This window comes from Hypomesus nipponensis, chromosome 15 (genome assembly GCF_054491055.1).
Source record: "Hypomesus nipponensis isolate SF chromosome 15, ASM5449105v1, whole genome shotgun sequence".
NCBI lineage: Eukaryota > Metazoa > Chordata > Actinopteri > Osmeriformes > Osmeridae > Hypomesus > Hypomesus nipponensis.
Window position 1 is genome coordinate 4637501 of NC_140375.1, and position 102500 is coordinate 4740000.

General features: G+C 47.1%; 5 protein-coding genes across 10 annotated transcripts in view; 3 read left to right on the forward strand and 2 right to left on the reverse strand.

The window, feature by feature from the left end:
• Positions 1-20218: 20218 nt before the first annotated feature.
• Positions 20219-22245, forward strand: foxl2a (forkhead box L2a). Its single transcript, XM_084674191.1, has one exon. It carries the CDS (start codon positions 20277-20279, stop codon positions 21192-21194), a length of 918 nt encoding a protein of 305 aa, XP_084530317.1. The 5' UTR covers positions 20219-20276; the 3' UTR covers positions 21195-22245.
• Positions 22246-30695: 8450 nt separating this feature from the next.
• pik3cb (phosphatidylinositol-4,5-bisphosphate 3-kinase, catalytic subunit beta) lies at positions 30696-72941 on the forward strand. 5 transcript variants are annotated; one of them, XM_084673975.1, is made up of 24 exons: positions 30696-31194; positions 39945-40029; positions 51380-51572; positions 55240-55468; positions 56843-57120; positions 59075-59272; positions 60295-60462; positions 62041-62130; positions 62547-62798; positions 62897-62993; positions 63132-63262; positions 63533-63586; positions 64351-64539; positions 64750-64871; positions 65211-65354; positions 65455-65554; positions 67140-67336; positions 67633-67742; positions 67989-68067; positions 69393-69560; positions 69899-70022; positions 70410-70555; positions 70792-70924; positions 71055-72941. In XM_084673975.1, exons 3-24 carry the CDS (start codon positions 51414-51416, stop codon positions 71190-71192), a joined length of 3306 nt encoding a protein of 1101 aa, XP_084530101.1. In that variant the 5' UTR covers positions 30696-31194; positions 39945-40029; positions 51380-51413; the 3' UTR covers positions 71193-72941. The 5 variants fall into 5 exon arrangements, with proteins under 5 accessions (XP_084530101.1, XP_084530100.1, XP_084530103.1 ...); XM_084673974.1 differs by having other exon boundaries at positions 39945-40024; XM_084673977.1 differs by having other exon boundaries at positions 30696-31074.
• A 4059-nt stretch (positions 72942-77000) lies between these two features.
• On the forward strand, positions 77001-93356 carry per2 (period circadian clock 2). 2 transcript variants are annotated; one of them, XM_084673557.1, is made up of 23 exons: positions 77001-77150; positions 79251-79831; positions 81943-82035; positions 82201-82355; positions 83610-83731; positions 83900-84101; positions 84377-84428; positions 84997-85139; positions 85282-85360; positions 85450-85556; positions 85921-86074; positions 86246-86354; positions 86542-86685; positions 87756-87873; positions 87995-88130; positions 88241-88365; positions 88645-88737; positions 88919-89161; positions 89266-90485; positions 91285-91456; positions 91649-91847; positions 92097-92247; positions 92525-93356. In XM_084673557.1, exons 2-23 carry the CDS (start codon positions 79383-79385, stop codon positions 92681-92683), a joined length of 4425 nt encoding a protein of 1474 aa, XP_084529683.1. In that variant the 5' UTR covers positions 77001-77150; positions 79251-79382; the 3' UTR covers positions 92684-93356. The 2 variants fall into 2 exon arrangements, with proteins under 2 accessions (XP_084529683.1, XP_084529684.1); XM_084673558.1 differs by having other exon boundaries at positions 79254-79831.
• Positions 93357-97078: 3722 nt separating this feature from the next.
• Positions 97079-98833, reverse strand: LOC146257106 (transcription cofactor HES-6-like). The gene is made up of 4 exons (XM_084674460.1): positions 98526-98833; positions 98328-98414; positions 98119-98200; positions 97079-97975 (listed from the first exon to the last, which is right to left on the reverse strand). Exons 1-4 carry the CDS (start codon positions 98607-98609, stop codon positions 97521-97523), a joined length of 708 nt encoding a protein of 235 aa, XP_084530586.1. The 5' UTR covers positions 98610-98833; the 3' UTR covers positions 97079-97520.
• Positions 98834-100994: 2161 nt separating this feature from the next.
• Positions 100995-102500, reverse strand: part of her8.2 (hairy-related 8.2) — a 7022-nt gene continuing 5516 nt past the window's right edge. The window contains exons 2-5 of the mRNA XM_084673422.1: positions 102483-102500; positions 102216-102311; positions 102033-102111; positions 100995-101744 (exon numbers count right to left, since the gene is read on the reverse strand). The exon at positions 102483-102500 is cut by the window's right edge and continues 135 nt beyond it. Coding sequence (XP_084529548.1) covers positions 101356-101744; positions 102033-102111; positions 102216-102311; positions 102483-102500 — 582 coding nt within the window. The 3' untranslated portion in view covers positions 100995-101355. The remainder of the gene's footprint in view (positions 101745-102032; positions 102112-102215; positions 102312-102482) is intronic.

Genomic DNA, 102500 nt, shown 5'->3' on the forward strand with positions numbered 1-102500 from the left:
CTTCATAATTGTAAAATGTTTGTTTTACCCTTTTTTGTCCAAAATACCAGGACAGAAATATATATCCAGAGCAGACTATGCTATCTTTTTGCAACCAACAAAATACAACCATATCCATATGTTCACAGGCTGCTTCGAGTCTCCAGGCACAGCTCAATAGTGTTCACTGTATTTATCTTTGTGACCTCTTCCCCCAGCCTTAGGAACTGTGTGCGTTCCTGGTCGGGTCTGTCGAGAGTGGATGTCTGAGCAGACTGGGGCTGATAGACAGTGAAAGTGCAGAAACTGTGTGTTTGTGTGAACAGGGGCCCACGCCAGATCAGCGTCTGTCAACGCTAGTCATAGCATCCAGAGGGACAGCACACACACATACACATATACACACACACACACACAAAGATGGTAAGTGGCAACTGACTCCATGACACTAGAGAGGGTGAGGAAATCGAGAGAAGGAGGGAAAGAAGGACAGAGTGAGGTAAGACTAAGATGTTTCCAAGTTTAACCTGGATTTGTTGGTTATTGCATAAGAACATTACTCAAGTGGAATTCCATGTCCTTTGCTTCAGCACTGCTCCTTAAAACGCCAACAAGTGTTTCCATGTACTCATGCTCCCTTTCTGTTCTTTTGTTCTCTTTCTGTCCATCATTCTCCCATTCCTCTTTTTTCTCCCTCCCTCCATCCGTCCCTTCCTCCCTCCCTCCCTTCCTTCCTCCTTCCTTCCCTCTCTCCCTCTGTGTGTGTGTGTGTACGTGTGTCTGTGTGTGTGAAGGAATTTTGACCCTCACTGGGGTAGTGTGAGAGACTTTCTAGACTTCAAAGGACAGGTAGCTGACAGGCACAAGAGGGGTCGATAAGTCCGGCTGGATCACAATAGACCCTCCACTGAACACCTGGGCTGCATGGAGAGGCAGTGACGTGGAGAGAGAGCACCCCACACCCCACACCCATCTCTGTCCCTCTCTGCACATGAGCTGGAGATGGGGCCCCAGTGAATGTTCACATACAAACACACACACACACACACACACACACACAGACAGACAGACAGACGTGTACACACACATACACTCTTGCTCTCTCTCCCTGCTTCCTGTGTTCCCCCCCCCTGACCTCTGCTTCTGCAGGTGCTGGGGTCTTTGTGTGAGGACATGTGTTGTGACGAACTCTAAGTCGTCTCCACCCTCACCCCCCTCCCCCATCCACCCACTCCCAGAGCAAGGATCAGGTGTGGGGACTCAGGTGAGGGTTGAGGGGGGGACTCAGGTGAGGGTTGAGGGGGGGACTCAGGTGAGGGTTGAGGGGGGATCTCAGGTGAGGGTTGAGGGGGGGACTCAGGTGAGGGTTGAGGGGGGGACTCAGGTGAGGGTTGAGGGGGGACTCAGGTGAGGGTTGAGGGGGGGGCTCACACATGAAGTTCAACAGACGTTTGTCTCTCATGACCACATGAACACACACACAATGAGAGTGTGAGACTACCAGTAGATACAGGCAGATCCTGCGGATGTTGTGACCATCAGGGCAGAGAGAGAGAGAGAGAGAGAGAGAGAGAGAGAGAGAGAGAGAGAGAGAGAAGGAAATAAATAATGAACGAAAGAGAGTGTACGTTTCTAAACAAATTGGCTCAAAAAGGAATTCAACCAAGGCTTTAAATCATTGTTGTGTGTCTATGTGCAACATACATTTTTTCATGTAAGAAAGTTTGATTTGTGAACTGATTCAGATTTTATGTGAAAGAAAACTGTATGATTGACCTTTGATAAGTCGGTTAGGGAGGGAGGAGAAAGTATTTAGTCTGATGGGAAGCCCAAGGACACCCCAATCTACTGTAGAAAGAACAAAAGAAGAGGCCGGGGGTGAGGCAGGGGGTGAGGCAGGGGTGAGGCAGGGGTGAGGCAGGGGTGAGGCAGGGGGTGAGGCAGGGGTGAGGCAGGGGTGAGGCAGGGGTGAGGCAGGGGGGAGAGAGGGCTTGGTAGGGGGGTTGCAGTGACATGCTCCACGCTGTCATAGTGTTGGGCTGAGTGTGGAGCGGGGGGGTAGAGGGACACAGAGAGAAGGAGGGAGACAGTGAGGGAGGGAGCAAGGAAGGAGCGTGCGTGTGTGTGCACTGCTATACTGTCTGTTGAAATCCGGTATTGCCCGCGTACACAATGTGCGTCGGCTTTAGTGTTGACGTGCGTAGGTTTGTTTACATGTATGCATGAGTGTGTGTGTGTGTTTGTGAGTGTGCTTTTGCATCCAACACAGTTAGTGGCATGTTTGCCTAAAGTGACTCAACCCCATTAACTCAAGTACACCCCTATTGAAAGACAGGAAAGGGGCGGGACACCCATCCACCACTCAGTTCTTCTTATCTGGACACACGCAAGTAGGGAGGGGTCCAATCACAGACCGGCATTACCCCCCACTTCCTGTTTTTGCTGCCGGGACGTCCCGTCACCTTGGCGACCCAGTGGCACACGTAGCCTCTTAGCGTCAGGGCTTCAAAGGGATCTGCGACCAAGCAGGAAACTGAGCTTAAACACACCAATGAGGGCATCAGTCCATTTCCTAATGGACACTCATTAGGACTGGCCGCAAGCCAAGTAGCAATGGCATCCCATCTGAAATGTATACTTTAGGGGCAAAGACCCTGGCATGGAGGGTGGGGGGACCAGAGACCCTGGCATGGAGGGTAGGGGGACCAGAGACCCTGGCATGGAGGGGGGTAGAGGGACCAGAGACCCTGGCATGGAGGGTAGGGGGACCAGAGACCCTGGCATGGAGGGTAGGGGGACCAGACACCCTGGCATGGAGGGTAGGAGGACCAGAGACCCTGGCATGGAGGGTAGGAGGACCAGAGACCCTGGCATGGAGGGTAGGGGGACCAGAGACCCTGGCATGGAGGGTAGGGGGACCAGAGACCCTGGCATGGAGGGTAGGGGGACCAGAGACCCTGGCATGGAGGGTAGGGGGACCAGAGACCCTGGCATGGAGGGTAGGGGGACCAGAGACCCTGGCATGGAGGGTAGGGGGACCAGAGACCCTGGCATGGAGGGTAGGAGAACCAGAGATCCTGGCATGGAGGGTAGGGGGACCATTTGCGCTGTCAAGTTGGCAGCTGTCATGCCTGGACCCTCAGGTGTGGCACAGTCAACACTCCCCACTGGTCATGTTACGTTTTTGTCTTTCTCTCCATCTGTTGTCAGTGGCTACGTCAGAGTCTAAGACCTGCCTGAGGTTCTGGCAGTGAAGCAGTGTTGATAGAGCTGGTTTGAGGGAGCTGTTTGTCTTGATAGGCGTGTGTCTGTCCCAAGGCCTTGGTCTGTAGACCTTGTTGTCTAGGTCCCCCATGGTCACTTTCATCATCAACCACACAAGAATGACTAGGAATCAGTTATCTTGGAGAGATAGAGATGAGAGATCCTCAGTTGAACACTGATAGCTTTTTCTTTCTTGTAGAGTAAAGGTGAATACAATGAAAACAGTTATTGAGTTTACATTCAAATGAATGCCTTAGAAATATTTTATTATTATTATTACTCTATTTTTTCTACCCTATTCGTATGGGAGGTCAGTAAACAGGCAACAATAACACTAGCCTGTGTGTCTTATACTCTATCTGTTACTTTGTGTGTGTGTGTGTGTTTGTTACTGTGTGCTGTGTCTTACTGTGTGCTGTGTCTTACTGTGTGCTGTGTGTTCAGAGGTGAGACCAATCGAGACGACTGGACACACGTCCCACCCCCTGTCCCCCCCGTCCCCCTTCTACGCTCATTTTCTTCTTTTATTCATAGAAGGGTTAACGAGATCCATCATCACCTCATCTTTAGTTTATTATGAGAGGGCTCTTTCCTGTGGCAGGTAAAAATAATCAGGCAGTTCTACAGACACACATGTCCACAAAGGTCCTCCGCAGGACCCAGACTGGTGATTGTTTTTACTCACTTCCTGTGGGGCATGCACTGGAGAATATGGGAAAGAGAGTACCCAGAGAAAAAGGCCTTCAGCCTGTACAATCATTTGATGAGGACCTCCAAAGAATTGTCTCTTGACAGGAGTGAAGTGGCAGCTTTGCTGATTGTTGCCGTTAGGTTCTGTCCCTGTCTTTTGACAACGGTCTTTACTTTTATTTCCTTCCCTATGTGCTTTCAGTCTGCAGTTCTGATTGAATCAACCAAGCAGGTGACAGTGAACCAATTGGTGACATCACCTGTCTCAGAAGTGCCATGCCTTCACCTCACCACCTTCTGACGAGTCATCGTCTCCTCAGCGGATCTGCTTACTTTACCCTGCATCCCACAAACACACACACACTCACACACACACCCACTCACTCACTCACACACACACGTGGAAAATGACAGAGACCAGGTATTCCAGTGTGGACATTTTGTGCACCTGTCAGCAGATGGGATCGTGAGATGGCCTTAGGCCGAAACACACACACACGCAACCACACACACACACAAACAGAAGCTGCTGTCCCTGTGGAGGGAAAGCGAGAGCATGTAAGGCAATGTCAGCGCGTGGAAGGAAAATATTTTCATTGCGAGGGTATCTGTTCATGTCAACAACCTGATGGAGCCGTGGGTGGAGATTCTCGGTTCCCAGGAGGTTTCTGTCCTCAGCAGGGACACGTTGGGTGAGGCGGGCGGGGGTGGAGGCGGGCGGGGGTGGAGGCGGGTGTCTTGGTTGTTCCCAGATATGAAGAACATGGTGAGTGTCAACACCCCAGACCAGAGAGATAGAGAGGGTCAGTGTGTAACCGACGTGTCACAGGGACAGAGATACACGTGAATTTCCTCTAAAAGTTATCCAGTCTGTGAATGTGTGAGTGTGTGTGTGTGTGTGTGTGTGTGTGTGTGTGCGTGTATTTTTGCATGCATGTGTGCATGCGTGTGTGTGAGTGCGTGCGTGTGTGTGCGTGTGTGTGCGTGTATTTTGTGTCTGAGTTGTCCTTTATCCACTAAGGGTCTTGGTGTTTTCATAACAGTCCCTCCTACCACAGTTTCTGCAGTATGTTGCCCTGATACCACGTCTATTCTCAAAGCATCGGACACATTCCTGCTGGTGATACAACTCTCACCATTACTGGAAAAAACACAGACAACTGAATTTCTGGGTAAACCAAAAGAACTGCAACCTTCATAATCACAAAATTCAAATACCTCCAAAAGCTTGTCATGAGGTCTTCATAAGATTGTCACAATATTTACATCTTACTTGTCATAACATACTTATTCCTTCTGTACCATATGTCTGTATTAGTAGTAATTGATTATTTTAAACTGCCTTTAACATTGTCAGCACTCTGTCAGTTTACAGAAGGACAGATAGTTAGACCAAGGTTCTAGCCTTGAGCTTTTGAGGAGAAGTTAAGAGAACAGTAGGTTCGTCTGTGATCAGATATCATCTGCCAGAGTCTACACACCACACACACACATACAAACACACACACACATACTTTATTTGATATAAGTGGGGAACAAGTGGCCCTCCTCAATGGAACACATGAAAGCCTGTTTTACCTAGCATGTTGTAGAATAGAGTCTACATAGTATCATGTATGTCCTCACCTTGCTTAGATTTTACAGAATTAAAAGAAATGCATGCTTTTTACAGGAAGCTACACCAAATCTTCAAAACAACTGCTAAACTCATTTTAAGATGACAAACACAAAATCATTTCCAAACACGCTTCATTTACATTTACTTGCAAAGGCTTTCAACTGAACATGACTGTTTGGCCCATGTCATGCTATGAATGACTGTCATGTCAGTATCATTGAGTGTGTTTCAGTGTCCTACCAACTGGCTCCAACAGGAATCCAGGACTAACCTGGTGCAGCTGCAGAGATGTCTTAGTGCAGAGGAGCTTAGAACATCTCTCACATTTCTTCAGAAAGGATTCCGTGAAAGGGGCCTTAGACATTGAAGTGTTACGGGTCATTGGCACTATTGTACACTGAAACAAGTATGTGTCTTATGCACCAGCCTCCTTTCACAGAAAGTGTGTGTGTGTGTGCCTTCACTTGCACATGTACAAAAGAGCAAGCGAGAAAGAGACAGAGAAGGAAAGAGGGATTGGGAAGAAAGAGGAATAGAGAGGGGCAGAAAAGAAGAGAAGAAGAGAAAGGGTTTGTGACTGAGAGGTTAGCCGGGAGGCATCCATGGGAGGGAGGAAGTTCACCCACCTGTATCTAGTTTACAACTGTCACATCCAATCTCCCCCACCACACTAAGATACAGCTCTCTCTCCTCCATGTTCAATACACCACACTAAGATACAGCTCTCTTCCTGTTCAATACACCACACTAAGATACAGCTCTCTCCCCAAATTTCAAATACCATTTATAATAATTCCCTATAAGATAATATTATGTATATATATATATATTTATATATATATATATATATATATATATATATATATATATATATATATATATATATAATGCAAATAAGCATTCAATTGAATCAATTGAAGTCTGAGATCAGTAAGGGGATGTCTGAAGCAAGATATGATAAAGTGGGTGTCTCTAATTCACCCAATGGGATTGTGGTCCTTGCATCTCCTTGACAAATATTCAACCAATGGGAGAGCACCCGCCTCCAGTGTCTGGTCCCGGAAGTTCTAATCAACCAATCGCAATTATCCATGTCGTGCCACCACGTCAACCCCACCACAGCACCATATCCTGTCTCTTGGGGGTCTGAAGAAAGACGCTATCCGGTTCTTTAGGTGTTCCGGACCCTTCTCAAAGGATTCTGCTTCCGGAACAATTCTGACATGGGTGGTGTGGCAGGGGGGGGTTGGATCAGAATGACAAAGTGAGGGGTGCAGCAGATCAGAGAACACACACGCACTCTCTCTCCTTCCCCTCTACCCTTCTCTAATCATGAGCGGAGCTGGACCTCCGCTCCTTCCAGAACAAAGGCCTGTGTTTGTTTTCTTGCGCCCCTTTTATTTCGGGCGTGTACCTCTGTGTTCGTGTGCAGCCACTTTGATGTACACACTCCACGCACGCCTCCACAGGGCCTGTTGCGAAACGATACATGCTAGTGACCAAGCCCGTCGATTGGAGGAAAGAAGGAGAGAAGGAACACAAAGGAGGGGAAAAGTGTTTGTTTCCTTCTCAATCACTAATGGGCTTTTACCATGGGGCACCAGGCTCCCAATGCTTTTATTAGCAGGTCTTAGATCTGCAGTTGGTCAAGTTGGGCACTTCCAAAGTACTTTTATTTGACTCGCCTTTGAAGCAGTGAACTGCATTATTCACCTTTTGTCGGTCATGTTTAATTTTAGACCCATACAACGATAACTCCCACTGCCTCTGCCAGTCCACTGCCTCTGCCCGTTAGCATGGGGTCATTTTGGATCGAGATAGTTCTGGAAGCTGTCTGTGTGTCCGATGATCAAAGAACCCAAGCACAAGCCCAGCAAAGCAACAAATAAAGGTGGAGGAGTAGAACAACCACGCCTAGTCACAAAGGTCATGTTCTGGGTTTAAGTCATGCTGCTCAAATCTAGACTTCAATCCTGAAATCTGTAAGACTTGGGGAACTCAGTGTTGAAGGAAATACCCATATGTGGTTGTCTCATGAATCCCAATTTGTTGACTTTGTCAAAACTCAATTGTCTGTCTGTTTGTCTAGACAAGGATGAATGTATTTCTGTGAAGGCTTGAGCCCTTCTTCTAGTGTGTTCCTACATATCTGGTCAAAGACAACACTGATTGGGTGATAGAGGGAGTCCCCTTGAGAGAGAAATAGACAGATGAGAAAGAGGGATGGAGGGGGAGGAGAAGAAGTATGATAAGGTTTCTCACAAAGGGGAGATGGGATTTTTTTCCTCTGAAGGGTACTATGGTTGAGCTGTGAAGGAGAATGCCAACATTCAAGGGTGTGTTTGTGTGTGTGTGTGTGTGTGTGTGCGTGTGTGTGTGTAAATGACAAAGCAGATAGAAGGTGTGAAATGTGTGTGACTCCTCATTCACCTCCAGGTAAGATAGGGGCGGATTCTTCCTTGTCTACCAGCTTACCCAAGAACAAGGAGTAGTTCAAGAAATCAGGTGTATTGTGTGTGTGGGTGTGTGTGAATGTGTGTGGGTGGAAGTATGTGTGTGTGTGTGTGTGTGTGTGTGTGTATGATTGCCTGCTCTCAAGAGTGGCTGGGTGGCCCACATGTTGGCTTCTGATTGTCATTTATTTTGCGTCTAACAGTTAAATATAGTAAAAATGAAAGATCATATTAGTCCCTCCATAAATGACTCACCTCAACACAACTGTAGCTGAGGCTTGAAGGAAGAGCTGTAGAAAACACATTGACCAGAGCTCCACATAGCTTGATATTTGGACACAACATTCCCTAACAGATATCTAGCTCAGCTACGTGTGTGTGTGTGTGTGCATGTGTGCGTGTGTTTGTGTGTGTGTGTGTGTGCATGTGTGGGTGTGTGTGTGGGGGGGGGGGGGTGTGTGGCTGTGTGTGTGTGTGTGCCTGACCAAGTTGCAGCTGCTTTGAATCACAGAATTATAAACCAAACAGAATGTGTCTTATCGGTCTTGGATCAGTGTCAGTCAGCCAGGCCAGCTTCAGCAGAAGTCAGTATGTCTTCTTTAACACTAGGGGGCAGTGTCTCAGGGCAGAATTAAATTAGGTAAATATGAGGTGTAGGTCTTAATATGTAATGACGGACCCAACAAACAAGACACCATGTGTGAACTTATCTTTTAAGTTGAATGCCCAAGTGATTCATATGATGTGTGTGTGCAGTTTAAAGCTACTGTAATGATTACAAATGCATGGTCATTTGTGTTTATGGGTCACCATTCACATTTAGTGAATTTTTCCCATTTTTAAACCATCACCAAGGGACTGGTCAGAATATCTAAAGGCAAGAACTGTAAACAGCTCTGCTGTGCTGCCATGCTTTGTTATATTATAACTCAATCATTTTTGGATGTCACAAAAAACAAAATCTCAACAGTTATTGGCTGGTGTCCTCCTATCCATTGAGGTGGTAGCCAGCACTGGCTAATACTTGCCCCCCAAAAGGTAGCCCGCACTGGTAATGCTGTACTAGTCTAGAATAAGACCCATAATTGGAGAATGTCATTAAGCAGCCAAAAAGGATTATTGTCTTCAAAAGAAACATTAGCTGCTCTAAGGAAGGAGGATGGAGGATTGAGACTGGAACCCCTAATCTAGCCGGACCCCCACGGTCAACACTCCCCCACCTGGCTCCTATTACCCCTCTGCAAATCTTTAATCCCTCCGTTTGTTTTCCTGGAGAGAGGGATGAAGGTGGAAGAGGAGAGAGATGGCATCTGTTTAAGACTATGAAACTAATGGGTACAATTGGGATGTTGAAAAGATGTGTACCGGTGTGGCTCAAGCTTGCCTTCCGTTGGGCTATTAGTCAAAACAAATTCTGTTCATAAGCTGTTGTTGTTTGTTTTTCTAGCGTGAGAAGTTTTAGTTTGCTAATCAGTAATACCAATGATGACTCTGTTTAAATTGGCAGAATATGACACGTCTGTGTGTGCACACGTGTGTGTGTGTGTCCTTCGTTTGCAAGTGACATGCATGAGTGTGTGTGTCTATGCCCGGTTCTAGCAGCTCTCTCTCACTCTCTCTTTAATAAAAGCGTTGTTTGTGTTTCCCCTGATTGGGACCACATTGGAGCGGGTCGGGCCGGGTGGAACCAGGGGTCCTGTTCTCCGGGGGTCTCTCCCCTGCTCCTTCCTCTCCTCCCCTCAGAAGTCCTCTCCGCTGGGGGGGCTCGCAAACGAGAAGCGCCCCGCCACGCTATGACCCCGCACTGCCTCCGTCAAGGTGACTAAGGTTACCCCCTCCCTTCCCTGCGGGGCTAGAACATACACACACACACAAACACGCACCGTAGACACGCCATACACACCCAATACACACCCCATCCACACACACACACCCTCACACACTATTAACCCCCTTAGTCAGTTCCCCTCCCTACAAAACTATAACACCCACCATACACACAGCCACCCCCTCTCCCCCAGCCCCAGAGGTCACCGCGTCGGATGAAAGGTCGGGCACGCTCAGTTCTGCCTGTGTGGCTGCGGCCCTTTTGTCATGCCGACGCCCAGTGTGGTAGATACTGGGATCTGATAGTGTAAACATGATCACTTTAAACCAGGCTGAACTTTGAGAGAGGGAGGGAGAGAGAAAGTGTGAGAGAGAGAAAGACAGAGAGGGAGTGTGAGTGTGTGTGTGTTTGAGAGAGAGAGAGAGAGAGAGACAGAGAGAGAGAAAGAGAGAGAGAGAGAGAGAGAGAGAGAGAGAGAGACAAAGAGAGAGAGAGAGAGAGACAAAGAGAGAGAGACAAAGAGAGAGAGACAAAGAGAGAGAGACAAAGAGAGAGAGACAAAGTGAGAGAGATACAAAGTGAGAGAGAGGGAGAAAGAGAAAACAAATAATAAATGAGTAAAAGGAAGCTTCTCTATGCACCTATCTCAATCAGAAACAATAATCATACCATAGCACAACAAATACTGGACGAGGCAGGCAGGCAGGCAGGCAGGCAGGCAGGCAGGCAGGCAGGCAGGCAGGCAGGCAGGCAGGCAGGCAGGCAGGCAGGCAGGCAGGCAGGCAGGCAGGCAGGCAGGCAGGCAGGCAGAAAATGAATCCTACTCACCACACCCCCTCCCAGCATGGGATGTGAACGCATGTGGCCAGGAGTTTCCTACACCCTTAGCAGCTATTAGCTCATCTTGCTAACGTCCAGCCTCAGAGTGAGGTCATGTGTTTAGACACATCCACTGTAGGTTTGGACAACGATGGCCAGCTCCTACCTCGGACAGATACGACTTCACAGGCATTGCCAATTCAATACACTCACAGCAACACATCAATGACCGTTCAAGGCGTGTTGCATACTGCTTAATACCATACCTTGCAAAATGCACTGTGGAGACAGAGAAAAGGATGGCGCAATGGGAAACAGAGGACGGTGAGGAATGAAGGAGAGAGGACTAAGACGGAGGGAGTCGAACAAGATGAAGTGATATCATTCTCGAATGGAAAGATGGAAACTACAAAAGAGAAGGAGGAGAGAGGGTCTGGAGAGACCCCCACCCAGAGATTGAGTGTTCAACGTACCCATGAGGTCAGTGTGAATGACGGCAGTGCGGACTGACAAAGGGAGGACCAAACTCACCACGCGCCCTGGATACGCGTGGGGGTGAAGTGTGTGTGTTGTTTCCTGACTGTGTGTGCGTGTGTCAATGTCGGCGTGAGACGCGCGGTCGCCCCACTGTTGTTATTTCATGACAGATGTGAGCATATATCTGCATGTCATCACTCCGGATCAAACTCCAGAGGAATTGTGGCATCCATTCTCACCGGACACATCCAGAGTTATGAAGACTTTAGTTCCCATTCTCATCAGATAGATTCAGAGCTATCAAGACTTCAGTACCCATCCTCACCAGATAGACTCAGAGCTATGAAGACTTCAGTACCCATCCTCACCAGATAGATTCAGAGCTATGAAGACTTCAGTACCCATCCTCACCAGATAGACTCAGAGCTATGAAGACTTCAGTACCCATCCTCACCAGATAGATTCAGAGCTATGAAGACTTCAGTACCCATCCTCACCAGATAGACTCAGAGCTATGAAGACCCAGCATGGTGCTGTTTCCTGCAGGAAGAGGGACGGCGAAGAAAAAGAAAAACAGGACATCTGGAGATCCGCTGGGAGAGCAACCCCGGTCCTCCTCTCTGCCCTCGGGGGAACGCTGCAAAGGAAGTTCTTCTCCCCCTCCCTTCATCCACCCCCCCCTCCTCCGCTCGCTCTCTCTCCATCTTTGACACTCGGCCTACGTCTGATGGTATACTGATGTCACCGTGGACCCCACGGCTGGTTCCCCTCACTTCAGTTCCTGCTGTGAAGTCAGGCTCTTTTTGCATTGTACGATAGGTGCGATGCTAGAATGAGAGACATGTTCACGTGCATAGCATCGAGACAGGTCGATCGGCAGGAAAGCCAGCGTGTTTCAACTCCAACACCCCCCCCCCCTCCACCCCTCTCACCTGCCCCCTCTCCTCCTGTAGCCTTGTCCAACACTAATTAGGTGATGATGATTGGAGCAGGGCCTGGAAAGGAGGTCTTCTCCAGCTGCACTAGGTAACTCTACACTCCTCCTCCACACAGCCTCCCCACCTCCGAACCCATCCTCAAGGCCACAGCAGCCAGAGTGTGTGTGTGTGTGTGTGTGTGTGTGTGTGTGCATGTGTAAATGTGTTGTTGTCATACAAGTGGATCCAGAAAACACCTTTTACATTGTAGAAGGCTTCTTAAGTTTAGTAAATAGTTTGTGTTTCCGTACAACATTACTACTGCTGCTGCTTCACATGAGCATGAAAAAATATATTTACGTAAACATTGATCGAAGTTGCTGTGCTAGCCAGCATCTTGTCGGAAAGCCCCTTGTGTAATAATGGTGTCATTCAATGACACATATTGTCTCCTACACAAAATCATTTTGCTTCTGCAAGTGTGTTTTGGTGAGTCCAGCTTTCAGCAGACCAGCTGGTAGTGGCCCGGTGTGGCATAAATGCTAACTCATGCTGCAACGTGTGGCAGGGAGTCAATCAGGGGAATTGTCATTCGCAAAGTAGCATAGCGTCCTTTATCGCTGCAAGAGCTTAGTGAATAATAATGGAGCGAGAGAGGGTTAACGGGAGACAGTAGTGTAGAAAAATACAAAGTAGGGGAGAGAGGAAAAGAACATGGAAACTGAGATAACGGAAGGAAGAAAGGAAAGAGAGATGGAGAGAGAGAGAGAGAGAGAGAGAGAGAGAGAGAGAGAGAGAGAGAGAGAGAGAGAGAGACATAAGAAGAGAGGTTGAAAAGGACACATGGACAGCTGTTAGATACAGTCCAGGCTTGGCACCTGCGGAGTTTCCCGTTTGGCGTCTTTCAGTGGCGTGGCTAGATAACATCTCCTACCTTATTCACAGCCACCCACACATGCACTCTGGTCTATTATATACTTGTAGGGTTAGCATACTAGAGTAGTGGAAAAAAACATTGTTGCCTTGGCAGTACAGTGTGTGTGTGTGTGTGTGTGTGTGTGTGTGTGTGTGTGTGTGTGTGTGTGTGTGTGTGTGTGTGTGTGTGTGTGTGTGTGTGTGTGTGTGTGTGTGGGAGCACATCTATGGGTTTATGTACCCATGTGTTTGTGGGTGCATTAAACCACATTCAAAAATCATTTCAGTTTGCAGCAACAACTTATTGCGAGATAAAAGTGTCTCTCACTTGGGGTTACATGGGAGAAGTGCACACATCTCACTACATCCACAAACAAGCTAGCTTAGCCCCTTAGCTCCTCCATAGACCACCTATACTGAATGAACCCATAGCTACCTTTCCAGAGTGTTTCTACACAGACATGCACCATTAACACTGGAGCTTCGCACACATCTCAACTGTGAAGGTCACCATATAATTCTGTTGTCATCTTTCCAGTGTTTCACTCAACATTTAATCCCTTAAACTCCCTATTGTTGGCATTGAGATGTCAGATAAAGCTAGCTGCCGGCTGGTGGTCAGTTTGTGCTGACATCAGAGCGAGTAAGTGTGGGTTGAGTTTGAAACGGCCATGTTTGAGTTTCTCCCCCGTTTCCTGTCAAAAGGCAGCTTTGATCTGTTTTTTTTTGTGTGTCAGTCGGCAGCCATGTTTGTTTAGTCAAGAGAAGTAGGCTACCTGGGTAATTACCTCTAACGAGTGACTTGTTTTGATTTGGACTGAAATCTAATCCGTAGGATAAAGATGAGGAAACCGGCTGAGGTCTTGGATGTTGTGTTCGGAAGGTGTGAGTTGGTCTGTAGTTGTGGCTACGGCTCTGGTTATGTATGGGGGGGCTGTGGTTGTTTTTTTATGATGTTTAAGGTAGATTATTTTCTCTCCCTAACATTTAATCATACACACACACGCACATGCTGTTGTTTCTTGCTGTCTGTCTGTTTCTATCTCTGTGTCTTTCTGTCTCTCTTGTACTCCCTCACAAAAAGGCACACAGAAACACATACACACACAATACCTCTCTCACACAGAAACACATACACACACAATACCTCTCTCACACAGAAACACATATAGGCACTAAACACTCTTGCTCCTGTGAGTCATTTCAGCCCTGGCGGTGGTTCAAGAAAAACCTCAAAGACAGTCTTGTTGGCAGAGGGCTACGATGCTTCACCTCTCCGTAAAGGTTAGGAGGAACACTTTGTGTATCACTCCTCTTTTCTCCTTTCTGTTTCCCTCCCTTTAATCTCCCTGGTTTTGCTTCCTACTCCCCTCCTCTCTCCTACTCCCCTCCTCTCTCCTCCTTGCCTCCTCTCTGCGCTCCCTTTCCTCGATGACAGTGATTAAATCATCTGTTGGTGTGTCTCCAGTGGAACAGGAGGGAGGTTTGTAGACTAGAGGAAAGTTGCGGGGGTGATTCATTGGTCAACCCATTGTGTGGTGTAGCTGAGCTCCAAGGCTGGTTAGAGGAGTGACAGATTGTAATAATGAGACAGCAGGCAGCAGGGTAGCGGAGGGTAGGAGTCTTAGAGCTTCCCATAGGCTTCCTCCGGCCGATAAGGAAGACAAACACACAACGCCACCAAAATACACGCCTGCTACCTTCCGCACTAAGAGGAGGTAAGGAGTTGAGGCGGTAGTAGAGGGGAAGGGGGAGGTGGGGGGGGGGGGGGCGGACGATGCTGCTATATGATTTTAGACAATGATCTGTGTGTTGGAACTTGGAATGAGAAATTGCTTTCACAAAGTAAGGAAGCCCCCCTACCTCACACTGACCCACCTCTAGTTATCACATTTTCTGACACACCATAGCATGATCAGACACACGCGTACACACCATCACGCACAGAACATGTGTGTGTGTGTGCAGTCTGTGCAGGTGTGTGTGTGTTTCTGCACCAGGAGACCCCCCCCCCCCCCAGACCCCCGATCTTAATCCATGCGGGTGTGGAGGTAGAGAGGATGAGGGGGGGTGGTCCCTGTTTATTTGCTCAATCCTCTCTCTTCTTTTGGGGAGGAAAAAAGAGCCGTGTTTGAGCCTCTGCATGAGGGCTGTGGGTACATCCTTTCTTTTTCATCCCTCCCTTCCTTCTATCCCTCCCTCCATCCCCCCCCCCCCCCTTCTCCGGTCGTCTCCCTCATAAGGATTCTATTCAGAGGAGGCTATATTTTTTGTTATGTGTTCATGCAGGCCAAACAGATACAAATGATCCAGAGTAACCTAACGAGATCAAACTGAGATGAAATGGGCCAAGGGGGCTGGACCCTGTTCACTGACCCAGTGCACATGTACCAATTCCAGGGTGGACTGGGGGTACCCCACCCTGAACGGGATGAGCCAGCACATTTCACATGACATTATCATGATTGGTTTACACACACATGTGTGATACACATACAGTATTTATACTTGCCCACAACTAACTTTTACCTTCTGTTCAACTTTGTACCATTATAACCCTTGTCAGCAAACTGGTGACATAATGTGTTTAGATATGAGTTTATGTCTGTATACTACTGCATATATATATGTATATATATGTATATATCACACTGTATGTGTTTTTATATATGTAAATGTTTAATTGCAATACCTTTTCAAGGTATTCACCCTGCCCAAAACGCATGGTACATCTAGCTGTTATTCCCCACAAAAAATAATAATTGTTGTTGATACTATTTGATCAAAATGTATGTTTATGTACTATAAACTAGGTTACATCCTAACTATCCATTTTAGCAACCTTTAGTCACGCAACCTCTTTATTTTAAGTGTTTAGCCGTCCTTCATAACCTCTTTACTATTCTGTTATGTTTACATTATTATTGTTACTTGGATATAATTATTTAATTGTTCACTGTGAGCATTACAATTTTAAATATTGCCTTGGTGATTAATAACATTGTGTATTTAAAGATAAGTCTGTAGCAGTGTAAGCTAATACAATTGATTGAAAAGATACAAACATTTAAAAAAAAATCTTACCTCATAATATTTGCATTATTTAGTTGTACCAGTAGTAGCCTATGCTAATAATATGTTGTTTGGTGTATGTGATTCTTATCTTTAATATTAGCTTAAATGTCAGAAGGCCAACAGACTAACATATTTAGGATCCACGGCTACGTTATGAAAGAAATTATTTCTATGATCTTACATGGGTCACTGCCAGTCCCTGACTGTTGTCCATGGGCTCCGGTCCCAAGTCCCCGAACTGACCTGGCGGATTTCGTCCTCCGCATTCCTCTCGCTCGCCCTATCATAAACATCCTCGCCTTTAGACCAAGGGCAGGAAGCGCGCGAGGACAGGAATTTCACTCTTTCAAAGTGCATTAGAGCTGAGAGCTCGATAGAAAAATTGATCTACAGTATTCGGTTTATTATCCTAAACACGTGGCGTTGCGCCACACACTGACGGGCATTGCGCATTCACGGGCCCTTTGCTGGTGTGTTTTATTGTTTTTCAAGTTTGTGTTAATATTATTATTATTTATAGTACTATTTTTTGCGTTGTATCATTGCTGTTGTGGCTAATACTAGGCAATGTTTGTTATCTTGACTACAACACTGTGAAAACAGCTTTCAGTGTATTTACAAGGTGTTAGGCCTACATCATAGGCTATGTGTTGGCCAAACGGCAACAGAACTTGGTCAGTTGCGGGAGTGCGAACACATGCAGGATGGTTTTACATTGTATCTTTTTTTTACAGTCAGCGTTTATTCGCTCATGATTGTTCTGGATCTAGCAAAAATCGGAGAGGGATTCTTTATTCGATGTGTATTTATCTAAGACAAGAAACATAGACTCGGTATCTCTCTTCTTTGCTCTTGCGTTCAGCGTGCCACTGTGGCGTACTTATGCTGCCAAGTTCTGTTTTTATAGGAATTTAGATCATTTATATAAATAATTTAAACAATGTGGTGAATATTGCTGCTTAATCACAATGCATTTGGAGGGGATGTGTTGGAATTAATTCTGGGCCCGTCCTTTTGCTCTAACAATTCAATTCAATATGCTTTATTGTCATAAATGTTCAGGTTAAACAATGTTGCCAAAGCAGTCCACAGTAAAGGGAAAACACATTCCTTCCTTAATTATAAACAAATCATTGTATTATTGCTCTCATAATCATAATTAGTGATTAAATCTTGACACTTTTATCAATTAAGGTCTGGAATAAATTAAAAGTTTATTTTACTTAGGTACTCATGTCAAGTGTTTTTTTTTAGCTAAGATACATTTGACATTCCCCTATTTCCTAATTGTTGCATATTCTTTCCAACAAAATAACCTACTGATTATTTTTCTTCAGCCACTTAATCTTTCAAGGTAACACTTTCGGTCCCTCTTTTATCCATTCTAAAAAGCGATGAAAGAGAAACAAGAGACATTCAAATTAACATTCTTAGACGCTATGAAAGCCAATAATGCCAAACCAGTTCGGGTTACACACTGGCCTCGTGCTCACGATGTTTACACATTACTTAACGTGTTTATTTACGGCTTGTTGTGACGTGGTGCGCACGCCTGGCAGCGAAGGCCAGATGCGTCGCGCGCAGGTTAGCTTCAGGTGCCAGGGAAAGGTCGAAGGCTTTGTGGTGAAATTGCTCTGACAAGTTTAATTAAAACTAAAACAAAGGGCCACATTTCATTTAGCTTATTCGAGAGAATCAAACGTGCCTTAAACTGATCTAAATAGCTCAGACCTAAATAGGCCTACATATATAGGCTAGGTTAACATTGTCTGGCCCAGGTGCCATTGTAACAACTACTTTGTCTACTTACCATGGGCCTATCTTAAAACGACATAATCAGGCCAAGACCTATGGCAGATGTTAGCCTAAAGTGTAATAGGCCCAATTATAAAACCGTTAGGCTATGAAATGTAGGCCTATAATTATACCCCCAAAAATGTATACATGGTTTGACCTTGCCCTATGTTTTATTGTTTAGAAGTCCAGAATCCAACATCCTCATGTGGGACATGAGGACAGGGAAAGACCACAAGAACAATCTTTCTCCGAACAACAAAGACGAGGCTAAATAACTACCCAATGGAAATCACAAGGTATTACTGAACCACATGCTCACTGTCAGCATAGGAACACAAGAACCTAAAAGCTCGATTGTAGTGGTAACTATATGCTCAGTAAAAATTAATTAACCTCTGTGCTGCATCTTTTGCTTTGGCATAAACCACAAACCAGAAACATATAAAGCGCTATTTTCAAGTGTTATGGAGGGCTGGATTATTTTCTGCATGCATGACAGGCAAATAGCCTATTATTGTCTGTGAAAATGTGCCTTGGATTACTCTTAAATCTGTTTGGTGGCACACATCTGAGGTCAAATGTAATAGGCCTATATCTACTCTTTATCGTTCTAAATTGAATCCTTTGTAATTGAAGTCTTTCAGGTAAATTCCATATTGACATGTTAAAAAGAAACATTCAGAGTTCCAAACAGCCGGGCAAATAAAGGCTGTATGATGTAATCAAAAAATGTGCATGTTTCTATGGGCTTTAAACTTGTTTAGAGGTTAAGATTATTATTTTTGTAATTACATCTAGCAACGTTGATTTCTGAGCAGCATCAGTTTTAAGAAACTCAATTGTTTTAATCCTACATTTGTGCCCCCGTTATTATCCTCCATTATTAGACCAACATAATTTGCCACGATATCATCAATGCCGTTTTTAGAGGTATGCTACGTCGATTTTTTCAGGATGTGGGGTTTGCTACTTTTTGACAAGCACACTTTTCATGCAAATGTCCTCTGACGGGCTATGGTCTTTCCAGTTGATGTGTGTTACCATGTGGGATTCATCAATATTAGTGTTGTGTCACTATAACAATTTATAATACCCAGTCGTTCAAAATGAGACTACTCGATTAACATCTCGTTCATGTGTCACACGTATTTATTTACATTAACAGTAAACGGAGAAGTTCAAAACATATGTGAAAAAGATCATGAAGAATTTCTAAAAGGTCTCTGTTCTAGCACTTGAAACTGCTCACTCCGACTCTGTAGTAATTGCACGTTGAGAGACGGTTGGCTCTTATCGCTGTTCAGCTGTTCCCCTGCGAGACTGGGCTTCTCTCAAGCGACCCAGCCGCAGACTGTGGGCCGGTGGCGGGTGATGACACACATGCCAATGCTGCTCCACCTGCGTCGACTCTCATAGCACGGAAATATACTCCCCGAGAAAGCCGACGGGACCCGCATGGGTGGCCAGGGAAATGTATCCCCTCTTCATACACCTCCCTACCAATGTGAGCTAATTAAGCGCCACTATCAATCCAGGTTTTCTGAGGCCGTGGACATGGGGGTAGCGGCTAATGAGTGTTTTGCATTTAGACCAAACTTCGTGCAAAAACACAGGGGCAATTCTGAGGTTATGATGGAAGTCACTTGGAGGGAAAAAAATAAAAGCTAATTTGTTGTTTTACTAATCAAGCTAAAGTCATATTATTGACCGCTTTATAGATATGCATCGTGTTTAGCCTATAATAGCCTACAGAAAGGTTTCAAATTTGACCGAAAATATGTGGATGATGTTCTTAATTAAAGAATGTCTGTCATTAATATTATATTATAAAGTAATAGCGTCAACTGACTGCATTCAAGGAAAATATTAAAACTTGCTATAATAGAAGAGCATACTTTTGACATCTCTAGTATACTATTTATGAACGCCCGTGACGCCGTATCAAAGCCCACTTTATGTTATTGTGTATGCGGGTGTAATTGAGGAAAATGCATTTGATTATGATAGATTCCTCCCCGTAATAAACGAACGTAGGCGGAACTCAAAACGCGCTCAAATCACAGAGCAGAAGAGTATGCTACGTCGAACGACGCACGGGCGATCCGGAACGCACCAGCGTCTGCCCTCGGGGGAAAAAAGAGAAAGAAAAGGGTTGGACTTAGTGAGGAAGTAAACCACAACCTGTGTTGCGTTTTCATCAGAAACCAGTTTTAAAGAAAGTCTATTCTACGAGGAGACTGCCCGATGCCACCAAGCCCCCGACTGAAACACAAAACAAAGATTTCTCTGTGCGTAAGACGAGGCTCATTTTTTTTATCTCAGCTTGGGTTGCATCTTGAGTTGCTACGTCGGGAATACTTTTACCCTGTTTATTCTGTGCCACAAGTGCACTTTATTCTCTATTTCAGTAATTGTGCTGGATTAGCTGGATTTTATTGTGCGCAATGATGACCACTTACCAAAACCCGGAGGATGACGCAATGGCCTTGATGGTCCACGACACCAACACTGCCAAAGAGAAAGAACGACCCAAAGACGAGCCCGTCCTGGACAAGAGTTCGGAGAAAACGGACCCGTCCCAGAAACCCCCATATTCGTATGTTGCTCTCATTGCCATGGCCATTCGAGAGAGCTCCGAAAAGCGCCTCACTCTGTCCGGTATTTATCAGTACATCATCAGCAAATTCCCGTTCTACGAGAAAAATAAGAAAGGCTGGCAAAACAGTATTCGACACAACCTAAGTCTCAACGAATGCTTCATCAAGGTGCCCCGGGAGGGTGGCGGTGAGAGAAAGGGAAATTACTGGACCCTCGATCCGGCGTGCGAGGACATGTTCGAGAAGGGGAACTACCGTAGGAGACGCAGAATGAAGCGACCCTTCAGACCTCCACCAACCCACTTCCAGCCTGGAAAATCCCTCTTCGGCGGGGACGGATACGGCTACCTGTCTCCACCCAAGTACCTGCAATCCAGCTTCATGAACAACTCTTGGTCTCTTGGTCAACCGCCTACACCGATGTCCTATACCTCCTGCCAGATGGCCGGTGGCAACGTGAGTCCCGTCAATGTGAAAGGACTGTCAGCTCCCTCCTCCTATAACCCGTACTCCCGAGTGCAGAGCATGGCTCTCCCCAGTATGGTGAACTCTTACAACGGCATGAGCCATCACCACCACCCGCACCCTCACCACCCTCAGCAGCTGAGCCCCGCCACTGCGGCACCTCCCCCCGTCTCCTCAAGCAACGGAGCGGGCCTTCAGTTTGCCTGCTCCCGCCAGCCAGCCGAACTTTCCATGATGCATTGTTCGTACTGGGACCATGAGAGCAAACACTCGGCATTACACACAAGGATTGATATTTAGTTTACGAGCATGTCACTTGTAAAATTGACTCTTCAGAGTCTACTCCTCTGTTTTCAAACAAGAACCAAAGTATTTTTGAAGTGACAATATTCTGACGGGCTCTTTTGATCCAGCTATTGTCTTGAAAAGCCATATGGAGAAATGTAAGCACGGATGTTGAGATTAAAAAAATAAACTGGAAAAATGGAAGTATGCATGGGAGCCATCGAGGACACATGAGGTAGCAGAACTTTTTCGGGGGCATTGACGCACCAATGTTTGAGAGAAATCTGTGTTTCGTGGTTTTCAATATTTGTAAAAGGAAAAGAAGATATATAAAAACATTTCGAGATCCCCATTCAAAGGAATAGGCGAGATAAATAATTCAAGGCTGCGCTTGATCAGAATGCATTATGACATCTCAAGTTTATAGAGGCATACTATTACTGTTGCCAAATTAAATAAAAAACACTCTCAAAATGACTATGGCTTTCATAGTCATTTTATCACTCGAGAGAGTGATAATTGAACTAGGACGAAATTAGGACGCAGAATGTGAACTGAGCAGTTTCAGGAGAAATGTTGATTATTTCCCATGTTTTCTGAGTGACAAAATCCATAGGCCTATGACTTGCAGGTGGGAATAGAAAACCCTCACATCATAACAAATATATTTTACTTCAGGGGTCATTTACTTATTAGGCTTTGAGGCCCCCGATAGAAAATGTTTAGTTTCAAATAACACCAGCCAGTGCCAGATTTAAAAAAAAACCTTTCTTGTTTATTTCGTGCGTTGTTTTATACATAAACGTAAATGCATTTTGTCTCATACATGTTGGGACCATGTTAAATTAGCACTTTTTTCTGTTTTTATAGTTTTGTGAATTTCTTAATAAACTTGTAATTCTTTCAAAGTAATGCACTTGTTGTGATGTAATCTTTATTTTTGCAAGTAATTTATCTATCATCCAGGCCAGAACAAATCAGGCTATAGCCAAGCTAGCCTATATATTATCAATAAATCGCTGTCATTGTAATTAAACAATTGTAATAACAAATTAAACATTTTATTTTGAGAAAAACGCGTGTGTAGACTACATTAATTCACGTTTTGCCTAGTAAATGACATAGGCCTAATCTGGGCTACATTTCTACAACAAATGCAAAAGATCAATGTTTTTCAGGAAAGGACGTTGAATAAGCGAATTAGACTCCTTGGTGTAATTCTGTTGACCTGCTTTAGTTAAAAGTGGCAAAGCTTTCACTTTGAGAGGAATTTAATCCACAGCATTATTCGGTAAAGGCCTATTCCCTATTTAAAAGCATATTTATTTTTAAATTCAAAAGGTTTCATTGTCTTTTACCTGCTTTAAATTTGTTCACAACTCACACGTCATACAGTAAGCCAATCAAGTCAATATATTCATTATACGTCAACGTGCAAGTATACAGATGTTACCTCTTATATTACGCGTTCGCGCTTCTGCCTAATCGTTTGCTGTAAATCGAAAAAAAGGTGAAATGTGTGCGTTTTGGGCACGAGTTAACTTAAGATATTGATGGTTACTTGGCAGCCGTTGCTCACAGGCGTTGTGTGGGAGAAACAGATGCTGCTGCAAGTCAGAGGTCTCAATGACAATCTCTCTATTTAAGCATTATCCACAGGAGTATGTGGACTGTTAAACTTACTTTAATATCAATATGACATCGTAATCTTGCGAAGCTGGCCGACCAGCTGCTTTATCGGAAAGTACAATTATAACTTGCACGTATATAAAAACTCCACCTCTCTTTATTATTTTCTGGAAACATTGGATTTGATGTACGTGCACTTCCCGTGAGGCCCATTGCTGCCGTCCCCGGGGGCAGTGACTCTTGAAGAGAAAAACGTGGTGACGACTGAAATGCATTCAATACAACTTTTATTCTCAACTCTTTTCCACTTATGATCACTTTCACAACACTTGCCCAAAGTTAGTGAGCGATCGGGTGATTCAATTTAAATAAAAACAAATCTCTGTAATGTATATGTATATATTTATTAATCATGGCGAGGTGTGTTTAGCTTTCGAACTACAAAACAGTCCTAGTTCTGATGGCAGCCAAGTCAATATTTGTTTATTTTGGTAAGCTACTGGCATTACTTTGTGTTGGCACATCTTTAGGCCACCAGTTGTCTCTTATGGCCTGTGACGTCTACTTTGGCCGTAGGGATCTCAAGCTTGACATCTCATGACTTCAGAGCTTTTACAACGGAATACAAGTTACCTTGATCCACCCGTCGTCCAGTGGTACCCTACCTGTCAAACAATACATTTTAAGATATGTATATGCCTGCATTATAAGTCTCGAAATCTTATCGAAATCTGATCCAAATATTTGTGAAAAAAAGGAAAACCCGATCCAGCCTAAATCGAACAGAACACAGGCTACAGAGCAGCATTTCGATGTTGACAAGCAATTCGGTTTAAAAGTAGTGACCTTCTAGCATACTTTAACAAATAACAATCAAGCAGTTTTACACTTCTATGATTAGAAGGCTACTGTGAATGATTAAGGGGATAATATTCAACCTAGCTCATTAAGTGTGAGGGCATGGTGTGTCGTGCGCTGCCGGTAACAGAGACTGCTTGTCCTATTATTTTTGCTACCCATTAGAACGTGCTGCCAGAAACTGCGCTTGCGCATTTAAAGGTTAAGGTTAGGGCTACACGTAAATTTGCGCTATATCAAAATCCAAGGTCTAGATACATGCATTTTGTTTGGAATTATAGGTATTAGAAGCGTAAATTAATGTTGCCAGTATACTGTTCAGGTACAAATCTGGATTCTGCGGAAAGTCGGTTGACAAACAATTGTAGTGAAATTATTTATTTCCTCAAGCTATGCGCACATTGGAGCCTGTTTTGTCTATCAAGTAAAACAGTAAGCTAATTATAGGCTATGCAATATAGCCTTGTTTAGAATAACAATAGTTTTACTATTTTCCCAACCACCTAATTTTCCCAAAAGAGTTTCCTAATGCCCAAACTTCATTAAACGTTTTTAATACAAACACTTAGTGTACGTAACTGGAAACTATGGGATCAGTGGTTTTGTGGATTTTTTTACTTTGACACACAGTGTCACCCTGACTGGTATAGGCCTATACCCATCAATTAAGAATAAAATATAGGCCTGTTTTTGGCGTGTTTCCGTCGACAAGCAGATAGCCTATTATAGTATAGACCTATGTTTTGGCCTAATTGTAGGCTCAATAATATTTCATATTTGCAGGATAGATAAAGACGACCAACTTACCAATATCTATAATGATATTCATCAAATATTTTCATACTTTATTTTGTAATTGTTCTGTTAAGGGAATAGGCTACAATCCCAACAGCACACAAAACAAGTGTCTCAGTTGCTCTTCAACGGGGGCTAAACAGTTGGACTTTTAATGTGCAGTGAAGCCAACTTCTCCCACTCAAATGGCTGCTTTCGAGCGAGCTGGGCAAAACAGCGCGTTCACCACTTTTCACCGCTGCCGCGCTGCATCAACTGACATCTTTATCCTCCCGCTCGAAGAGTGAGCGTCCATGGAGGGTTGAAACGTGGCAGTGTAGCTATATTTTCTGCTTCCTCACATTAATGTTTTGTAAACAAAGAGGAGATAAGGGCGCGTTTAAAAGGCCATTGTATTCTAAACATGCTCCTAAAAATAATAAATAGAAATGTTTCATGAAAATATAACATTTTTTATCTAGTCTTATTAACCGACATGATATAGCCTATGCACAGTGAGGCTATTTAATTTTAAATTAAGGAATCTAGATTGGGATGGATGTTGTTATTGTAATTTATGCACTTAAGATGGCCATGATTAGCATTGTCATTATTGTTTGTGTTTCTTTAGTCTTTGTGTTTATTTTTATTTTTTCTCTTGCAGTATACATATTTTGTCTTTTGATTCAGTGAAAGTAGGAAGCCACGTAATAGGATGCTGATTCTGTAAGTTCATAACAAATATGAGGCACAGGACAGAGCCAAGTGATTGAGCGAGTGGTTCCTTTAACTCCTTTAGTGGAGTTTTACGCACATAGGCCTACAATAGCCTAATGTCTCTTTCTCTCTCTCTCTCTCTCTCTCTCTCTCTCTCTCTCTCTCTCTCTCTCTCTCTCTCTCTCTCTCTCTCTCTCTCTCTCCTACACACACACACGCCGCACACACACTGTACATCTCCATGGCACAAAGCGCGCATGTCTTCTATGGTCTGGGTAACAGGTGTGCATTTGAGCAGAAAGGTTGACATTTCAGTCAGGCGGACGTGAACAATAGGCCTGCATGCAGGATGTCCCCGAGGCTGAGAGAGATAAGACGAGTCTGACTATACCAATACCTTGGTTCGCGAAAAATTGTAAAAATAGTCTCATACTTGTATACGGAAAATAGAAGGACAGCTGTAGCTGGATTTGTAAAAAGCCCTATGTGGGTCTATATCGACACTGCTAAGCAATATAGAACTCAAAATCTAATGGAAATTGATCTAGATGTTGCAGGCCAATATGTTCTCTCCTTTAATATCTTAGGAATAATCAGATTTCAGATCTGTTTTTTTCTAAGCACATCACGAAATTAATTATTCGATACATTTGACTTGCACCGGAATTTACATATGTGCGAGTAAATCAATATTTCCCGCTTTGTTTCAGAAACAGCCCAAACGCTAAACAACCTATTTTTCTTTCATTCTTCGGCAATTTTGAATGAATTTGCCTTAAGTAGCCTTTTGAATGTTTTTATTTATTTGTTATAGGCCTACTAAACCTAATTAAGATAGGTTTAAGCGAATTCTCATGTGAATACAAATGCTACAAAACCTGGCAAGCTTTTGTGCTAAATTGCAAATTTTTATCCAAATTAATTGGGAAGGCATAAGTAAGCTACTAATTGCAATTGTCATTAAACAGGCCTACAGAATCGTGAACCAAATGCTATAAAATATCAACTCTGGGGACCAAGTGCTAATGAGCTGGTGATCTTAATATCCTGAAGTTCTGGGCCATATAAACTGAGATTAATTTGATCACCAAACAACGTCTCTCTTAATAATTGCCCATTTAGCAAATGCTACGTTAACTCAGGGATGAATGTCTGGGTTTGGGTTGGGTAGCAGTTTGAAAGGTGGGGAACAGCGACCTGTTGCTGTCTCCATCACGTGCAGCAATGGTGATTTAAATAGCAAATCTGAGAAAAATGGCATTACAACATGTGACTGCGACATGTCCCCATGTCCCCTCGGTCCAACACAGGCCGGTGTTTTTAGGTGCAACACAATAACAGAGTTCAGTATCTCACCGGCACTCAGTCTTGTCGATTTATAAAATGTACAAGTTAGTTATATTTGTATTGACTGCAGTGATTATACGACCAAGTGACCACCATACTCCTTTTCTCACATCTCTGCGTAAAAGTTCAAACGGCCTATATGAAATATGAACGTACCAAACATGCCATCAATGCACACATTTCCTCACTATGTCAGTGCATTTAAAAAATTGTGTTGGGTGAGGTGAAACACATGGCTTGCATCCAAAGTTCTAGGGATGCTTCTATTATATATTTGTTATTCTACGATGAGGTGAAAAGGTTTCGCACTCTGTGCCATTTTGTTTTTGCGTGTCTTTCCGTTGAGCACGCAGTGAATAACCGTGATTGTATCCTTTGTTGTACTCCAGGGGATGACAGATTATAATCAACAAGACGAATGAGGTCAAATCATTCTCACAGAACGCATTTGACCCTCGCCTTCCCACCTCCCATCTCTATCCTCTGTAAGTTAGGTGTACCTGCACTTGCTCTAGGAACACGTGTGTGCGTCCGTCACCGGCGGAGGAAGGTGACGGCGAGTTTGGCAGCTGCGCACGCTAGGGCACCGGCGAGGTGACCCGGCCGTCCGAGTCACCCACAGGTTGCCGGTTTCCCAATGCTCTCACACAATTGAATTCCTGGCATTCTTGAGAATGTTTGAGATTGAAGCGAACCAGTTTCCATTTGGTCGCGGGACACATCACCCTAAACCCATTGAAAAGGAGAGTGGGGTCACCACTGTTTGGTATACACCAGCTCGAAACAGGAAAATATGCAAAGATTTGATTCCCAGAAAATCCGGCAATTGTTCAGATCAGCGTGAGTTTTTCCCTCTCATGCACCAGAAATACTAAAGGGAATTCTGGTTTAAGAGCTCTGTCTATTGCATTGCAAACAATGTCTTATTTTTATGAAGAGCATCCGTTGGTGAATCTGCAATGTAATCCATTGTCATGGAGATCTACGTGATGTTTTCAATTGCAAATGATTTTTATCTCATGAAAACCGCAAGAAACAAAGGATTAGGGTTCATGAAATATTCTCCGATATGTCAAAATAATTAGCCTACAATTGTGTATTTTGATACTCAACAATTGGTTTATAAATAGGAAACACGCGCGCTTTGTTGACATTGGCCAAAATGAAGACAGGGGTTTAATAAAAGTTCTATAAATACATAGTTATAAATACGCACGATGAGCTGTCATTCAGTCACGGATTTTAGCTGACTTTTTGCCTGAGGCAACAACACGCACCGACCTCCCTCTGCCCCAGCCAGAATAGGGCCACGATAATGTCACCTCGAGCCCATTCCGATGCCAAGGGGCAGAGGACTGTGGTGCGCCATGCACATCTCTAAACAGGCCACTTTGGAAATATTGGATATTGATCGTTTTCATTTAATTATTTTATGGGGAGACAGAAGCCATGCTATAAATCTAAATCTAATGTGTCCAAATATTGTCAGACCGGGAAAGGCCTAATTAAATCTACTCAAACTTCGTTTGTAGCACACATCTACGGTCTACCTTTAAATATTTGGGACTTTTTTAAATCAAATAATTCAAAATAAAAGGAAACGAAAATGCTGCCTATACCTGTAGACAGCTTAACTTTGACAACTATAGTCTACCTCCAGACAACGGAATCGACTGGCCTCGTTCTGTAAAGGGAAATGCGATAACCATTTCCTTTCTCTTGATTATGAGCTCTAAATTGGTTTGTCGGTTTAAAATGTGAGTTATTTTCCCATCGTGCCTATTGATGGAGTCTATTTTTAAACCTTTACCCCGGTTGTGCCCCTGGAACGTTTCCGACGGGCTGGCACGTCATCAAATAGCGCGCTGGCCAGCCTCCTCGCGTGTTCAGACTCATTACATATTTATTAAAAAGTAGGCTACACTAATCTAAAATTTAAATATCACGATCAATTAATTAAACCGTAACACCTAAAGTCCATATATAAATAATACTGCAGATGTTTACAACTTTACAAAATTATATTATTCGAACTGCAATCATTGTATCTGTTAAACAAAGTCTCTGGGTAACAATAAGGCTATAGAAAATGATGGATGACAATAAAAGTTGTCATTTGAAGTTTTTGTTGCCTAGTCGGCCAGTATCCAGTACTGAGCTGCTGCAAGTCATCTGATGTCCTTGCTCTTTTATCCGGGGCACAGTTACAATCCGCTGTTTGATTAAAGGAATAAAGAATAGCCTATCAATGTGAATTTACCTCAATGCAGACCATGGAGGCTATGGTCGAAACAAAGCAAGGAATAGGATATAGTGTCAAAAGTCAGATGTATCTGAAACTTAGGAAGTTAGGCATGTAAAATTATTAGCCTACGTGATAACAAAGACATCAATACCTTAAGGACCATTGTTTGAAACTTCAATAAAAAATTACAAAGAATTACTGGGTCTCTCTCTTTATTGGCTGACATGTGTCCACCAAACAAGAAGGCATTGCTGCCCCAATGTGTCCCAACCTCCCAATCAAGGATTTACCCCGGCCTCGTCAAACCAAATCTCGTCTCTCAAAGTACTATCCAATTTTAGAACCAGAACATTTTCCTTTCAAGCAATTACATACCTCTTGGCAAGAGCTCACAATTAAACAAATTATTATATTTTGATACCCGTAATTATACGCATTCGCATGAGGTCCCCTTTTAAGTCCAACGTGCTTTTTATTACACGCATTTCTCCCATGATGAGATTATGCATAGCGCAGGTTTGGATTGAGTTAGGGTACATTTAATCGAATAAAATGAGAATAACTCTGTAATGGAAGCATGCTGGAAGCAGCACTGCACAGCTCAGGGCTTTCTCTTTGAGCTCGGTTTATGTTTAGCAAATTTCAGAAAATGAGAATGTTATGAGTGGGGGCGTAGACGGAGTAGGCTAACCACCCTTCAATCTTCCTATATGTAGAGCATATGGCACATGACGTGGGCATTTGAAATTGCATATCAACGACTGCAGTGTTAGTCAAATCCAGTTTGGTAATGCAGAAAGTATTATGGTAAATATTTAAATCTATTTTGAAACATGGTCAGGACTTTGGATGGAAGCGTCTGATAAATGAATACAGTATCTATTGCTTTCTGATGGGGAGTGTTTCTCAAATTCTGTGTTTTACAACTTACACAGACCTCATTAGTATGTGACTATTGTTCATAGGACACTTTTGGACACTGGCTTTATCTATTGACCCATGAGCATATAGGCCTACTGTAATGCCTTTGAGATATGAATGCTATGTATGGACTGCCCTCTTGAGGTGGGAGAAGTGCTAGTGCAGTTGATTAACAGGCTGTCCCATCCGTCGGAGTTCATTGGCCTACACGTCTTTACTGAAATGTAGAATTCACCCAACTCCAGCAATGGCAGTTAACCATAACCCATTTAACGTAGGCTATATTGTTAAAAAAAAAAAAAAAAATCCTACTGTAGCCAATGATTTTCATTCTGTCTTGATGATCTAATTTTGGTCCCGGACAAACATTGTATTGGAGTTTCAGTGTTTTCAAATCAAAATCTCAAACAGAACATTTCAATGTTCCATTTATACGGCCTAATATTATTTCACCAACGACCCATTAAAGTGAAAGTCTAATAGGCCTAGCCTACTCGCTACTTTGGCCGATAGGCTTAAATGGTGCGTCCACACTTTTCTTGGAAGATGAAAGTTCCCCCTATTCATATGCAAAGATTACGTAAAAATGATATCATTCGGAAATGAACTTTAGCACACTTAAAAATCTGTACTCCAAGGCTTTTGCCCTTGTTGTCACCAGGGGGCGGCAGTGCTCATCATTTAGTTATTGTCGCCTACCATGAAATGTCGCCGTGAAGTAAAGGAAAATTCATTGGCATATTTATGGATTTGTGTTGTTATTTGGTTGGTTATTAGGTGATCTTTAAGTGGGGCTAGGTATATCATGGGATGAACAACAGAATTAAGAACAGAACTTGGAGCATGTAGCCTAATTCTGCCCTTGGCAATACTCTCATGAGAACCTTTATCTTGTTAGCATGTGAACCTTTCTGGACCTCTTTTTTCGTTTATTATTTGAATTATTTTTTTTCCCTTCTTTTTTTGTACATAGGATACATGTTTTTCAAGACATTTCAATATTATTCCCGCCCCTGGGCATTGAGCTAGGCACCGCTCGGCACGACCTCCGTAGCTAAGAATGAGACATTCCAGATTGACTGAACTGGGCCAACATCCGCGCATTAGAGATGATTTTTGAGATAATTCATCAGGAAGAACTTTCTATTTCCGGGTGAACTCACGGCCTCGAAGTTTTTGAGCCGGTTGTAGGCTGTAGATGAGGGAGAGTGTTGCCGGTTAGAGCACTGTTGCTAGAGCAGATACACAGGGAGGGGAATAGGAGGCGGACGGAAAACATAAGAGCAGCTAAGTAGTGCGTGTCCGTGGTGTGCACCTTCTGAAAAACAGGAAGCGACGCCTATCTGCCCACCTGCGCTCGGCATTGTCCTGCGTGGAAGACACGGGGCTTGCGGACTCTGAAGCGTAAGTCAGATTTGAAACCAAACTCTTCAGTGTTCTGGATCCCTTCGAGCTGGAAAACGAGACTATTTTCCCGAACGTATGTTCAGTATTCTACAATTGAAAGCAGAAGAATACCCCAAGGTAAATCCATGGCTTTCTCCCCTTCCTCTATACCTTTAATGAGTGCATCGATCGAGTTGGACTCGGTGTCATATGCTTCATTGAAAGGCAAATTCACCGGTCGTTTGAAGTGTTAAAGCTACGTTCTTGCACTTGTGGTTGATGATGTAGCTACGTCAAGAGTGAGCATTTGGTTCCTCGTTTTTGAATAGGAATATAGAGGAACGGCAACCCTTTACAGTGCAATGACATTCTTGCCAAATTATGTTCTTCCATGTGTTATGTCGGGTTTTAGGGACTGTCACTTAGCGTAGCCAAATTGTTGTTATGGACACTTCGCTTTCTACGCACCTTTTCCTGTCTGTGTTCCAAACATTGCCTCTTGTTATGCTGTTTCAACATGCAAAAACATCAGAGACGCCACGTTATCGCATGAGAATTATGAAGCATATTCAAACTCAGACGTTGTGATATGTCAATGTATGCACCTTGCAATTCCGCTATCGTATGATTATTATGAAGCATACGAACTTATTCGTTATGTTTTGTCGGTTCATACACCTTGCAAACCAATTTACCCTTGTTGCCATATGGTAGTTAATTGTAGCGCTCCCAAACTGCCTTTGAGTCATATGGCCAGATATTATGAAGCTGTAACACTTCAACACTCACTTCACTTTTTGGCTCTGCCGGTGTTCTACGTTTCTATCTTTTAATAATGAGATCCGAATTGTCATTAATAGTTTAGGCTTGCTAGAAAAAAGAAGTGGGGTGACACTTTCTTGGATAATGACGTTTTATTTACAGTGGCCTTATTCGATTCTAGAATGGGTTTCGTGTATGCTAATAGGCTACTGTAAATACGATGCGTGTTGGAGCATGTCTGGAATTCTCCTTTCCTCCCCCTCTTCCTCGCGGATTTCTCCAGTCTTCAACAAGGCAGAGAGGGATTTGAGTGCTCAGTCATGTGTTTTTTGTCCACCTGCTATTCACACTCCCATGGAAAGTACTGTTGTTATCTTATTGATCAAGATGTTTGCACCGACAGACTTGACTGCCTTCAAGGCAACTGTTTGTTTTGAATGGCCTTACAGAGAGACTGGATTCAAACATATCTGAGGTTTATAGTGACAGACAGTCTATGAATGTGCTGGTGATTGTTTTTGTGAATCATCATTGGGCTGGGACTCAAGCACCATGTGACAGTGAGTCTGGCCAGTAGGACGGGGGAGGTGATGATGTCACAGGTCAGGGGACCAGCAGGGATAGAAACCGTGTGTGTGTGTGTGTGTGTGTGTGATGTAAGTGTTGACCATGTAAAGCCCCTACCCCCTGAGCACTAACACACGAGGTCTGGGGAGATGTGGTGGTGGTGATTGGAGCCATGAATAGGGCAATTCTCTAAGTCATGTAAGAGCTCTCTGTGCTACTGAGCACACATTTGATTTTCTATATATATATCATGTATATATCTATCATGTGTATATATACAATATACATATGTCTTGGTCACTAACGCACACCGAAACATGTGACACACACACACAACATGGATAGATGTACTTAAATACATCGATCTCTCATGCTTTGAGAACACACACTCTGTAAACTCCCCTACAGGTAACCGTGATTATCATTCAGCGCTACCGTCATTTTCTTCGGAAGGTCAAAATTGACGTGTGACAGACTGCCGCGTGTGGGTGCACGCTCCCCGGTCAGCACATGTCATTCAGGTCCGGATCTTCCAATCCTCGAGCAGCTCCCACCCTTCCTCAGCGTTTGAGTGCATGTGGATTTGGCCAATGGCACGCGTGAACAGTTTGTGATGGAGCCGGAGCTGTGGGCTGGCTGTCCGTGTAGGGCGGGTCTCCTCCTGGCCTCCTGGGCTGCGAGGACGACTGGTAAGGCAGTCGGACGTCAGGCTCACCGTCTCGACACAGGCCTTGACACAACCCCGGGCTTGCTTCCCAAACTGACCTCTCCCAGGAAATGGCTCGTCATGGATCAGAAAGACCTGCGTCCCATTGAGAGGGCTTTGTCCCAGTGTTCCGATATCACTTCCTGTTTCAGTGTGGTCCCATTGGTTCTCCCCCGTGGGCAGGACAATACAGGACACATGTTCCAGTAGACCCTGCATACTAGGAGCCGAGAGGGGAAGGATGGGAAAGGAAAGGAACCAAAGGATAAAATCTATTGTAGAAATGGGTTTGAAGCACCAAAAAAAAAAAAAAAACTAGCGGAGAGAAATGTGCGTGGGTAAATGTTCAGTCCAGCTGGGCTTTTGATTGGCAGCCCTCCACCAGCATCCAGACACCTGCTTCCTGTGTCTCTGTCTTTGTCTCTGTGCTGTCTGCCTCCTGCTCTCTCTCTCTGTGACAGGCTGCTCTCTGCTGAGTCTCTTAGACTGAGTTGGAGAGGTATGATTGACAGCTCCCTTTAAGAGGGGTGGAATAGAAGTAGCTTTGTATGCACGGAGTCACTGGCTCTGTGTGTGTGTGTGTGTGTGTGCGTGTGCGCACATTTCAAGTGCGTGTTTAGTTGAAGCACGCGCACACAGGTGCCCTCACAGAGAGACATGCATTCACAAGCATACACACGTACAGATTGTAGTCACACACATGAAACGCACACTGCAATGCCCAAACACAGACTGACACTAACTGACACACACTTCCTGCTGTCACAGTTCTAAAGTAATCAGGCCTCACTGTCGGTGATGGCTTGTGTAACATCCTCTCTGAGACTCAACTCTGGAGGCAAGCAGAGGGAGGGAGGCATGTGGTACCGTCTGTGTGTGTCTGCGTGGGTAGTGGGAGGTGTGTGTGTGTGTGTGCTCCTGTGTGTTTGTCAGGTAGGTCACTAGTTGCTCTGTGAAACAGCCCCATTCGGCCCTGAATTGTCATTCTGAATGTGGGCAGTTCTATACATCCACTCAAGCTATTGCACACACATTCAATCCAAATCCATCTATGGAAAACACATTAAATAAAAAATTAACACAGTATCCCAAGATTGGAGTGTTCAGGATGAGCTAGGCTAGCAGAAACTGGAGATAGAGAGGAGGAATTGAGAGAGAGAGGCTACGTGGAATTCTCCTCTCCTTCCTGTACAACAAGCCGCGACCTGCCAAGGAATGCAGGGAAGAGTAGAGTAGACGAGGACCTGCACAAGAGGAACGAGGGGAAAGGAAAAGAGGAAAAGCAGAAGGCCGAGCAGGTGAGGCGCGGTGAGCGTTCAAGGTATAAAGAGACAAGACTGCGTCCAGAAGACGGGCAGAGGGGTCTGCTGTCGGGGAGGACTGTGGCAGGGGAGACTGGCGAGAGATGGAGGGGGAAAGGAGGTAGGGCGGAAGGCGGGAGAGATAGAGCTGTTTGAGTTTGGGGAGAGTTTGAGATAGTTCAGAGGCAATGAAAGGAAGGCTGATCGTGGTCGAGGAGACGAGATGCCGTGGTGGATGGAGGGAAGTCATGCCTGCGCTCAGGTGAAGGTGCAGAGAGGTAAAGGAGCTGGAAGTTGCGGGGGCTGTGTTCTCTAGTCGTAGCCTGCAGCGTTGGAACTGACCCACGCTGAAACCTGAGAACCAATTCCTGCTCCTCACCATGGCAACGCTGCCCTCACACGGAATCTCCCCGTCCGTCTCTGCTTCAGACACATCGCACACACACACACACACACACACACTCTTGCACGTGGAAACGTGTTGCTGGTCAGTGTCCTCCCTCACCTCTCATCTCCGAATCACAAAACATAACTTTTTACTTTGAGTATGTACCGTGCTGCAGCTGCCCAATCACAGTACGCACTGGTGCATGCAGTATGCATACAAATGAGACATGGTACTTAGCCATATGACCTTGCCTTGAACTGGTTAATGTTGTCTACATGGTTCCCAGAAAAGCATGCTTGCTCGCATGCTGCAAAATGCTACGTTATGTTGCAGGACGTATTCGTAATATTCTGGGTGTACTGTATTGCAACATACTAAAAGATTTTCGGGCATTCTACAAAGTATGGTAGTTGGGGTGTTGGGACGCAGTTTGGGGTTCAAACTGGTCTTCAAACTCGCATGACAACTGCCCTTCCCAAGCTCTATAGCCAGTTACTCTACCAAAAAGCTTGCAGTTCAATGGGCCAGGTGGATGTTATCAGGTTGGTGAGTTCAACCAATTTAGTCACACACACACACACAAACCAACCAAGCAGTTATCCATTTAAACATGGAAGCAGTTATACATTTCAACATGTTGTGCCTTCATAGCCCACGTAAAAGTGTGTGTGTGTGTGTGTGTGAGCTAGCGATAGTGTCACCACCTACATCCTTATCCTGCCCACATAGCTCTACTCTGCTATTTTATTTATAAACAACATGCACCCACAGACGCCTGCACACATCTTATGAGGACTTGAGATGCACAACATTAGGTGTCCTGATCACCCCATATGGAATAGGAGAATAGAAACGTTACATCAGCAGCCCTACTGTCTGCCTGTAACCTGACACCTGCACTGCGAAAAACAAATGTTCTTTTGACAAACCTCAATTGGGAAAAGGATTTGAATATATTATTCTATTATATTAAATACTAGAAACAGTAAACCCGGTGCTTAATGCGTTATGGATCCAGGCACAGTGACGAGCTTTAAACCTGATGAACTTGCTCCTATCCAGGCCAGCTGAAGGAGCGGGGGCCCCTGTTGCGTAAGGATGTCCAGGCCTGGTCTGGTCCGCTATCTCTCCGTTTCCTCTTCAAGCAGGGACTTTGTCTACCTTCACATGATCTCCCCATACTGTGTCCGCGGACACATACTCAATGACTACATTTTTTCTCTTCCTGAATTTGTGTGTGTTGCCCCGGGCGGAGACGGACCTTTGTTCAGTCAGGCAGGCAGAAGGTAACTGATTTACAGCATCCTAGGGAACTCTTGAGAACCCTTCACACACACAGCCCTCCCTTTCACAACGGGCCCTATAAATAGGGAGAAAGATGAGGAAAGGCCACAGGCTGTCTCACACACTCCAGGGGATGAACTCCCACACACACTCTCATACACGGTGCCACATGCACGCTATCGCACTCGCTCGTCAACATACAAACACACAAAAATGGGACACTTAGCCCACTTGCAATCATAGAGTGCTTTGATAAAGCATGCACCCAATGACCTTGTTGTGGTGGTAGTTTCAGCGTGAGTGTGTGTTGTGTACTACCTTGGACGAAGCATGTGGGGGGGGGGGGTGTTTGTGTCACTTTGTGTGTGGGTGTGTGTTTGCGACAGATAGACAGTGACCTTTTGTTTACGAGTCAGCCACGATGACGTCGGGCATTCTGTAACGCCCCCTTGAGGGCCCTGTTGTTGGTCAGTCCATAATGTTTGTGTTGGCCTGCATTCCTGGGCCATGTGAGCGTGCTCCCCCAGGCTAGACCTATCTGTGTGTGTGTGTGTGTGAGCCTTCCTCAGCGACAACCTAACTCGCTCACGTTGAGCAAGCACGCCTGCATACGTTCACAAACTCTACCCTGTGGATATCCGAAATCGACAGTTGTTTCATCCCTCTTGTTTTGGAATGTCCTACTTCCTTTATCCCCTTCCTTCGTGATAAGCGAGCCAAATGTGATTTGAAAGGTGGAAGTGATGTCATCAAAGGTTCTACGATGCGCCTCTGGCCTGCAGAGGAAATGAAAGGAGATGAGTTCATGAAAATCCTCCAGTCTTCGACCCAGAAAGCTGTCCTCGTTGAAGGCCCCAGTACCTATTGTTTCAACTGTGTTAACGCTCCACCATTATGTTATTGACTTGAGAGAGAGAGGTGCGGCTAACCCAGGTACAAAAAGAACTAAAAAAACATGGCCTTTTGTCAAGATTAGGTCATTAACCCTCAGGAGGCACTTTTACAATACAGCCCCAGGGTCCTAAAACCCAGCTTCCATTGTTGTTGATGCCTCCAGCCAGGAGCAGTTAGTTGCCCCACTGGGGCAGTAAGTGTTGTGAGGAGGAGGGGGTGGGTAATTGATTCTCCGGGCATGCGTTTAGGTGAGACTGTCACACTGGAAAGGGCTGTGAGTTTTTTTCACAACTCAAAACAACTCTTTGAGATGAATTGTCTTTGGTTAGCGTTGACGGTGAGACTGTTTAGCGGCGTTCAGGATACAGCCATCTTATCAGCAGCTCTTGGACTGACGATGCGGTCCTTGGTGATTTGAGAATCCTTCATTCCTCGCATTCCACAATAAGAGGATGGGTGGAGGAGTGGAAGGGGTGTGTGTGTGTGTGTGTTTTGGACTAAATGTGTGTGATGGGAGACTGAAAACGGGGGTTTTGTGTGGGCCGGGAGAGGGAGGTTGGGAGAGAGGTTGAAAAAGGGAGAAGGAGAGAGGCATGGAGGCCCCAAGCCAGACTCTGTAGTGTTTGTACAGTGAAAAGGGTGGGACAGTTTGGGAGGCCAAAGCTGGTAGATTTCAGAGGGTGATTCTGCAGGTATGTGTGTTTGTATGTTGATTGTACTTGTACTCTCCATACTAGGTGGAGTGTTGGGCGGGCGGGCCGGGGGGGGGGGGGGGGGGGTGTCAGTGTCTGCGTAAGCTTGTACGCTCCTAGCTCTCATAGCCTGCGTCACTAGCCCCTACATTGTGCATTGTGAATGTCCGGCTAGCATTGTTCGGCTAGCTAGCGCCACAAGCCTGCAAGCGTTTGCCTTCAATGAAGAGGCCTATGTTTTTTTTAGCCTGTGGATCACGCTCTACAAACAAGGGTGCTTTTCTGTGGCACTAGGCAGCTTAGACGTCCCTGGAATTCCAGTAATATCGCTCTCCCTCTCTTTCCTCGTATGTGGAGCAGTGCTCTATTGCTCAGAAGGATCAATACCGCCAGGCATGATGTGGGAATGTCCACAGTCAAGCAGCTTCAGTGTCACCCAGCGTTAGCTTAGCAACACACAATTAGCATAGCTATTGGCTAGGTACTCAAAGGAACTTTTGACCAGTACGCTAACAGGGAAAAATCCCTAGATGTGCGTGCGTGCACATGTTTAGGGAGGGGAAATGTAACGAGACGCGCGCACTCGCACACACATACGGATGCTGGTTGGTCATGTGATAGCCTCTTCTGTGATAAGCACAGCTGCAATGAATCCATCCAGTCAGTTAAACATTGACTCTCCAGACTAAAGATCTTATCATGATGTTCAACAGCCAGACAGTTCCTGGAACAAGCATGAATGGGTGGCACTCATTGTCGTTTGTGTGTGTGTGTGTGTGTGTGTGTGTGTGTGTGTGTGTGTGTGTTTCTGTCTGTGTCTGTCATTTGTCATGTGGTAATGACTGTTTGGGGAACAGATTTTGGTGTGTGATGCTAGTGTGTCTTTTCAGAGGCTGTTTGAAATCTTCTCTTCATACTTCAGACTTAAAATACACACTATCGATAATCAATACGGTTAAATTGATACTGATCAGTGTTTTTATGGAGTCATGGTTTTCAAGAATCCCCATACTTTCTTGGACCAAGAAATATGCAGCAGTACCATAGAAGAAGCAGGTAAGTTGTTTAATAAAACATCCCACTGCAAGGAATTCTGGGATGAAGGCAGATGTGTCGTGTCACAGTTGTCTGGACTGGAGAGATGATCTGTCACGTCTGGTGGAAACATAAGTATTTAGTTTGAAACCTAGTAGACAACCTTCTACTTACCCACAAAATGCCTATTATATAAGTTGTAGTATAGCTTTGTTAATGTAATTCACACACACACACACACACACATTGTTTTTCTTTGGCCATAAGGTCACGCCCTTGTAAACAAGATCAGGAACATCTCGACCTATGGGGAAAACGCAGGAAGTCTCTAACACTCAGTCTTGGACCTTGAGGTTTTAGGGCTGCATCTCTACAGGTCTTCCTCGATTATTGAAGCCTCCTTAACATCCCTGTCTTCCATCTTCGACGAGTGCAGATGTGAAAACAATGAGTGCGTGCGGTAAACGGTACCGAAGCTTGTCGGATGCGCAACAGTAGCCCCAAAGAGCTTTGTCTGGTTTAAGTGGCCTAAAAAGTGGCCTGGGCTGTAGATAAGTGGACGAGGCTCGAGTTCCATGCCATCTGTTGCTGAGAACTCACAACATCCATTAGTGGATATTTGCTGAACTTGAATGAATACATGGGAATCACTGTTAGAAGGCCGTTCTGTGTGATCTACTCCAAAGGATCGCACCGTACACAACATCATCTCTTAGCCCCTTCTATTTCTCATGCATTCCTCTTGAATGTTTTGGCACGCGAGCGAGCAGTGGTATTCGGTCCAATACCCTCAGACCTCTGTGTTATGTGATACCGTTTTATGCAATTGGCATTTCTATTCTGGGATAAGTGTGTTGGTGCTGGATGTTGATGCGTTGCTTTGAGGGATGTTCTCTAGCCTCAGCAATGTTTTCAAATGTGACATGGACTGAACGCAAGCAGGAGAGAGACCGGGAGGGTAGGTGAGGGAGGGAGGGAGGCCGGGCTGAAAGAGGGAGAGCGTGAGGTGTTGATGAGAGAGGAAGACAAGAGAGATGGAGGACTGGAGAGGGAGGGGGAGAGTCACTGTGAAGTACTGAATGCACTCTGATGCACTTAGTCACACACGTACAGAGCACAAGTCCCCCCAATCTCTCTCTTTCTACTCAGACACTTCCACACCTCCTTCACTCACTCCCTCTTATACCTCTCTCTTTCTCACACGCACACGCACACACACACACACACACCTGACAGACTTCCTCCTCCTCTGTCCACAGATGCAGTGTCCCTTCAGCACCCCAGACTCTCCCATCATGCAGCAGAGCCACGGGAAATAAGAGACTCCAGGAGAGAACAAGTAAGGTGTGTGTGTGTGTGTGTGTGTGCTGGAATGTGGTAGGGTAGTGTCCTGACAGGTGGGGAATGTTGGAATCCTGCATGGCGTTTCCAGGGAAGGCAGGGCTATGCTCCTTCTCCAGGGCCCAGTGCCAGCTGTCTGGGCCTCAACCTCACACTGCTCTGTAGATCCAGCTTGGCTGGTCTGGCTTAGACCCAGTCTGGCCTGGCTTAGACCCAGTCTGGCCTGGCTTACACCCAGTCTGGTCTGGCTTACACCCAGTCTGGCCTGGCTTACACCCAGTCTGGCCTGGCTTAGACCCAGTCTGGCCTGGCTTAGACCCAGTCTGGCCTGGCTTAGACCCAGTCTGGCCTGGCTTAGACCCAGTCTGGCCTGGCTTAGACCCAGTCTGGCCTGGCTTAGACCCAGTCTGGCTAACAACACTGGACTTTAACAACCTTACTACCCTCAGTTTATAGGCTGGTCTTTGATTCGTTTATAGCAGGAGAGAGAGAGAGAAAGTGTGTGTGTGTGTGCGTGTACACAATGTTCATAGGGGTGCTTGTTGTGCCCACAGACAGGATGTTCCACGCACACTCTGTTTCACGAAATGTAAATGTGTGAAATGTACTGTACCTTAGTGACATGTACTGTACCTTAGTGAAATGTACTGTACCTTAGTGAAATGTACTGTACCTTAGTGAAATGTACTGTACCTTAGTGAAACGTACTGTACCTTAGGTAGGGTTTGTATCTACACTGTGTGTGTCTCCGGTGTGTCTGTAAGCAGGTGCAAATGGATAGGAGTCTTGGCAGCTGTTCACTCCACCCCCCCCTCCCACACACACATACACATTCCAGCTGCAACCAGGTACCTGGGCCTGAAATCTGTCACTTTGTAGCATAGCAGCCTTCTAGCCTTTTGTCACTCAATACCATCTGCCAATAAAGCTCGAGCCAGCTAGCCCCCCCCCCCCCCCAATCGGCCCCAACTGTCATTTGGATTAATGTGGAGAACCAGCCTGATCCAGTTATCTTCACTCTGTCACTCGGCCCTGTCTCTTTGATCAGGAGGCTCGTTCCAACTCATCCGGCATCACCGCCGAGCGCACAATCTTGATGACGTTCCAAGCGGCTCGCCGAGTACCTTCCCTTTCCAGCCGAGCGTAAAAACCAATGTGCAACGGTGCCGCCAGTGCCGCTCGTTCCCAGAACGGCGTCTCAGCAACGCAGCAGCTGAACGTAGATTTGCTGAAACATGGGGGGGGGGGGGGGGTGGTGGAGAGTTAGGGTTTTTGTTTTTGTACTTTTTATTTTTTTATGGAAAACGTTGGCAAATTGGCGTGCCAGCCAACCTTCTTACGCACACAATCCTAGGAAACCCTGCCCGAATGGCCTATTCTTATTACTTTGTGTAATGCTCTCTGGAAGACAGCCTCCACATTGTAGTGGATGGAAGGCTAGCCTGCACTGTATGGACGAGCAGTCTTCAGTTGACTATATATAGTCCTAGTGTAGAGATGGCTGTCTGACACATTCAATTGAATAATAGTGAGGCTACACATTCAGCTATGTCACCAATGAAGGAACATTGTGGTTAAACTATATATAGTGTGCCAATATTGCTGGTATTATTCAATGATTTTCTTTGAGTTCTTTCATGCAAAATTATTTTTGACCACTTCCTGTGAGATGGTGCACTTGGTTCACTGAATGATGAGGGAGGGAGGGAGGGAGGGAGGGAGGGAGGGAGGGAGGGAGGGAGGGAGGGAGGGAGGGAGGGAGGGACCGCCCGCCATGGATGAGTATCACTTACTAGAACACAGTATCCCTGGCAATCAATGCTCCTGGGCATTATGAGGCCTTAGTGTGAGAAGAAGACTGGAGCCAAACCATCTCCCCATTACTGGAGCAGTGAGTTTCTCGTGTGTGTGTGTGTGTGTGAGAGTGAGTGCACGTTCCTTTGAGTTGACAATGCGTGTGCGCACTGTACACGTGTTTGTGAGTGTGTCTCGTTGCGCCACACGCGCGGCAGCTCAATGTTATTTATATCCCGTGGTTCCGGTTGCTGTCCGCTGCGCTCGGTCCACCGTCCTCCTCTGCTCCTCTCCTCCTCGGCTCCTCTCCTCCTCTGCTCGTATCCTCCTCTCCTCCTCTCTCGGTAGTCGTGAGGGGGACTGATATGTGAGGATGGGTAACTGGTGCAGTGTGCCTCAGCGCAGGTGGTGACCAGAGGAAGATGCGCGGAAGAATCGGGAGAGGATAGAAGGGAAGTTGAGTTTAACAAGGGGTTAATATGTCCAACATCACAATGTCAGGAGCAGCGTGACTGAACACTGAGGTACACACACACACTTCTCTCTTGGCTGAGAAACTGATTCTCTGTGGGCTAATATAGCCACCAATGACTTCCTTCCTTCGTATATAGAACTTGACCAGAGGTTGAGGTGCTCGCTGAGTGAAAACTTACATTTCCAAGCAGAAAATTAATCTGTACATCTCATTCGGGAAACGTCGTCGGCGTTGGGGAAAACCTGCGAGGGTTTGGGAATGGACTGTGTTGGGTAAAAGGTTGTGACAGAGTGGCGAGAACAAGCCTCTTGACATCCGATCGTTAAGGAACAACCGCCTGAGGCCCTCTCTGACATCAGAAGACTCGCCGCCTATTGTCGTCGCCTCTCACCCCCCGTCACAGTTTCCACGTTTACTCAGCACAACCAACTTCCTCAATGTACTGAGTTCTTTTCGCAAAGAGTGCGCGTGTGTGTGACTGAACAAAGACGTCTCCTTGGCGTGAGAGAGATGCTGTTGCGGCAGCAGGACAGGACCAGACCCAGCAGCCCGTGGCTGTACTCTGACAGAGCTGTGAGCACCATCACTAGGGAGAAAGGGATGGGCCGTTCTACTCCAGACATCCAGTAGCTTATCGCCGATTTGGGAAAGAGGCGGAGGAATCGATGGGGGTGGGGGTAGAGAAGAGTAGGCCGTGGAAATGATACCCTTTGTTTGTTTTGACACTTTATCTTTTCTTTAATTCATGGGATCTGATTAGACTTGACTGCTTTGCATTTGTGGTTTTTCCTTAGAAAGTGTGTGTGTGTGTGTGTGTGTGTGTAGGGGGAGGTGGCTTTGAATAATGATGAGGAAAAGATAAGAAAATGTGAGCTTCTGTAGAACCAGTCGTTCTTCTGGTAATATCCTAAACAATTAATACTAAAGGGAGTTCACAGCAACTTTGTTGAACCACTCTACCACTTGTTCCCTCATCAGCAGTGTGCAGTGTGTGTGTGTGTGTGTGTCTTGGAAAAGTCTGAAAAGTTGAAAGTCTTGGAAAGGTCCATGTCCACCAACTAGACCACAGACGTGTGTGTGTGTGTGTGTGTGTTTGAGCGCATGTGACCTAAACTTGTTTAACCTCTGTGCCCCCCTTGGCAGCTCCCTCTGCCAAGCTGTTGTCTCTGAGCAGGAGGGCGGGGGGGGGGGGGGGGGGGGTTAGGGGCAGGGAGGGCAACTGGGATGATGGGGGGGGCGGGGGGGGGGGGGGGGCGTACGGGTGATACAAGGGTAGTGTTTGTGCTGGGCACGGGACTGTCCTCACTGACACCAGCGACAAGACACACACACAGAGCCACCGAGCTGGGCTGGGACAGAAGTCTATTGTGGAGGCCCAGCCCAGCAGCACACTCATGCATTGTAGCGCCTCTCTCTCTCTCTCTCTCTCTCTCTCTCTCTCTCTCTCTCTCTCTCTCTCTCTCTCTCTCTCTCTCTCTCTCTCTCTCTCTCTCTCTCTCTCTCTCTCTCTCTCTCTCTCTCTCTCTCTCTCTCTCTCTCTCTCTCTCTCTCTCTCTCTCTCTCTCTCTCTCTCTCTCTCTCTCTCTCTCTCTCTCTCTCTCTCTCTCTCTCTCTCTCTCTCTCTCTCTCTCTCTCTCTCTCTCTCTCTCTCTCTCTCTCTCTCTCTCTCTCTCTCTCTCTCTCTCTCTCTCTCTCTCTCTCTCTCTCTCTCTCTCTCTCTCTCTCTCTCTCTCTCTCTCTCTCTCATACTCAGTTTCATCCTGCCTTCCATCCCTTTCTCTCTCCTTTTTACTCGTGTTTTTGCCGTTTTCTTTGAAACTGTTTGTAGGATTCTCGAGAAGATCCATTCCTGCTCTGCTTCTCCTCCTTCACCCCCCCCCCCTCCTCCTCCTCTTACAGGGGAGGTGTGAAAAGTGGGACTGACTATGTCATGGAGACTTCCTTGCTAAATTGGTGTGTGTGTTTGTGCAGGTGTGTCGCCATGTATGTGTGTGTGCATTTCTTTTATGACTGTGAAATGAATCAGATCCCATGGAACATCAGATCGGCACATCTGACTCACCCGCTGTCAATCTCTCTCACACACACACACACACACACACACAACCCCCCCGACAAGTACACACAAAATCCTACACACACTCATAATAGGACTTCAATAGAACATGAACTCAATCCCCCCATTTTACATGGACATAATATGGTGACATCTTATTAAAGGCACAGACACATTTGATGTTGGATTTAATACTTTCTCTCCATCTGTCTCTCTCTCGTATTTGCAGCTGTAGCCACATTCTTCTCCATATTTGTTTGTTTCAACTGATCCACTTCTGAATCACACCACACTGAAAGATTCACAGAGTGCATTAGCACGCACAGCAGAGGTATTTGTAACCGAAGACGCCCCTCCGTCAAACATCACCGTGTACTCAACTCTCTCTCTCTCTCTCTCACACACTTTCTCCACTTATCTCATTCCCTATCTTGCCATTCTCCCCTGCTGGATCCAGCTTTACGTCACTGTTTCCCTTTTAACGGCCCTCTTACTTCTTGTCAGTCACGCTCCGAGCGAAAGAGAGTGCTCCTTCCTGCTTATCTCTCTCTCCCTCTCTCCCACCTATCTCATCCGTGTCCTCGAGGACCCAGGATGGGGAGTCTCTCTCTCTCTCTCTGTCTCCCTGTCTCTGTCTCTCTTTGTCTCTGCGTCTCTCTCTCTGTCTCCCTGTCTCTGTGGTTCTCTCTCTCCCTCCCTCTTTCCCTGCTCACAGGACCTGCTTCTCCATTCCTGATCTCTAAAATGTCACAATTTTCAACAGTTTCATTTCTCAACACAATGTTGACGCAGTCCAGACGCAGACACGTGGGCCGTTCAGAAATACGACGTACCGGAGAACGACTCGCTCATACACTCAGTGGCGCGTTGTGCTGCGACGTCGGTGTGACTGTGTGTCTCTGGGCTGCGGACAGAGAGAACTCCCAGATATCACACTGCTCCTTTCCCACAGTCGCTCCTTCTGTTGTTTCATCCTTCCTGTCCAAACACCCATCCGTGTCTGTCCTGTACGCAGCCCTCTGTCCTGTACACAGCCCTCTGTCCTGTACACAGCCCTCTGTCCTGTACACAGCCCTCTGTCCTGTACACGGCCCTCTGTCCTGTACACGGCCCTCTGTCCTGTACACAGCCCTCTGTCCTGTACACAGCGCTGTCCTGTACGGCCCTCTGTCCTGTACACAGCCCTCTGTCCTGTACACGGCCCTCTGTCCTGTACGGCCCTCTGTCCTGTACACAGCCCTCTGTCCTGTACACAGCGCTGTCCTGTACAGCTCTGTCCTGTACACAGCCCTCTGTCCTGTACACAGCGCTGTCCTGTACGGCCCTCTGTCCTGTACACAGCCCTCTGTCCTGTACACAGCCCTCTGTCCTGTACACGGCCCTCTGTCCTGTACACGGCCCTCTGTCCTGTACACAGCGCTGTCCTGTACGGCCCTCTGTCCTGTACACAGCCCTCTGTCCTGTACACAGCACTGTCCTGTACGGCCCTCTGTCCTGTACACAGCCCTCTGTCCTGTACACAGCGCTGTCCTGTACGGCCCTCTGTCCTGTACACAGCCCTCTGTCCTGTACACAGCCCTCTGTCCTGTACACAGCCCTCTGTCCTGTACGGCCCTCTGTCCTGTACACAGCCCTCTGTCCTGTACACAGCCCTCTGTCCTGTACACAGCCCTCTGTCCTGTACGGCCCTCTGTCCTGTACACAGCCCTCTGTCCTGTACACGGCCCTCTGTCCTGTACACGGCCCTCTGTCCTGTACACGGCCCTCTGTCCTGTACACGGCCCTCTGTCCTGTACACGGCCCTCTGTCCTGTACACGGCCCTCTGTCCTGTACACGGCCCTCTGTCCTGTACACAGCCCTCTGTCCTGTACGGCCCTCTGTCCTGTACACAGCCCTCTGTCCTGTACACGGCCCTCTGTCCTGTACACGGCCCTCTGTCCTGTACGGCCCTCTGTCCTGTACACAGCCCTCTGTCCTGTACGGCCCTCTGTCCTGTACACGGCCCTCTGTCCTGTACACGGCCCTCTGTCCTGTACACAGCCCTCTGTCCTGTACACAGCCCTCTGTCCTGTACACAGCCCTCTGTCCTGTGCGGCCCTCTCATGCCTTCCCACCACGTCATTTTATACCCCACCATGTACACTTGCCTCACACATGTCCTTCAGTGTCAAGGTAGAAATGACCTTATCACTTGATGTCAAATAGATTGATTTCAAGTAAGAGTACTCGCTATCGCAATGTAAGGAATCCGATTATTCTCACCATCAGCATGTACAGTCTGCAGACAGCCGTTCTTACCAGTAAGAAGTGTAGGGATTGACAGAACTTGCTGGTTCATTTGAATGAGTTTGTTCTGTTGTCTGTCAACAGTTCATGACACTCCTTTTAGACAGTTATGTATTTTTTTTGACCAAATGAAATGAAATGAAAAATGAAACCAAATGAAATCCCTTACAGGCCAATGGATGCCTCTCCCGCTCACTCTCATGACTTTGTTGTCACATTTCATTCATGTTTCGTTTTTTAAGGGGGGATTCAAGACAAGGATCGTCTAGTCGTGTATTTGAATGGTGTTCAAGACCAGACCTTTAGCGTGCACCTTCCTCCTCATGGTCTCAGAGGAGTGCCGCAGTAGCAGGGTCCTCAGGCGGGCCGGGCCTCCGCCACGGGGAAAGAACATGGATGTCACAATAACGTGTTTGTGACTTCAGAGCGGGTGTTATATTTTGATGATGCCCTATCTAGTGGATAGACAGTACTTTATGAGCCAGGAATCTGAATGGTCTGGAGGGAGGGGGGTTGGGGGGGGGGTGGGGGGTTGTTTTATGAGGTCACAGTAAAGGCTGAAGATGTCTGACTGAGGTGTCAAAATAGGATCCTTATGTCAGAATCAGTGCTCCCTTTATTATGTCACAGTTGGGTGTTGAGATACATACTGTTTGTAGTGTCACTATAGCACTATAAACTGTACCCCTATATATAGTGTCCTGGATGCAGGATGCACTCATTCAGATTTATAAATCAGTGAGACCTTCATTGGCATCACAGTACCCATTTTGCGGACCCTTTTTTTCAAAGCAAGGTACAAGTGGTGCATGAAGGAAGGCCAGCAGTGCAAAGTCCCACCAAGGCAGCGGGCAGGAGGAAGTTCCCGTCTGTGATGTCACCATAGCTGCATTATGAGGTCACATTACGTGTGTGTGTGTGTGCTTCCATCCCTCCATGTAATATCATAAGTGGGGCTAAGAGGATTGGCTCTGGCTGCTTGTAACTCAGCCTGTGCGGCTTACGGCTCTTTGACTTACAGTAGGGAGGAGGGGGGGGGGGGGAGGGGTGGTGTTGATAAGGTCAAAGAAATGGGAGGGAAAGGAGAGGATGTTGGGAGACTTGAGACGTTAGGTGGGGAGAGGGGGTGGAGTTGAAGTTTGAGACCTTCACTAGAGAAGCGAGGAGGGAGAGGCAGAGAACGAGGCAAGAGAGAGGGAGAAAGGGAGGCAGTGCAGATGAGGTCATCCAATTGCTTGCGCTGGATTTATGCCACTCCCCCCCCCCCCCAAGTCTTTTGACGTTGACCTGCGCTCGGGCGCAATGCAAGCAGTCGCCTGTGCTCATGTGGTCTCTGATACAGCACTACGCTGGATACAGGGCTCAGTGTTTCACTAGGGTGCTTGCGGTGAAGGTACCACACCTTTAGAATGAATGAAAACACTACTGTTCATTGTGTAATGCAGTTCCATCCTCTCGATTGCATCACTTCCTGTTTCAAGATCAGTCTCCCCTGTGTGTATTCTGCCGTGGAAGGCTTTCAGAATCAAGGAGGATGTGACGGATCCTCTCTCACACACACACACACACACTTACTAGCACTTCACACACACCTGTCAAGTCACAACAGAGACGGTGAGTCAGAGTTTTCAAGATCTCTGCTGTCGAGTCCGTGTTTACCCTGCAATCTACTCTGCTGTTCCAAACATCCCCCACCTACCACTTGCACACACACACACACACACACACGTCATCTGACCAACACAGACACAAACACTACTTAGCTCTCTGTGAAGTAGAAACACACCCTTGTGGATGCCACCTGCCAGCTCAAAGGCCTTTCTGCCTCTCACTCACTCACTCACTCTGCATATGGTACCACACATGGACGCCCCTGTGGAGATCAATCATGGATCAATGTGGGCCACACTCACACTCACGCACACAATTCCCTGAAAGTAGAACCATACACTCAGCTAGCCGAAAGAGCTGACTCATGTTTCTGGTTGGATGTTGAGTGTGTGCGTGTGAACTCTTTCACACTTCTACTGTATTTATAGCAGAATGTGAAGGCGCGAGGGGGAGGGGGAGAGGGAGGATAGGGGAAGGGTGGGTGGGTGGGTGTAAACGGGGTGGGTGAGGGTTGAATCCCTTTTTTAATGTTATTTTTAGAGGGAAAAACTGTCATAGGGTCCTTAGTCACAAAGTATAACCTCACACAAACACACACACACACGCGTCCCATTGTACAGAAAAGTAAGGGGCTTCACTGTGTGTGTGTGTGTGTGTGTGTGTGTGTGAGAGAGGGGCCTGTCAGAAGGTCTGTCGCTTGGGGGAAGCAAAATGCATTTGGGCACAAAAGCTTCGGAGATGTCTCCCGGCTTGCTGAAAATCACAGTTACCATGGAAACAGTCTCCTCTTCCCCAATTCACTGGCCATAACTGTCACATTCATAAAAAAAAAAGAAATAAATCAAAGTATAATCATTGTCAGGGGAATGGGTGTTCAAATGTATCTACAAAGTATTGATGTTGGGTGTGTGTGAGTTTGGGAACTCATTTGGATGTGCCAGACTCCTGAGAACCTTGGGATGGTCCTCCAGCTGAAGGGACAAGTCCCTCTCCCCCTCTGCAATTTACACTCAGCACTACACTGGTACCCAAACTGCCGTGTTTACTTAGGAGGACAACAGTTCCTGGGGCCCAGTGCAGTTCCCCAGTATGTTCCCCAAGGTAAGCACGTTTTGGATTAGAAGCAGAGGATTCATTGTGTTGGTCCTGAAATGTAAAAATAATTTGTCCGATTTTTTTTTTTAGGTCAATTATATTTTGATGGTGGCCAGCAGGAAGTGTAGTCGTAGTCTACATGCAGACATGATGACCTCATCAGATCTCTCCCTTTTGTCGGATCTTCCTGTTAAACCCAGCATGGCTATGTACTTACACTCACTGTATGTAACACTGTGTCCTGTTACCTGGGGGTTACTGGATGTGACGTGGGATTAAATGTTTCACTGGATCTCCTTTCCAGAAGTTTCCCAGTGAAAGAGCACACTGTCGGCCTGCGTATCTAGACACACCCTCCCGTCGCTGGCCGTGTCTCTTGGAGAGCATCCGAGAGGTCCCCGCTGACGCGGTCCCACCTGCACCCTCCCCTTTAGCCTTCGCTTGTCCTCTGTCCTCCCACCAGCCCCTCCCCCTCCCCCGGCTGTGAAACCTGACCCAGCAGCAGCCCTCTGGCTCCCTGCCCCTGTGCCCCCCCTCACCCTGCTCACCTGGGTGAAGGTCTGCGCAACTCCGGGCGAGTCACTCTGCGACAAAAACAAAACATTGCTTTGTCTTAGCAGGGAGAAGACTAGACACTGTGCGTGCGTGCGTGCGTGTGTGTGTACTGCCGATCATTGTCTTGAGATGGGCAGGGCCTCCGCCCTGTCAGGCTGACACTCCGGGGCTCACGTTTCCTTTCATGTGGGCTCTGTGGCTCGGCCCACAATGGCTGCACAGGCCGGGCTTCGTCAGCACGTCTGACAGGGGGCTCATCCGGGACAATCCATCTGTCACACCCTGTCTGCTTCTTAGCTGTGTGTGTGTGTGTGTGTGTTTACTGGGGTGTGAATGCACCCATTGGAAGACACTCGAGAGCCTATGTGACCATGCCTGAGTCCAAAGTGTGTGTGTGTGTGTGTATGAGGGCCTCCCTCAGGGCCTCCCTGTCCCTTTAAGAGGGCGTCGTCCATAGGAATCGCCCGCCTTCGAGTCGTTCTCATTTGCATCGTTGATGATGTTCTGTAGCCGAGATGGTGGCCCCTTATGGCCGCAGCACTGCCACGATCCAGGCCCATTAAAAGTCGAATCTACAGTTACCTCAGCCATTTAACATAGACGCAGGTTGAGTTGGTTTGGATGTCGAAAGGCCTGGTAATATTCAGCCAAAATGGAGTGTGACTTGTGGTGCGGTGGGCACTTAACACACATGCTCTCCAGGAGAGGGGAGTTCCCGAGGAGTTTATTAGGCGTTGTGGTGAGATGGAGGCCAGCATGGAAACCAGCCTGTGGTCATTTCAGCAAAGCAGCTGGAGCACTTTAGCACTTTGCTCTGAAGCTTACTGGCAATGTGTGTGTGTGTGTGCGCATGCTTGTGTGTGTGTTTGTGTACATCATTTGCATGCAGCCATATACAGTATGTGTACGTAACTGACTAATGAGGGTCACTGTAGTGCTGGGGGAGTGGTGTGTGTGGAATTGATTTCATGGGGATCAACAGTCCCGGAATCACTACCTTTACTAGGCACATCTTACCAACCGGACGTTTTGCTTTCAGATCTATATTGACACACCGGAGGGATTTCGAATCGTGGTCTAAATTGACCTCCTCACCAGGTGTGGTTTGATATTTGTCTTGACAACGACCGGGGGTGGGGGGGTGGGGGGGGCATGGGGTTAGCAGGTTGTCACTGGTGAGGGAAGAGTGGGATGGAGGGGAGAGGCTGACCTTTTGTTCTGCTGTTTGCTTAGTGGGCATTCCTGTGAGAGCTGGCGTCCACCCAGGAACAGCCGCCGGCAGCCTCACATGGGGAGCTCCCTCTGTAGGGGAAGACGGGGTACTGCACCCCCCTAAGGCCTTACCAAGAGGACCTTACCAGGGGGAACCTATCACTCTCTTCCATCGCTCTGGGTTGAACTACGGCAACGACAGTGGTTAAACTACAACTATGGCTGCATATTCACTGTGTCCCCCCCCCCCTGTCTGTCCCCTCCCCAGCTCCTTATGGTCAGGCTGGCTGGTTCTTCCTGCCATGCCTCCCGCCATGACCGACCTCCTGGACATGTGGGCGGCCCACTCCCAGCTGGCGTCGTCCGGAGAGGACCTGGTCACTGTCGACTTCCTGCTGCCCACCGGCATCTACATCCAGATGGGCGTGCCACGCGAGGCCACCATCCAACACATCAAACTGGTACGGAGAGTCAAATCCCATTTATTTGTGTAGCCCTTTTTACACGCAAGCATTGAGTGTGTGTGTGCGCGTGTGTGCATGTCTGTGGGTGGGGGGTGCTGGTCATGAATGTTTTTTGTGACCATGTGTCACGCTGCGAAATGTGGAGCCGGATGTCTGGTTGAACACTTTCTTTTTTTTTTTTTTTTGCTACTTTCATATCAGAGATGGCAATCTCAGTGGCCTTTGGCGCGTGGCTTTCACTCCAAGTCTAAAAATGAGAATGAATGAATAAAAACTCCTCGTTCTCCGCAACGAGCAGACTGCCGGCTCCGGGCGCCGTCTGAGAGCCCCACACCCGCGCGGCGGCTGCTGCTCCCAGGGCAGCCTGTTCTAGGCTGGGGAGGCTGCTCCTCCAAGCCCTCGCCGACACCCAAAGAGCTGCTGACGTCACGCTCGGTCGCCCTGGGGTGGGGTGGTGAACGTTTGCAGCAGCGTGGCGTCGCTCCGTGGTGATTGGCGGCTTCGGCGTGGCAATGCTCCGTGGTGATTGGCCCGGAGCTTTGGGGAGGTGTCCCCGGCCGTGTCTTGTTAGTGTTCTGGACAGGCAGGCTGCGCTCTCTGGGGAGTTCACCTGCTCTGCCGAGGGACACACCTTCCATCTTCCCTCTCCTTTTGTTTTTCTTGCTTTGGTTTTCCCCTGCAGACTCCAATTCTGCCCGACACACACACACACCGTTTTTCTCAGACTGCCTTTGTGGTCCGGTGCCTGCCGTCGTCTTGACCCCTCTTTCCGGCCCTCTGGGTGTGAAAGTCTTCCCTAAGAGGCCTTCTCCCAGAGAGCAGTTGGCCGGCAGATTCAGCGTTCTGGCACGTATCGAGGGGAGCTCTCGGATTCACAGAAGTGTTTGTCTCTCCGTCTGCGAGCCGGGAGCAGAGAAGCACACTGAGCCACTGACTTAGAACCGGAGGCTGTCGCACATTGTGCACATTTTTTCTTTTCTTTTTTCCTCTTCTTTCTTTTCCTTAAGTGTGCTTCGGCAGGTCCCCAGGGCCGGGGAGCGGAGGGGTAGAGGCAGGTGTTGTGAAAGACGGTGGGGTGCCAAATTGATGGGAGAATGACGTCAAAGGAGGAGGATGGGGGGGGGGCAGAAAGAGGGGGAGATATGGGAGAAGATAGGGTGGGGGGGAGATTTGGGCCAAATGATTTGAAGTGGAGGGTAAGAGAAGGAGCAGAACGGCCAATATGGCCCCCACAAGACACACTGCCTCACTTTCTGCCACTGCCCCTTCTGACGTGTGAGGATGTCTTGATGTTGGGTTATGTTGCTGTAGATCATGGGATGGATGGGACAAGGAAGACGCCTCCAGCTCCCACACACACACACACACACACACACATACAAATAGAAGACATCCCTGAAAGAACTGGTCTCACACCTTTCACTAAGAGGAAATTCAGTCTGACTTTCATTAGTAGTGGAGGGCATGTTGGGACCTGAACTCTGCTGCGATACGATTCTAGAGAAAGACTCTTCCAGAGTCAGGCACGAAACTGTGGGACAAAACACAGAGAAAACGGTTGGTTTATGATGTCATTCGATTGGAGAATGGGGAAACCGTTAATTCAAGGTAATCCTTGGGAATGGTTTGCCCTGGGCAAATAGTAAAGCAGTGTTATATGATCCGTGTCTTTCTCTTTTGAAAAGGACCGGTTGTGTTGATCTAGTCTGTACATCGGTTATGACAGACTTCCTAGTAAAGTGGAAGAGAAAAGTCGTCTCAAGGGTTCCACGATTCCAAGAAGAGAAATGCAAAATCCAGCATTCCCTGGAGGTGTTTTGCCTCGGTGAATCTCACACTGTGCCCTTGTCCTAACGGCCTTGGGAACTACTCTGGAACCGTGGAGAAAATGTATACATCATTATAATGCCAATCACCAGAGTAGAATGATTCAAGCCCTGTTTGGATGTCATTGAGTACAAGACAGAGGAATGCAAGGATGTGGATGCAGGATCAGAAGGTAGGGCCAGGCCATCATCTGGAGAGTTGCTGGGAGAACGTCCACATGCTTTCTTGGCGCAATCCTCTCAGGTCATTCCTAGTGCCCTCACTGGTTTTGACTTTGCCTCATCCCATGAAAAACGCATCAAAGTAAACTAAGCAATCCTCTCATGGTGTGACCAGTGCTTAGTTACACCCCGAGATGTTTGTTTCGTTACTTTGAGATGTTTTTTGATGTGTGTCTAGATGTTCCGTGCTGTACATCACGTTGCCTCTCCGAGGGCTTTCAGGTTTTGTCGCGGGTCCTCGTTGTCGCCAGGTTATTGTCCCATGTGACCAAGCCAGAAGTTGTGTAAAAGTAGAGTTGCGCTGGTTCCAATGAATCCAGTGACGCCACCCATAGGGATGACCACTCACCAGAAACGAATAATAAGTCTCTTCACCACTTACCCTGACCCCCTCTCCCCGCATACCTTACTTTGAGATCCCTGGGAGGTATGCATGAGGAAGATATTCAGTAAAAGGGCAAGAGCCTGTGGTGAATGAGCTGAATCAGCTAGCAAGTTTGTTGCCATAGTGTCCGATTCACCCTCATTTCAGTGATTTAGGATCCTGGGAAGCCCCTGCGGAGCGTTCTCCCTGCTCCGCGCACACCTGACTGTTCTGGATGGTTCTCTTCTCGACACCGTCTCTTCATCCTCCTCTTGCCTCACACGCAGAGAAACACACACAGCACACGGTGACAAACACCTTCCCGCCTCGCCCCGGTCATCGAGGCATGAGTCAGGCCAGCCAGGGGTTGGTGGTAGCATGATTCATGTGCCGATTAGCTTGTGGATCTGTCATCATGTCTCGACCTGGAAGGCATGCTGTTACATCACCGGCCCTTGTTGTTGACTCTGTATTCACCCTCCAATTGGTCACTTGCCACGTCATTACAGTCCCCTCTCGCACTGTGGCCCACAAGTCCCAGTCTGACCTACTTTCAAACCATGCCCCAGTTGGAACTGTAGTCCACTCTCACCCCATTGCCCACACGTCCCAGTAGCCACGGCAGTGCCGAGTGGTGTGTGTGTGACCGGGTTTCCAAACGAATCCCACTGGAGCATCTGCGAACGAAAGCAAGGCAAACGGCAGACGGGCGTCGATTCGCTGAGAACTTGGGCCGACGGTGATGTTTTAGGTGTGCGGATCAAGTGGAGTTGACTTTGTCCTTCTGTCTCTTATCTTGTTCCCTCACTGAGCCAAGACAAGCTGAGCCAAGCTGTGCTGGCCTGGCCTGCTTCACCCCGCACCACTATCCCACCCAGGCAACCAGCTGCTGTGTTGATTTAAGGGGCATTGTGAGAAGTGTTACGGGCCGGGAAGGGGGGGGGGTCATGTTGGGAAAGGTCGCGCAGACTCTTTCATGACGTCCGTTGTCCCGCGAGCTCCAGTTCGAAGGGTAGCTCGCGTCCTCTCTCTTTTCTCACCGTCTTTGTACGCTCCCCTCGCTCGCTCTCCCGTTCGCACGCACACACGCGCGCGCACACACACTCAACACCGTCTCTCTTCTTGTCGGCCCTTTTATGACGGGTTTAACAGCAAGCCGACGGGTGGCGTCAAAGCAGGACGTCTGCCCCCCCCCCCCCTCCCTCCTGACAGGACAATGAAACGTGTATTCCCTCCCCCTCCTCCCCCACAGCTCCTATGGAAGCAGGCCCAGACCTACCCCCTGTTCCCGTCGCTGGGGGAGATGGAGGGCCACATGTTCGAGTGCGTCAACCAGGCGGCGGTGCATGAGGAGCTGGAGGACGAGAGCCGGCGGCTGTGCGACGTGCGGCCCTTCCTGCCCGTGCTGCGGCTGGTGACGCGCAGCTGCGGCCGCGCCGAGCGCCTGCTGGACTCCAAGATCGGCGTGCTCATCGGCAAGGGTGAGGGGGCCCATCACACACACACACGTACGCCACTCATGCTCACCCACCTCCCCCCGGTCAATACCACGCCAACACAGACACACACGCTCTGTGTTCATCCCTGTACTCTTTCGGAGGGAAACGCATTGACCCTTGACCCTGGCTGGTCTGGCGAGAGGACTTCCTTTCCCTTTTGACACATGCACCCACACGCAATCTCAGCCACGCACGCTCGCGCTCCTTACCACTGTCACAACTACACGTGGGGCCCTCTAACCTGGGGCGCATCGGCAGACGTCTCCTGTCGTCAGTGAGTCATCTGCAGGGTCAGGTAAGAGCAGCATTAGGTTTGAAAAGGACTGAATCAAGCATTTGACGTCACTATGTTATGCATGAGGCCTGGGATGAGTGAAGGAGACACACACACACACACACACACAGAGACCATCACAATAGGAGGGCACCCCTGGGGGGATGATAAAGTGGTGAATACACACACACACACCCTTTGTCCTTTAGTCCCTGAGCATGTGGTGTGTAGGGCAGAGTTAGTGTGGGGGTCTGTGGAGGTCCTCCGGGCTGCTGTCCAAACAGAGCTCCTCCCCACTGACACCAGGCCGAGGCTCATCACAGCAGGCCAGCGCCACATCCAGACCCCCCCCACACACGCACACCACCACCACCACCACCACCGGCCCTCTCCCTCAGCTTTGGCCAGACAGGACCTTCACAGGCTTTCGTCAGCAAGCGCTGCTCATGGAGGGGGGGGGGGGGGGGGTCGCCGGGCGATGCCCCTGTTGGCGTCCTCGCCACACACACACACACAGACACACACACGTGCGCACACGGACATCCTCCCTCTCTGTTGCTAATGCAGTCCAGAGGCTGAGAGTCATATGAATGTTTAATGGTTTGAAATGTCAACATGCTGTTTGGATTAGCCAGACCACTAAGTGTCGGCGGCGCAAAGCCAACTCGCTCAATATCATCAGTCTGGGATTGAGTCCTGCCCTTACCCATAGCGTTGAACACTGTAGACTATAGATTAGCTTCAAGTCTAACAGTGTCTGTGGAGTGCTGGTTCTGCCTGAGTGGAGTGCGTATGGATGTAAACAGATTTGACTGGATGTTTGGCCCAGCAGGATCCCAAGGCCGTGGATCACCCAGGAAAGCTGTTTCCAGGTTCTATGTGTAAACAGGGGGGGATAAAAGGATTGTACAAACATGTCCTGAGAGGAAAAATGGAGTGCTCTAACGCCATACTAAAAAAGGAGTTCGAGCTCCCCCGACAGTGCCCTCGAAGGGTTAGGCACGTTTCTACTCGAGGCTACAGGTGCTACAGGGAGCGGCCCCGTGATGTCATGCTCTCTCCCCCCCCCCCCCCCCTCCCAGGCCTCCACGAGCTGGACGCCCTGCAGGACCAGGAGGTGAAGGACTTCCGCAGCAAGATGTTCCGCATCAGCGAGGAGAAGATGCAGCAGGTGCAGATGATGACCTGGAGCGAGTGGCTGCAGGCCTGCTTCTCACCCCAGCTGGAGCAGCACGGGGCCGGGGCCGGGGCCGGGGCCGGGGCCGGGGCCGGGGCTGGGGCTGGGGCCAACGGGCTCGGAGACAAGCAGCAAGCCGTCGACTCCGGCCTCAAAGTCACCATCCACTTTGACCAGTCCCAGGTAACTATGGGTGTTGTTCGACACACACACACACTCACATTAACACAAACAACTGCACGTACAGCAGCAGTGAAGCACGCTGAGACAAGCAGGTGACATTGTCAAACATGACTGCTTCAGTTCAGCCGCAGAGAGTCCGGGACGTGCGCGGCTCGCTACGTGTCCTGTGTTCTCTTCAGAGCAGCGCGTTTGCATGGACACGCGGTGCGTCTGCTGTGTGGAGCCGTGCCTCCAGCCAGGCCCTCACCCTGTTGGCATGCTGTCACTGGGAGGGGCTCCAGCCAGGCCCTCACCCTGTTGGCATGCTGTCACTGGGAGGGGGCTCATGTGACTGGCCTGTGCCACCGCCAGTCAGTGGGGCGCTAAGTAGGTCACCACCATCAGCACAGTTATGGCATTCTCACCAAACACACACACATACACGCATGGGTACGGATATAAAACGGACACACTAATACGCAGCGTGTACACACACACACACACGGTCACTATCTCCAGGGATTTGGTCGCCCCACTCACTTTTCCGTCTGTCCATCTCGTCTAGATCTGTTTACATCCGTCACACACCTGCGCGCGCACGCACACACACACACACACACACACCAATGAGGCCATCTGACGTCTCTCTGCTGAAGGGGTCATTGGCCGGAAGTGTATTCAAGACCACAGACACAATAAGCCCACACATGAAGCACAGGAAGCAAGGTTTTTAGGGCCGTTTTAGAGCCAGAGTTTCCTTCACCCAATTGTGTTAGTTGGGTAGGTTATTTTTAGTCATGAATCACATAATGGTTTCAGGGGTGCTGGCATTTGTATGGTGTAGAGCATGCTAAGTTTGTCCTAATACACTGTATCACCTTACACTGTCTGCAGTTGTGCAGAGATATCAACTGTACAGTTGTCTAAAGGTTCCTGTAAGCCGTGTGAAAAATTCTTCGAGCCTGTTTGCTCGTTTGTACGAGGCCCTAGCTGACAGGTGAACTCTGAGAGCATGCTGGGAGATGTAGGCCGAGCGGGGACGGCCCTCTGTGACATGAACTCTCTGGCCCCGGGGGGGGATGAGGGACGGGGAGGGAGGGCCGCTCCAGCTGAATGAGGCCTGAGCTACATGTCTGGGTGTCTCTCTGCACTAAGCCCTGTGGCTGCAGACAGACGCTTCACTGTAATCCCTCTTCTGAATCTACCGCTCGCTTGGCTTTAGCCATCTCTCTCTGTCTCTCTCCCTCTCCCTCTCCCTCTCTCTCCCTCCCTCTCCCTCTCCCTCTCTCTCCCTCTCTCTCTCTCCCTCTCTCTCTCCCTCTCTCTCCCTCTCTCTCCCTCTCCCTTTCCCTCTCCCTCTCCCTCTCCCTCTCTCTCCCTCTCTCTCCCTCTCTCTCTCTCTCTCTCCCTCTCTCTCTCCCTCTCTCTCTCCCTCTCTCTCCCTCTCTCTCCCTCTCTCTCCCTCTCTCTCTCTCCCTCTCTCTCTCCCTCTCTCTCTCTCTCCCTCTCTCTCTCCCTCTCTCTCTCCCTCTCTCTCTCTCTCCCTCTCTCTCTCCCTCTCTCTCTCCCTCTCTCTCTCTCCCCCTCTCTCTCTCTCCCTCTCTCTCTCTCTCCCTCTCTCTCTCCCTCTCTCTCTCCCTCTCTCTCTCCCTCTCTCTCTCCCTCTCTCTCTCTCCCTCTCTCTCTCTCCCTCCCTCTCTCTCTCTCTCTCTCTCTCTCCCTCTCTCTCCCTCTCTCTCTCCCTCTCTCTCTCCCTCTCTCTCTCCCCCTCCCTCTCTCTCTCTCTCTCCCCCTCCCTCTCTCCCTCTCACACACACACACACACACGCACACACACACTTCATCACCAGCTTTTTGACAACGACAAAAGAAATGCACTGAGGTTCAAATTGAGGCGGAAAAACCTCCCCCCCCAGGGTCCTCAATGTCTTCATCAAGGGGTACGCTCAAATGTCTCTTTGTCCCCCCCTACCAGGACACGGCCAGTCTGAAGGTGCCGTCGTCGACCACGCCCAAGGAGATGGTGGAGCAGGCCCTCAAGAAGTGGCTGACCACCCACGGGCCCGGCATGGACCCCCAGGAGCAGCTGGACACGGACGAGGGCCAGTTTGTCCTGAGGGTCAGTGGCAAGCTGGAGTTCCTGTGTGGAGACCATCCCCTGGTCCACTACAAGGTACACGGCTGTTCCACTGACGGGCAGTACGCTCTCATATCTGGCTGGAGCTCCGCTCGACACTGGGACCGAGGCAGTGTCGTGTGTGAAGCGAGACACAATACACAACTTTAGACTGTGAATGTGAGGCAGCGATATCTGTCCACTCAACACTGGGAATAGGGAGTCAGATGGCTGAGCGGTGAGGCAGTCGGGCTAGTAATCAGAAGGTTGCCGGATTGATTCCCCCGCCAAAATGACGTTGTGTCCTTAGGCAAGGCACTTTACCCTACTTGCCTCGGGGGGAATGTCCCTGTAAGTCGCTCTGGATAACAGCATTTGCTAAATGACTAAATGTAAATGTAAATAACGACCTGCAGTTGAGAATGTAGTGAAAGGAAGCCAAATCTTTTCCAGGAGTGTTGATCATGATATGGTTGCTTGTTTTGCTATTAGCTATACAGTCTACCAAGAACAATCTACATAGACAAGGCTTTCAGTGGAAATACAAACGCCCCCTTTTTCTAAATGGCTTTAACCTGTCCATCTTGAATGAAGTGAGTCTCACATAACCAAACTCTTCTCAACAGTCTTGGTCAGGGCGCCACAGCCCTGCTGTGGTTCATGTTTCAAGGTTATTCTGGACTGTGGTCAAGGTAGAGGATTATGTTTATCCCTAAACTGGAGTCAATGGACCGTACATGGTCAGCTGATGGCCCAGTATTTGCTCATTAATAATAGTGTGTGTGTGTGTGTGTGTGTGTCCATGTTCATCGAAGCAGACACTGAATATTGCAGCTTGTGAAGAGACAGGTTCTGGCTGTACCCTTTCCCAGAAGCCTGTTGCAGACACCATGTGTTTTCACAGTCTGGCAGCCGTCGACACACACACACACGCACACATGCACACACACACACGCACACACACCATGTTCGGCCCTCCAGCTGTTAACGTTCCTTCCTTGTTGTGTCTGTGTTTTATCTGTGCCTAATATTCCCCAAGCAGCCATGTGACTGTGTCGGTGTGCTCCCTGTGTCTGCAGTACATCCGCACGTGCGCCCAGACCAAGGAGTGCCCTCACCTCACCCTGGTGCACGTCAGCTCCGTCCAGGCCATGTTCGACAGGGAGCTGTCCGCCATAGGAGCCGTGGTCAACCGCAAGGGCTCCAACCCCCCCATACCCCTGCCCCCCAAGAAGAGGGGCGTCTCGGTCAGTCTGAAAGAGAGGCCCCATAGGATCTATCTCTGTGTGTGTGTGTGTGTGTGTGTGTGTGTACCAGTAGTGTTCCTGTCAGCTGTGATGTCACGCTTTTGAGGGGTTTCGAGTGGCTCTCCCTCCCCCCTCCTCTGATCAGACATCACTAGCCGCTCTCCACAGGTGGTCCATGACATCTCTCTTTGATGAGGCGTCGTGGAAAAGGTCAGTCAGGGGTTTTAATTGGCCCTCGGCTGGTTAGCGAGGTCTCCCCGGCGCGCGATTGTCCGGGACCATGGCAACAGCGTCCCATGGATGTGTGGATCAGCTGCACATAAGCCAGCATTCATTCATCAGTAGGTTAACTTTATCCCCACAGATCAAAACAAATGTGTGGATCGGCGAGTCAATTTCTATCTTTGACTCATCCTTGTGTTTTTACGTCATTGACAATTTAGGACAGGAAGCAAGCATACCAGAACATGTAGCTAGCTGACAGGAATTTGAGGCTAGCATACAGTATAATAACCATATTCTGATTGTTGGGGAGGGGGTTTCTATGAACGCAAACTTTAGAACAGTGAAAAAGACAACGAAAAAAAGGATTTACGGTCCCCCTACAACAAGGACGGGACGCCAGCATACAAGGACATGAGAGAAGTCAAGGACAGGGGCCCAAATCGGAGTTGTGGCCATAAGAAGAGAACGAGCAGAGCGGTAATGGGAACAGAAAGCGACGGCGGTCAGGCAGGGATGTCTTGCGGTCGGAGGAGAGACACGGTGATGAAAGGAGAAGTGAGAGGGCACCTCGCAATGAGAAACGTTTTCTTTCTCCTTTGAGTTTCAGTCGAGCTGTGCTCGAGGTTAGAGAAGTGACGAGGAGAGGAGAGGAGAGAGGACACTGTAGTGGTTGTAGTTGGGCTGCAGCAAGAAGCACACAAGCGCACAGCACAACATGTATGACCCACACATACCATATGAAACACACACACATGCTATTAAATACACACCTACTTTCAAACCCAGACAGAAAGATTTGAAATGCCTATACAGGCACATGCAAAAACAAACACGTGAAATCATCTATATATATATATATATATATATATATATATATATATATATATATATATATATATATATATATATATATATATATATATATATATATATATATATATATATATATATATATATATATATATATATATATATATATGCATGTTCTTTCAGTGGGATGTATGTATGCACCAGTTCACATGATCTGACGCACACACACAGTGAGTGAGCGAGTGAGCAGCAGGAAGTGTGCTGGTTAGTCATGTTGATGTTGCCCAGAACCAGTCATGTGATGGTGTTGTTCCTGTCCAATGCTGCTGACCTTAGCAAATCCACTCTGCCTCACACCAGGCTGACCGCCCTGACCTTCACGTGTGTGTGTGTGTGTGTGTCTACGCTTGCCAACATTGGTGTGTGTGTGTGTGTGTGTGTGCGCACAGTTGTAAAGAGGAGTGTGGAGATTTAAGTGTACGGTATGTAGCTCCTCCCATTCTCCCAGTTCTCATAGCGGCTTGTGTTCTCTGTGCTCCCCAGCAGCTGCACACGTGTGTGTGGGACGTGCCTTTGCCCTTCAAGATCGTCCTGCTCAAGGGCAGCAAGGTGAACGCTGAGGAAACCGCCAAGGTAACCCCACCCTGCTGGCACGCTGACCTCTGACCTGACCTCCCCGACGACCATCCTCCCAACCTTGACCCCTACTAGCTCGCCACAGGCATTACGTTCTGGAAATCTCTCACTTGTTTATTAATACCCGTTATTACCCCCCCCCACCCCTTCACTTAACTACCCCTGTGCCTTCCTTCTTCATCCTCTCTCTGTCACTCCCTCTTATTCACTCATACCCCTGTCTCCCCCCTCTCTTCCTTGACTCTCCCCCCCCCCCCCCCTCTCTTCCTTGACTCTCCCCCCCCCCCCCCCTCTCTTCCTTGACTCTCCACTCTCTCCCCCCTCTCTTCCTTGACTCTCCCCCCCCGCCTCTCTTTCTTGACTCCCCCCCCCCCCCACCCCCCTCTCTTCCTTGACTCTCTCCCCCCCCCCAGGTCCAGGTGCGTGCCGGCCTGTTCCACGGCACCGAGCTGCTGTGCAAGCCGGCAGTGAGCAGCGAGAGCAGCGGGCGCTCGGAGCACGTGTGGAGCGGCACGCTGGAGTTCGACATCGCCGTGAGCGACCTGCCGCGCATGGCCCGCCTCTGCTTCGCCGTCTACGCCGTCATGGACAAGGTCAAGAAGCAGAAGTCCACCAAGAACGCCCACCCCCACAAGTACCAGACCATCCGCAAGGCCGGCAAAGTGGTGAGAGGAGGGCACACCTGACGCGCACACGCGCGCATGCTTGTTTGTGTGTGTTTGCTGAGGCTACGATGGCTCTCCCCTGTGTGTGTGCCCCTCAGCACTACCCTGTGGCCTGGGTCAACACCATGGTGTTTGACTATAAAGGACAGCTGAAGACGGGAGACATCATCCTGCACAGCTGGTCCTCATTTCCTGGTGAGAACACGCTCACACACACACACACACACACACACACTGACGAGGTGTGTCTTCAGCAGCAAACGCTGTGCACTCATTCCTGAGCTTTTACGTACAGCATATGGACCACGGTGTGTGTGTGTGTGTGTTCCTCAGATGAACTTGAAGAGATGCTGAACCCCATAGGGACTATCCAGACCAACCCCTACACGGAGAACGCCACAGCGCTACATATCAACTTCCCAGAGTACTGTGCACACCCCATTGTTTTCCCTCCCTTTGACAAGGTCAGGACACACACGCACACACTCATTATGCAGACATTGTCTATAGCCTTAGAGCACACTAACAGGCTCATAAACAAACACTTGGCCCTGTTCACAACTTGGCTAAGTCCCAAGGAGTGTAGTGTTGTTTTCCTTTCAAGAATTCCTCTCATGTGTTCTATACATGCAGTGTGTATAACACGCTCTTTAACCTAAACACACACACACCCACGCAGTCTCGCTTGGCCCTTACCTTCAAACACGTGTGTGTGTGTGTTCTTCTCTCTGTAGATACTAGAGAAAGCTGCCGATATCGCCGGATCCAGTGACTGCTCTCCAATGGTAGTGAGTTCCAGCCACACTAACCCTAACCTCACACCTGCATACACACACGCATACCCGCATTCACACACACACACACACACACACTGCACACGGTCAGATGGACAGTTCCCGAAGAAAGTAACTGCGTCAGAGATCCTGATCTCGCTGGGGTCCAGTTTCCAGAGCAACCCAGTTGATGGTTTTGGCAGGGTGTCACGACAAAACGCCTCGCCCGACCAGATCAGTGTCCCAGATCAAAACAGGCCAGACGCACAGTCTCCCTCTCCACCCTCCCTCCCTTTCCTTTCTCCTCCTCTCCTCACTCTTCTCCCATCTGTCTCTCCTCTCTCTCCTCTCCCTCCTCTCCCCTCCCCTCCTCTCCTCTCCTCTCCTGTCCTCTCCCACCTCTCTCCCTGACAGCGCCCGGGGAGAGGACGGATAGTTCTAGAACACCATGTGACAGAGACGGCTTGCCAGAGCTTGCCCCCTCGCAGAGTAGTGTGAGCAGCAGGGCAGTTGGTGACAGACAGACAGACAGACAGACAGACAGACGGCAAAGGACCAGGACATGTGCCAAACACATGTCCAGTTCTGTATGTAGTCCATGCATGTGTGTATGACAGACTGGCACCAACCAACTCACAACTCAACCAAGAAACTCGTCTTTTCAAAACGTCATTCGGTCGCAGGCTGATCCATCTCTTGCAGCAAGCGTCGAAATCCCCTGTCCTGCACTGCCCCCCTGTGGCCGCAAGCCCTCACTGCGCCCCGCTCTGCCTCCGCAGGGTCGAGGAGGGAAGAAGTTCCACATTGAGCTGAAGGAGATCATGGAGCGCGACCCGCTGTCCCAGCTGTGCGAGAACGAGAAGGACCTGATCTGGACCTTGCGCTACGACTGCATGGAGAACTTCCCCCAGTCGCTGCCCAAGCTGCTGCTGTCCGTCAAGTGGAGCAAGCATGAGGACATGGCTCAGGTCAGCAGGACAGCGCGCACACGCTAACATCTTCTGCTCAATGAGCCGCTAGTCTCTGAAACGGTTCAGCTCCAAGTCAGTCTTGAAGTCAGTGTTGACAAACTAGTGTGTAATTCTACATCTTTCTTATGATGGCGTGTGTAAGCATACAAACTCACTCAATCTCACACTCTCTGTCTCTCTCACACACACACACACACACACACACAGCTGCAGGCCCTGCTCCAGATCTGGCCCAAGCTGAGTCCTCGGGATGCTCTGGAGTTGCTGGACTTCAACTATCCTGACCAGTACGTCCGGGAGTACGCTGTGGCCTGCCTGAGAGAGATGAGGTAGGCTGCACACACACACACACACAGTAGACAGATTGAGAAAGATCAGGTAGCCCCCACACACACACACACACACACACACACACTAGATTAGGATTGATTTATTATAGGTATAGATTGTTTATTGCAGGTTTAGGTAGGTTGACATGGTTTATCATAGGTGTATATAGGCCTGTAGGACACTGGCAAGAGAAGCAGGCAGACAAGCATTCCAATGCACCTGGACTTGTTCCAAATGGCTTGAACTTGAATCTGCAAATCACTGTACTTTCATAGTCAAGCAGTCAGTTTCCTTATTACACTCACGTTCCGCCCCCCTCGCCCCCCGTCCCCCCTTAGTGACGAGGAGCTGTCTCAGTACCTGCTCCAGCTGGTGCAGGTGTTGAGGTACGAGCCCTACTACGACTGCGCGCTCACACGCTTCCTGCTGGAGAGAGCCCAGGGCAACCGCAAGATAGGACACTTCCTCTTCTGGCACCTCAGGTAGCGGTGACACACGTGTGTGTGTGGCGTGTGTGTGGTGTGTGTGGTGTGTGTGGTGTGGGTGTGTGGAGCTGCATAGTAACGGTGGCTCCCCCTGCAGGTCAGAGATCCACATGCCGGCTGTGTGTGTGCAGTTTGCCCTCATCCTGGAGGCCTACTGTCGAGGGAGCATCCCTCACATCGAGGTCCTGAAGAAGCAGGTCGGACTTTAACACCCACACACACCCACACACACTCACACATCAGCCTGCCATCTGAGCCTGTGTAACCTCTACATGGTGCTGGGTAGGGGCTGTGGTCTGCCTGTCGTTCACGCTTTCCATTTGTGTTCCGTGTTTGTCTGGGCTAGGGATGCACCGAATCCAGATTTTTGGGGTCCGGCCGAATACCGAATCCACTGGTTAAGATTCGGCCGAAACCTAATACCGAATCCTACTCCCATCCTCAGTCCGTTAACACAGTAAACACATTAATAAAGTCAACAACGTCCACAGCAGTGTATTTTTTATTTTTTTACTGTAAAAAAACAAAAACAAAGAAAAGGCAACGTTATGCCAGGAAGACAAGTGGCAAGTGGTATTTTGACAAATACCATGCCTGTGTTTACCCTATCTCAAGATCCAATCAATATCCAAAATATTAGCCTTTTAAATTTCTTGAATTTCTTTTGGATGTTTCATACGCAAATGTTTTAACAGCAGACATGTTGTGTATTGTTTAGGGTCCTTGCCACCATGAGATAGATCGGCTTTGCAAATTGAACATGTAGCTCGACTTGAATCGCCTTCTTTTGACTGAAAGTTCTGCCAAACAACACTTTTTCTGCTCACGAGTTGCATTTCCACTTTCTCTCAGCCTACTGCATTGAACAGTCCACCTACGTAAACACCTTCTCGTAATCAACGGCGGCGTCATTGTCGACCAGCGTAGTGCGCGTAGTGCAAGTGTAGGGTTCGCATTCTGTGAGAAAAAATCGATAGTTCAGTCGAATCCGAACCCCGTCAAAAAGCCCAATATTCGGCCGCATCCGAATCCTGGATTCGTTGCCTCCCTAGTCTGGGCTAGTTTCCCCTCACCTCTCTCACTTCTTCAGACACGGACAGGAAGTGGCCTCCTGCTCCTCAAGCAGTGCCAGGCTATTGGTCTTTGATTTTCTGAAAATAGTTGAAGAAGTAGAATGTTGGCACACCTTAAATCGTATTTCCCCCCCCCCCCCTCAAAAAAAAAACAGAAGACATTCCCTGGGAAGTGTACTTTGCTGAGAGATTATGAGTATATTCAGTGATCCTCAACATGTTGTTTATTGAGTGACTTCGTCAACATTACAACATTTTAACTTGTGATCTGAAAAACAAGAAGAGTGGGTCCTTTTAAAGATCTCTGACATGAGGACCTGTGAACCAGCTTGTCACAGCCTGGCCTTGTAGCAGTGTACTGGGACCAGTCCAGCCAGGAGCAGGGGTTATTTATAGAAGCAGAATGACAGCAGAGCGACCTCTGACCTCTGACCTCGCCCCCCCCCCCCTGTAGTAGGTCCACTTCCTTCCACTCCCTGTCTGCAGCTGTCCGTCAGTACTTCACTTCCTGTTTTGGAGAGCTCCCTCTGTGGGGATGTTTCAGGAGGATGGGGGGGGGTCACAATGTGCTTGTTTACCGTTGACAGTTTCGACTGACCTTTGACTCATCTTGTCTGTCTTCCTCTCTCTCTCTCTCTCTCTCTGTCTCTCTCTCTGTCTCTCTCTCTCTTCCTCTCTCTCTCCCCCCCTCTTCGTCGCCCTGCTCCAGGTGGAAGCCCTGAGCAAGCTGAAGTCTGTGAACGAGCTGATCCGGCTGGGCACCCTCAAGAACGCGCGCAGCAAGACCAAGGAGGCCATGCTGACCAAGGAGGCCATGATGACCTGCCTGAGGCAGAGCGGCTACACGGAGACGCTGTCCGACCTGCACTCCCCGCTCAACCCCAGCATCCTGCTCTCCGGCATCAAGTGAGGGGAGGGGGGGGGGGGGGTGTGGGGTGAGAGGGAGGGGGAAAGGTAGAGGGGAATGGAGAGCAGAGGATTCTGTGTTTTCTGAGACCCAACTGTTTGTCCTTCTTTGCAAATGCACGTTTCTCATCTTGTATCCAGTTCTTATACCCATCTTGTGCTGTGTCTCATTTTCTTCCCGGTCTTCTCCTCCTCCCTTTCACGGCCTCCTCCTTTCCCTCCCTCTCCTACCCCCCTGCCTTCTATCCATCCCTCCCCCCCCCTTCGTTCTCCCTCTCTCCCCCTCTGCGTGTCAGCGTGGAGAAGTGTCGGTACATGGACTCCAAGATGAAGCCCTTGTGGATCGTCTACAACAACAAGCTGCTGGGAGGAGACAGCCTGGGCATCATCTACAAGAACGGAGACGGTGAGGGAGGGGAGGGGGGGTACAGGAAGGATGAGGAGTCGGGGGGGGGGGTGACAGGGGAAGTGAAAGGGTAAAAGTGGGTCATGATGGAGAAACATGTGAATGTGGGAAGATTGACAGATCACTGGAGAGAAAGAGTAGCCTGGCTAGAGAAGGGGGTCATGGGGAACTGGATTGAGGAGAGACGTAAATGTCTCTCTGTATGTAACAACTTCCTCTTTCGGCCTTCCATCTCTTTCTCCCCAGATCTGAGACAAGACATGTTGACTCTTCAGATCTTGAGGTTGATGGACCTTCTATGGAAAGAAGCAAACCTGGACCTTAGGTTTGTATGTGTGTATGTGTGTGTGTCGCGAAGATGAGCGAGGTGTCTGTTTGTTCCTGTGCTCAGTAGGGAAGAGGAAGCACTTTTGTGTGGAACGGATTGGGGGGGGGGGCAGGGTCACTAAATCACCCCCTGCTAGACTAACCTTTCACTTCTCAACACACCCGATATTCATACCGCACACACGCACACACACACACACACACACACACGAGTCGCCTCTCATCCTAATCAGATCCACACATGCGCTTTGAAATGCAAACACTCTGACACACACGCACTCAGGCACAAACACACATCTGGAGCGAGGCAGTGGAGCGCTTGTTTTGACAGTTGAGCTGGAAGGCAAGCCTCAGGGGTCACCAGGACAAAGGTTCTGCAGGAGATGAAACTCTTGGAGTTCAGGGAGGAGGAGGAGGAAGAGGGGGGTGGTACAGAAGATAAGGCCAATGTTAGAACGACTACAACATGTTGTGTGTGGGTGTGTGTGTGTGTGTGTGTGTGTGTGTGTGTGTGCGTGCCTCTGATGCGTGGCTGGTGGGTAATTCCACAGTGCTTCTGCTTGCACGTGTCCTTCAGATGTTGCGAATTTCCGCGTGCGTCCTATTACGCACATCCGACACGCTCTCCACCCTGTTGAACATGTGCCCACGGGGCTCTGAGACAGTCATACGCAATAGGTTCCAGGATCGGGCCCTGTCAGGTGTCCACCACGCCCCCTAGTGGATACGTGGACAACAGTTGTTCCATAAACCTGATATGGAACCAATGTGACAGCCAAGGGGTTTAATAACAACAGTTTGATACTAACACACATCTGACTGTGAATGGGACGGATAAACACCTTCCTGGTGTCGATGATGCAGCTTTGAGCCGTCTCAGCTCATCACACCAGCAGACACAGACACAGCCAGCCTCAGTAAAGGCGGGGGGGGGGATCGTTTTCCGTTACGACTTTTTACCAGAGCGTCACATGTCGGAGAGAGTGTTCAACATGATCCGCATGTGGATCCCATTGCCAGTCATCTGCTGCTGGCAGAATCCTCCTTCACACCCTCGGCTTCCCAGTTTAACCCCCTGATGTCTGCCAGCAGCAGAACATAAAGGATACTCAACTCGCTAGTCTCAAGAAGGATACTGGTACTGTTGATGAGGAAGAGAAGGTTAGGGTCAGATTGTTTCTGCTCCTTTTTACGTGTGTTCTTCTCTTTGTTGATACGATTGAATCAAATAAAAATGTCTACAAACAAAAGAAATCCTCTATTTAGTTTGATGAAGGTGTTTTGCTCTGACGAGTTTGCTCACACGTGTTTGTCGGCGTTCAGAATCGTGCCTTACGGTTGCCTGGCGACGGGGGACCGCTCCGGCCTCATCGAGGTGGTGTCGTCGGCGGATACCATCGCCAACATCCAGCTGACGAGCAGCAACGTGGCAGCGACGGCGGCGTTCAACAAGGACGCCCTGCTCAACTGGCTCAAGGAGAAGAACTCTGGGTAACGCCACGCTTGGCAAGCGCTTTGTCTGGGTCGGCTTTCAGTTGGGTTGTATCATGGGGGCTGCTGGAGGAATGACTGCAGGGTATATGAGGAGTACAAAACCATTTCAATGTTTCGTGAAAAAACAAGGAATGGTCTGGAACATTCCTGGACATTTTGAGCTGGTTTAAGGCTCCTCCTCAACCTGTGTGAATACGATATATTAAAACCAACACTAAGAATAATTCCGGACTGGAATAGGCTGGAACACCTTGAATATCCTCGAGAAAATGACCCCTGACCTGATAACTGTCAACTCTGTGGAGGTTCATGTTTGGCCCTGGTGTGTTGTACAGGGACGCTCTGGAGCGAGCCATTGAAGAGTTCACGCTGTCGTGTGCAGGCTACTGTGTAGCCACTTACGTCCTGGGCATAGGAGACCGCCACAGTGACAACATCATGGTTCGCAGTACAGGCCAGGTGGGTGACACTGTTACTCCCTGGGAATACTACACACACACACACACACACACACAGCCCTGGGAAATACTACACACACATTGTTCTTGCGAGTACCACACACACAACCTGTCGTGGGGAATAGTACAAAAACACACACTGTTCTGGGAATAATCTCAGTGTGTGTGTTAGGTCATCGCAGTAATGTTGACTCTGTGCCGCTAGGGGGCAGTCTGGTCACTGACTGACCCAAGGTGGCAACTACATCACTGATGGGGGACAACATTTTTAATAGCTGCTTCTTATTCTTTATTCTGTGTGATTTGAATTGTTCTTTTTGATGTATGTATTCCTTGACATGTTCTACCCTTGGTTCTCACTGATTGGACCTCTGCCCCTGTCTCTCAGCTCTTCCATATAGACTTTGGCCACATCCTAGGGAACTTCAAGTCCAAGTTTGGGATAAAGAGGGAGCGTGTTCCCTTCATCCTCACCCATGACTTCATCCATGTCATCCAGCAGGGCAAAACGGGCAACACAGAGAAGTTTGGCAGGTAGCCCTTCAACTCTTACTCCACACAGGCCAATACACACACAAGTAACCTTAATCCTTCCTGATCGGTTTAGTGAGCCTGTGGGTTGACCTAAAGAGTTTGTTTTGCATGAAGCCAATATCATGCTTATGGAAAGAATCCTGTTTCTGTGGTTGGTCGGAAAGGTTAGCAGCATTTGTTTTTGGAATGCTGTCACAATTGACTGTAACGTGTGTGTTTGTGTGTGTCTCCCCCAGTTTTCGACAGTACTGTGAGGACGCCTACCTGATCCTGAGGAGAAACGGGAACCTCTTCATCACTCTGTTCGCCCTCATGCTGACGGCCGGCCTGCCTGAGCTCACCTCCGTCAAAGACATCCAGTACCTGAAGGTACGCCCGCTCAGTCATGACGGGTTGTGCTGTGTGCACACAGAAGAAAACCACTCATTTAGCGGCCTTAGCGCGGCATGGTGACATGTAACAGAATTGACCCCTCTCTCTGTTTCCCCTCCCCTGCCAGGACTCTCTGGCCCTGGGTAAGACAGACGAGGAGGCCCTCAAACAGTTCCGCCAGAAGTTTGACGAGGCGCTCCGAGAGAGCTGGACCACCAAGGTCAACTGGATGGCCCATAACGTCGCCAAGGACAACCGCTCTTAAAGCAAAGATACCTTGGGCGGGGAGGGGGGCGGGGGCGTGTAAAGAGTGCCACGGTGCTGTATGAACCCGGAGGGGGGAGTGGTTTTGTCCTTGGTATGCCTGAGGACAAAGAGGACATCAAGAAGGGAATCTAGAGGAGGAATGCGTATGTGATCTGAAAATACGCTCTGCAAACACTGCACAGAGATACTGTAAACATACACACACACACACACACACACCTACACGCACACACCTACACACAACTCCCCAATCCCCCAGGGCATGACATTCTACTCCCTCCACCCCTCCTGGTCACACATCTGGCCCCTGCTACTGACCTGTCCACCAATCCCATTCCACTCACTTGGTCACGTATTATATCTCTGGATTTAAGGTAAAGCTGATCGCGAGCTTTGCACAGACACAGCACCTGTGGAACAGCCAGAACAGCCGGTGGAACAGTAGAACCAGGCCCCTCCCTCCCCTCATCCCCTGAAAATGGACCGCCCCGGTCCCTCAGTCCAGGGAAAAGGATGGTCGGATCCACGAGTACTGAGAGAATGGGTACGGAGAGGGGGGGGTCATGATTGGACCAAACCCAGGTCGACCAATCCCAGCTCCCGTGACTGCTTGACTGACAGCACAGACAAAGAGGGGCTGTTGAGGACTGAAGAAGCCGCATGTCTCACCCATGTCTTAAAACGGCGCCAAAATGTGCACACGCCCAGCTGAAGTGCTTCTTATTGGACATTCCCTCTCATGCCTACTGCGGGAAGATTGTATTCTGTTTTTCTTTCGTTTTCTTTTCTTTGTTTGCCTTCTTTTATTTTTATGATTGTAATGTTTCAGAGATTTATGTGCCAGACTACTTTATGACTGCATTAAGAAAAAGAGAGAGTGATCGAAAAAAGAGATGGGATGGAATGTTCTTGTAGAGAAAGAAGATAAGAGAGCTTAGAGCTCAGTTCTGAGGCTAAAAGGCCAACTGCACCGTAACCACATGAGCTATTATACAGTACAACAGTGATAGCAGGAGTGTTTTTAAAGTTTAAAAAAATACACTTGTTTCTTTAAAATGTTTGTTTCACTTTTCGGGGTTACATTTTCTGGGTTCCATTTCTCTATCAGTTGAATGCTGAAAAACGGTTAACCAAACCACGCAGTCTCCAAAGCTTGCCTTGCCTAAAGTTTGTCAGACTTGACTTTGAGAGCACCAAACACCCACTCACACTATGAAACAACTCACAGACTCATGCATAAAAACATGCCTTGTTGGACCAAAACAGTTATTTGGTTGGTTTGTTTTTACTGTTTTAATTCTGTTCCGAAATTGAATGTCAATGCAAAAATAATGTGCCGTTCTCAGTGTGATTCATTTTACGTTTTAAAATCAGCAGGTGTGGCCGGAGTTTCTACAACGTGTGGGAGGGGTTTGCAAGCAGAGGGCCTGACACTGCGATTCAAAACTACTTCCTGGTTCTGACAGGATGCTCCTACAGCATCTGCATTTGTGTTTTGTGCAATATTCGTACATGAGTACATATGATATATATATATATATATATAAGTATGATGATCCCTGGGGCCCAAACCTAAGTCTATAATGTTGTCACTGTGGCTTTACTTGTGATGCTGCTGTATTTCGCACCGCTAGCCTTCAACAAGTCAACTCAAGACACTGGATTTTGTCAAATGTACAGGCTTTTATTGTTTTGCTGGTTTCGTTTTCATAGGAGTTTTATTAAAGTTATTTTCCATCGAACTGAATCTTCTGTCTATTTCAGTGTGTGGATACTGGAGCCAGTGTGCTGATAGTGGTCTATATAGTAAATACATGTACTTGTATCTGCCGGGGAACAGCCTAAGGGCCTGGCTGGCCCACTGATGGCAGATCCAGAGCGATCCCGAGGCCCAATGTGTGTGTCACAGAAAACACCATAGGGGCACACTGCTCGGTTTGGTATAGTAAAGTTAAGACAATCCAAGTGATTACCCATGAGCCTTTGCACATTTTGTGAAATTAAATCACTCGTGGACACCTTGGTTTCAAAAGTCAACTATCACTAACTGAATGCATAACAATGGATGTAAAGATTAGCCAAATTTGGCTTCTGGGTGGATTTATACAGGAATTCCCCAGATGAAATACTTTTGATGTGATAACTTGGTTGTACCGTTGTTTTATTAAAAGAGTGATAAATAGTTTCCTTTAGTTTTGAATTGAAATGAAATGGAGCCCAGCCTTGGCCTGGTCTTGCCCACTTCTAGTTAGACCACTGCTCTGTATGGTGGCCTTCTGTCCAAGCTGTGACATAACACCTTGAAGACTGCTCTACAAAGTCCACATTTACATTTTTGAAAGAATCTGTGATGCATCCACCACTCGAGAAGCAGAATACTAGCTCTCCAACACAGTCAAAATTAAGGTGTTAAAAAAATCTAACCATAACCAGAGTTTGCAAAGATTACAATGCTGTCTCCCTCCCATCTCAAGAAATCTCAAAACAAACATATCCCATAATTTGACTCTGTCTCTGGTTTAAGTTACTCTCCTTCAAAACAAGTTTTAATTTGTTATCCGTGTTGTCCACCTTTGTCCTCCGCCAACAATGTGTCTTTTGTTGTCAGTCTTTATTCCACCGCTGCAAAAGTGGTCCCTACTGTTTCCTAGCAACCTTCAGAAGAGCTGTCGAGACCAATACAGCCCTGTTTAACCTGATGCACTGCCACCTCACAGCAAGAAGGCCCTGGGCTTGCTTCCCTGCATGGGGCACGGCACATGTCCTCCCCAGGCCGGAGGTTCTCAGGTGGGCTCTCTCTCCTTCCGCAACAGGCTGTCGTAAAAACGGACGATAGCTACATGTCTGACAGACTTCCTGTATCACCTCTGAAGCCACAATCAAATATTTCATACATAAAATAAGCCTGCTCCCGGAGCGGAATTTAGAGACAGAAAGTCCCGAATGAGTGTCAAAGAACCGAACAATACAAGATCATTACAAATCATCAATAATCAAATTGGGTTTGTGACGTACAAAGAACGGGCCCCTGAATACATTTCTGCCAGCTCTTACAACACCTGACTCCAGTGTCATTCTAGCCCTCACCTCAATCCTACAGCATGTTCTAGTAGCGGTCATGAATCCAATGTTATGCTGTTCCATACCTATAGAAAGGTTTTGAAAGGAATGTTGTCTAAGATGTCTTGTGTGGTCGTAGTCGTTTGGTGCATCTGGCCCTCAACTTGAGTGGGTAATGTATTGCCCATGAGTGGGAGTATTTTTCCATCAAGGAAAAGGGTACGTTGACAATTTACTCAATAAAGCCTTCATCAGTATTAAAAGGTAATCAACACATCTCCAGTTTTCCACGATGTGGGTCTATGCACATATACAGTGAATCATCCATATACATTTGCCTATAGAGCTAGGTCAATGTAAAAGTCTGTAAGTCTTTAGTAAACTCCTCTAAATGTGAAAATGTTGTCTCAGTGGAACCTACACAGTATGCTATGAACTTGGCTCACTTCAACTGAGCACTTCACTGAGTTGGTGTGAGTGGGTTTTGCTTTAAACTCTCTTAATCCTTATCTTTTTTTTACAAGACCCTAACCCCTGAAGCACTTATGTTGTACCTGATTGAGTTGACAGTAAAAGGACCCTGTTATGAGAGTCTGCTAAATGAATAAATGTAATTGTTATGACTAATGTAGTTAGCTTACGGCATCAGTCAGGTGTTTTGCTGCCTCTGAATATAAACAAGGAATAACAAGGCAACGTCGTCATTGGACCAGGTGTCAGATAAACAAATAGCAGACTTGGCTGCTCCATCCACCCAATGACGCATCCCTGACATCAATTTCCAGCTGTATGTTGGTTGTGTATCAGTTTGGTTCCTCAAGATGTATATACACACACAGTATAGATAGTGGGTATTGGCTTCTTTAGAGAAAATCTGTCATTCTACAAATGTTCAACAGCGGTGGCTACAGTTTCTTACTGCAGACACTGAGACTTCCGTCCCCCTGACCTCTTTAGGCCTAAGTTATGTTATATTTTATATTAATAATAGATCACATGAAACAAGAACTGATCACAGTGATTTTGGGGGGATTGAATGACCAGCCACAACTCTGAACTGACAACATACATGCTCTTTGACATGTAAAACATTTTGCTTGCAGAGCAGAATATTAAATATCAAAGTATTACAAAACTAGTTTTTGGTCAACTAAAAGTGTGCCAAGTACAGACAAACAATACATTTTATATAAAACAGTTTTAGACTTCTAGGAACAGGCTATGAAGTATAATTTTTTATCCAACACTTTTTGCATTGAAGGTAAAGAGGATTTTGTGGTTGTTGTCGAACATTTACTCAAGCGGGCACATCCTTTAGCATGTCCGCCCACCCTCCAGTTGCCCTGGTAATGTGACTCAGCATCTGTCTGGCATAATATCCCACCCACTCCTGGAGTAGGAAACCCTATGAATTTTCCATAATCAGTGAATGTGTGTATGTATGCATGTATGCAGGAGTGTAGGACGTTGGGCTTCAAATGTGGAAAAACACCGGAACCCATTCTCCCGATTAAGGTTGCCTAAAGCACTCATCCGACCATAATAGGCCTACGTTTTGCGTATGATCGTTTTTGTTACTACCGGTTTTTGTTATAAATTATGAATATATTTCGAATTGAAAAATGTGGTTACACTGTTATAGCCTACTAGTATAGGCTACTTTTTTCATTTTCAAAATGCTTTCAGGAGACTTAGGATTTTATTTTTTCTAGTTTGTTGATTAGGCCATCATTTATATCAGCATTTATTACACACTTTAGTTCTACGATTAGTTGTGTTTCTGGCCATACTGGTGCTGGGAGGTGTGGTGTGGGGGGCGCTCAGCCTACATGCCCGGATGCAATGACGTTGTGATAACGTCGTTGTCTAGTCTTACATCTAGTGATCCTAAAACAGCAGCTTGTGGATTCTGTGACGCTGTTTGATGTAGGCCTACGTTGGCCCCCAACCCCTCAATAATGTGTTAATCTACCTACATAAATATTAATTGCTTTGTTAATAGTGCAGTCCAGTCATTAAATTGTAATAGCTAAACAGATTTTAGACAGAAGATTCTGTGTATTTCTTTGCTTAGCCTATGACATTTTATGTCCATCCATTTAAAACCGAGTCTACACCAAACGTTGGATTGGCCTGTCAATTCTTGTGCAATATTTTTAAACCATCCGCCAGCATACACTTGATAGGGAAAGTCATCTTTGCAGCTGATTTCTTTAACAACAGCATCTTGGTTTATGGACTTCTCCTGGTTAATGTAACATCTAGCTAGCCTATTGATACCACTCAACCACTTAAGATTCCGTCCGATCCATAGGCCTACTTTGCAATTTCTCAGTCTCACTCATTGCCACTTATGCAAACGCGTTGTTTCGCTTGTTAAGGTAACAACTACGCCTATTGATAATTGTACCACTCAATCACTAAAGATTCCGTCCGATCCATACTTTGCAATTTCTCAAAGAATACTGTCTCACCCATCGCCACTTATGTAAACGCGTTGTTTTGGATGCGGTCCAATTTCCACAACGCCTGCTAAACACGATCCAACATGGGAATCCACGTGGGGATGATGACCGTTTTATATAAAGAGACTGGCGGTGAATTAGACCAATGAGCTTCAGACAATGTTCTTTCGTCATGCTTTCCATGGAAACCTCAAGTAGGTAGCCAATGAAGTACAGGCAGAGGAGGAGTCTGAATTTAGGTCACGCTTTCAGAGCCTGGTTTTGCCAGTGGGCCAGCTTGAAGAAAGCCGGTGAAGAATCGTAAACCAGTGCGTCTTTACGTCTGGACTTGCTGTTCTGGGACTTTACATTCTAACATTTATCGGCTGTGTACAGTATTGGGACGAAGAGCTGTGTCAGAAAGTACCTCTACATTTGATTCAAACGCACAGGTTTGCTTTTCTAATGTTTATTTTACGAATATAGGCTAGTCTGCAAAATGTTACATAATATTTCAAGTATGCGCATGCTCGAACCTTTTTGTTTAAAATACATAATTCTTCATGAAATGTATGAATATATATATATAGGCTATATATATTTACACAGGGACCAATGCTTAAGAAAAAAATGTTTTTGTCTGCTCCTTTTTTGTCTCTTTAAATGTGCATTGAAAGAAAGAGTGACTTTTACGTAAGTGTGTCAGTGTACCGTAGTGTAGCCTATTGCAGGTCAACGTGAGTGTCTTGAATAGCAGGTCGAGAGTTAGATGGGGAAGGGACGATGTAAAACCTACTTACTTAGCCTACTTACATTTTTCGAAAAATTCTGACAGATGAACTCATTTAAAAGACATCAGTTATGCATGTTATTTAGAGGCTACTTGATGAAGCAAAGTGTATTGGTCCAATCACTGCTGAAACGTTTTACACTTTTCACTCACTGTGGAACATTGTATCAAGCAGAGTAGACGTCACTATAACATTTTAACAGTAGACTACAGCCCAAAACTTAGACCACATATGCCTAAATGTCATGCCAGGTCTACACATTGCAAACACTTATTTTTTTCGGTTACAATAAACGTTCGTTTCACAAAGATGCTATGCCACCTTTGCTCTTACCACGGACAATAAGTTATGTAGGCTACATTTGCATGTTAACACAGTCATCCAGATAAGAGCACCTGTAGACTTAAGTGATATGAACAGGGCGGACAGCTTCCGCGGTCGAAATATTTTTTGGGTAGAAAGTCACTTTTTGGCACGACTTGTCACATTAAGCACAGTTTAATTGTACCATGTTGAATTTTGGAGTATGTACTCTGAAATTTCTACATGAATTATTTGTAGGCTGCTATCTGACAGTAAACTTAATTAGACATGTTCTAACTACAAGATAGTAAGCAACCTAATATGGTCTTTTAGAAAAACGATTTGGAAACCTTTCTTGGCCATAGTCAGACTTTTTTCTTCGTCATTGTGTTTCTACTGGCCTCTTTCTAAGACCTCCACGTGGTTTTATGAAACACTGGGCTTTAACCAAGCCCTGTGAGCATGTGACTGAGCTTCCGTATTGTATAATGCCCCAGATCTGTGCTAGTAGTGCATTGGTTGGCTGGATCCGCCCCATTGCCGGAGTTGCCTTCCACTCTGAAAGACTGTGATTATATTCTGAGACACGTTCCTGTTAGGTAACTATTTGGTATTATTTAGCCATATACAACCACTAAGGGATAGTCACTAAGGGTTAGTGTATGTGTATTATGAGGTGTGTGTAGCCAGCGTTGATTAAACCAAACTGGTTTAATTACATGGATCACTTTAACATGTTATCAGGATCATTTCAGATTTTCCTAGTCTTCCTAGACTTTTTCTTGCGTAATGTTTAAGTTTTAACTTTGACCCATGATTCAGTTTGTGGGGCTGTCATAGTTCTGGCCTCTTGAAACATGTGTATCCTACCCCACATTCTGTGCAAGACTGTCTATGTATTTCAGGGAGCAGATGTCCTTATGTGACAGGTATCAAGCTGCTTTTATAACTCCCTCCTGTGGTGATTCATCAGTTATAACAGCCAATGCCAGTTGGTCTTCAGCATGTGGCCACTCCCTCTTCACCCAGCCCATGCGTGTCTGATGGTCTTCATTGCATATGATCATGAGTTGACGGGCCTAAATTGGTAGATTGATTGAGGTTAAGAGAAGAGGTGTGTTTTTACCACTGGTATCAAATCACCTTTACTTTTGAAGTGTTTATCTTTTCAAACGTTTTGAACGAGGTCACACTAAAAAGAACATTGGCTTGACATTGTTTTAAGATCAGTTCTCAAAGTAAAAAAGGATATTGATCTTTCAAAGGCTATAGTTAGCTTTTATCTTCAATGAGATTATAGTGGCCAACTCCTGAGCTAGTCCCTGTTAGCCCTTGTAGATTAGCCTACAGTAGTTCTAATAATAGAATCAGGAGTGTATCAATTGACCCCATTCTACCCTACTGTGTTAATGCTTTACCACTCTGATTCTCAACTCAGTGTGTTTCTGTCTCTCCCAGCAGGACACGCCTCTTGGTCTGGACAGCTTTGACTCCACTTCCAACTTGGTTTGATCCTTTTCACAATCACGCCATGTGGAAGATAAGGTAACTTCCTGTGCTAGGCCCTTTTGAACCCTGACCTGATCTCCAATGTCTGAAGACGACGACTCCAAACGGCACCTGTACTCGGCCCTAGAGAGGCGGGAGAGGCACAGAGAGAGGAGTAGCTTCCAGAGGGAGAACGCCTCCCCCTGTGGCTCCATGGCACAGCTCCACTGCATAGGCGGTTTTGGGGAAGGACGGAGGCGGGACGGGGTGGAGATGGAGACTGAGTTAGGATTGGCTTCTGAAGGGAGTGACAGCAGTCACGACCACTCTGCCCCGCCCGGCCCAACCCATGGCGACAGGGAGCGTCAACATTCCCCGCTGCACGAGGACGTGGAGATGGGCGGCAGCGGAAGTGGGACAGAGTCCCATGGCAACGAGTCCCATGGCAACGAGTCCCATGGCAACGAGTCCCAAGGCAACGAGTCAGTTGGCAGCTCCAACGGCAACAGCAAAGACTCTGCCCTACTGGAATCGTCGGGTAGCAACAAGAGGTGAGGCCTGTTGTGGTTACGTCATGGTCATCAAACCACAACCAGTGGAGAGACCCTGTGGTGCATGGAAGTATGCCTTGTTAGAAGTGATTGGCTGGGTCACTCCTTCAGGAGTGAATCATCGATTGTGAGTCATTAGATCAATACGGTTGTTTATATGACTTATGTTTCCTGGAGGGAATAAGAGGAGTAAAAAACTGATTGTTCACTTTTGCATGTATTTAAGGTGATTGCTAATTTTCCAACAAAAAGGTGTGGTTTTAAATGGGTTTTCACTAATCTCAGTTACATAATGGATCTTCATAATAATTCATAATTTTCAGATTCCTTAACTATTTCTAAACCGCTTTAACTTATCCTATTTTCAGTTCATGGCACTTCTGTTGTTACTATGTGAGTGAAGATGGGTAGGCTCCTCTGTCAAATCTGTGGAATCAGTGAGAGCTGTGAAAGTCTTGCTAACTGGATTCATTAGGTCATACACATGCATGTTGAAGTCTCCCACAATTAGAATGTTGTTAATTTAAGTTTTGAAGTCAGCGGCAAAAACAGCAAATTATAGGTAGGCGAGCTTCCTTCCAACCAGTCTCTATGACAACAGCAATGACGTTGACACTTCCACAAGAGGAGCACGTGATGCTAACAGAGGAGAGCGCTGATGCACTGGCCTGAAAGCAGACAGCTGGGTTTTAACATGTAGGCCACTTGACGGTGATATGCCTATGAATACAGTCATGACGCAGAGCTCATCATTCACTAGCCATTTCAATCTGAATATGTTTATGTTGTTTTCCTTTCATTGTGTGAGTCATATAGAATTCAAAACACTTTGGCAAAGATGAGTCAATGAGTGCAGTTGGTTGTGAAAGCACAGTAGGAATAGATACCCTGCTGCGGGAAAATAACGTTCTACGCCATCATGAAATGTGGTGAAAAAGTGTACCTCAACTTTAAGCTCGCTTTTATCATTATGTCCCACAGATGTTTCGTAACCCTCTATTGCATCTCCTTCAGATATTGTTAATAAACATAGCCAAGGGCCAAGGGAAAATATAAAACAATGGATATTGCGTCGCTTTGGAGAATACTAGCTTATGAATTTTCAATATTCTGCCAGGTAGAACCACTTCAGGAAGTGACTTCATTGTTCAGGGAGCTTCATTCAATAGGAAGAAGACACCCATCCTGGAAAAGGAAGTTAGCGCCTCTCAGCCTGTTAGTAGTGCAGTCACAAGAGGTCAAACTCCTATTACACTACTGGACCAGGACAGAAAATCGTACACCAATCTTTAACAATGTCCACCACTGCACCTTGTTCATCCATATTGGTTGTTATTCCCCATCTCTAAACCTTGCTTTTCTCAGCTCTTGTCAAACTAAACTACCATGTACGTTGTGGAAAAGTGGGGCTAAAGATGGAATTACATTATCTTAGTGGATTGTTGGGGGGATGTATTTCAGCGTTTAAGATCTATATTAAACCTGTCTCCAGTCTTCCCCATGAGGTTAATTAAAGACTCTATATCTAAGTTTACCTTAGACAGAAGTAGTAACTTTTAGCTGGAGGCTAATCCTTAGTCCATGTAGCTAGTGCACTATTCTAGGATCACACTCTCTAATGAGAAAGATTTAGGATTTTCTTATCCTTATAGTTGAATAGTTGTAGGGCCGCAAAACTTGTTGGCCTTTTCCACAGAAGATTTAAACATAGATTTGTTTTTCGTATAACATAGATTTGTTTTCGTATAACTATCATTATTTAATATCAGTGGATGTTGCCCTGAACCCCAACCTGTCCCTTTTTCTTCTCTCCTTATGGTAACTGTAATCCCAGCGGAAGATTACAGAAACCTGATCCCATATTCATATGTGTTTAGAGGTGAATCATTTCCGCTCTCAGATCTCTGGAGGTTATCTCAGCCATGGGGTTCAGTAGGCTGGCACTCACTCTGAGGCAGCCAGGACACAAAGGAACCCTCCCCAGGGCTGTGTGAGTTACATCACCTCCTGCTGGGATCCTGAACCGCTGTCTGGTGAAACAAGGACTTGGGTCCAGGGAGGAAAATCCACTTGTCTTCTGATCATGTTGCCTGTCTGTTTTGTTGTTGCAGCTCTAACTCCCATAGCCCATCACCCCCCAGTAGTTCCAACGCCTTCAGTCTGGTGAGCTCAGAGCAGGACAACCCTTCAACCAGCGGCTGCAGGTTAGTACCCTCCAACAGCCCCACAACTACACCCCACAACCAATTTACTGTTGATATCCATGAGGAATTCCTTCCCCTCTCCCCCACAATTCATGTGAATCAGCTCTCTGCGTCCTGGTGCCGCCTGCCACTCTGACCCGCCTGTGCCATGTGTTCCCCTCGCAGTAGCGAACAGTCTGCCAAGGCCAAGACGCAGAAAGAGCTGTTTAAGACCGTCAAGGAGCTGAAGATGCACCTGCCCTCCGAGAAACGGAGCAAGAGCAAAGCCAGCACGCTCAACACGCTGAAATACGCCCTCCGCTGTGTCAAGCAGGTCAAAGGTAGGCAGGCTCCCACGCACACGTGTCCTCGCACGCACACGTGTCCTCGCACGCACACACGTGTCCTCGCACGCACACACGTGTCCTCGCACGCACACACGTGTCCTCGCACGCACACACGTGTCCTCGCATGCACACATGTACGCCCAAACAGGCGGTGACTGGCAGGCATGTTAGGGTAGCGTCCCACGCAGCACATAGTGTGAAGACGCACCCGGCGAATGTGAATGCCCTCTGTCACCTGGCCCTCCACTGGCAGACACACATGCGTGTTCACAGGGAAGGGAGGGGTGTGGATGGTAACCAGGAGCGGGGTGCATGTGCCTTCTGGAGCTGTGTTCTGAACCCAGGCTTGTGTTTATTGAGATCATGTGATCGCGTTCCCTAGTGATGTACAACCAGTCACGTTGGGAGAACGTCCTTTTGCTATTATATGTATGTTATCTAGTGCTGTCCCCACTTAGTCGACTAGTCGATTTTCTGGTCGATATGCTTTAGTCAAGCTGCCATATGGCAGTGTGAGATCTGATTCCCGCTTGTGTCATCATTACTGAATCAACGAAATGTTGAACAGAAATTGTATATTATATTATTTAAGACAAATAAACCAACTTAAAAAATATATATTTAAAAGAAAAGGTGTCACTGTCTTCCCTGTCGTTAATCTGCGCTTTGTTTTGGTTTGGCATTTTGCACACGGCATGAGCACAATTGGCTGCAGAACTACAAACTCTGCCATAGCCTACTTTGTCGGTGTTATTAGTCAAAATTGCAAAGAAATCTGTGGAATGGCAGCATTTCATTAAAGTACATTTACATTTACAAAGTACTGGGTGACTCGAAAAACGTTGAATGCAAACTCTGCCAACAACGGTTTATTTTTCATAGTTCTACGTCAAATATGATGTAGCCTACCACCTGCAAAATGTAAGTTGGTCTAGTCCTACTTCGCTCATGCACTGGGTTGAAAAATGACTATGCCTATTACAAGAATCACATCCAAATCGAATGACATTATCTTCTCCGACTACTAGAAGAAAAACGTGTAAAAAAAAAAAAAAAGATTTAAAAAAATGATATATATGTATATATGTATATATATATATATATATATAGGTATCACCTTGGTATCAGTTTTGGAAAAAGGTCTGCAACAGTGTGTATGTGTGTCTATTTGGGCTCATTGGATGATATGTGTTTGAGTTGATGTTGTGTATGTGTGTTTTAAAGTGTGTGTGTGTTGTGTCCCGGCAGCCAATGAGGAGTATTACCAGATGCTGATGATCAACGACAGTCAGCCTCCAGGTCTTGACGTGTCCTCTTACACCATCGAGGAAATCCACAGCATCACCTCAGAGTACACCCTCAAAAACACTGTAAGGACAACCTTCTGCAATGTATTTAAATGCAGTAAAATAATACATATTCAGCTGATGTTTCAGAGCCTCCACTGGCTCAATGACAACAAGGCCATAACCAGCCTGTTCAGGAAATTACTCCTTGTGCTTACCCACTCAAACCTTTCTGTCTTTCCATCTGTCTAGGATATTTTCGCTGTCGCCGTGTCGCTCATCACGGGCAAGATTGTGTACATCTCAGACCAGGTGGCGTCCATCTTGAACTGTAAACGAGAGGTGTTTACCAACGCCAAGTTTGTGGAGTTCCTCAGCCCGCAGGACGTCAGTGTGTTCTACAGCTTCACCACACCCTACCGCCTGCCCTCCTGGAGCATGTGCACCGGAGCAGGTGACAACCTCTCTTCCTCCAGACAGACTACCCCCCCCAACAGACAGACACACACACACATAAAGACACGCGTAGTATGCAGAATACATGTGAGATCCTCATTTTACGGCTTACCATCTTTCACAGTCGCACACACAGTCATGGAAACCGATAATCATTTCATGAAAGCCAGATGGAGCTGTTACATAAATGCAAAAGCATCTATTCATGTGTTGTTTATTTATACTGTTTCATTTCCCTCCCTCCCTCCTTGCTTCCTTCCTTTCTCCCTCCAGAATCATCTCCCACAGAGTGCATGCAGGAGAAATCCTTCTTCTGTCGTATCAGGTGAGTGACAGGGCTCGGTGACGAGTCTCCCCTTTTCCTGCTTTAACACGTCTGTCTCAGCCATGTTAGAGAGCAGAGGAGAGAGAGAGGCAGAAGGAGGGAAGAGGGGGGTGGTCAGTAGCTTTAGGTCTATACTCCCACACCTGTCCTTTGACCAGCCAAGGTACTGCAGGGGTACAGTTTGTCTTCAGATAATATATCTTCAGAGAATATATTGTAAATAAGTCCAATAAATAGAAAAGAGATGCAATTTCACACTGTAAGTAAAACAGCCCTGGGATATTATTTGGTATGTCAACTCCTTAGAGTGACATAGTTCTTTTTGTGTCAGGTACATTTGTTGTAGCACTATATTTTGGGCATTATGGATAATGCTGTTTGACATATACAGATGGTGAATGAAAGGGCCTCGTCACAACACAACAACTTCCACATACTGATAGCTCTGTCTCTCCATTGCTGTAGTGAGGGGTGGTCATTTCGTCCTTCTGATCCTGTAGCTCTGGCTCTGTGTGCCATCGAGGTGATAACCTCCACACACTGACATCCTTCTTTCCGTGTGTGGCAGCGGCGGTCAGGAGCGCGAGGGTGACCTGCAGTACTACCCATTCAGGATGACTCCGTATCTGATGAAGGTGCAGGACTGCAGCCTGGCCGAGGAGCAGTTCTGCTGCCTCCTGCTGGCTGAGAGGGTGCACTCCGGGTATGAGGGTAAGTCAGTCCTCTCTCCCCACTCAAACACACACACACACACACACATACGTACACATTAAGATGCTGTATGTTGCACTTCCCCACACACTCCTAAGCACCCTTACCCCGGATTGACCCTGTTGCTGTCCCCTCTCTATAGCCCCCAGAATCCCCTCTGACAAGCGCATTTTCACCACGACACACACGCCCAACTGTGTGTTCCAGGATGTCGACGAGAGGTGAGGGCCACGATATACAATTGAAAAGTACATACCTGAGCATAGACGGGAGAGTTGTGGTGTGTGACTGGGGGACATGTTGTGTGCAGGGCTGTTCCCTTGTTGGGCTACCTCCCCCAGGACCTAATAGGAACCCCCGTGCTGCTCAACCTCCACCCCAGCGACCGGCCCCTGATGCTGGCTATCCACCGCAAGAGTGAGACCCCTCTTTGATTGACAGATCTGATTGGTTGATTGGTATAATACTTTCACAAAGACGTGCGCTGACAGTAAGTCTAGAGGAGAGGTTGCCGTGTGAACGGGGAACATTCTGGAGGATAGGGGACAGGGGGGGTCATTCCATTCAAACACAGGCGATAAATGGGACATTCCCTCAGAAAGTAACCATTCCTGGGAGTGATTTGAATTTGTATTTGTGGACTGAAATTGCCGTGTTGAGAGGAATGGACCCCCCTCCCAAAAATGAGGAGCCAAAAATAAATATGCGGGAAGTGGAGGCCTTACTCTTCTCTTGGTCTCTCTCCCTTTCCGCTCCTCTCCATCTTCTCCTGTTGGAGCAGTCCTGAAGTACGTGGGGCAGCCCTTCGACTGCTCGTCCATCCGCTTCTGCACGCGGAACGGCGAGTACATCACCCTGGACACCAGCTGGTCCAGCTTCGTCAACCCCTGGAGCCGCAAGGTGTCCTTCGTCATCGGACGCCACAAAGTCCGCATGTGAGTGGTCCTGCTTACGCACGCACGCACACACACACGGAAGCGGATGTACATGAAGAGAAATCAAACAGTTGCGTGGCTGTATAACTCTGTATGGCGTGATGTGTTTGTGCTGCACTGTGCCGGGTTGTGTTGAGGACTGTCCGTCTAACAGGAAGCTGTGTGTTCCAGGGGTCCTGTGAACGAGGACGTGTTTGCAGCTCCAACTTTCACTGAGGGGAAGATCATGGACTCAGACATTCAGGAAATGACTGAGCAGATTCACAGACTGCTGCTGCAGGTACAGGGCAAGCACGCACACACACACACACACAATCACCACATGCACACAGACCTACCTATACAGTCCTACATCAATCCAATAAAGACACACTGAATATGTCTCACATAGCATATACAAACACTCACGCACATTGTGCTTTCCTATAAATAAATACAAATCTATAACAACAACTGTGTCTTTTTAGCCGGTTCATAACATTGGCTCCAGCGGTTATGGTAGCCATGGCAGCAACGGTTCCCACGAGCAGCTGGTGACCATGAGCCCGTCCAGCGAAAGTAACGGGAACGCCTCTGGGAATGCAGTGGAGGAGCCGGGCAAGGCCAAGCCGGTGAGAGGACACACCGCCAGGGGTCACACACCCTGTCTTGCACTCTCATGGTCACATTTAGGGCTGCAACAAACAATTATTTAAGTAATCGATTAATCTGTCAATTCTTTTTTCGATTAATCAATGAATCGGATAAAAAAAAAAAAAACATAAATTTCCAACCCTTTATTCAAAAACAGAACTGACAGTGCAAAGTCACAGTGGAAAAAATCTTCAGAATGTGCACAAACAGGCACACAATTTTGAAAAAGTTATTAATATTACCGTGGATTTAATGCTATTTTCAGAGATTAGCAATTTATTAGAATTTTGTTTAAAACATTTTTGAAAATTGAAAGGTTGTGGAAGTAGGCCAGACTTAATTAGAATAACCTGGTGTATATGTAAGATTTTTTGACACAATTTTGAAAAAAGTTAAGATTTGCGAGGATTAAGCTATTTTCGAGGATTAGTGATTTTCTATCATTTTATTTGAAACTTAATTGAAAAAGTAAAGGCTGTGGAAGTATACCAGACATTGTCAAGATACTCTGGTGTCCGTTTGAGGTTTTATATTCATACAAATATTATAAAAGTCTACACTTTTCAAAATGGTCTGGGGAGTTTTCACCCGATCCCTAACGCTGCTGCAAAGTAGCGTCTTCAGAATGTAAGACAAATGTTGAATATGAAACTAACTTCACCTCGGTCAATTAACACACCTTTTCGACGTATTTAGTGTGAAATGCTGCACACCTTGGATGACTTAAGTCGTACTGATTTCTCCGCCATGCGTTTCAGAACAACGTTACTCAACAACGTCTCTCCGATGGTCTTTTCTCTACCTCCGCTTTGCTCCGCGCTCAACAATGATTATTTTTTATACTCAAACATCTCTGCGACTGATAGAGTGGTGTAATAATCGCGCGACACAACGAATCGATAATGAAATTCGTTGCCAACGCTTTTAATAATCGATTTAATCGATTCGTTGTTGCAGCCCTAGTCACATTTGCAGTTATTTCATCTTAACGATGCCATCAGAGACTTTATGTAACTGTCGTCCCCCCCCGCCCGCCCCCTCCTTGTAGAGAACCTTCCAGGAGATCTGTAAAGGGATCCACATGCAGAAGACCCAGGACCAAGCGCTATACCTGTCCTCTCCCTCTCCATCCCCCTCCAAACATGAACAGAGGAGGAACGCTGAAAGTAAGTCGTTCAGTAACCGCCAATGAAATGGCCCCTACATCTATTGTCTGTTGAGCATCATAGATTGTGTGTGTGGTTCCGTGCGCGTGCGCTGACGTTGCCCCGCCCCTCCTCCGAGCAGGCGCCCAGCGGGGTCCTCTGGGCCGTCTGAGAGACGCGGCGCGGGACGGCGCCACCGCCACCGTGGAGGAGCACATCTGCGAGGACCAGTGCGTGCACTCCTACCAGCAGATCAGCTGCCTGGACAGCGTCATCAGGTGCGTGCGCCTACCCTGGGGGTTAGGGTTAGGGGCGTGCTGGCGCCGTGTGCGTGTGTGTCGGCATGGCGTGCGGGCGCGTGACGGAGCTCTCCCCCTCCCTCTGTCAGGTACCTGGACGGCTGCAACATCCCCATCACGGTCAAGCGGAAGTACCAGTGTTCGTCCAACACCACGTCATCCAACTCGGACGAAGACAGGAAGGGCTCGGACAACGGCATGCAGGGGCCGCAAGGTGAGACCTCCGTCGCTCTGAGAGCTTGTGGAGGAGGCGTGTGGTGGGGGGGGGGCTTTTCACATCATCATCATCCACTCTTACTGCAACACCATGAGGCTTTGTGCTGAAACACCACACGCGCGTCCTCCTTCCTCCATGAATCATAGTCTATCAAAACATCTACGATGAGTTGTCGAGTAACTGAAAGGGGAGCTTAACTCACGAGAGCGTCGTCACGTTTGCGCTCGTGTTTGGCCCCGGTTGCTGGTTGGTGACGCACGCTGCTCTTCCCTCCAGAACCTCTCATCCCGGAGGCCAAGGCAGAGAGCCAGTGCAGCTACAGCAGCACCATCGTCCATGTCGGGGACAAGAAGCCCCAGCCAGAGTCTGGTGAGAACACACACATTGAGACAAACACACACACTGAGACACAGCCACATGCAAACACGGCCACTGAGACCCACACAGAGGTGCACACTGCACGACACTCACACATGCGCGCCCAAACACACATTATTATGATGACACAAAGATGCCCTTTTTCTGACTGTCCGCCCCACCCCACTCACAGAGATCATTGAGGACGTGACTGAAAGCCCCGCCCCCCCGCCGCCCGTCAGCGTGGTGTGCCCGCCCCCTCAGGAGAAGGAGGCCTATAAGAGGCTGGGCCTGACCAAGCAGGTGCTGGCTGCTCACACCCAGAAGGAGGAGCAAGCCTTCCTCAGCCGCTGCCGCGAGCTCCGCTCTGCCAGAACCTCCCAGAAGGACTGCTCCACCCACCTGCGCAAGCAGAGAGGAACCGCCAACGCCGGGGGTACGAGCTCGACGCCGGGCACGCACACACACACACCTGCACGGATGACATCCAGCTAGTGATCGTTAAGACGGGGGACTGACGTGTGTGTTGTGTCTATCCAGGTGTCAGGGGTTCCACCAAACTGGGAGAGGCTGCCAGACCCGAGAACGCCGCCAAGAAGGGTGGCCGCAACAGGAAGTCCAAGAAGCCGCGCATGAGGCGCCCTGATTCGTCAGACAGCGCTGTCTCCCATCGCAAGCCCCGCCCTCCTCTTCAGGGCCTCAACCAAACGTCCTGGTCCCCTTCTGAAGCCTCCCTGTCTGCTTTCAGCGTGCCTTATCCTACCATACTGCCAGGATACCCTCTCTCGGTGTACCCGTCTGGCCCGGCACCCCCTACCCAACCCTCTCACCCCGACCCCTCTCTCTCCACCCAAACCAGCCAAGCTCAACCCAAACTCAACACCACTCCATATCCTGCTCCCATAGTCACCCCCGTGGTGGCATTGGTTTTGCCCAACTACCTGTTCCCCCAGATGGGACAACTAGGGCAATTGGAGGCTGCCCCAAACGAGCCGGCCTACACTTCCCATCAGCCCTTCCCTACCCCACCCACCTACACTACCCAGCAGCCATTCCCAGCCCCTCAAGCGGCCTACACTACCCCTCAGCCCTTCCCTACCCCACCCACCTACACTACCCAGCAGCCATTTCCAGCCCCTCAAGCAGCTTACACTACCCATCAGCCCTTCCAAGCCACTCAAACAGCCTACCCCAGTCAGCAGCCTTTCCACACTCAACCCGCCTACACTACCCAGCAGCCCTTCCCGACCCCTCAAACGGACTACTCTACCCATCAGCCCTTCCAAGCCACTCAAGCAACTTACTCCAATCAGCAGCCTTTCCAGCCCCAACCCACTTACACCACCCAACAGCCCTTTCAAACCCAACCCGCCTACACTACCCAGCAGCCCTTCCCTGTACAGACCCAGTTTGTCCCCCAGGCCAGCTATCCCCCCCAGGCCTTCCCATACAGCCTGGCCCCTGAGCCCTCCAAAGTCCCCACCATAGAGCCCACAGAGGGGGCCGCCTCACGATCCTCCACCCCTGCCTCCGGGGGCCACGAGCCAGCCGCCTCGCCCCCGCTGTTCGAGTCCCGCTGCAGCTCCCCCCTGCAGCTCAACTTGCTCAGCATGGAAGACACCCAGAGGTCTGTGGAGAGGCAGGACAGCTCGGCGCCCCCTTGTGGAGCGGCGTTGACCAGCACGACCACAGCGGGGCCAGTGGGGCCCACGGGGGAGAAGAGTGGGGCTACTGTCACGGCCTCAGAGGACCTACAGCAGGTGAGAGGAGGTGTTCCTTTGGAAAAGACCCGTGTGGCAACTTTTATTCATAGACACGTTGATGCGAGCACAGGTTGTTATTATTATTATAACCTTTATTTAACCAGGAGACCCAATGAGATTAAGAATCTCTTTTTCAAGGGAGACCTGGTCAAGATAGCCAGCAGCATACATACAAATATAGTTACAAAAATACAAAAGGAGACAAAATATAGGAGTTAGTCTCTAGCTCTTTCAATTTTAATTTAAAAGCATTAAGCGAGATTAATTCCTTTAGTTTCAAGACATTTTGCAACATATTCCATGCCGAGGGTGCAGAGTACAGAAAAGCCCTCTTTCCAATTTCCGTACGGGCATAAGATAGCATGACGCAGTCCTGCGAACGCAGAGAGTATTTCCCGTCACTCTTCTGCTTTATAAGGACACACAAATAGTATGGGAGCAGACCAAGAATGGCTTTATATATAAATGCATACCAATGACAGAGCCTACGGGTGGTCAATATCAGAACATAGACCATCTTATTTAATGCACTGAGACCTATTACTAAGGTAGTTTGAGAACCAAGCAACTGCTTGCTCTGAGAGTCCTGAGTTAAGAAGTCTAAGTTTTAAAACATTAAAACACGTGCACACATTCTGAATATAACAATGCGCGTGTTAAGTGGCTGTTTCCAGGAGAACTAAGACACAGACCACATACGGTCCTGTACAGGGATTTGAGGTGTGTGGCTGGATGGTTTGGACTGCCTGACTTTGTCTCAGACGCTAACGTTGCCCCTCCTCCTGACGGTCCTCAGCTGGCGGGAGACGACGCCCACAGCGAGGCCCCCTCGTCCTCCTCAGACCTGCTGGACATCCTGCTGCAGGAGCAGGAAGACTCCCACTCCGGGACCGGCTCCTCCGGCTCCATGGGCTCCGGGTCCAACTGCTGCGGGACATCCGCCAGCGGCGCGTCAGGAAGCAGAACGGGTCAGTCTTCTGTTTGGTGTCGTCAGCACCAGGTTAATAGCCTGGTCATTGAGATCACGATAGGTTTTAGACTCCTCGTCGGTTTCACCATTAGGTTGAAGTGTTATTCCGGTTGTGGGTACAAACCACCTAGTGTTAGCATTAGCTACTGTCCAGTGTTGACCTGACCTCTGTCCTTCTTTCCCCCTGCAGGGAGCAGCAACACCAGTAAGTACTTTGGCAGTGTTGACTCTCTGGAGAACGACCCCAAGATGAGGGCCCTGCCAGAGACGGGCTCCAAGATGACCCTGGACGAGGAGGACAACTTCAATTACGCCCTCCAGGAACCCATGTGGCGCCTCATGTCCAACACAGACAAGAATGTCATGATGACCTATCAGTTGCCCTCACGGTGAGTGACAGACAGGATAGCCAATTGTAGGGTTGTGTTGCCCCTAATTGGAGGAATTTCTCATCTGACAATGTCTAAAAGGGATTTGACTCAACAAATAGAACGTTTGGTAAACAGTAAATGATCTGGCTGGTCCTGCCTGAGTCATTACTAATAATACAGATGATGACTACACAATAAGCAAAAGACTGAGCAAGCACTAGCGTTACGCTAAGCTAACCCAAATGTGTCCATGTGGTCGGTGTGCAGGGAAATCCAGAAGGTTCTGAGAGATGACAAGGAGCGCCTGCGTCAAATGCAGAAGAGCCAGCCTCGTTTCTCCTCGCCGCAGCGGAGAGAGCTGGTGGAGGAGCACACCTGGATGAGGAGGGGGGGCCTGCCCAAGGCCATCAACGTCAAGGTGGGTCACACACCATCACACACACCGTCACACACACCGTCAAATATACATTGTCATCTCTCACATTTTCAGTGAGAGTTGTTTGTGAATTGCCTTTTTCAACAGCTGCAACACACTTTTCTCAACGGAAAGTCTCGCACACACAGTGCTGAATGAAAAAAGTCACGTAAAAATTGTGTGCGTTTGGAAAGTACTGTGTCTGTGTACACGTATACCTGGGTGTCGGACTTCATGCATCGCACATTGCTTGTATTCATCATTGTGTTTCTGTGTTCAGGATTGTGTGTACTGTGAGCACGACTCATCTGCCCCCCCCATGGAGGAGAACCTTCCGGACATGGAGACCCAGGGTTTAGGAGGAGCGCCTCCGCAGGAAGACCACCTCCCCCAGACCACGACAGCAGCCGCTCGCCCAGACCCAGACTCTGTCACCTAGCGACTCTGTCAGCTAGCATCCTCTCACCAGCAGAGGGCGCTCGTCTGCTGGTGGACCAACGGACCCCAACACTTTACCTAAACACACAAACATAAACACACACACACTAAAGATGTACAAATGTGAACACTCCCACAATTGTTCCAGGGTTGTGCACAAAAGACAACTATGACCCAAAATTAGCATAAGTATTATGAAGGCAAAGATGCTGTTTGTTTTGTGTTCCTTTACATATTATATATTACAAATATTTTTGATACACCAAAGCCAAATTAATGCATTTCCCCAACTTGACTTTGCTCTAGAGCTGCATCTGAACCTTGTAAAGTGTTCAAATGTGCACCAGTACTTGTCTGGGTCTGTGGGAATGTCCTGTTAGACAGGTGTTGCAGAAGTTCTCAACTTAAAGGAAATGTGAACTTGGTTTTATAAAATGTATGTAGTGTTGAGATTGGCTGTCCGTTAGAAAGTCCTAGTATTGGAAGGCCTGTACTTCTCATTTGGACAATTTTCTAAATACTTCTGTTGAAGTCTTCTTCTTTAACCCCTGTAACCTCAATTCTCTTGTAACATTTACAGTGCGATTGTATTAACTTTTCAAATATTCTCTTTATATTGTTCTATAAGGCTGATTGCACAAGATACCAGAAAATAAGCAAACATCACTGCCTGAGCTTTTGTCACTGTTGTTGTCGTTTTGTTGTAAAAGTGGCATTCAGTTTTGGGGTCCAAAGATGTGAAGGTTACAGTTATGTGGTATTTGACATCACTACTCAAAAACACCAGCACTGATTGTAACGATGGAACGCCAGAATTACATACATACAGTATGTAGGAAATACACTCTGTTTTTAGGAAATGAGAAACCAAAATATCCAAAACAGTAGTGGGAACTATAGTAATCGGTGCTAGATATTAACTGGGAAGTTTTCAAGTGGTGCTGGATATTATCTGGGTCAGATCAGGTGGTGCTGGATATTAACTGGGTCAGATCAGGTGGTGCTGGATATTATCTGGGTCAGATCAGGTGGTGCTGGATATTAACTGGGTCAGATCAGGTGGTGCTGGATATTATCTGGGTCAGATCAGGTGGTGCTGGATATTAACTGGGTCAGATCAGGTGGTGCTGGATATTAACTGGGTCAGATCAGGGGACAGCAGGATGCCTGGACCACGTGCATGTCACTGGCTTCTTACATTTCGTCTTTACGATATTTCATGTCTGAAGATCATGTGAACAATTTATTTATTTTCATTCATTATTTTTCTATTCGTCATATTTTCTTCTGTGTGTCTAATTTTCTATTGAACAGCTCAAGTGTCATTGGAGACCTATGAGAATACCAAGTCGAGTTACTGTAAAAAGTGATTTCACCGAGCATGGATGTACTGTAGACTGGGGCTAAACTGCAATTGACAGAGATGAGAGATTTCATCTTTTGTCTTATATGTTGTGCACAAAAAACCTTTGACTTAACTGCGTTCATATTGACAGGTAGAATAGCTGATGCCCTCATATGGCAGGTGAAGGAGTTCACGTGTATGGATTGCTAAACCTACACGTTTGTTTTCATTGATTGATCAGACTTTCTGAATGTGCTTACAAGTTATTAAACTGTCATGTATATCTGTGTCATTGCCATTATGGGATCCTGCAGTCCTATCCAGTTTCTGTAGATGAAACGATGAACTATGTGAGACATAGTTATTAAATGCATAAATAAATATCTACTTGTTTATATGTGTTGCCGCATTTTATGTCTCTGGAACTTCCTTAAACTTAATGACACTAGGCAGAGTGTAGAAACGAGTAGCATAGCCATGAGGGGACTTGGGTCAGGGTTAGGCCCCCTCATGTACATGTCCAGCCCACTAGATTTCAGATTTCTTACAATAAATTAAGGAATTGTTGATACATATAAGATTCTTTTTTTTTGTGGTCCCTTCTTTTTAAAATGCCCCCCCTCCTACAAAATAAATGTTGGCTATGGTGCTGGTAGATCATAAATGGGGGGGGGGGGGGGTTAAAACAAATCTACTTATATAAAAAGAGGATAAAGGTTCTGTAGACGCCCTTTTGTAGAGTGAAGCAGTAATAAATGCTTCCCCAAAAGGGGACCACCTTTAATTGACTGTATTGAAATGGTAATCATGTTCTCACCCGCGTCGGGCATGGGAGTTACTGTACAATGTCTTAAGATGTTATCTTTTTTTTCATTTTATTTATACCAATACCAAAGTATGGGTAATGAATACAGCTGGTCATCTATACACAATCATTCAGAAATAGGCTACGGTTAATAGTCTAGCCTATTATTTAAAAAAAACGCTTACTTGACTTGGCCTATTTACAATTGATATATCAATATATAGGCCTACATTACATAAAACATTTAGAACTTGCTTGTTTTGTGATAGGGCCACAGAGTACTGTTTTGTACGTAAGTGGCCCAATCACAAAACAAGCAGTTTAGCCTATATGCAATGAATTGCGTAGACCGTATGCTACGTTAAACGTTTGCGCAATACTGCCTAGCCTCTGATCACTGATTATTCTTTCATTGTCAATCCCAGGGGATCCGTTTCAACGCCATATGCTCTCATGCACCGTTTGAAATGGCCAGGGCCAACAGGCTACACTCAGTAACCTTTAAACTCGGGAAATCTAAATGCATTGTCACGAATGCACATCTGATTCGTTAGCTTGCTGCTCTATTGTCCCCTCTCTCTTTTGTGTATGAGCAGACGCTAAAACAAATTCTGTCCAATGTTGCTATCATCCTCTGAAGCGATAGCCTACTGTGTGTCTGAGATGAGTCTTTTTATAGCACATGTCGACATGTGCACAGGTTTGTGTGCCATTCGATAATAGTCTACTAGGCTCTACTATTAACCTAAAAATGCTAACTTTCATGGTAAAGTTAGGGAAGCAACGTAGTAGTAGCCTGCGATGTCGCCTGCTTTTGTCTAATCCCTTAACTTTGAACCTTAAACCGGGTTGTGGTGTCTTCAATGTGCCGGCTTTGACGCCTGTCTGTCAAATGGTTGACTGCGGACCGAGACCTTTGATCAGGTTCCTCTCCGCTGCTATTTCCATGTATTGACATTCACACCTCGCCCGATGTGCAGTGCAGGTGTGAGACCCCTGGAGCTCGCACAATGCTAATCCTTGTTAGCCAGTGTCATAAAAAGGTGACGACAGTCTGTGGATGTAATTTGTGCATTTGCAAAGAAATTAAGATGTTTTCAAAATCTCAATAGGTTCTCGAATTAACTCAAAGCCATTTAGCCTAGTCTAGCTATAGCCTACCAAATATGAGCTATTATCACCTTACAGACCACCTGCGCTCCATAAAGTTTGTAGCCCTAATAGGCTATTCAAAAAGCTCTGAATGGTATTGTATAGTCTGTGCATCTGAACACAGCGTAATTCTACCTCATCACATTGGGGGTTTCTAAGTGCCTATATCTCTCTCTCCAAAAGGCCAGCCTGGTGTACCTGTGACTGGTGGTGGCTTCCTCGGACAGGATCTAACAGTCCGCTGTTGAATACAGCCTTTGTACCTGACGTGTTAACAGTAACACCTAGTTCTATCAAGGATATCCGAGGTGTGACTTTGGCCAGAAAGTAGTGTCTGTCTACTGCATGCAGAGCCCTTTCATGTAGACTATACACGGGGGGCTTGGGGGAAAACGACAAAGTGTGTGCCTTTGTAGAGTTTATCTTTTCAAGTGTATTCCGTCATTTGTAAGATATTGAATTATGATATGCGCATGAGTAACATCACAAAAAGGCCTATATTTGATATATTTGATCTATAGCCTACCTTTCCATTAAGTTACCATAAGACATCGGACCATTAATGAAACTCTATTCAAATGCAAGAATTATCTATTGTTGCCAAATGGTTTCTAACTACTCAAGTAGCCTATAATCACAATGTGCTTAAATTGCGCTCCCTTGGGTAAATTAGATGGAATTAAGTTGTTCTTCGCTGAACCTGCATATACGACTGTTCATTGTTGGTGGTAATTCAACCAATATAGTCACAGAGATATTAATGATCTGTGAATTACAATTTTGTTTTTATAGAAATCTATATAAAGTCCAGGGTAACACCTTTCCACTTAAAAACATAATGACTTCGGGTGGTGACTGAAAATAGGATGTCCAATTGACCATATGGTAGGCTAATTATAGGTCTAACTGAAAATTATAATTTCTAACGGGCGCCCATATATCATGATAAGGCTGAGCCTTTCTCATATCCTTGCAATGTGATTTATTTTGTTTCGTGTGAAATACTTTCACTTGATTTGTCTCACAGATTACAGTGCAATGCGTAATGTTTGAACAATCTTGGATTAATTGTCATATAAGTGCAAATCAATTAATACGTTTCATTAAATTATTTTATTAATCGAATTCAAAATAAAGACACAACATTTCTACACATTAATACAGCAAGTGGTTCTGTAGATTGTTCTCTTCAGTTCTCTTTTTCTACAGGACAAATAAACTATAGGCCTTTAGGCCTTTTACTTATCAGAAAATAAAAAGATTTTAATTAAGGCGCAGCCGAACTCTTTCGGTGTCTAAAAGAGCTTTTCCCCATGTGAATCCTTCTCTACTCATATAAAATATTTACACAAATCAAAGATGAGCGAGCAACAGACCTCCCCAGCTCCCCATTGCGCAAAGTAAGTGAATATCCGTTGACAATGATCACGCACTCTCCAGGTGGGTCCTGAGTTGTCTCTCAACCCAGGACCCAGGCAGACTCAAAACTATTATCATAAATCCCAAAAGAAGCGATTTGACTTAATACGGGCTATACTACCAAGGCCTCCACATGGATTTGGAGTAGGTGATAGTAGGTATGTTCTGGGCCTCTTGGTTCTGCGAAGGCTCACTGGCGCTCTGGTTGTGCTCGCTGTCGGTGTCGTCCAAGTCCGAGCACAGGTCCTCAATGGAGGAGGGGGCGGGAGATAGGACCGAGGACAGGCCGCCTATACTCCTGCCTCCGGGCGATGCCAGCGCAGCGCATAGCGCCTCCCCAATCGGCCAAGTGCTGCCATTGTTACTTGAGGTATCCGATATTAAATCCATGAACATGTCCTGAAAGTGTTCCTCGTTAAGGGGCATGCACTCTAACAGATGGTTAAGGAGCTCTGCTGCGACCGTTGCATCTATCCCGGGACAGTTAGACACGAACATATGGACCTCGTGCATGCATTGGATGTAGCCAGCCGCAAATCTCTCACTGGCTTCTCGGTTCAATGATTCCGTCTCTACAAAACAAAAACAAAAAAAAACAAAGAGGTGGAATAAGACACGTTGAATAATAAACACATGAACAGGTGGAGGTGGTACCCTTACAAATGTTAATCTTCATGCAAGGCCGTCAGTCATTAATCGTTATAGGCTATATTACCTTGAGTACGATTTTTCAGAATGTGTTCCACTCTCTTCACTGTCATCTCCAGAACCTCTGCGTTCTCCATCTTGGACTGAAGCTATGAGGACAAGAAGTAGACACGGATTACGTTTCATATGTTGTATTATTCTGTAAACATTTGGGTTCAGGCTCCCGAGTCTCTGCACGGCGCAGGGGAGGGTGCGGAGGAGGTGCGCCAAACTCACGTCAGTCTCAGTAAGCATAGTCCGGAGCTCCTGCAAACTCTCGTTGATGCGAGCACGCCTCTTCTTCTCCACCAAAGGTTTTCTTGTCTGTTACAAAACAAGACAGGATTCCTGTGTAAATACTTTGTGACAAGAGCGCCATATAGCCAACGATGTACAATGCGCACAACATCGTAACTCCAGTTCAGACGCCCCTACCTTTCTGTCTCCTTTATTCACTCCATAGTATTCATCCTCATCCAAGCAGAGTCCGTTCTTGTTGGGTCGAGCCGAGGGGGCCATGTTGTTTGGAGCCCGAGCGGTGCAGAGATAGCCGTTTTGTATTCCACTGTGCTAGTTCTCCGGTCCGCTAAGCAGAGCAGCTGGCAAACGGACCCGTTCAGAGAGAATCTATAAACTACAGGCGCAGCACCACGCGTTTATTGTGCAATCCTAGCGAGACGTGCTGTTGGCGCTGAGTAGTTGTTGTAAGTATTTATAGCGGCTCATTTGCATATGAATGCCGGATTTTGGCTGCACCAGCAAGGGGACAACAGAGCGCACACCGTGGGAGCCAATCAGCGCCCGCTCCTTTGTCTTTGACCAGCCCTGGCTGCGCCGTGCGGATCAGTAGCGGTCACAATAAATCATCTTGTGGGTTAGGTGACCGACGACGATTTTTTTTTGTCGTCGTACGTTAGCTGTACAACATTTTGAAAACCGTTGAGATGCACATTAAGTAGCCGACTGTTGGGGATGGGATTGTGGTCACAATGATTAAACTATTAATGGAGGACACTAAGGGCATTGTCATGCTACACCAGGTAGTGTTCAGTTATGACATTACATGCTTGTTAACACAGACCTGGAAACGAAGTATGAAATTTCATTTTTATTCTGACAACGAGTAAAGCTAAGGAATTAACCATACGTCAATGGTCACAATAAATTGTGCAAGCTGTAATTTTAAAGACGTATTATTTTGGTCATTGTTCTGTGGATGTTCACTATTTAAATTATATAGGCTACGACATGTTTCTGACAACCATTTTGTTCAAATATGAATTGAAAGATTACTAACAGGACTACCTCAAAACACTCATCCTTTTGTTCTGCCCAAAACCCTTCCCATTTTACAGTGCTTTGCCGTCCAAGACTCTAAGGACTTCTCTCTGCGCGGATTGGCGGATGTAACGCGATGCCTTCAGTTGGCAGCTGCTGGCGGCGGCCCCTTGGCCAAAACTGAATCAGCCCGGGGAATTAAGGGCCCTTCCCCAAAGAAAACGACAGGTGTTAGCCTGCGCCTCGTTTGTTCTCGTCGTTGTTTAGTGACTCTTCTGATTTGTGTGGAATGGCACTCTCACGCACTGCAGATAGGAGATATAAGAATAGGAGGCACTGAGTTTCAAAGTTGTATGATGCGCAGATTATAGACTATTGCTTTTAATTGTATATTGTGCAATCTGAGCAAGTACACTTGTAGGCCTAAATTAAAGACAACATTAATTGGGTGATGGTTTATCAACTTCGTCCACATCACATATTAAGATGCCAAATTTCAAAGTTAGTTAAACTAATCTTTTACACGCACGATGTAGGCTACATTTCTTCAGCATATATGTTTGAAACCAGATCTCAACTCTTGCCCTCGTTGCATGTGTTATGTATGTGTACAGCGTATTGTCATGCAAATTACCCCCATAATAGAGCGTTGGTGTTCATTCCAAGTGCAGGAGATGTTATTTTTCAGGTAGGATAAACAAAATGATATCGTTTGGGATCACTTTTACACACGGTGTTTCCGCCAGGGCAATAAATAGAGTAATCAATCCCAGTATCTCAATCCCAATTGATAACTCCGGGGCTTTGAAGTGGAGGGATTTGGCACCTCGCCACCCCCACGCTTCGCTCCAGATCTCCCTTAATGGTCTGGACTGTGGAGAGCGCAGCTGTCTCGGTCCGCTTTTGTTCGGGAACTCGCAGAGGGGCTGCAGGCGCCCCTTCCCTCCTCCACCACTCCTACCCTCGGGCTTCATTAGATCTGTCGCCAATTATAATGGGTTTACCATTGAGAAGGAACAGACAGTGTACAATTTTTATTTTCTACAGAATTCAAGTAATGAACCATTCCCTAGTTATGGTGGCAAGAATGTGGAGTTAAAAACGCGGGCATAGCCTACATATGTTCACATTTATTTTAAGATGATGACTGAAATGGTAACAAGTTCAGTAGCTTAGCATAACGTCACGGGCATATTCCCAGGGTCATTGTCCAAGTACCATAATGTTGACCTCCTGTGGTTTCTAAACCACCTGTTAACCCAAACATACACAATCCACAACCTCATCCCCATTCAGCTTTATCATAAACATAAACGGAAGTTTACAGTGTAACAGTTGTATATTCTATACAATTAATGTAAGCTTACGGTTATCTTGTATTTTTTCTTGACGGTTTTATTTTCTGCATTTGATTAGTGAAGGTTGGATCACATCACAGATTCTGAATCAGTAAAGGGTAGTGAAGGTTAGGTTTAGTCAAATTCAGATTTGCCAACTCATCAAAAGAGAATGACTATCCGAAGGCAAATAATTGAAAGTTTGTAAACCAGATTATTATTTCAAAATCTGTGTTATGTAATAAAATGGTTTGAAACAAGGTTTGAAATGTGAAAAAGAGACCAAGTGTTCATTGCATATACATACTTTATTAATGTTGGTTAAAATACAAAAAAGGAGGAAGTATAAAAGCTAAATTATGCATAGAAGTTAAGGAGCAAAGTTGAAACATATTCAAAAATAAATAAAAAAGTTAATACAATAAATATAAGAAAATATTAATAAGAGCCTTCTACAATGCAGGCTACAGGAAGTCAACTTCTGACTGGAAGTACTGAAAGGTCTGTATAGAATCATAGCACACCTAAAATACACTGGAACAAAACCGCCCCACACTTTAGTCTTCTGAGTAAGCATATCTATAAGATACATAACAGAGGAGGGTCTAACATGGAAATTGAGAGCACAGGCCAAAGTCCCACAACATCTTTCACCATGGTCTCCACATCTCCAGCATGCCCAGGTGAGGGCTGTGGAGGTGGGGACTGCTGGCCAGGAACAGGGCCCTTTCCTGGGCCCCAGGGGGAGAGAGAGACCCCTCTCTCTGGATCCCCAGCCTCCCAGGCCGTGGGTCTCCTCGGGCGGGTGTGCCTGGGGCAGCAAGTCCCTGTCTGGATGGAGGGACATCATGCCGGGTGTTAGCCTGCAGAGTTGGCTCTTCTGTGGATCTGGGCAGGGACTTGAGCAAGTGGTTGAGCAGACGTGAACCCAGAGTCTTGTCCATCCACTCACAAGTGAGCAGCATGTTATGGACCTCGTGCATACACTGGATGTAGCCTGTGCTGTACTTCTGTTGGGCCTCCAGGCCTAGAGTTGGATCTGGTGTGGGATGGGCATGCATGGAGATAGTCAATTAAACATGTCATAGCGCCACTTTGTGGAAGCATTTAGGAACTGCAAGTAAATATTGTAAATTTGACATGGTCATTTCCCAAGCCAATATTAACAAGTTATTTTTGTTATTGTCATTTATACTTATTGACATTACCTTCTGCTGACTATACGTGGACAGTATCCTAAAGGTCTAAAATTTACAGTTGTTGTAAGAACAATAATATGCAACGGTTTTCCCAACAAACAGATATTGTGATTTGTTTGAAAACTTACCACAGAATGTGTTGCTCTGAATGTTCTGCAGATGCTTCACTGTCATCTCAAGAATGTCGGCCTTTTCAAGTTTCGATTGCTGATGAGGATAACTGAAGTTAGACTACAATCCGCGAATACTGATGGGCTAAAGAGCTACACAATTCTATGAAAATTCTAGGCTACAGAAAATAATATACTCACGTCAAGTCTGAAAGCTCCGACGACAGTTTCTTTAAGTTGGTCCAAACAATTATTTATCCTTTCCCGTCGTTTCCTCTCAATAAGTGGCTTTCTCAGCTGAAGATGAAATGAATGAAAATGTACTCGGTTAATGTTGAGTAAGTGAATATACTGCATATGCCTAGTCACAAACTAAGGCACAGACTCACAAACACGTAAGGTGAAGCCTACATCCTATATCCGATTATAGACACCTGTTGATGTAATCCAAGGAAAGTAGTCATCTACCTTTCTCTCTTCCTTGGC

What these genes read in the sequence shown, in the direction of transcription:
- LOC146257106 (XM_084674460.1), bottom strand. Translation starts at nt 98,609, where the DNA reads ATGGCCCCCTCGGCTCGACCCAACAAGAACGGACTCTGCTTGGATGAG. An exon ending in CTATGCTTACTGAGACTGAC is followed by an intron (nt 98,201 to 98,327) that starts GTGAGTTTGGCG and finishes TTGTCCTCATAG; the next exon opens with CTTCAGTCCAAGATGGAGAA. An exon ending in TCTGAAAAATCGTACTCAAG is followed by an intron (nt 97,976 to 98,118) that starts GTAATATAGCCT and finishes TTTGTTTTGTAG; the next exon opens with AGACGGAATCATTGAACCGA.
- foxl2a (XM_084674191.1), top strand. Translation starts at nt 20,277, where the DNA reads ATGATGACCACTTACCAAAACCCGGAGGATGACGCAATGGCCTTGATG.
- per2 (XM_084673557.1), top strand. Translation starts at nt 79,383, where the DNA reads ATGTCTGAAGACGACGACTCCAAACGGCACCTGTACTCGGCCCTAGAG. An exon ending in AGCCGGGCAAGGCCAAGCCG is followed by an intron (nt 86,686 to 87,755) that starts GTGAGAGGACAC and finishes CCCTCCTTGTAG; the next exon opens with AGAACCTTCCAGGAGATCTG. An exon ending in CCAAGGCCATCAACGTCAAG is followed by an intron (nt 92,248 to 92,524) that starts GTGGGTCACACA and finishes TTCTGTGTTCAG; the next exon opens with GATTGTGTGTACTGTGAGCA.
- pik3cb (XM_084673975.1), top strand. Translation starts at nt 51,414, where the DNA reads ATGCCTCCCGCCATGACCGACCTCCTGGACATGTGGGCGGCCCACTCC. An exon ending in TTCCTCTTCTGGCACCTCAG is followed by an intron (nt 65,355 to 65,454) that starts GTAGCGGTGACA and finishes CTCCCCCTGCAG; the next exon opens with GTCAGAGATCCACATGCCGG. An exon ending in CATCTACAAGAACGGAGACG is followed by an intron (nt 67,743 to 67,988) that starts GTGAGGGAGGGG and finishes CTTTCTCCCCAG; the next exon opens with ATCTGAGACAAGACATGTTG.